Consider the following 144,179-nt stretch of genomic DNA (forward strand, 5'->3'; position numbering starts at 1 on the left):
AGTGTGTCAATTTGAGGTGAAATAAGCTGAGTGGGATTCTGTATGGTAGATTCTATCCTATTCAACTGTTTTCCTAGGGTTACTAAATGTTGATTAGTAAAATTGTTTTGTTCAATAACTTTGTGGGTGTATAGAGAGTCTCCTTTGTCTGGAAGCCTAAAGGGAGTGGCTGTAACCTCGCTATCTCCATGCTGAATTTTTATTCTTCTAAGGGGTGGATGATTGGATTCTATAGTTTCACCATTATCAAGTTTCCATTTGTAATGATGATCTAAAACAAATATTTCTTTTGGTTCGAGGAATTGTTCTTCTAACCAATCAAAGAAAAATATATGGACTTCATATTCATATATGTAGTCGTAATAATTTTGTTTGATGTCTTTTGCTTTATCAGCAAAGGTTTTGAAAAACCATTCTCTGATTTGTTTGTTATTTTCAGAATTAAATTCTTTATTAAGAAAAGTTTTGTTTGGCTCAAAATGTTTTTCTAAAACATTAAGCTCAGCATCTATCATTTGTGAATAAGTAGGAGAATGATGAGGAGAATCGTATTTTCTAGGACTGGTTCGGGCTGGTTTTGTTGATAAACGGCCCGGAAATCCCCGATCTATTATCTAATCCACTAATTTCAGGTTCAAGAGGTAACTCATTATTACTTCTATTGGTGGAATGAGGTAAAGGTGTTGTATCATGTATGGGAGTGTTTCTATGCACACTAGGAGGAGGAGTGTTTCTATGAGTACTCGGATGGATGGTGATTATAGGAGGAAGATTGGGATTAAGATCTACGGACCTTGTATAAGAATTGTGAAAAGAAGGACTAGATCTTGAATCGAATGATCTTCTAGGAAATCTAATGGTCACTCTTCCTTCGGATGTTGAATGACATTAGTAGGATCTGTATTTTGAACAACTTGTTGGGGAATTTGGTTTTCTAATTCCCATTGTTACGTAAAGTAACTTGGTTCCAATTAATAGATCTAGGAATTGTTGTATTTGCTCTGGAAATGTCAGTTTGAAAGAGAAGTGTTTCTCCTCGAGGACTATGTTTGAAAGCATTTTCTCCAAAAGCGGAGGACATGGCTTTATAATGAATTCTATAGACAAGAGCTAAAGGAATAGATCCATCTGCTACTTTATAATTATGGGTTTTGATTTGGAGTGTTAGAGCTCTAAGAATGTTCCTATCTTTGAGGGAAACGGAGAAATTGGGATAACGATCAAAATGTATAGATCCTTTGCGAGACTTGTCTCTACGGTACCTAGAATTGACTCATCATAATTTAAGAGACGTGAATCTCTTAAAACTAAGAGAATGGAAGTATTAAGGCCTTCTTTTGTGAGAGGTTTGACTCCTACTTGAACTAATCTTATATGAATGTAATTGTATTTTTGTTTATGTTTTTGAATAGACTCTTTGTTTAAAAGATGTATTTTTTCATAAGAATTAGAAAGAGGAATATCTCTTTCTTCGGTGGATATGACATAATCGGATTTTTTGAAAAATTTCAATTTTGATTGTTTGTATATTTCCTTAAGCTGTATTTTAGGAATTTCCCAATTTTCTATAGATTTGTTGAAATCTTCTATCCTTACTTCTTCTCTATGTATAGGACTTGGATCTGAATCCATTTGTGATAAAGAACTAGAGGAAGATGTAGATCTTCTATGTAAACTCATACTTAAGATCGGAACTATACCTTCTTCAGAACCTTTACAGAGCTAAACCAACGGTCTAACAGCCACTCAGGGACTTACGGCCTAGACCACTCTGTAGAAACAAGAAGGATGCCAACTTATGGCTCTCGATCTGAGAGTATGTTTTTACAAAGACTATCTATACTTTCCTTCTGGCTCTGATACCATTTAGGGGTATATATATATATACCATAATATTTCTGTGCAATAAGTCTAGCGGATGCTCCCAATACGATTATATGAAGAAAGAGTACCATCCTACAACAAAGCCTACAAACATCGAAATCCAGCTTTTTAAACCTAAAACCTACCATCCTCTGAGTTGATTAACTAAAGTTCTTCATCAAATATATAAAGCTTTCCAAAACTATCTACTCAATATTACTATTTGTTAACACCTAAATTTTATCATTTTATTTAGGATTTAATTGCATAGAAAATTATGGATTAATTTTTAAACCTTGGCCAACCAAATAATTTTCAAGAAATTGCATCGGGTATTAGCATTATGAATATTTGCATCACTAATGGTAATTTATAAATTTTTCCAAAACATTTGTCATCAAAAAGAAAAGAAAAAAAAAAAGAGAATAAGAAAAAATATTATCATCATTGAAAATTACAGTGAAAAAGAGAAAAAAAAAAGAGAAAAAGAAAAGAAAAGAAATCGAATAGGGCTGGGCAGGGGCTGGGCCCTACTTTTATGATTTTCCTGCTCCTCCTCTTCTTTATTCTTCTCTCTTTTTGTATGGGCTGGCCCACCTTTCTTCTTCCTTCTTTTCTTCTTTTCTAGCGGGACTGGCCCATCTCCTTTCATGTCGGCCCCGCCCGCGCTTGGGTCTTCTTCCTCCCTCACGCCCTCACGCTGGTTTTGCTTTGGCAGGAAAAGAAACGTCCAAACCAGAGAGGGAGGCAGAGGGTCGCGAGGGCAGACGACATGGTAGCACAAATCACATGGTAAGTGCTGGCTAGTTTTAGTCACTAAAGTGGCGGGATTATAAAAAAAAAAAAAAGAAGCCAAGTTAATGTCATCATAATGCACTTTGGCTGCATTTGATAACACATTTGCAAAGCCCTCTACAAAACCATATGTTTACTTAATAACATTTCTCTTAAAATTACTTTCCAAGATATTTTTCAATTTATTTTACCAAATGGTCATTACTTTGCGTGTTCTTTAAATTAAAATCTTTGCATTTCTCCAAAAGAAAAGTCAAATCAAACACAGTCTATCATTACTATAGGTCCGCAGCCACCAAAGCTACTCCTATCGTCCAGAATCGACCATGAACAGTGGGCCAGTGGTAGAAAATCTGCATGGCGCAACTCAAAATAGATGACACTGTAGTCCATGATAGAAATTCAGGCAAACCGTTCAACTTGTTATTTAATTTTCTTAAAGTTTCTATATGCCTATTTAGCACCTCCGTAGCCCCACATTAGTGCTAAATGTCCTTAAATTACACAATAAAAAAAGTCGAAACAATAAACAAGGTCACACTATATGTTTTCATCGTCTAAAATCAACGGACTTATCAAATATACTACTAGTACTTAATTGCACATTTTGACAAGCTCTAGAACTCAATGGTGTGATGCAACAATTTTGGCGAACCTCATTTATGGAGATTGTCATATAAAATCAACAGACTTATCGAAAATACTTGAAATTCTAAGTTATGAAATTGTTGAGTATGATTCTCTTATGTCTCTGCTCCCACAGCCTATATCAAAGAATCTTCGGAAAAAAAGGGTGCGGCTCCTAATGACTAATTTAAATGTTGGACGGTCCATTCTTTATTTCAAACATTCTGCAATAATTTAAAATCATGAGAATTGACAACAAATGTCATCAAATTATTATAAGGGAAAAAATCAATTCCTTTTATATCTGGAAAATTACGAACTTCTCAGCGTTTCCAAAACATGAGACTCACTGGGATTGTGCGCATGACTGACTTTTCAGGCGGTACATGCTTTTCTTTGTTTTCCAAGTGAGGCATGAGGATCTTGTATGTGGCATTTTAATCACCTGTGCTTGTAAAGCCTCTGTGTGAGGTTGTTTAGTTTGTAGCGTCTCATCGCACTGCTGACATTTATATTTGCACATCTTCACAATCAAGAAGACAAAATTAAAATTGAAATGGAGGGAGATGACCTCCATTTACCGACTGCTCCCAAAAAAAACTCGTCGGAGGCATTTGACGAATGTAGATTCATTTTTACTATGTTTTAAATAGCTTGCTCAAGAAAAGAGGAAATACTACTCCGTCGAACACTTGAAATTTACAGGCTGCTTTAGACTTCGTTACGAGAGAAGCGAGAGAAGCGCCCTCATCTAACTGGCCAAGCGGATCAGCGTGCGTACAGGAGGTGACCCAGGGAAGCGCTCTCATCTAACTGACAACCATTCTCTTGTTAAGGAGATCTTTGTTACTACAAAGCTCTCACTGGTTTATTTGATTTTGCAGACATCCATCATCGACTTCACGCGACTTATAGCCCTTGCCTCCGTCACCGTTCGCATCCTTCAACTCCATGCTGCGACCTCTCTGTTCGCCCCTGTTCCACGGCAGGGGGAGTCACAAAAACTCAGATCTCACTCGAGATTTCTTCCCCGGCACCGGCCATCAGTGAAGACGCTTCCAGGACTTCACTTAATTCGTTTGATCATTGTTTGTGACCATCTACTGCATCCCCAAGGAAATTGCATAGTGGCAATCCATAAGAAGAGCGATATACTGCTCTGTTCTGGTAGGTTGAGTCCGAGTAAGTTGATCGAAGGCTGAGAGGAAAACGATACCGATTGAGGATCTAACGGTAGTCTAAACACTCTTTGATGCCAGTCGCCGCAGGGAATCGCCTTTTGCTATTCTTTTGTTTGAAGCCGATCGGCCATAGCTGCCGGTATTCACCTTTTGCAAGATCGAAATGAGTATCTTCTGTTTTGGATGTGCGAGAATGAAAACAGAGGCTGAGAATCTAGTTCTCGCTAACTTGAAAATAGTACATGTGAGGGATTACATCCGTGATTGCGATTAATCCATGATAGTTTCATGTTGAACCGGTTTTGACCTCAACTAATTCGTCATCGTTTTGTTAGTCAACTTAGAGTTAGATTTCCGAGAATCTTGAATTTTAAGTGCCTCACATGTTTGCGTACGCGTTTGTCGTAACATATTAGATCACGGATTGTCTTTGCTGAAGGCTTCTTCTCTGCGGGTCATTTGAGCGAATACGTTTTCAGCATATGCAAATACATACGTCCTCTATCTACATGTCTTCTGGGTTTATATGTCATTGCTACACGACACTTACTTCCAGATACATGGGTTCTACGATGCGAATATATGAGCTCCGGCAGTGCAGATATACGAGTGAATGGATGAAGAATGACGAGCGAGTTGAGCAAGAATGAAAGGAAGTGTCATGGAGGTTTGAAGAGACGGGAGCTTCCTGAACTTGAGAGTGATGTTATCTTTTTCTTGGTTTTTAGGGTAACTTGATCTTCTAGATAGTTCTTGAGATTAAAAAAAAGGCAAAAAGACAGAAATTATAAAAACAAAAATTGGAGCAATAATTAAAATATAAAAGATCGTTAGCAAATCTCTTAGATCTACGTCTAGGGAATAGTTCATATTAGCATTTAATATCACCAGTGAAGACCTCTGGTAGGAGATTTTTATTAGTCAAAATTAAACTTTGGTTTCAACTTTCCTAACGATGACATTTTCCCGAAACAATCCATTTTTTTTATATCAAATACTCAATCTTTTCGTAAGGGTTTTTAAGGGCGTGTTTGGTTGAACTTTTGGGAAAAGCCTTTGGAAAAATGTAAAGGACTTTAAGTTAAAAGGGTTTTTCAAAATGCAAATTGTATTTGTTAAATTGTAGTTTAAAAATCTATTGTGAAGTACCTTTGAGTAAATAGTGTTTGGAAAAATTATATTTACAAAGGATTTTGGTGATTAAAAACAAAAGAAAAAAATTATCCAAAAAAAAAATTAAAGAGTTGACCGACAAGACAGGCGACCAACAACGGCCTCAGGCAGCCCTCGGAGACAATCGAGGAGGGCCGCCTGGGACCGGGCGACCTCTGGCGAGAATCGCTTGGGGTCAGGCGACCTTTGGCGACCCAAATTTGGGTCAAGTGAGTCGTGCCTAAGGTCGCACGAGTCACGCTTGGGTCGCGGCGACGCGACTCGCGGGCGATCACCACTAGTCCCCGGCATCGCACGACTAGCCGGTGACCATCATCGCGACCTTGCCAACCTCAGCCGTGACCTCACCGGCCTCTCTCAAGCTCCTCGCTAACCAGCCACACACCACTGGAGAAGAAGATTAACAGTAGACATGGAGCTACCTTGGGCTTTTATCATTGGCAAGGCAAACTTTACCTTAAGGTGGATTTCAAAAATGAAACAAAACACCCAATATTTCGCCTAAAGATCCTTGGAAGCCCAAAGACCCTTCCCAAAGCCAATTCCAAACGCAGCCTAAAGTCTCTTGAGGCCATTTTCTTCATCAGGCCTCTCTTCATAGGCTTCACTCCCAACTATGACTCATTCCTATTGAGTTACTTCACCGTGTTGGTGTCGACTATACCTTTTGAGTAATCGTCAGTATCCTCCTTGCCTTCTGTCATGGGTTTCGCAAGAAAAGGCGAGGAAGATCTCGACGATGTAGATAATGATCACAAGGGCATAGCCAATGCTAACATTGATGAAGCGGCCCAACAAGGAGGCATAGCTAGTAGTAGGAGTGTAAATAGTTTGGTTTGGTTAAGTTTTTTTGGAACACTAAACCGATAAGGAAATTTATTGAACCGAATCAAATTTCATCCAAACCAAATCCAATTCGAACCGAAACCGAAATCTTTTTTATCCTTTGTTTCCTTTTCTTTGGTTTTTTTTTTTCCTTCTTCTTCTTCTTCATTGGCCGGTCACCAGCCACAATGTTGGCGACCGGCCAATGAAGAAGAAGAAAGAAAAAAAAAAAAATCAAAAATGAATTTAAAAAATAACAAAAATAAAAAGAAAAATTTTAGATTTTATTGGTTTGGTTCGGTTAACCGAACCGATTAAAAAATTTCGATTTTTGATGAGAACTCGAACCAAATTAGAACCGAACCGAAAAAAAAAAATTTGAATTTTTCGATTCGGTTCGGTTCGGTTTGTTCGGTTTTTGACATCCCTAGCTAGCGGTGAATCCCATGAGGAAGGGAACGGTGAAGAATATGGCCCTCACCAACATGATCATGTAGCAGATGTCAGTCCAATTAGAGGTTTGCCTCGCCATCATCGACCTAGGGAGTGAGATCACAATGAGCATCCCCTTTAGGACTTAACTTGCACATCAATTATCTTCGGGTCCTTCTTTATGCATACCATTGCCTCGCTCATCAATCTTTTGTCTTCCCAAATTAAAAAATTAAAAAAGAAAATCTTATTTGTCATCACAATGTTCCCTCGTAAACCGTAACTATATATACAAGAAGTTGAAAAAATAAAAATAAAAAATATTCCGTGCCCTATTTTCCTCCCTTTTCCTTGAATTTGTTTTCCTTATTTCGTAGTTGAGCCATAAATTCAAATCCATTCGAACTCTAAGTTTTTGAATTCATTAGATAGAAGTTTACCCGATGCCGCAAGTATCAAGTTAAATAAGTCTTTATTTCAAGTTCTTCATTAGATACTGTGCCATCTTGCATAATTTGATATGTGAGGAACATATTAAGAAGAGTAGATCAGTATAATAGAGTCTAATTAGTAAGAATAAGCTTTGTTGATGCGCGAAGGGGTGGATCCTCAAGAAGACGGTAATGGACCCGAATGCTTTGAAGTATTTGCACTGCCAAAAAAAAAAAAGTGGTCGGATGTTTGTCCGCCGTGGATCTCCAATGCGCAGATCAATGTCTTTTTTGAAAAGGACATTTGTATTTTGTAGAGGGAGATCATGGGCTGACTTAACTGGGCTTATTCACAAGTTAGTATGAACTATATAAGCTTTTTCTTACTTATAGGGCCCAATTTATTTTTTTATTTTTTATTTTTTGTATTCGGCAAGATTGGCCCAACCAATGCGATGAATCAAGCCGAATTCTCTCCTTACTTTAGTACAGTTCCGAGAGAAGTGACAGCTTGGTCAAGCTACTAGCCTACTACGCAACGCATCACGAAGCAACGTGACAACATTCAAAAGGCGACAGGATACGAGTGGCAGCTCAATGTTCAGGACAAGTACATATACATGATCTTGTAGGGCTAAATGCAACTCTATCAAAGTAAAAAAGTCCACTCCATCTTAAAATAACAATAGAACGATCCAATGAAATAGTCATCAATTAGAAGTTAAAAAAAAATATATATTCTCCTGTGCTTTTATGCTTTTTCTAATCAAATCCTGACATTTTTAATTTTCTAACAAAATCTTTATACTTGTGCAAATAGTCAAATGAAGATCTTCCAACACCATATTTGACCAAACTCATCCGATACAATCCTCCAATAACATCAGGATGCTACCATGGAAAAAAAAAGAGAAGAAAAGAATTAGTCAACATTGACAAAATGGTGCACACATCACGCTCTGATGTCGTAAGACAATTGCGTCCCCGGACTTGATTAGATAATTTGTGCAAGTGAAAAATATTTTATTAGAAAAATTAAGAATTCAAAAATTCAAAATTCATGAAAGTATAGGAGCGGAAAGCAAAATTTTTCCAGAATTAAAATATCCGATGGAAAAGCATCATAGGAGGGGAAATTCTCACATATGTTGAGTTCAAGGCCCAACCACATATTATCACATGGAGTTCATATAAAAAGAAAAAAGGAGGATGATTTCTAAACTCCCAACATGACCATGACCGCGTGCACAAATATGGTGGCTCATCCATAAGCCTTGCTTGTCCGTGGCTCGTGAGGTGGCTCATCCGCAAATCTAACGGCCGCGGCTCATCTGCGGCTGCGAGCCTTGACAGCGAGCTTGATATCCCAATGGCCATCAACTGTGAGCTCAAATAGCAAATAATAAACAGATGAACAAAGTCAGGGGCTTGAGCGCGGCATGGGCGAGCAACGCCAACAACACTTAAACGCACCTGGCCATGGACGGACTATGCTAACGAACAGCCAAGGACGAACTATTTGCTGACGGCAGCCTTGAAGGCATTCGGCCATCAACAGCCAAATTTCGAGAGCAACGCCAGCGGAGGCTAGAAGCGACGCCAGCAGAGGCTAGACGCGGTGCTGGCAAAGTGAAGGAGGAACTAAATTAGTTTAACACACTCTTGAGAATTGAGATGACATGGTCAGAAATCTGTGCCCTTCTCTTCTGCCACTAAAATCTCATCCTAGAAGAAATTATAATTGCTTGTAGATATCATCTAGTTAGTCTCTTCTACAATCAGTTTGGTCCACTTCACAAACATTGGCACAGGAAAGACAAATATCTTCTCCACTTAGATCTAGTCATCCATGACAGCACAATGCTAGGATCAAGGATTGAACGAGTAATCTTGACAGATTTTGAAGGCGTTCGTGCAAAATTGATTTAACAATCTCCGTTTGGGACATTCCAAAATTGCCTAGTTCGGCTTCTTTTTTTTTCTAAAAGCAGAGTAGATTCCATATGCGAATTGCATTCCTATTTCCAGGAAACTTGTCCCTCGACCCCAATGCACTTGAGTGGTTTGTCAAGAAGAGTGCTAGTATTCTCATGAACCCATCGAATTAGCTTCTATACCCTTAATCATAATGCATAGAGATCCACTCAGTTTTTCCTGACACTACGTCTGCATTATCTTGCAGGACATGTACTTTGCCAGTCCTGGCTGCGAAGACTTCTCACTCGGAAAAACCCCAAGGGTTGCGGATACAATGTAAATTGCCTAAGGAACAATCAATGCCGTCTTTTTTCATGTTTCATTTTCCAGATTTTCTCCATCTCATCATCCTAGAATAGGAAAAGATGAGCTAGTCTTCTAACGAGTAAGTTAAAATTCATTTCTTCATCAAACTAAGCTGGGGATTAACTTTTTGCTGCAGCAACTTGTGTCCTCTGATTCTAGATCTTTACTAATACCTTAGCGACCTGCTTTGTTGTTATATTATATATCGAGTTTGAGATGTGTACAAAACTTTGAAGGATTTTGATTTGTTCAAATTCGGTGTGCGCTTTAATCGAGTCAAATTTGGATTTTTTGGGCAATGGAAAATTTGATTTTGTTTTCTGTTCGAGGAAGAGTATTATTTATTTTTGACCGTTTCGACTTTGTGGGCTCTTTGTTTATATCGCATATGGCTCATAATTTTATCAATAAGGTCGAAGAGAACATTTCTTTTATATATATTCATTTCATAATCCAATTCCAATCCACTTGGTAGCACAATTCACATGGTAATGCTGGCTAGTTTTAGTCACTAAAGTGGCGGAGTAAAAAAAAAAAGTTAATGTCATCATAATGCACTTTCACTGCATTTGCTAACACATTTGCAAAACCCCTACAAAATTATACGTTTACAAAATAACATTTCTCTTAAAATTATTTTTAAAGATATTTTTCAATTTATTTTACCAAATGGTCGTTACTTTGTGTGCTTTTTAAATTAAAATCTTTGCATTTCTCCAAAAGAAAAGTCAAATCAAACACAGCCTATCATTACCATAGGTCCTCAGCCACCAAAGCTACTCCTATCGTCAAGAATCGACCATGGACAGTGGGCCAGTGAGCCTGTGGTAGAAAATCTGCATGGCGCAACTCAAAATAAATGACACTGTAGTCCATGATAGAAATTCAGGCAAACCGCTCGACTTGTTATTTAATTTTCTTGAAGTTTTCTATAGGCTCATTTAGCACCTCCGTAGCCCCACATCAGTGCTAAATGTCCTTAAATTGCACAATAAAAAAGTCGAAAACAATAAACGAGATCCCGCGATATATTTTCATTGTCTAAAATCAACGGACTTATCAAATATACTAGTACTTGATTGCACATTGACAAGCTCTAGAACTCAATGGCATGATGCAACAATTTTGGCGAACCTCATTTGTGAAGATTTTCATATAAAATCAACAGACTTATCAAATATACTTGAAATTCTGACTTATGAAATTGTTGAGTAGGATTCTCTTATGTCTTTGCTCCCATAGCTTATATCAAAGAATCTTTGGAAAAAAAGGGTGCGGCTCCTAATGACTAATTTAAACGTTCGACGGTCCATTCTTTATTTCAAACATTCTGCAATAATTTAAAATCATGAGGATTGACAACAAATGTCATCAAATTATTATAAGAAAAAAACTCAATTCCTTTTATATCTGGAAAATTACGAATTTCTCAGCGTTTCCAAAACATGAGACTTACTGGAATTGTGTGCATGACTGACTTTTCAGGTGGTACATGCCTTTCTTTATTTTCCAAGTGAGGCACGAGGATCTTGTATGTGGCATTTTAATCACCTGTGGTTGCAAAGCCTCTGCATGAGCTTGTTTAGTTTGTAGCGTCTCATCGGGCTGCTGACAATTATATTTGCACATCTTCACAATCAAGAAGACAAAATTGAAATTGAAATGGAGGGAAATGACCTCCATTTACCGACTGCTCCTAAAAAACTCGTCGGAGGTATTTGACGAATATAGATTCATTTTTACTATGTTTTAAATAGCTTGCTCAAGAAAAGAGGGAATACTACCCCGTTGAACACTTGAAATTTACAGGCTGCTTTAGACTTCGTGACGAGAGAAGCGAGAGAAGCGCCCTCATCTAACTGGCCAAGCGGATCAGGGCGCGTACAGCGACAACCATTCTCTTGTTAAAAAGATCTTTGTTACTACAAAGCTCTCACTGGTTTATTTGATTTTGCAGACCTCCATCATCATTGACTTCAGGCGACTTATAGCCCTTGCCTCCGCCACGGTTCACTTCCTTCAACTCCATGGTGCGACATCTCTGTTCGCCCCTGTTCCACGGCAGGGGGAGTCACAAAAACTCAGATCTCGCTCGAGATTTCTTCCCTGGCACCGGCCATCAGTGAAGACGCTTCCAGGACTTCACTCATTCGTTTGATCATTGTTTGTGACCATCTACTGCATCTCCAAGGTAATTGTATAGTGGCAATCCAAAAGAAAACACCGATTACTGCTCTGTTCTGGTAGGTTGAGTCCGAGTAATTTGATCGAAGTCTGAGAGGAAAACGATACCGATTGAGGATCTAACGGTAGTCTAAACACACTTTGATGCCAGTCGCTGCAGGGAATCGTCTTTTGCTATTCTTTTGTTTAAAGCCGATCGGCCATAGCTGCTGGTATTCACCTTTTGCAAGATCGAAATGAGTATCTTCTGTTTTGGGTGTGCAAGAACGAAAACAGAGGCTGAGAATCTAGTTCTTGTTCTTGCTAACATCCGTGAAAACGATAGTTTCATGTTGAACCGGTTTTGACCTCCACTAATTCGTCATCGTTTTGTTAGTCAACTTAGAGTTAAATTTCCGAGAATCTTGATTTTTAATATGCCTCACATGTTTGCGTACGCGTTTGTCTTAAGATATTAGATCACGGATTGTCTTTGCTGAAGGCTTCTTCTCTGCAGGTCATTTGAGCGAATGCATTTCCAGCATATGCGAATACATGCGTCCTCTATCTACATGTCTTCTGGGTTTACATGTCATTGCTACACAACACTTGCTTCCAAATACATGGGTTCTACGATGCGAATATATGAGCTCCGGCAGTGCAGATACACGAGTGAATGGATGAAGAATGACGAGCGAGTTGAGCAAGAATGAAAGGAAGTGTAATGGAGGTTTGAAGAGATGGAAGCTTCCTGAACTTGAGAGTGATGTTATCTTTTTCTTGGTTTTCAGGCTTACTTGATCTGCTAGATAGTTATTGAGATTTTATTTTATTTTATTTTTTAAAAAGGCAAAAAGACAGAAATTATAAAAACAAAAAATGGAGTAATAATTAAAATATAAAAAATCATTAGCAAATCTCTTAGATCTACGTCTAGGAAATATTTTATATTTAGCATTGAATGTCATCAATGAAGACCTCTATTAGGAGATTTCTATTAGTCAAAATTAAACTTCGGTTTAAATTTTAGGGACTTAGCTCACGGGACTTTAGAAGTCCTTGGGCTTTCAACTTTCCTAATGATGACATTTTCCCAAAGCAATCCATTTTTTTTTTAAATATAAAATACTCAATTTGTTGATAAGGGGTTTTAAAAGCCTAAAGTCTCTTGGGGCCATTTTCTTCATCGGGCCCTTCTTCACTATGGCTCCTTCCTATTGAGCTGCTTCATTAGTGTTGGCGTCAGTTATACCTTTTGAGTAAATCGCCAATGTCTTCCTTGCCTTCTCTCATGGGTTTCAGAACCTGTGAGAAAAGGTGAGGAAGACCTTGGCGATCACGAGGCATTGGTGAAGCGGCCCAACAAGAAGGAAGCATAGCTGGCGGTGAATCCCATGAGGAAGGGCATGGTGAGAATATGGCCCCCGCCAACATGATCATCTAGCAGATGTCAATCCAATTAGAGGTCCGCCCCACCATCATCCACCCACGGAGTGAGATCACATTGAGCATCCTTGTTAGGACTTAACTTGCATGTCAAATATCTTCGGGTCCTTCTTTATGTATACTACTACCTCGCTCATCGATCCTTTGTCTTCCCAAATTAAAAATAAAAAAATAAAACAAAAAAGAAAATCCTATTTATCATCACAATGTTCCCATGTAAACCGTAACTATAAGTTGAAAAAATAAGAATAAAAAATATTTTGAGCCCTATTTTCCTCCATTTTCCTTGAATTTATTTTCCTTATTTCGTAGTTGAGCTATGAATTTAGATTCATTCAAATTCCAAGTTGTTGAATTCATTCGAAAGAAGTTTACCTAATGCTGCAAGTATCAAGTTAAATAAGTATTTGTTTCAAGTTCTTTATTAGATACAGTGCCCTATTGCATAATTTGATATGTGAAGAACATATTAAGAAGAATAGATCAGAATGATAGAGTCTAATTAGTAGGAGTAAGCTTTGTTGATGCACGATTTGGGCGGATCCTCAAGGAGACGATAATGTACCTGAATTCTTTGAAATATTTGCACCGCCAAAAATTAAAAAAGTGGTCGGGTGTTTGTCCTTCGTGGATCTCCAATGCCCAGAACAATGTCTTTTTCTGGAAGGAGATGCTAAATATTGAGAAGGCATATATTGCCAAAGGACATTTGTACATTGTAGAGGGAGATCATGGGCTTTCTGTACTGGGCTTATTAACAAGTCAATGTGAACTATAAGCTTTTTCTTACCTGTAGGCCCAATTTTTTTCTTGTATTGGTCAAGCTTGGCCCAACCCATGCGATGAATCAAGCAGAATTCTCTTCCTACTTTAGTACAGTTCCAAGAGAAGCGACAGCTTATTCAAGCTACCACGCAACGCATAACGAAGCAACGTGACAACATTCGAGAAAAGTGACAGGTTACGAGTGGTAGGTCAATATTCAGGACAAGTGATCCATACACATGATCTTGTAGAGCTAAATGCAACTCTATCAAAGTAAAAAAGTTTGCTCTATCTTAAAATAACAACAAAGCAATCTAATGAAATAGTCATCAATTAGAAGTAAAAAAAAAAAAAAAACTTTTTTCTGTGCTTTTATAATTTTTTTTTAATTTTCTGACAAAATCCTTGCACAAATAGTTAAATGAAGATCTTCCAACACCATATTTGGCCGAACTCATCCGATATGATTGTCCAACAACATCAGGACATTTTATTGACATGGATGCTACCATGGAAAAAGAAAAGAAAAAATAAAATAAAAAAATTCAACATTGATAAAATTGTGTCCATGTCATGCTCTAATGCCATTCGATAGTCGCATCCCCAAATTTGGCATTGGGAGACTTAATTAAATAATTTGTGCAAGTGAAATAATTTGATTAAAAAAATTAAGAATAAAAAAATTTGTGAAAGTATAGGAGCGGAAAGCAAAATTTTTCCAGAATTAAAATATGGAGAAGTATCGTTGGAGGGGAAATTCTCACATAGATTGAGTTCAAGGCCCGACCACATACAACCACATGGAGTTCGTACAAAAAAAAACAAGAATGATGATTTCTAAACTCCCAACATGACCACGACCACGCGCACAAATATGGTGGCTCATCCCCAAGCCTTGCTTGTCCATGGCTCGTGAGGCAGCTCATCCACATATCTAGCGGCCACGGCTCATCCGTCGCTGTGAGCCTTGACAGCGAGCTCGATATCCCAGTGGCCATCAACTGCGAGCTCAAATAGCAAATAATAAACAGATGAACGAAGTTGGGGGCTCGAGCGTGGCACGGGCGAGCAATGCCAACGACACATAAACGCGCTCAGCCATGGACGGACTATGCTAATGAGCAGCCAAGGACGAACTATATGCTGACGGCAGCCTTGAACGCATTCGGCCATCGACAGCCAAAATATGGAGAGTGACACCAGTGGAGGCTAGAAGCGACACCAGCAGAGGCTAGACGCGGCGCCGGCAAAGTGAAGGAGGAACTAAAATTAGTTGAACACACTCTTGAGAATTGAGATGACAAAGTCAGTAGTCTGTGCCCTTTTCTTCTGCCACTAAAATCTCATCCTAGAAGAAATTAGAATTGCTTGTAAATATCATCTAGTTAGTCTCTTCTACCATCAGTTTTGTCCACTTCACAAACATTGGCACAGGAAAGACAAATATCTTCTCCTTTTAGATCTAGTCATCCATGACAACACAATGCTAGGATCAAGGATTGAACATCTTAGTAATCTTGACAGATTTTGGAGGCGTTCGTGCAAGATTGATATAATGATCACCGTTTGGGACATCCCAAAATTGCCTACTTCAGCTTGTTTTTCCTAAAAGCAGAGTAGATTCCATATGCAAATTGCATTCCTGTTTCTAGGAAACTTGTCCCTCGACCACAATGCACTTGAGTGGTTTATTAAGAAGAGTGCTAGCAGTCTCATGGAGCCATCGATTTAGCTTCTATACCCTTAACCATAATGCATAGAGATCCATTCAGTTTTTCCTGACACCACGTCTGCATTATCCTGCAGGACATGTACTTTTCCTGTCCTGGCTGCGAAGACTTCTCACTTGGAAAAACCCCAGGGGCTTGCAGATACACTGTAAAATGCCTAAGGAGCAATCAATGCTGTCTTTTTTCATTTTTTATTTTCCAGATTTTTTCTCCATCTCATCAACCTAGAGCAGGAAAAGAAGAGTTAGTCTTCTAACGGGTAAGTTAAATTCATTTCTTCATCAAACTAAGCTGGGATTAACTTTTTGCTGCAACAACTTGTGCCCTATGATGCTAGATCTTTACTAATACCTTCGCGACCTGCTTTGTTGTTAAATTATATATCGAGTTTGAGATGTGTACAAAACCTTGAAGGATTTTGATTTGTTCAAATTCGGTGTGCGCTTTAATCGAGTCAAATTTGGATTTTTTGGGCAATGGAAAATTTGATTTTGTTTTCTGTTCGAGGAAGAGTATTATTTATTTTTGACCGTTTCGACTTCGTGGGCTCTTTGATTATATCGCATATGGAGGAAAGACTTCTTTATAAAATACATACATATATATATATATATATATATATATATATATGCACTTGTGGGGTCAGTAGATTTGTCGAAGGAAATAAAATGAAAAGGCGTGGGTTCTAATTTTCTCATCTCCTTCAACCACAGCAGCGCAAAAAGAAAAGAAAAAGGTGGAGTTCTCCTTCTAGCCACGCGGAGAGGAAGAGGAAGAGGAACACACGGTGATCGTTTTTTGCGCGAAGAGTTTACATCCTCCTTCTCTTTCCGGAGATACGGGTGTTTAAAACTGTAATTCTCCACAAGGCTAAACACTGTGATTTAGGTGGAATCTAAGGTTCAGAAGCACATGAGTATGTGAGCTATTGTAGTTTATACTCGTTAGATTGATTAGTGTGGATTATTTGCAACTAATCTCCCTATAAAATAGATATCCACATTGGGACTTCATGCGTTCCTTATTGTTCCTCGTTGATTTATCTAGTTATTTCATTCTTGCATGTTGATTTAATAATAAGATTCAATTAGTTTCTCCATTAATTTTACAACAATTGGTATCAGAACTAAGTTTAGAATCTTTTCTAGATTTGATTTGGAGTTTTTCTTGTATGATCGTTATTCGGAAATTTTGTTGTTACAACTATGCCTAGAGCAAAATAGAAATTCAAAAATTTAACAGGAGAAACAACTTGGGTGGTGAAGCAAGACGAGACATTGGATGGCAAGGCTTAGTTGTGGGAAATGATAAAAGATGCCAATAAAGATGAGCTAATGGAGAGGGCAAAAAGTATAATCATGTTGATACCATCAGATGAGATTTTAATAGCAGTGGTGGAGAAGAGAGATGCCGTAGTGTTATGAGGAAAATTTCTTTATATGAGAAAGGGTTTAAATAATTATCATATGTTGAAGATGATGTTTCTGTTTCAAAAGTCTGAATGTACTTCCACTAGAGACCACTTAGATGAGTTTAATAAGCTCGTGATGGATTTAAAGAACGCAGGTGAGATCCTAGTTGATAAGAAAATAGGTCATGATGTTGCTGGCCTCTCTATCAGAGACATGAGATCATTGAATATATTCACTATTACAGGTTGTTTCTCCAGTGAATGGCAGAGGAAGTTGCAAGATGACGGTCTATTGCAAAATGTAGCATGACGTCGATCACTTGCCCTCGCTAGTCTCAAGCTTCATCGATTATGATCTAGATGGTCTAAAAGGTAAATAAACTTTTGGAAATGCGTCGATCGCGTCCTTAGCGTGCAAAACTTGCCGAGGAAGTCAAGCCTGTCGTTATTCCCCACCTTTGGATCAGATTGTTTCAATCTGGGACCGTTTGATCACGATATTAGCGACGTTCACGATGTCACCCTTTCTTGCTGCCCATCCTACCTAGTCCGTTTCGGCAGAATTCAACGAATTGATCCCAACCCTTGCTTTTCTCAAATGGTCTGATCTCCTCTGTTCAGGAGGAAGTTCACTGTGTAGCTCCCTACAATCATTGGCATAACTCTTCCAAACCACTTGAATTATTGTTTAGTTAATCAAGATATTTTGTTTTTGTTGTGATAAATAACAGGTGACCATAATCATTTTTGTGGTGATAATCATTGTTTAGTGAATCAATGAAACCTAAATACATCGAATCCCACCTTTTCAAACTTGAGACCTACTGAGATTTAAAAAAAAAAAAAACTTTAGACCTACCATCCTCAAAGTTGATTAATCAAAGATCTCAATCAAATTGTCCGCTCTATAATTTATCCAAACCTAACAATATTATTAGCACACTACTCAAGCAACAACCTTAGCTCCAACTAGAACGTGAACACTAACTGCCCAAATATCCAAAACAGTCACAAGACTAGTTATTAAAGGCCTAGCATACCGATACACTTCAGGCAAATGCCAAATCAGAATAACCTTTCTCTACAGCAGCTTATGTACCCTTCGATGCTATATCTTGCTGCAAGCACAAGGGGATTCCTCCCAACGTCAACAGGAGGAGCAATATGCAGCAAGTCATTCCTAGCTCTCCATATATTGCATATGGAAACCATTCTACAGTAGCTTCAGCGTAATCAACTCGAAAACTAGTCCCTGGGCGGCCTGCTTTATCCAGTGAAGTCCAATAATCCATTTCCCGGGAACTCGATCGGTAGCACATAGGACTAGAGGTCTCCTCCACATCCGTGAAGGGAGAAGAGTTTTTTCTAGAGGCTTGCCGTCACCACTTTCTTATTTCACTGTCTTTTTTCTTTTCAAGTTCATGTGTACGGTGAGCTAGTTTAGATTAATGATCAACAGCCCCAGATACAGTCTATTTCCAGCTTGCCTGTTTCGGTCATTTTATTTTTATTTTTTTAGTATTTTGGCATTCTTTAGTATTTGAGCAACTTTGATAGAACCATTAATCTACCAAAAATGGATAAAGATACAGTGCCTTGCTGTATATGACCAAAAAATTGATAACAATCACCGCAACTGACTCCAAAATATTGGGTTATCTGGAGAATTAAGTCATCCTCTTCTTTAACTGCTTAAAAATGACTTCTCAGGGCATGAAAAAAAAGAGGGACCTAAGGCACAAATAATTAGAAGAACGTACCAATACCTAGAGCTTGACCTGGTCCGATATTGCGCACCTTTGAGAAAAGTATCATATGTATCGGAAATCGATGTGGCACCCAAACGGGTTTTCATAAAATGGAATTAATTACCTCGAACAAATCCACATAAAGTTTCTCTTGTGATGGACCTGGGAGAGGGGGAACATGTCCTTAGAGCAAACTCCAATACTTCTGGCAATTTCACAGATTCCCAAACTCGATCACATTGTGAATTCATTCATCTCTCCATTGCTAGAATCAGTCGCATTTTGCTTATAGAATTGAGCATGAACTTCTGGAAGCATCTGAAGATGTGGTTCGTGGAGGAACTTGGGAATTATTCAAGCCTGTAAGAATAGTTTGTACTATTGAGGGAAGCTAATAGATGATATTATATCCAAAATAGCAGCAGAACATCCGAAGATTAGTTCAATTCATTTTAACAGCAGTGACTTACTTGTAGAATCGAGCTCAGTGTCGGGTTCTGGAGACCATAGAAAACCTATAGTCAATGGCAAGTTCTGAGAATAGTAGTTATTGGTCTCCATCGTTGATTCTTCTGCATCTGTTTCCCTTGCATCTTCCTAGTACAAGAAAAAATGAATCAGTCTTCTCATCCAATCCATCTGCTTTGAAGTCCGACCATTCCAATGCTTCATATCATAGTCAAGGTACAAAGCACATTTTATTTTATTTATGGATCATGTGTAAACCAAGGTGTACATTATACACCTTGGCTTACACATCATGTTGAAAATTAATTATGCAAACGAGTGCTAGCAGATCTATCATAATCCAGAGCTTTATTAATTTCCAGCAAATATCCACGTGAAAGGACTTGATGAACTCAACATAATTATCCAACGATTAGCAGTATAATGATTATATATCTATTAACTATGTAGATATTTCACCTACAATTTTTGGCTACTTCATATTCCGCTCTAATTAGATTTAACTATCATAAAAAGAAAAAAAAAATTATGTTCCGCCATTTGACTAGATAAAGATGTACGTGATATCATGAACTATATGTTTTGTACTGGCATCTTCTTCTTCTTTTTTAACGAATTTTTCTGTTTGATAAATCTTAGACAAGAAAAGGAGTGAATATCAAGCAATATTTAAAGTTTTGACGAATGATAGAGTTGTACTATTTCGCATGCTTGCCTTTCTAAGTTGACTGCAAACCATACAGTTAAAGTTTGCTAGGCATAGCTCAATAAGTAGAACATTGTTGAGTAGTGGGTATTGCATATAAGCTCTGTTCCTGGTATACCTTTTTTTACTATTTTTCCTTTTCTCATGGCTCACCCAGTAAGTACTACTTCAAATCTTTCATATTACATAAATCGTATTTTTTTATATATTATTTATTAGTTCATTTTAAACTCTAAAGGATAAGTGTAGAGAGCGTGATTTTTATCTTTGCTTGATGGAATATTAATAAAATCGTCCTTTAGTTATGTAAAGGATCTTTATTAAGCCCACTGCTTGTGTGAGAAACAATTTACACACTCACCATTGGATGGTTGACACGTTGAAAAATTTGATTACAAAATTAAGTTCAGACAGTAAAATAATGAATGTTTCTTTTACACTAATAGTGGACCTAACCATAATCAATAGATTTATATAAAAAAAAAAAAAAAAGTATGAATTAAGACATGCAAGAGAGAGACAAAGAGACAAGGAAGCAAATGGAACAAGCGAAAATGAGTAAATGCGATGCCTACTACATGCGTTTCTGTAAAATGAAAATTTGAAAAATAAGTGAAGGGTAGAAGGAAGGCGCACCTTGTTGAATGTCATTCCCATCATGACAAGAATCATCTCTTTGTAGCCCCGGTAAGTACCCTCATAACTACTTAGTTTCATGCAACCCCATACTTCTATCCTGCATTCATTTGGTATCTTTGAGTTGGATACATCAATCAACCTTTCCAACGATCCACACCTAGAAAGATACAAAAAACCTAAAAGCTCCAATTCCTCAAGGCCCTCAACAACCCGTAGCCCATTGCATTGGTAGATCCACAAAGCCTTCAGCTTCTTTGAGTTTGATAAATTGTGCAACCCTCCCAGGGAATCGCAGCAGCCAACTCGAAGTTCCTCTAATGATTCCATTGTACTGGGAAATTGAATTTCAAGTAGCTTTGGGCAATCTAAAACTTCCATTTTATAGAGCTTCCTCAAGCTTAACGAAATTATTGACAGTCGCTCGAGAAACTTGCACTCTCTCACGCCTAAATTTCTCAATAGTTCAAGCCCATCCAATTGAATTTCTCTCAATGGAGAGCTATGAAGACACAATATGGACAAATTTTTCAAGTTGGAAAATTGTGGTCCAACAACTATCGAGTCAAAATTGTCCATGCCAGATAAAGTGAGTTCTCTAAGTTGAGCTAGGCAACCCAACTCTGTTGACGAAATGGGAAAATCCAAAAGGCCCCAGCTCAACTTCTCCAGCTTAGATAACTTTCCAACCCATTGCAATTGGAAAGTTTGCATTGGGTTTGAAAGTTGGGCAGGTGCTTGTCCAAAGCCATTAGACAAAAGCATTTCCACTAGATTCGTGAGGTTACTAAGATCCGAAACTAATTGCAATGATGCTGAGTGAACACGTAGACAATGCAAACTCGAGGGAAGCTTTGGCAACTCTTGAAGCTCATTACAATGTGTCAAATCCAGCTTTTGGAGTCGTGTGAGGTAATTGATTGCCATCGGCACTGCACTAATACGGGTATAAGAAATGTCGAGGACACTTAAAGAAAATAGTTTGCCAATTTGAGTCGGAAGTTCGCCTGCTAGTTGTTCACAATGTTTGGCATAGAGCACCTCCAACTTCTCTAGCATTTCTATATTGGCGGGTAACCTCCTTATTGGACTAAATCCCATCCTCATCACCTTCAGTTGCTTCAGATTTTTTATCGAATTAGGTAACTCAACAATGCTTGTCCCTGAGAGATTCAACTTCTGTAATGATGTCAAGTTGCCTATTGATTCTGGAAGCTCCCCCAAATTTCGACAATATTTGAGTGAAAGAAACTCAAGTCTCGTAAGCTCTCCGATGGAAATTGGAAGTTCCACAATTGGTGTGCCCGAAAGATTTAGGAATGATAGATGTTTTGCATTGCCAATTGAATCAGGTAAACTTGTAATTCTTGAGGACGATATATCCAACTTAGACAATGATCCTAATTTCCCTATAGGGTATGGAAGTTTCTCCATTTGAGAGCACTTTTTGATAGAGAAGTGCATCAAATTCACCAATCCTCCAATCTCTTCGGGCAAAGTACAAATATTCGTACATCGAATAATGTCCAAGTGAGTAAGAACTTTCATCTTCCCAACAGAGGAGTCAAATTTTTGCAAGTTTAGACAGTTGTGAAAATGCAATGTCTCCAAACTCGGGTAACCAATCCATTTCAATGTTACGAAACCATCTCGATATTCAGGTAATGTGTCATAAGGAACTTCCAATTTTTTAACATCTGCAAACGTAGTTAAAACATTATTAGAGAGGGGTCAAAGAAAAAAAAATACTATGTTGAGAGAACAAAAGTACAAATTCAGACTTTCAAAACTTTTCATCCACCCTGGTTTTTGGTGTTTCTATTGTGTGAAAGTTTGAAAATTACTAGATTTTTCAAGTGCAGATTTGGTCATTCTACAATCTAGAGGAGGAAAACCCCAAGAAAGCCATCTTAGCTTTAGGCAATGATTGTTGACGTCTCCAACAAAAGTCCCTGGCTTTATTAGCTTTTGACATGTATTCATAAAAAAGAACTTGATGAACTCAACATAATTATCCAACGAATTAACAGTATATTGATTCAATATCCATGAAGTATGTACATATTTCACCCAAATTTTATTGGCTACTTTGCGTTTCACTCTAATCAGATTCAGCTATCAGGAAAAGAAAATATGTTCTGCTAGATAAACGGATATCATGAATTATATGTTCTGTACAGGCAGCTCTATTTTTTACCGAATTCTTTCTATTTAATAGAAAACTTGAACAAATCCTTTGACAAGAAAAAATTGTAATATCAAGCAATATGTAAAAATAGGGCAAATGATAGAGTTGTACTATTTCACGTGCTTGCCTTCTAATGGAGAATGCCAAACCATATCGTTAGTCTAACAGGCGAAGCAGGATAAGTAGAACATTGTTGAGAAGTGGGTATTGCATATAAACTAACTCTATTTTTGGTATATATTTTTTCACTACTATTCCTTTTCTCGTGGCTCACCCAATTGTAACACCTCAAATCTTTCAAAATATATTAATTATATATTCTTTCTATATATTTATTTTTTCAGTTTAAGATATGAAGGAAATTGTAGTTGTTTAAAAGAAATATATTCAAACAGTTAACTACAGTTGAGCTTTACTTTTGTGCCCATGCTCGAGATTTTTATCTTTGGTTGGGGAAATATTGACAGAATCACTTTCTTGTTTATATGAAGGATCTTTATTACGTCAATTGCCAGTGTAAGAAATAATTATACTCATAATTTTTTGGTTGACATGTGAAACAGTTAATAATCATCTCAGGTGTCTACCTTCTAGACTATTCACAAAGTGCATCTACGCGTCTAGTTTAACGAGGTTACTCCCTATAGGCAAAAATTATGTAATTGAAATTTAATTTGACTCAAGTGATATTTTAGGATCTCTATCTTCTACCTTAAACTCATCTCTCTGCTCACGAACTCCCCCATATTTGAAAGAAAAATTCGAGTTAATTTGGTTTTAGGGAACGTTTATTATTTTCATTATAGCACAAAGATCTCTAGAGACTGCAACTTATTTTCTGAAAACGACATTAATTTCATTTTGCAATACTTAAGCTCTTCGATATTTGAGAATATATTGAGTTCACGAAAGATAAAATTTTCATCCAACACACTCGAGAAAAAGAAATTTTCTCACTTCATCAACACGAGAAGAATTTTGGGTCCGTAGAAGAGACCATACCTGTACGATGAGCGGTTGGCCACGTTCGAAGAACCGCGCCGCACCCTCCTGAAAGGAAGAAGGCCGAGTATTGAGAAATGTTAACAGAGAAAGAACCACACGACGTGGCTGTTTATGGAACGTAGAGAGAGAGATAAAAGTAACGGAACAAGGGAAAGAAAAGTCATGCCTACCGCCTACGATTCCGAAAAATTAAAGTTTGAAAAATAAATTAAGGGTAGAAGGAATGCGCACTTGGCTTAATCCCCTCCTCGTCCAGTCAAGAATCTTCTCTCTATAATCCCCGTAATGGCAAAAATCGGAAGCTGGTAACTTCTCACAGTTTTTTACATCTATCTTGCATTCATTTGGTATCTTTGAGTTGGATAGATTAGTCAACACTTTCAACGATGGACACGTGAAGAAATACAACCACCGCAAAAGCTCCAATTCTTCAAGGCCCTCAATAACTCGTAGCACAGGGCACATGCTGAACATTAAAGTCTTCAACTTCTTCAAATTTGATAAACCATACAACCCTCCTAGGGATTCACAGTCTCTAACTCTAAGTCTCTCCAGTGATTCCATCGTATTGAGAAATCGAATTTGAAGTAGCTTTGGGCAATTTTTAACTCCCATTCTAGAGAGCTTCCTCAAGCTCGATGAAATAACTGACAATCCCTCCAAAAACTCGCAATATTTCACAACCAAATCTCCCAATAGTTCAAGCCCATTGAGTTGAATTTCCCTTAGCGGACAGCAACAAAGATGCAAGGTGGACAAATTTTTCAAGTGCAAAAATTGTGGTCCAACAACTACCAAGTCGAAACTATCCATGCGAGGTAAGGTAAGTTTTTTAAGTTGAGGTAAGCAACCCAACTCCTTTGATGGCACGGGAAGATCTGAAAGGCACAACTCCAATTCCTCCAATTTGGATAACTTCCCAACCCATTGCAATTGAAGAGTTGATGCCTCAGCAAGTGCCTGCCCAAATTTGTTGGACAGTTTCAAATTCATTAGATTTGTGAGGTTACTGAGATCCGGAACTAATCGCAATGATGCCGATTGAATAGATAGACAATTCAAACTCGAGGGAAGTTTTGGCAACTCTTGAAGCTCATCACAAAATGATAAATCCAGCTTTTGGAGTCGCGTGAGAGAATTGATTTCCATTGGTCCTGCACAAACACAGATATGTGATATGTCTAGGATACTTAGAGACAACAGTTTGCCAATTTCAGTTGGGAGTTCACCTGCAAGTTGTTGACAATATCGGACATTGAGCTCCTCCAACCTCTCTAGCATGCCAATACCGATAGGCAACCTCTGTATTGGACAACTTTCCATCTCCATTACCTTCAAGTGCTTGAGATTTTTTATCGAATTAGGTAACTCAACAAGTTTTGTTCTTGAGAGATCCAAATTCTGTAATGTTGTCAAATTACCTATTGATTCCGAAAGCTCCACAAATTTTTGACAATTAGAGAGTGAAAGGAACTTGAGTTGTGTAAGCTCTCCAATAGAAATCGGAAGTTTCTTGATTAACGTGTATGATAGATCAAGGGATGATAGGTTCTTTGCATTACCAATAGAATCAGGTAAACTTGTAAGTTTTGTTTGTGATATCTCCAACTTAGACAATAATATTAGTTTCCCGATGTCTGGAAGTTTCTTGATTTTGTGACATCCCAGGATAGAAAAGTGCTTTAGATTCACCAGTCCTCCAATCTGTTTAGGCAAATTTTGTAGTAAATAACACCAATGAATTTGCAAGTGAGTAAGATCTTTTAGTTTCCCAATAGAGGAGTCAACTTCTTGCAAGGATTGACCGTGATCAAGAGATAGTATCTCCAAACTCATGCATCCAGAAAAGTCTGGAGTCTGCTTCAAACCATTACAATACCTAAGAGAAAGAACTTTCAATTTGTTTTCCATCTGCAAAGGTCACTGAAATATTATCAGAGAGGATTAAACAGAGAATACTATGTGTATTTAATAGAACAAAAGTACGAATTCACACCTTCAAAATGTTCCATCCGCCCCAGTTTTTGGTGTTCATATTATATGAAAGTTCAAAAAGTGCTAGATTTTTCAAGTGCAAATTGGCCATTCTACAATCTAAAGGAGGAGAGCGCCAAGAAAGCCATCTTAGCTCTTGGAGATAATTGTTGATGTCTCCGGCAAAAGTCCCATTATATAACTTGAGAAATTTTAGATTTGGCATCCTCTCAAGTTCTTCATCCACAATGCTGATGGGATCCGAATTATATTGACCTAAATTGAGTGCTTTAACTTTGTCCTTTCTCTGCCAATAGAAACCATCAACGAGTATGAGCTTACAAACATTAATTTGTCCTTTAGAATGCCTAAAAGGAATATCTTAAATGGGAAGTGGAAAATAATTTCATGGTGGATAATGTATGGATCCTACTTTTACCTTACCTCTTTCGATCTCATTACTTCCAAAGCTTCTCTGTCATTCCACAACCTACTAGGGGCACATTCTTTTTTAACAATGTCTCTTCCAAGATCTCTCAATTGATCATGCATCCATATAGTATCACCATCAACAATTTTAATTAGACACAAATCAGTAAGTTTTTTCAATGACTTATGGGGGTAAAGATGGCAAGCATCCCAAAAATAGGCTGCCCATAATTTATTTTCATATATGAAGAAGCATGCGATATCAAGAAAACTTCTTTTTCCTCATCTCCTAATGCATTATAACTTATCTTCAACTTATCCCGGACTTCATCATGAGGTACATTCTTCAACATTTCCAGCATTTCTTTCCATATTTCCACTTTTTGGTCATGAAGATAGGAACCTATGACTTCAAGAGCCAATGGGAGTCCCCCGGTCATAAATACAACTTCTTGAGAGAGACTTCGATAAGTATTGGGAGGAGAGACCCCTTTAAATGCATGCAAACTGAAAAGTTCTAGCGCTTTATCACGATCCATTTCCTTCACTTCATAAGCTAATATTCCCTTCTCTTCATCCAAAATTCGTTTGTCTCTTGTTGTAATGATAATCCTACTCCCAGAACAAAAGTGTTAGGGTGCCCAGCTAGTTTCTTAAGTTGTTCTTTCTTGTCTACATCGTCTAGAACAATGAGAACTTTCTTAGAACTAGCTCTCCTTGTTATGCTATCTATCCCTTCATCAGTGTTACCAAAATTTTCTACAAATCTAGAATCAGAGATGTCAGATGCCAACTGTTTCTGCAGATTTACTAGGCCATTTCCTTTTGATGATTCTCGGATGTTCCCAATGAAGCTGCATTGGCCATCAAACTGAAGACATAATTCATTGAAAACATTCTTAGCAAGAGTGGTTTTACCGATCCCGCCCATTCCATGGATTCCAACAAAACGCACACCCGTGCCAGAGTCAACATCTAACAACTCCATTATGGCTTCTACTTGTTTTTCTACCCCAACCAATTTGTTGTCCAGAGATCTTTGCTTTACTTTTAGCTTACGCAAAATCTCTTTCACAACGCGTTCAATGACTTCACCTTGTCTGCCACATACCAAACACTTTTAGTTAAAAGAAAATAAATAATAATCTCATTACTACTTCCTAGCAGATAGCATTTGAGTTGGATCACTATTTTTAAGTCTCAGGTAAATTCTATAGAGCCACAAGAATTTTGGTGTAATACACTCCATAGGATATGATTGGTATGATAAACTTACAATTTGACCCTATTTCTGAGAAAGAAGATGTTCCTTTGCGGTCCGAATTACAGACATCATTCTAGAATTAGATCAAATCCACTCATATAACTGTCACTAGCCAAAATGGCCCTGCTTAGTGAATTGCCTCTGTTTTTTCCTCCCCGGTGAGAAATGAAATTTACTGCTCATATACCAAAAATCGGTTGGTGAATTAGTGAATTTACGCCACATCAACCAATATATTTTAACAATAAACAACCCTCCAGCTAGTTTTCACTGCCATTTACAAGAAGAATAAGAGGATAGCATTTGGACTGAAGCTTGAAAAGAGTTCCATTAATAAGCATTTACTTACGCTTTCCCTTGGACTTCCCATCCCTTGATCTCAGCCACTTTTCCCAGAGCCGCCTCCCACCGTTGCCTGATCTCAGCACCGTGCTTCTGCTCATGCTTCTCCAAGTCCTTCAGGTACAGTTCCGTCCTGAGCTTGACATCGATGGGCGTGACATCAAAGAAGATGGGTAGGATCTCTGGCTTCCCAGTCGATTCATGGAGCTCCGTCACTCGAGCGAGCTCGCGGAGGCACCAAGCGCTCGAAGCATAGCCTCTGGAGAGGACCGGTATGCAGATCTTGGATTCGCCGACCGCACTCAGGAGATCGTCGATCCGATCACCAGCGTGAAGCTCTTCACTGTCTCTGTAGGCGACAATCCCCTGGCCGAACATGGTCCGGTAGAGACAGTCGGTGAAGGTGTTGCGAGTGTCGGGCCCTCTGAAACTCAAGAACACGTCGTACCGGGTAGCTGACGCGCTGGAACCACCGGTTGCTGCCATGTTTTCGGGGGGCTTCTCTCGCAAAAGGTCTCTCTGTCTCGCTCTGGTTTTTGCCTGCTCGGAGTTGGAGCTGCGTCTTCGTTAGGGTTACCAAAAGTAGAAAATCATATGTGAATGCACAAACCGATCTCAATGATTACCTCAAAAGCCCTCTTCCTCGAAATGGACCAGCGCCCACGTGCAAGATCCGGATGTTCGAGGTTTCGGCCTGGATCGGATCGGCATCGGATGCTTCAAGTAAACAGAGAAGGACGTTTGACCCGGTCAAGCTCGAAAAATATTCCGAAATTCAAATCATCGTCTTGTTTTCTTGAGGGCTAGGTCGGGTAGCAAACCATTACGGTCAGCTGAGTAACTTGAGCATTAAACTGCTCAAGCAACGGCATTAGCTCCAATTTTTATTTTTATTTTTGGTGTTTTTGTTACTTACTTGGTCCGCACTTTACTTGGACATGTCTTTACTCGCAAGTTTTCGAGCATGAATAACCTACGGTAAAGGAAATGTAATGCAAGAGAGTAGTCCAAGGTTGTTCAAATGATAATATTTATAACTTCTTATATGAATATAATAATTTAAAAGTCAAAATATTGATAACAGGAAGAAAATGCATCATAATATTATACTCATGATCCAAGGAAATATGGCAAAAGTAAACTCGTAACTATGTCTTTGTCTTGGATTATATTAACCTAAAGATATGTCATAAGGAAATTAGCAGTATAATAAATGCAGAAAATTGGATTCTAGAGCAAATTTCCTCTCTTGTTTCACATGTAAATTAAGTTAAATTGAAAAAATGTATACCTAATAGAAAATATAAATAAGTTAAGTTTTGCCTAGCTTATTTATTTATTTTTTAAAGTAACATTGTTTCTTCTAAAGGTTCTGAATCCATTGCATCATGGATTACTAAACAAATTACTCATATATGTGTACATGAACACTCATAAGTATTGTCTCTGAAGACAACATGCACTTGTAGACCTCTAAATAGCTCAAACAGTCACTCGACCAAGGAGAGTCGGAGACCACCTAAAAGAGTACATTGTACTAGGATCAATTTGAATAAAAGTAGAAATTCGACGACCAACTTCAAACATTCACTAAGAGTTTGATTGCTAAAAACAATCTTGTCCTAAAAGTTTCGTTTTACATCCACATACAGATTTAGTTTCAACAAGCATTTACACATCAATATACTTATTTAATTATATGTAATCTTATGTGATTATATAATAATTATACTTATATCGTTAGACATGGGTGACATCATCCTTAGGAATATGATGTCAACCTTCACATGCATGAGCACATCGATTTTGAGGCAAGTTCGTCCCTCCAACATTGCTTGATAAGAGGGGAAGAAATTAATCATTTTTTATTAAATTAATTAGTCCATTTAATAAATTACTTATTTAAAAAAAAAAAAAAAAAAAAAGATTCAGCATTTCCATTTGATATGGGCACCCATAAAACAACAAGCGGTCCACTTCGTCGCCCGCCCAGCCTATCTTCTTTCTCTCTCTTCCCAAAACGACATCTCTCGCTCCGCTTCTTCTTCTTCTACGTCCACCGCTTGTCTGATCAAACGGCGAAGACCTGCATTCATCCACGTGGACTCCCTTTCCAAGCCGTCCATCTTCCGCTACGCACTACCACTGGTACACCTCCGAGTTTGCTAACTGGCCTGGATCCTCCACACCTCCGACACTGTCGACGATTACTCGAGCAGCTTGTCCGGCTTCAGCATTGATGTGCAAACTCAATGTTTGGTGTCTCCAACGGCTAATAATGTGCAAGATTGCGTAGTGATGCTTCAAGTCATGTTGATAATGGAATGGACTTTCGGTATGATTTTCTCATCTAAGCTGGGGGCATAAGAATTGCCAGAATTCTAAAGAGAACTTAAATGGACTGTGCTTGGGCGGACTAAGAAGGAGGAGAAAGTGGAAGAAGAATACGAAACAAATCAAAAAGAGGGACGCGAATGGGCCCCACGTTTGAGCATGTTAACATTTGAAAAAGCAACGGCTAATACGATCAAAACACAGCGGAATGATTTGTATAAGTCAAATGCGGAGCAAGAAAAGCATGGCCCTTTAAAAAAATGGTGTATGCGTAGTTTGAACTAAATTGAATTTTCGAAAAGGGAGCAACTTTACAAATCTTGTCATAAATTAGATTATACAAATTGCACTTGCATTGGCTCTTGGGTTGTACGAGATCATAAACAATTACCTAATGGGCTGATATTAATAAGAGAAGAAATATCTTTTTAAACAAATGCCCGTAATGATATAAATTTTGATGGAAAAAAAGAAGAAGAATAATTTTTAATTTTATTTAATGCCTAACAAACATGCCCTCCAGTCCTAATCACAATTCGTTTTACAGTTTTAGTTAAAATGGTAAAAGACACAAAAGCCCTAAAATATATCCATTGTGATAAATTTATTCAAATTTTTTTTTGAAAATCCCAGAGTTATAACCTATGTGACACATTTATTTCAAACTTGTGCAGTGTGATATATTTACTCAAAACTTTTGTTTATAACACAAAAAAAATCCAAAATTTTCATTTGTGACACCAAAAACACCAAACTTTTTTCTATGACGCTATTTTTTTTTGGATAAATGTATCACGTGAATATAAGTTTGGAATTTTTGGTGTTAGAAAACAAAAGTTTAGGGTTTTTGGTATCACACAAGTTTGCATTTTTTGGTGTCACGGAAAAAAAAAGTTTTGGGTAAATATATCACAATTCATAAAGTTTCGGGTTTATTTGTATCTTTTTACCTAGTTACAAAAGGGATAGAAACAAACATTCATTTTCCCCTCGTAAATCAACTCTGTCAAAAAAAAAAAAAAAGGATGAGAAATGGGAAAGTTAGAGTGCCGGAAATCATTGACGTGAATGTCATACGATAGATGTAGGACTTTTTGGGCAATTTTCTTGATTATTGACAAGTCAATTAATGTGGTATGAAATCTCATAACAAATTATACTCCAAGCATGGGTGAAGATGAAAATTTTCTTGCAATACTTGAACCAATATTGATAACTCTCCTCTTACCATTGACTCTGATTGTAGAAATTATATTACAAAAGTGTAGTATATATATCAAATTGAATATTGACCACTGAAATGACAAGCGGTCCACCAAATTTGGCAATTCGGATTTAGTTTAGTGTATATACCAAGTGCATGTTCTTTTGGTGCGGTGATGGGTGATAGATGAGGCTGCGACTGTTTGATCGGAACGGGGAGAGAAAGACGAGAGGGAGCGGCATCGCAGGTGGTGATGGATCAGCAGCGACGATGGAGATGACAAAGCAGAGGAAGAAATACGCCGACACGTTCCTTCCAAATCGAGGAGGGTCTCGACTCTCATCCCCGCTTTTGGTCATTCGGATTGTCTCCTCGCTTTCAGCCTTGGATCGAGCACCTCGACTTTGTCCTACATTCGTTCTTTTTTTGCACTTGGCTTAGTCATGACTGTTTCATTTATTTTTTTATCCGACCGTAGGTAAAGAGCAGGGTGTAGGGATCCCGACATGAACGTGGTAAGAGACAGAGCAATTTTATTTTATTTTTTTTTTTTTCCTTTCTTCTTTTTCTTTTCTTCTTTCCTTTTCTTCTTCCCTAGCCGGTTTTGAAATATGCGAGAGCAAGAAGACTGACTGACGACACCAATTAAGGCCACCAATGCGGTTTTTGTTGATGCACAGATGTTGCTTCATATTTTGTTGTTACTTCTTGTAGTAGGAGTTATCGCAGCACATAAAAAAAAAAATATTAATTATTAATATGTCAATACTTCGATTTTTACAATAGGTTAAAAAAAAAATTGACAGAGTCAAAGCTTCTTTTGATTATAGAAAGCTGTTTGGAATGTAGAAAGTCATGCTGAAATTACTAGTTATAACTAAGTCGACACGATGTCTCTTGCTTTTTCTAGGGGACGTGCTAGGAAAGCAGAGAGTTTGCCAAGTTCTCTCCATGAAAATCAGTCTTCTAGATAGTGGATTGGTCCCATTTGCCAAAGATAGCAAAGCTCGACATGGCTTGGTCATGCCACGGTATCTGTCAATGTTTTGATCGTAAAAACGTGCACAATCCCATTTCAACTAAGTTAGTGAGGTTGAAGACGAAACATTTCTTTAAGAAGACCGCCCTAAAATTGCCCTGACCGTGGAGATCACCTGCAAGAGTACAAACGCACCCAAGGCCGATTCGATTCCGAAAGTTAAATTCGACAACTAACTTCAAAAATTGACTTAAAGTTATCTTCAAGAGCTAATCTCGACATCATCTCGAAATTTTCTTATTTTGCACCTACATAGAGATCTAGATTCGAATAGGCACCTACGAATTGGTATATTTCTCTAATTACATGTAATCTTATTTAATTGGATAATAATTATACTTATATCTTCCCAACACTGGTCACGTCATCCTATTGAATAATGACGTCAGCCTTGCGTGAGCACATTGGCTTTGGTTCGGAGGCAAGTCCATCCCTCCAACGTAGTAGGTTCAAAAAAAAGGGGAAAAAGGAATCAATCATTTTTTATTTGAATTAATTAGTCCACTTGTTGAAAGAAAAAAAATTAGTCCCACTTAATCGGTTGGTTTATTTAAGAAGGAAAAAGGAACAGAAAGGATCCAGCCTTTCCAAATGAAACGAGCAGTAGCAATAAAACGACAAGTCGTTCGCTTCTCTGTTCGCGCCAAATCCGGATACTCCAAGTCGCTTGCCCCATCTCACATATGCTAGAGAGAGAGTGGAAATCACACTTTGTTTTTTTTTTTAAATGATAATCGAACTGACTCAACTAACCTTATTTATATATATTTTGAAAAAGAGAGAATTTCTATTCCCTTTCCTAATTAAGAATGAAATATTAAGACACTTTTCCCATCTGGCAAAAAGAAAGCATAACATCGTAAGCTTGGCGCTGCCATGGGAGTGTTTGCCGGTTATCAATATGCCGCTGAACACTGAGCGGTTCAACGAATTGCAGCAGCATTGCGAGTGCACAAACAACAATTTAAGTAGAGGAAAGCCTATGAGAAAATCAACACCAGAGAAACCTAAATATTGCTGCATTCTGTTTCTCCTATCCTAATGTCCAGCATAATGATTAAACAGTGTGCTGTTTATCTGGGAATTGTAAATATCATGTCAAGACCATTCACGAGGTCCGTCAATTTTCCCAAGTTCTAATATATGCAAAGGGAAACTGCAATTATGGTTGTTTTCATGGCTTGATGATTAATTTCACCTACTTCTCCCCTAAGTAACTATGTCGAAGAGGTTCAGGACGATCTGGTGGAAACATTAAAGCTTATGGAGAGAGCTGTAAAATGTGAAATGCTTGTAAGTGAATTGGGAAACCGAACATAGACTGACTATTTATTCCAAGTTAAAAGTTTAGTGCAGACCATTAAAAGTTAAAAATTTATTGAGTAAACAGTAGAAATGTGGTCAGTTAATGAAGCTATTTTGGCATTAGCCCAAAAGAAGAATACTCTCACTAGCGATGCAACAGCAAAATAACAGAAAGTGTAAAATTACCTTCAGCAATGGACCAAAAGGGATGGCCTAGCAAAACATGTTGTTGAAACAAGGTGAGGCACAACCAGGAGTAGGTGGCTTCCTCACAAAGGCATGGTCTAGCAACTGCGCTGCAGAAGGCCGCTTATTCGGGTTTACTTCCAAGCAACTTAAGATGAAGTCTTCTGCATCTCTTGATAAAGAAGGGGGAAGTGGAGGAAGTTCACCCTGGCCAATTTTGAACACTGCTGGCGCCTGCCACAATAAGAGAGAGAACGTGGCAGAAACTAGTATTAATCATAAATCCAGGGGGAACTAACATGTGATAGCTGCATAAATCAATAATATATGTAGACAAATATAAGTGCATCATGCTTCAGGCAATCATCTACCAAATCATTCTAGAAACACGGTTATTGCTTAAGTGGGAGACCATGGATGACAGGTAAACAGTTCACAAGGACCAACAACATTAATGTTTTCCAACTGCTCCAAATAAAGCATGAGTATATATTACTTTTTGCTCAAAATTTTTAGTGTCCTAAATTAGAAAGTAAAAAGAAAAGGGGTGTTAGTTGCATGTTTTTACAATGGCTTTGAGTAGGATGGTATTATTTTTTTCTCCATTATAATAAATAAATCCAAGATGAGCATGAGAGCAGTGCAACGTTCGCAATTCACTAGGAAGACAAGAGCACTCCAAACTTCAGCAGCAGCCATTCTATCGACAAAAGGGCGTTTCCATGCTGTCATGCCTAAAAAGGGATAACGTCAACGTCATAAAGTAATTTGCTGGCTAGAGCCAGTAAATACCATCCCAGATGGAAACGTTACTACATGTACGGAGAAGTTACCATTAATATCAAAAGTGACAAAATCTAGCAGAGGAGACAACCATTTAGGTCAACAATTTATCCAAAGAAGAGCAGCGAGGGATCAACACTCAAGGGCAATGGCGGAAACACCAAAGTTGATAATGGCGAGCGACAGATTAGAGGACAACCACACAATTAAAGGACACACTAGGGAAGACGAAGCAATCACTGTCAGTGCTGCTCTGGAGCACAGATTGCGATGCCAATATTAGGATTTCAATCTCTCTCGGCTGCTCAAGTTTTGAGCCTGAATGTTAGGGTTATATGTGTACCCCATATCTATTGGTGGGGAACTATATACAGATGTCAGTATGCAATTATCTAAACTTATGCCGTTGTGAACTTATACTAGTAATTAAAAGTATTAGACAATAATGCCAAATTATTTAAATGAGAAAGTCAAGATTCAGACATTCAACCGAGGCTTCAGACCATGTTACATAACCATTTGCTCCAGAGTTTCAAGCAACTGTTGGCCATAAATACTATGCATATCCTTTGACATTACGATAATCTTGATAAATATCATCGAATTCTCTGTCCTCTCTCTTTTCTAAGTAGTGCTCCTGCTCATTTTCTTTTTCTCAGAATGCTGGCCGAATTGACTTGTCACAACATGCGCTCAACTTAGCAAGCTCACATAAAATGTAGCAATAACAAAAAAGTTGCGACTAGTTAATAATTCTGGCAAAACATAGATCTCAAGGATATAAAACATGAAATGAAGGTTCTTAATTACATACTTCTTCTAAGTGGGAATATGGATACTGGCGGGTTAACATCTCTAAAACAGTGCACCCTAGGCTCCAAATATCAGCTGCCAATCCATAGCTTTTGTTTTTTGGATTGACGACCTGCATTCACCAACAACAAGGATGAAAGAAAAGTAAAAGCCATGCAACACAACTAATAAAAGTATGCTAAAAAAAATGGCAGCAGACGGTGCAAACCTCAGGTGCCATCCAACGAAAACTTCCTTTGGAGGATTTAGCATCATTCTTTTTGATTGCCTGTATGAATAAACACAGAAAGTTGATATGTCATTTTAGAAAAGTAAAGGACAATATATGTCACTTTGTGCATGTCTATACGCATGTTTGTCATGCGCTCATCCAATTGTATGTGTGCTGCACTACTTCAATGCCTGTGAAAATTCCTGCACACGCATGTAGCTGTACATGCATCTTTGTTGATCGCACATGTGCGAGCCCCCGAGAGAGAGAGAGAGAGAGAATTCACTTTCGTGAGACATACCTTTGCCAATCCAAAGTCTGCAAGTTTCACACAACTTCTTGCATCAACCAATATGTTAGCACATTTAATATCCCTACAGATTGGAGGAACTGGAAGCATGAGAATTCAGCATAGCCGTGCCTAGAATATACAAACAGTTATAATCGCCCGCACAGTTACCAATATTGCAAATTCACATTTCCACCTTCAAGCATTCACATAGTAAGATAATCTTGTCTAAGCTGCTCTACAAAATCATTCTCATGGCACTACATATTGGTTCAAGGATTGGACAACTCCCTTGTTTCCAGAATGATATTTGGGTAAGTAAAATAAGTATCATCAAAAGGCACCAAGCGGGTGAGCCATGAAACAAAAATATAAGTTTCACTGTGCTCTTTGTTTTGTTATGAATTCTTTCCTTAACAAAATCGACCTTCCATCAGAATTGATAAGTGCAAATCATTATTTCAATTAGTAAAAACTAACAAAGCAAAGTCGAGCATCTTTCTTATACCTGTGTACCACATGCTGGTCATGAAGATACTTTAGACCATTTAGAATCTGCTTAGTGTATGCAGAGACTTGGAGATCACTCAAGTTATATTGGCGATAAAGTGTTTCAAGTGAACCTTCAGTCATGAGCTCAAGGAATATGTAAAGCTTCTTATCATCCTAGAAGAGAGTAAAGAAAATTATATATGTTAGAATATCCAACCCAAAATTAAGTTACTAAGTAGTGGAAGATGAAATGTATGCTAGGCACATAGAAAACACATAAACAAGCACTGTTGAATATTTTAAGACCTCCTCTCAAGTGAAAACCGGTCTGAGAAGTGCACACAGAATTGATGAAAAAGAGCCACGCACAGAAATAAATTAAGACAGAATATGGCTCTGAAACCATTTCCAAACGCAAAAGATTAAATTATTAGGTGAGAGGAGTCTAAACATATATATATATAACCCATCAAAACCCCATAAGTTAATGATATAGGATATTTTAACAAGATTCATCAGAGACAACCATACCAAAAAGCAAATAAAATGAAATAAACTACATCAGTGATGTTTACCATTTATTCATCCTAATGAAGCTGGATGTCTAGGCCTCTTATAACACCTAACTAATGATTGGATCACCACAACACCACTCCCACAGAAATCAACTGTACCAAGGCAAGAGTCCCCTAGACAAGGCCCTGAGGTTGGTTATGCTTCCTAAAGTGCACTTTGGTAGAGTACCTTCTCAATAACCAATCAGCGTTTAGTGAGAATCTCTTTGATGGGAGTTAATTTAGTAAAAGTCTACACCAGATTTAAAAGTATTTTGTGAACTTAAAGGAAAATAAGGCAAGAACGCATGGGACCGAGCTCTTCTTTTTGTTGGTTTCCTCATAAAACACGAATATCCAAGTCACCATGGTTTTAAATTGCAACAGTGACAACAAAAACAGTTGCATAGTGCACCTGGCAGAAGAAGTCATGTTGCATTAATCCCTCATTCCCACAAAATGTAGCAGATTGTAGGTCTAGCAAACCAAATTTTGCTTGACAGCAACAATCTTTTGCACATTTCATGTCCAACAAGAAGTTACGTCATGGCACTTTCCCAGAATCTGATGCTTCTTGCGAAACTATGTTTATAAAAGAATTCCTGGAAGGTACTTGAACATTAAAGCCACTAAGAAGGATATATATCCCTCACTTGAACAATGATCATTTCCAATTTCCATCTTCTCTACTTGCAGAGGTAAAGAACTCTATGATGTTGCATAAAAATGAGTGGAACTAAATGATGCTGGACTAGAATTGAAGGAAAAAATGGGCTTGTGGAGGAACTCCATTGTCGCTACAGTCACAACCAGTTATAGACAAGGGAGAGGAGGTTGGCATATTAGTCATGTGGAGTATCAGATGGTCAATTAAAGGATATCTAATGAAGTAAATGACTTCATTTTCTTATCCTTTTCCCCTTTATGTTTTATTAGTCAAGGCTGCCATTTCTCTAAGCCTCAGATTCCTCTCTTTTAGTCCTGAGAGTTTGACCTGAATCTTCAGTTTGCAAAATAAATAATTTGTATATCATCCACCACTAGAAAAGAAAGGGTTGATTACATGACAGCTCTCTCTAGATGGGAGAGAAAAAACTGCTTTCATAGAGAGAGGGAGACTCCATAAACTGACCTCTACTCTGCGTATGTTCTTTACTCATGTGATTACTATCTTGGGTGATAGTCAATTCATCACGAACTTTTCTTGTGGTGGGAGGGACGACCTAAAATGTCTGTCTGTCATTTAGGCCGTTACTGCTAAAAGGCCGCAACTGCTGTGATCTTATTCATGCAGTGATGATGGAACTAAAACTATCTTGTGGCTGCGATCACAGCCATGTCCACCTAAACATTCGCTCAGTTCGGTGGTATCATAATCAAAGCCAAAGTGAAAGATACTGCAGAAAGCAACTTAGAAAGGAGGAACACACCTCCTTAGTGCCGTAATATTGAACTATGTTCTCATGTTGAAGCTGACTTAAAATAGAAATTTCCTGAAAAGAAAGCAGAGCGTCACTAAAAAATAGAGTCAAAATAAAATCTGTTAACTCGCAACAGATTTATGGTTGTATATGCCTAGCGACCAGTTGACAAATTACAGAAAGAAAAAGCTTTTACTTGCAACAAGCTCTCCTTGCCGTGGCTTCCTTGATCTAAGAAACACACCTCCTTTACAGCAAAAAAGAATCCATCACTGTGGAAACAGAGAAGCGTGAGAGAAAGACAGAGAATATAAATGCCAATTCTTTCGTGAATGATGCCTTGATCAGACATAGTTTAGATAATTCTTGCACTCCAGATGATATAAAGAAGTAAAAAAAAAAAGAGATGCTCTCATCAATATAACTAAAATAGTTCCCTAGCTTTCAACATTTGAATTTACAATAGAATAACGGTTTCTAAAGCATGTTTTCCATACATGCTGATTCATCATGCTATCCATTTTTCGAAAATAGAACAAAAGAATTGCTCACTATTCAAGCTTGTAATGGTACAGAAAAACAATGGACAGCTAAATTTAAATGATTTTTTATATACCAAATCTGCACTTCATCAATCTGTTCAATGATCAAGAATGGTCTTCAAAGAGTACAACGCCAATCATGTTAGAACTACAATTCCAAATCAGAAGATCAAGCACATTAAGCAATTGAATAACCATTTGCCATGTCTGTTTAAAGGCACCTTATGTCAACCAAATGACAACACATTCTATAATATACAAATGCCATCCTAATTCCAACCACAGAATGCAGCACTCAGAAGCACAATGAAACTTCAAGCGAACATCATAATGGGAGAATGCCAATTACAATTTGCCCCAGAAAATGCTTATAGCAAGAATAACTTGCTGATTATCAAAGAGAAAAGCAAAGAAATCTTACTGCTAAGGAATCTTACTTGGTTAAGGCTTGATAGACCTCTCCAAATGACCCCTTTCCCAACAGCTTACCCTTTTTCCATGAGGTGATCCTTCGTCTGACACTCCTATCGTCTACCCCAGAGGTCTGATCCACTTCAAAACTTACTTTCAGCTCACGCAGAATGTTATTCACGAGTTCAATGACTTCACCTTGTCTGCCACATACCAAACACTTTTAGTAAAAGAAAACAAATAACAATCTCACTACTACTTTCTAGCAGGTAGCATTTGAATTGGATCACTATTTCAAGTCCCAGATAAACCGGCAATTTCCCCCTATTACTGAGAAAGAAGATGCTTCTTTGCCGTCCAAATTACAGACATCATTCTAGAATAAGATCCAATTCACTCCTGTAACTATCAGTAGCCATAATGGCACTGCTTATGTATGAAAATCGGTGAATTGTCTCTGTTTTATTTTTGTTTTATTATTTTTTTTGTGAGAAATGAAATTTACTGCTCAGATATCAAAATCCGGTTTGCATATGACGCATCGACCAATATATTTTCTGTCGAATTTTTGAACCACTCCAGCTAGCTTTCACTGCCATTTACAAGAACTTTAAGAGAATAGCATTTCGGCTTACGCTTGAAAAAAGGTCCACTAATAAGTATTTACTTACGCTTTCCCTTGGAGTTCCCATCCCTTGATCTCAGCCACTTTTCTCAGAGCGGCATTCCACCTTAGGATTTCCTCGGTGGGCGCGACATAGGGTAGGATCTCCGGCGTCGTCATCCCAGCAAGCTCGTGGAGCCACCAAGCGCTTGAAGCATAGCCTTTAGAGAGGACCGGTATGCAGATCTTGGATTTGCCGACCGCTCTCAGAAATTAGAAATCATGCGTGAATGCACGAACCGATCTTAAGGATTCCGAAATTCAATATTTTTTTTCTTGTTTTTCGGACGAGTAGATTAAATTCAATTCATCATGAAACCAGGGTGGGTAGCAAACCATTACTGGCAGCTGAGTAACCGAACATTAAACTGCTGAAGCAACGACATTAGCTCCATTTCTTTCTCTTTCTTTTTCTTTTTTTGGAGTCTTTCTATCAGTTACTTGGTGCGCACTTCACTTGGACATGTCTTTACAGTTTTCAATTATGAGTAACCCATGATAAAGGAAATGTGATGTGAGAGAGGAGTAGAAGGTCATCCAAATAATAATTAATATAATAATTTAAGAATCAAAATAATGATAAGAGGAAAAAAATACGTTATAATACTATGCTCGTGATACGGGGAAATATGGTAAAAGTAAACTTGTAACTATGTTTTTATCTTGGATTGTATTAACCTAAAGATATGTTATGGGGATATTAGCAGTATAATAAATGTAGAAAATTGAATTCTAGAGCAATTTCCTTTTGTTTCCCGTGTAAATTAAGTAAAATTGAAAAAAAAAAAATTGTATAAGTAATAGAAAATATAAATAAGTAATAGGGTAGATGTCAATTATTTGTGGATTTTACTTTGAATCGTCGCGTAAACATTTCTTTATGAAGACCACTCAAAATTACTTGACCGTGGAGGCCATCTAAAGGAGTACAATGCACAAGTATCAATTCGATAATGACTAGCTTTGAACATTGACTAAGACTTTAAATACTAATAACGACATTGTCCCAAAAGTTTTATTCCACATCTACATACAAATTCAGATTTAACAAGCACCTATATATTGATATACTTATTTAATTACATGTAATTTTATGTAATTACATAATAATTATACTTATATCATTGAACGTGTGACGTCATCCTTGTGAATATAACATCAACCTTCACATGCATGAATGCATGGATTTGGAGGCAAGTCAATCCCTCCAACATAGCTTTAAGAAAAGGAAAAAGAAATTAATCATCTTTTTATTAAATTAATTAGTTCGTTTAATCGACTAACTTATATTTTTTTTTTTTTTTTTTTAAAAAGGATCCAGCCTTTCCATTAGAGGTGAGCACCCATAAAGAGAAAATATTCAGTGATTACCCAATTAGATTTTGACGCGTGGATTTGACATGAAAATCTAAAAAGTTAATTTTTTTTTTTTCTCTTTTCCCCTCCATCTTTGACCTCCGCTCCGCCCGGGCTCCGCCATCTCCACCGCCCAAGTCGCTGCTGCCACCACCGTCGTCCCTGAACCACCGTGGCTGCCACAGTCTGCGGCAAAGCTATTGAGCTCGTCGCCGGTAGCCATGGACGAGCCAAGACTCGAGCTCAAAGCTGTTGAGCAGCAAACCAGATCTGGAGATGCAGAGGAGCGGTCAGCCATGGACGACTTCTCGGTCTACGGCAAAGCTGTTGAGCTCGTTGCCAACAACCATGGACGAGCCAAGACTGGAGCTCGAAGCTTTTGAGCAGTAAACCAGATCTGGTTTGCTGCAAACTAGATCTGGAGATGTAGAGGAGTGGTCGGCCATGGATGGCTTCTCGGTCTGCGGCAAAGTTGTTGAGCTCTTCGCCGGCAGCCATGGACGAGCCAAGATTTGGAGCGGCAAACCAGATCTGGAGGTGTTGCAGCAAACCAGATCTGGAGATAATCTCCGCGTCCACTCTCTCCGTCGTCTCACTGGATTTGGAACTGAGGCATGAGCGGAGGAGACGGCCAAACTAGTTTGATGCGGCGCCGGCAACTCCAACTCCGCCGGTGGCGATGGCGGAAGGAGGGCGGAGGTTGGGTTCTTGCGTGCAGATGGAGAGGAGGAAAAGGAAAATCTAGGGGTTTTTAATTTAATTTTTTAATGACTCGTGTCAATTTTTAATTGGGTATCAGTAAATTCGTGAGGGTCACGAACCACTGAATATTTTCTCCATAAAACGACGAGCCGTCCACTTTGTTACCTGCCAGTCCGTCCTCTTTTTCTCTTTCCCTAATTTTTCGTTGCGTTCCACCAATTCTAGATACTCCAAAACGACATCGCTCTCTAGCTCTGCTTCTTCTTCTTCTTCTTCCATGTCCAATGCTCGTCTGATCAAACGGCGAAGACCTGCATCATCCCCATAGACTCCCTTTCCAAGCCGTCCATCTGCCCCACCCACTGCCATAGGTACATCTCCAACTTCGCTAACCAGCTTGGATCCTCCACACCAACAACACCCCCAACGATTACTCAAGCAACCTATCTGGCTTCAGCATTGATATGCAAACTCAATGTCCGGTGGCTCCGATGGCTAATAATGTGCAAGAGTGGCATAGTGCTGGTCTAAGTCATGTTGATAACGGAATGGACTTTCGATATGATTTTCCTCATCAGAGCTGAGGGTGCTCAAGAATTGCCAGAATTCTCAAAGGGATGGAAAAAAGGAAAAAGAAGAAGAAGAGAGATAATGCAGAACAAATCAAAGAAATCGAATAGTGTCCTTTGGCATACTAAGAAGAAGTAGGAAAGTGGAAGAAGAAGATGAAAGAAATAAAAAGATGGATACCAAATGGGCACTACATTTGAGCATGCTAAAATTTGAAAAAGCAAGGAGTGATATGATTGGAACACCATGGAATGACATGCAAGAGCCAAATAAAGAGTGGAAAAAACACAATCCCTTAATATTTGATGTATGTGTAGTTTGACCCCGATCACATTTCAAAGAAGAGAGATACTTTCAAATCTCGTCATAAATTAAATTATGCAAATTGCACTTGCGTTCACTCTTAGGTTGGGAAAATTATTTTAAAAAAAAAATTCTAAATCTATTGCAATTGTGCCAATTTAGTCATAAACTTATTTTTTTGACCAATTGAGTCATAAACCTTTACAATCATTCCCGATCAGTCCATCCGACCAAAATTGGCCGGCCGACGCTAACGTGGCAATCGGCTAGTGCCGTGAGTTTTTTTAATTATATTTTATTTTAAAAAATATTTTATTATTTTTTTATCTTTTTTGCCTTTTTCCTTTATTTTCCCCTCCTCCCTCTTTCTCCCTCCTTCTTCGGCTTTGGCGACCGGCTAGAGAGCTGGCTGATCGCCGGGCCGAGGTGGCCGGACTAGCTCGCCTTGCCATCGTTGGGTGAGGGTGAGCCCTTGCCGATCCGGCGAGGGGGCCTCATCGTTGATGGGTCCGGCAAGGCGAGCCTTGTTGGATCTCGGAGAGGGCTCGCCTCGCGGTCGCCGGCGAGGCCAACCCTCGCCGGGTTCGGCAAGGGGTGCTCACCATCGGGTCTAGCGAGGCCCTCCTCGCCGGATCTAGCAAGGGCTCGCCTCGCCCGACGACCGCGAGGCGAGCCCTTGCCAAATCCGGTGAAGGGGGCTCACCATTGTGTCTAGTGAGGCCTCGCCTCGCCCAGCGACTGTGAGGCGAGCTCTTGCCAAATCCGGCAGGGGCTCACCCCACTGTCGCTGGGCGCAAGCTCTCGCCAGATTCGGTAGGGGCTCGCCCCACTGTTGCTGGGCGCGAGCTCGCCGGATTGCCTCGGTCCGGCAACCAGCTAGGAAAAAGGAAGAGGGAGAAGGGGAAAAAAAGAGGAAAAAGATAAAAAGATAAAATATTAATAAAAAATTTCAAATAATAAAATGTTATTAAAAAAAAGCTCATCGGCCAATTTTAACTAGCTGGATTGATCAGGAATAATTATAAAAGGTTTAAGACTCAATTGATAAAAAAAAATAAGTTTATGACTCGAATTGACACAATTGCAATAGGTTTAGGACTTTTTTTGTAATTTTCCCCTCTTAGGTTATACAAGATCATAAACAATTACCTAACATTAATGAGAGATTATGAAGTCACTAGCACGGAGACGTGCGATGCGGGGAACTTATCCATCTTCCTTTTCCTTTTTATTCGATTGAATTATTTGACAAATTTTAAGAAATATCTTTTCCTTTTTCATTCTTTATTCACAACTTTTTGATGAGCCATTTGCTGATAAATTAATTTTTTAAAGAATTTATCTTACTAATGTTAGAGGAAAAATGTATTTATTGGACTTCGTGACATAATGCGGTGAATATAAAGAAAGTCACAATTCTCCATGTCAAATTAAATTGATGGATACTTATGGAGAAACTCACAATTCTTCATGTCAAATTAAATTGACGGATAAACCCAACGTCAACTTTCTCTTGAAATGCAGAGCTATCTTCATACCACCATGGTAGTTCGTTTCTTCAACCCTAATTGCGAAGATTTCCTTCATCATCAACCCTAATTGTGCAGATTTCCTCCCTCGTCAATCCTAATTGTACAAAATTCCTGTGCTATTCCATCGAAATTTCCTCACTTCCTCTCCTTCTCTTCATCCGTATCTTCTCTTAGAACAGTCTTCGGTTTTATCGGACATACCTTCTTCACCCTCCATTATCCATCCCTGTCTAATCCATCTCACTACCAGTATACACCAATTCCCATTAAAATCAAACCCTAATCTTTCTCCTATCCAACCTCCTCTCGACATGCATCTGCTCTCAATGCCCAACCCTATTCAACTGACTATGATGACACTCAAATCCCTTTTGAATTTTGCATGGCCTTACTGTCTTTGATCAACCTAAACCGATTGCGTCAATACCTTTGGAATTGCTATTAATGGATACCCAAGAAGAAGAAGACACTTCCCGACTTGCTGCTCTCTGCCATAAGATGGGGCATCTTTAGATTGAACAGGAAATCGAAGATTGGCAAGACTCACCGCCCCTGGAAAAAGTGGAAGAATGTAAACTCATGTTAGTAGGTAAAATATTCTTCAATCCTTCCATAAATTTTCAGGCTTTTCAGAATACTTTAAAGCGGGCGTGGCGAACAGAACAAGTAGAAATTACTCAGTGGGAAGCGGGTACATATGTAGTCAAGTTCCAGTTGGAAAGCGAGAAAAATAGAATTTTAAATGGAGGACCTTGGTTGTTTTCTAGTCATTTAATCATATTTCGGCCTTGAAAACCAAATACACCACTGCATTGTTATGAGTTCACCACTTGCCCTCTGTGGGTGCTAGTATATGGCCTGCCACTGGAATGGTGTTCTAATGATATGCTTTGTAAGGCTGTTAAGAATGTGGGAAAGGTGATGGAAGTAAAGCTCGATCTTAAAGACAACTTGACATTTAAAGCAGGCAGGGTACGTGTAGAATTCAACTTAAAAGAGCCACTGAAATTAGGACATCTCATACGTATAGCAGGCAAAATTCTCTGGCTGGATTTTCGATACAAAAGACTGCCCCATTTCTGCTATTCATGTGGCAAAATTGGCCATTATGCATCGTATTGCAAGGATATACCATTTACAGAAGCCAAGATGGAAGGAAAGGCGAAAATGGCGTACGGGCAGTGGTTGTGCACAGAGGTTAAAGAGTATAGTCCATATTGGATTACCTTTTATGAGCCCAAGGATAAACAGAATGACAAGGTGGTACCCGAGACACCAATTGCTGCTCCCTTGATCCCTGCACTTCCCCCTTGCACGGAAACACACATGGAAGAACAACACCACATTTCAGCAAATACACAAGGAGCAGATACAGAATGCAAAGAAGGTGTCACCGTTAAAATTGAAGGGCATTCGGTATAATACAGACATTAACAGCGAGCTGGATGGAGGAATTAAGCAACAAGAAACAACTCATATAACTTGCTCTGCTCTTCAACCTATTAAGCCTCAACTCTCAGAAGGTATTCTCCCTTTACCTTTACTGAAGGGAAACTTTCGTTCTGGTACCGAACAGCACACGCCATTACAGGAACAGAAGGGAGCCGCTATCAATCCCAAGAAGCAAAAGAATGTCAGATTATTGACCAAGGCAACCATTTCAAAGAAACAAAAAAGATATACTCCTTATGAGATGCCTTCTACTCTAGTCAAAAATCCGGATGAAAGGCAGCTAATGGAAACACCCGTTATGTTGGCCGAAGAAATACAGCAGCGGGCTCTGGTGGCTGGCCCTCAACAGCCACCCACTGACAAATGAAAATAATCAGTTGGAACTATCAAGGCTTGGGTTCGGCCTTGACAGTTTGAGCCCTAAAGGCCCTTGTGGCAAAAGAAGAGCCTGATCTTATTTTTTTGATAGAGACCAAAAATCAGGAGGCAATTTTACAAAGATTGCAGTATCGTCTAAAGTTTCAGAACTCTTTTGTGCTTAACCCTCTTGGCCTAGCATGAGGTATGGCTTTATTTTGGCTTGCCCATATCAGTATTTTAATGAATCGATCATACCAGAATATGTTTGATTTCCTTTGTATTGATACTAGAACTGGTAAGTCTATGCATCTAACTTGCCTCCATGCACCTTCAGTCTATCATGTACATCAACCTTTTTGGAATGAACTGAGGCAGATCGCACTATCTAACACGTTGCCATGGATTTGTGTTGGGGATTTTAATGAAGTTCTCTATCACTGGGAAAAAGAAGGTAAACGACTCGTTGACTTAAACATAATGCAAGCTTTTCGAGAGGTTTTATATGATTGTTCGCTGGTGGATTTAGTTAGCAAAGGTTGTGCCTTTACTTGGATGAATAATCGGGAGGGAGAGCAATTGGTGAAGGAAAGGTTAGATCGGGTTCTTTGTAATTTGGAATGACAGGAGACTTATCCAGAAACTGAGGTTATAGTTTTACCTGCAGTGGGCTTGGATCACAGTTCGTTATTTCTATCTACGGAAGCCCTTCCAAAGCGTTGACATAAGTTTTTTTTTCTTTCGAGGCGTTCTGGCTACAGGATGAGGAATGCCGTGAGATTATTTTTGATTCCTGGAATTTAGTCCAGACATCTAGGAACAATCTACCTCAAAGACTATTAAGAGTTTCTGCAGCACTTGCGAAATGGAGCAAATCGAAATTTTCAGCACCTCGACATCAAATCTCCCATCTACAGCACCAGCTTCAAACAATTGTGAATCAACCAAACAGCAACACTAATACACAACAAATTCAGTATCTTAAGGCAGAGATTCAAAGATTATGGCAGCAAGAGGAACGATTTTAGGTGATGAGATCTAGAATCAATTGGCTAAAGTGAGGCGACAAAAATACCAAATTCTTCCATGCAACTACTCTCCAAGGAAGGCAGCGAAATAGAATCAAAATGCTACAGACTGATGATAATAGGTGGGTTTGCGACGAAAATGATTTAAAGGCTATGCTGGTAAGCTTCTATTCCAACCTTTATCAATCAACGGGTCATTAAAGCTATGAATCTATCCTGAACCAGTGCCCACTGGTGGTCACAACAGAGATGAATGAGGGTCTGACGGCGGAACTAACTCAAGAAGAAGTTCAACGAGCAGTCTTTCAATTGGGATCCACTAAAGCTCCGGGACCGCATGCTTTAAATGGCCTCTTTTATCAAATGCACTAGGATATTTTAATGGAGGAGATTTTTCTGGTAGTGCAGGATTTCTTGAAGGGAGTTATGCCAGTGGAGCTTAATAAGACAATCATCACTCTAATTCCTAAGGTACCACATCCAGAACGTTTAGATCACTATTGCCCTATAAGCTTATGTAATTATGCCTATAGGATTATTTCCAAGGTACTTGCTAATAGACTCAAACCCTGGCTTACGGATCTAATTTCCATTGAACAAAGCGCCTTTGTGACTGGTCGTCAAATCCAGGATAATATTCTCATAGTCCAGGAGGTGCTTCATCAGGTACGAACCTGGAAATGAAGAAAGGATTTTAAGGCAATTCTAAAAATGGATATGAAGAAAGCATACGACCGAGTGGAATGGGATTTTCTTGAAGATTATCTCCTAAAGATAGGATTTCATACCACTTGGGTCCGATGGATGATGCAATGTGTCACAACAGTCTCTTTTAGTATCAGATTCAATGGTGAACTTTTAAACTACTTCCGTCCAACACGTGGCCTCAGATAGGGAGACCCACTTTCTCATTATCTATTTATTTTAATGGCAAATGTCCTGTCTAATCTTATTCAGCAGGCTCTTCATATGGGCAATATTAAAGGTATCAAGCTCAACAGGTTCTGCCCTACCCTATCTCATTTATTTTTTGTGGATGATGCCATATTTTTCTTAGACGGCAAGTTGTTGGAATGTCAAAATCTTTCCAATTTTATCAACCAATACTGTTTGACAACTGGACATGAAGTAAACAGGAATAAATCTGGAATATTTGTCAGTAGAGATTGCCCTATGGGCCTACAGAAAAATTTGGCCAATGAATTCAGAGTACCTCTGATGGTTAGAACAAGTAAATATCTAAGACTTCCCTTAGACTGGGGTAGATCAAAGAGAGAAATGTTTGCTTGGATATTTGGAAAGGTTGATTCAAAGTTAGATGGATGGAAAGAAAAGTTAATTTCAAAGAGCGGAAAGGAAATTCTGATTAAGTCTGTTGTCCAAGCAATCCCTCAGTATGCTATGGCTATCTTTAAAATTCCTGAATCTATTTGTAAATCTGTTGAGAAGAAGATTGCTCATTTCTAGTGGCAAAATAATAGTAAAAAACCTGGTATTCATTGGAAGAATTGGGAGGAGCTCAAAAATAGCAAGAGTAAATGCGGACTTGGCTTTTGAGACCTTATGGACTTTAATAGAGCCATGCTCGAAAAGCAAGCCTAGTGCTTAATTCAAGCACCCTCCTCCCTTTGGGGCATGCTATTCAAAGGTCTTTATTTTCATTCATGTGAATTTACACAAGTTGAGAAAAGGAAATAGATCGTCTTGGGGTTGGCAAAGCCTGTTAGTAGGCAGAGATTTAATTTTATCAAGACTACAATGGGCGGTGGGTGATGGGAGATCAATCAGAACTAGGGAAGCTCATTGGTTACCAAAAGGAATTTTGGGAGGTCCAGCTCAGCAAGATGAACCCCTGCTGGTGGCTGATTATATCGATCCTAGCAACGACACATGAAACGTTCCTCTCTTAAAAAGGTTTTTTGATGATTCCACTGTGGATGAAATTCTTACCATTCAGGTAAGACCTACTTACATATCTGATCAACTTATTTGGACTGATTCTACTGACGGCAAATACATTGTTAAAAGCGGCTACCAATCAGTCAGAACAGCAGCCCTCGGTGTTTCTCCAAACAGAGCAACTAACTCGGTTCAAGCCCAAGATGTTCTATGGAAGACAATATGGAAGCTGCATGTTTCCCCAAAAATACGGATATTCTTGTGGTCCCTTAGCCATGATGCTCTACCGACCAAAGCTAACCTTTTTCATTGCCATATCACCTCAGACCCTATATGCCCACTCTGTCCTACAAATGCACCAGAGACTACAATACATACATTTCTACTTTGCCCATGGATAGCAACTATTTGGTCACATCCAATGCTTAATATTCATATTTCCATACAAGATATACAACATCTTGGAGATTGGATGGCAAACAGAATTACACAGCATCATGACTCACCTGCATTTGAAGCTATAGCTGCAGTCTTGTGGCATATTTGGAAAACTAGAAACAATTTTTTTTTTTTTTTTTGGCAACAACACCCATATCCTATTTGGGTTGTTGATCTGGCATTGGCTTCTGCTCGGACGGCGCAGCTTTCCAACTCTGACGGAAGCGGCACGGGACGAAACCGGCTCAAGCCCAATGAGTTATGGAGACCTCCAGATCCTAGATTACTGAAGGTGAATATCGATGGAGCGTTTCAACCAGGGGGTAATGAAGGGACTATGGCGTGCATCTGTCACAATCAAAATGGGAAAATGAAAGATGGCCTTACCAGAAGCTTTGTCGCATCATCAGCTTTGCAAGCAGAATTTCAAGCAATAACAATCACTTTGCACTACTTGGCTTTGGAGCGTAACAAGACGAATGATCCGATTGTGATCGAATCGACTCAAAAATTCTGATAGAAATAGTCTAAGGATTACGATCTACGCCATGGGAGGTCAAATCCATCTTTGCTGAAGTGGCAGCTCTCCTTAGCGACTTTCTCCAATATGCAATTTAGGTTTTGTCGAAGGGGGGTGGATTTTGTGGCCGATTGGGTTGCAAAGGCCACAAAAATGGCACTCTTCCCCCTAGCTAGTCCACTTCACCTCCTTCTGCTTTAATAGACATACTGTATTCAGACGCTTTGGCTACTGGTTGTACTCTCAACTTTTATGAATGATATTTATCTTTCCGACCAAAAAAAAAAGTTAAATTGACGGATACTTTTGTTCTCATTCCATATGTATTTTTTTTTTTAATCTTTTGAATGAACAACAATTTTTTTAAAACAAATGATGTTATCTAATGTCCTTTTTCAAAAGATTGTTATCGGCAAAAGTATACTCCAAATGCCAAAACTTGGTACGGATGGAAATTTTCAATAGATACACTAAAGTGTTATTTTTTTTGAAAAATGGACACTTATGTTCCAATTCACACGGAAACCAACATGCCACTATTTTAATGATAAAACTAGTCTACATGGCTCGCTAAAATATCCACTCAATAATGCTTGTCCTAAAACAACATTATTTTGCTCACCAATTTTATTTTTAATATAAATATTAATTGAATTAAATTTAAAACTATTTTTTAAAAAAAAAAGAGAGGGAGAATTGGGGTAGCAAATTAGCAAGGGCCTTTACGGCCCTCATTGTTGCTGCCCCACCATTGTCGGAAAGGGCTAGTGATGGTGAGGCGAGGGTTGGCCAAGGTCGCCTAGCCTCGACTAGTGGCTGGTGACTTAGGCCAATCGCAAGCAAGGGCCGTAGCTAGCCCTCGCTTGGATCTAGGGCGAGGGGTCACGGGCCTCCCTCAAATCAGGCAAGGGTCACTAGCTCTCAAGAGTCACTGCTGGCTAGGGCAAGGTCATTGAGGCCCTTGCTGATTTGCTATCCTGGTTTTCTCTCTCTCTCTCTCTCTCTCTCTCTCTCTCTCTTCTCTCTCTCAATTTATTTAAAATTTAATTTAATTAACATTTATATTAAAATCAAATTTGGCTCAAAATGACGTCGTTTTGAGCTATTTAGCCATGTTAGCACCACATAGATATATATTTTTAAAGAAATGCCACATCATTTAAATTCTTGCTGGAAAAAGCCACATCAGTAGTTTGGTTGGAAATTCTCGCCATTATCACTTAAGTATTCCTTTTTTCTCTGATTTTGACACTTAAATGTACATTTTGAAAGTTTTGATTTAAGTATCCACTAGTGCCAAGTTTTGGCATTTAGGATGTACAACACTCAATTATTATCTATCAACAAGCATTGACCATAACAAGTATAGACCTCATTTCATGACAGGATATAAATTTATTATGTAGGGAGATATGTTTGTTCAAATTGGGATTTCATAATACTCATCAAATGAATTGCAACCTCATATAATTTCTACGTGACACTTCGAACCTTCCCCTGGACAAGTAAATATAAAATTTGAACAAAACTAATTAGCATTCAAATGATGTTTAATGCCTTGTTTTGAAGATTTAGGACGCAACTGGATTGATTTTTTTTTGTTTAATTTAAAATTTGTGATTCATGCATTTTGACCCTCTTTTTCCAATTGGATTCAATTGTAAATTCGATAACATATGAATCTAGACACGTACATAAACGTATACTTTTTTCATAAAATTTAAAAGCACACATAATAATTTAAATCTTGACAAAAGATAAGAAGAACAATTTGTGCTTTCAGCAATCCCTGTATTACGTTATGACGATTCTCTTCCTTTTTCTTCTCCAGTTTCTGAGCCTTTAGCCTAAATTAAATAGCTTAATGCCAATTTCATCTGTTTATGTAATCCCTATAGTATGCCTCCCCACGAGAATTATGAAGATCAGATAATAAACCATTACCTGTTAGTCTTATGTTGCTATATTCATTGTTAAAAGTAGCTTTGGAAGCCTCATGGAATTGACAGCACAACCTCTGTACTTTCAGAAAAGTGCATTTTGTTAGGCTGACCTATTCTTGTGACGATCTGTTTCAAACCTGTTATTCCGATGAAATCTTTTGTGTTAATTGAGAGAGAGAGAGAGAGAGAGAGAGAGAGAGAGAGAGAGAGAGAGAGAGGGGAGAGTTTAGTCAAAAGAGGGGAACATGTGGGACAAGGAAGAAGAAATTGAGGCACAAAAAAACAAAGGAGAGAGAGAAGGAAAAAGAGAGAGCGAGCGTAAAGAAGAGAATAAAATAAGGGTGCGCCGTTGAGCAAAGACTTCTTGGCCGCCCTCGCCGTTGAGTAAACTCCAACGCTTCTCGCAATTTGACAAGATTCCCAAATTCAATCGCCATTGTAGATTCATTCACCTCTCCGTCGCTTGAATTGGTCAACTTTGTGTTTATATAATTAAGCACGAACACTTGGAAACATCCGAAATTGTGGAGGAAATGTCAAATTATGTTTTGATATGAGGCTTAAAAGTTAAAGTCTTTAGACTTTGATTTGGCCTGCCCTTCGACTATAATTTGATTTGGTCAGCAAGATATCCAAGGGCGGTGATTTACATATAGGTTTGACCTGAAGGACTCTATTTTGCCGCACAAGAAAGAGAGCTAAAAGGCCGCACAGTAAAGTTCCTGTCTTTGGCCGCAAAAAAGGAGCAAGAAACACAGTGATTTGTGCAGAAAATTCGACATCTAATTGAGGCATTTTTTCTTTGTGGACACATGAGTGTTTAATTCGTGAGGTAATTTTTAATGATTTATATATTGAACAATTGTGTGAGACTAAATACTATAAGATTAGGTGTGATCTAGGATTAGGAAATTCTTGAGTGTGTGGGAGATTATAACTCTATAATTCTCTGATTTAATAATAGATTATTTGTGGGTGGCTCTTCTTGTAAAATAAGTATGGATCATCGGATCGAAACACATAAATCCTTTTGTGTTCTTTATTGTTACTTGTTGATTTCTCTTGTGATTTCGTTCTCTCGCTCTGATTTAAATGCAAAAATTTGTTAACTACTGCATTATTTTACAAAGGATTTTCTGGAATGGCTTTAAAGCTTTTGCTTGTCTGATCATTCATTGGAAACACTGCTATTGCAATTACATTGGAGAAAAAATAGAATTGAAAATTTTAATAGGACAAACAACTTTGGATTGTAGAGTGTTAAGACACTTACACCATCAACAATTGAGTATTGTCTAAGGTGTTGAATGGCAAGATTATAGTGGGAAACGATGAAAGATGCCACTAAAGGATGAGTTAATCGAGAGGGCAAAAATTATAATTATGTCGAATCTTTCGGATGCAGTCCAAATTACAGATATCATTATACAATTATATCCAATTCACTCATACAACTATCACTAGCTGAAATGACCCTACTTATGTATGAGAATTCGTGAATTTGGCTCTGTTCTTTTTACTTGGGGAGAAAGGAATTTGATTTGTTTGAATTTGGTGTGGCGCTTTGATCCGAGTCAAATTTGGATTTGTAGGGCGGTCGAACTTGATTTTGTTTCTTTGTTAGAGACGGTTATCTAAGTTTTGACCGGTTTGAATTCTTGGACTCTATTTATATTGTGCGCAGAGAAGGGTTATGCTTTGGTCTTTTAAGTATACTTGTGGGGTCGGTAGGTTCGTGGGAGGAAGAAAAATAAAAAGGCAGTGGGTTTTATTTTTCTCGTCCCCATCAGCTGTAGAGCCGCGCAAGAGGAAAAGAAAAAGATGGAGATCTCCTTAGCCACGCAGAGGAAGGGAAACACGCAATGCTAAACAGGGCAGTCCAACAGTTGGGGAGGGTTCTGGAAATTCGTCTTGATACCAAGGAGGGGACATCATCCAGACCAGGCCGTGTTCGGTTGGAACTACCCTTACAAGAACCTCTCAAGACAGGCAAACTTATTCGACTAGATGGCAAGATTCTTTGGCTCGACTTTCGATATGAAAAGCTCTCGTATTTTCTGCTATTCGTGTGGGAGATTAGGTCATTATGCTACCTACTGCAAGGAAATACCCTTTGATGAGGCGAAACTGGAAGGTAAAGGGAAAATGGCATATGGTCAGTGGCTAAGGGCTGAGGTTAGAGAACATAGCCCCTATTGGACTACCTTTTATACACCGCAAGATAACGCAGCTCAAGCAGAAGAAATAGTACCTAAAACTCCACCTGCATTACTCCAGATCCAGCACGAACCGGCGTTACCTCACCCGGCACTTGGTGCAGCAGTTAACATGTCAGGTATGGCCTCTACCACTCCACAACATCAACAAAACCAGGAGCAACAACATTGCCAGCAACAAGGGCTGTTGAATAGCCCACAACAAACAACCATTAAACCAGCGGCAGAAAAGTTAAAAGGGATAGACATTCAACCAATGGAAGCCATAAAACAAAAGAAGGTTAAGAATGTACGATTGACCACAAAGCAAGGGGTGGCCAAAAAGATAAAGCGGTACAACCCTTATGAGCCCAAAAGTCTGATGATCTTTGACAAGGAAGAAGCAAATCTTATGGATACACCTGTGTTTGCGGCTGAGGAAGTCGGTGCATGGGCCTGGGTGGCTAGCCCTCAACAGCCACCACCAAACAAATGAAGCTTATTAGCTGGAACTGTCAGGGTTTGGGCAATCCCCTGACAATCCAGTCTTTAAAGGCCATAACAGCCAAAGAAAAGCCCGATATCGTTTTCTTAATGGAAACGAAAAATCAGGAATCAAAGCTCCAACAGATCCAATACAACCTACGGCTTCAGCATTCATATATCATTAACCTAATCGGTATAGCATGAGGTATATCAGTGATGTGGAATGACCAGGTAGAGATTCAGGTGATCCGATCTTCACAATACATGTTAGATATGTTTTGTAAATTGGTGCAGGAAGATAGGACCATTCGCCTAACCTATGTTCACACCCTTACAATTATTCCCAAAGATAGATTCTATGGGAAGAACTTCGAGCGATTCATAGGATGAATAGCTTTCCTTGCTTATGTGTTGGAGACTTCAATGAAATCCTTTATCCATGGGAAAAGCTTGGCAAGAGACCTGCGGATTCTACTCGTATGATATCTTTTCGATCTTTTCTTACTGACTGTGAGCTTATGGAGATAGATAGCAAGGGCTATAAATTTACTTGGCTGAATAACAGAGATGGGGACGAGATAGTAAAGGAACGATTGGATCGTGCTTTATGTTCGATGGACTGGTGTATCCTATTCCCAGGGGCAGAAGTGCTAGCACTACCGATAGTGGGATCAGACCATAGTCCGTTGATTATTAAGACTTCGGCACCGTTCAAGAGGAAGAAGAAATCTTTCATTTATGAAGCCTACTGGAACGATGATATTGAATGACGCGACATTATTTCTACGGCATGGACTTCTATACATCCCAAGCATTCGATTTTTCTTTCCAAATTGCAGCATGTCAGCACTGCTCTATCTACATGGAGTCGTACTAAATTCTCAAATGGATGCGCCAGAGTCATTACACTACAACACCAACTACAAGACCTGACGAATCAACATCACTTAAATTATCAAAAGGAGGAAGCCTCCAAAATTATAGACGAAATTACAAGGACTTGGCAGAAGGAAGAACAGTACTGGGCAATGAGATCAAGAGTACAGTGGTTGAAAGGGGGAGACAAGAATACTCGATTCTTTCATGCATCTACAATCCAAAGAAGACATCGAAATCGTATTACGATGTTACAATATGAGAACCAGCAATGGATTCGTGACCCTAGAGCCCTACAAGGTATGACGACAACTTTTTTTTCGAAGTTATATATGACTCAGGGGACGCGGGATTACGGTCCTATTCTTTCCCAGTGTTCGCAGATAGTAAGCACTGAAATGAACGATTAGTTGATCGCAATGGCTACTTTGGAAGAGATCAGACATGCCGCATTCCAATTATGGACAATAAAGGCCCCTGGCCCTGATGGACTTAGTGGCTTGTTTTATCAAAACTCACTAGGATATTATTAAAGATAATCTCTTGTTTTAGGTCTAGCACTTCTTTCTAACAAGCATTATGCCTCCTAGCCTAAATCAAACCTTTCTCACGTTGATTCCTAAAACACCAAATCCTGAAAAAGCTAGAGCAATATCGCCCCATTAGCCTATGCAATTTCGCATATAAAATTATCTCCAAGTTGCTTGCCGACCGCCTTAAACATTGGTTAGACTCTCTCATCTCAATGGAATAGTCACCTTTTATTAGTGGGCGATAGATCCAAGATAATATATTGATCGTGCGGGAAGTTCTTCACCAGTTCAAGACCAGGAAGAGAAAACGGAAATTCAATGCAATCCTAAAGATAGACATGCAAAAAGCATACGATAGAGTTGAATGGGATTTCCTACAAGACTACCCCCTGAAATTGGGCTTCCATCCTACATGGGTCTAATGGATCATGCAGTGTGTCTCCACTACTTCCTTCAATATCAAATTCAATGGCGAGCCCCTTCCTTATTTTTCCACTACGCGAGGCCTAAGACAAGGTGATCCCTTATCTCCATACTTGTTTATTTTGATGGCCAATGTATTATCGACCTTAATTAATCAAGCTGTCAATATCGGACACATTAAAGGTATCAAGTTCAATCGATGGTGTCCTACCCTATCCCACCTATTTTTTGCCGACGATGCTAGTGAATCATAACGAGTCGGGCATTATTTTTAGTAATCATTGCCCCCTTAGATTGCAAGATAATATGTCGAGTGAGCTAAGAATACTGGTGTTAACTAGATGTGGCAAATATCTGGGCTTACCTTCTGATTGGGGTCAATCAAAAAGGGAAATGTTCTCATGGATAATAGCACGGGTCCATAACAAGTTGGAGGGCTGGAAGGGTAAGCTCATATCCAAAGGTGGCAAGGAAGTTCTTATCAAATCTGTCGTGCAAGTGCTACCCCACTATGCTGTCTATTTTTAAAATTCCTCTGTCGATTTGCAAATCTATAGAGAAAAGCATTACAAGATTCTGGTGGAAGAATGATTAGAACATAAAGGCCATTCATTGGCAAAAATGGGATCTGTTGAAAGCAAGCAAAGATTATGGTGGCTTAGGCTTTCGTGATTTAATCGCATTTAACGAAGCTCTGCTCGGCAAATAGGCTTGGCGACTATTGCAACAGCCTTTGGCGTTGTGGAGTAAATTGTTCAAGGGTTTGTATTTTCCTACACAAAGTTTCCTCTCTATACATCCAGGAGCTCACTCATCATGGGGATGGAAGAGTCTCCTACAGGGAAGGGATGCCATCTATCTGCATCTATGCTGGTCAGTGGGCGACGGTCAGGCAATCAAAATTAGGGGTGATCGCTGGTTACCTATCGGCATTCTCCATGGACCTCCCAACAAAGATGATCCAGTCTTGGTGGCGGATCTAATTGATCCGATCCACCAAACTTGGAAACAACTTATTCTTCTCCCTCTCCTAGGAGAAGAGATCACAAAACAGATCGTCAAAATACCTATCAGACATCTACCTATTGAAGATCGTCTCATTTGGACAGCAACGCAGAATGGAGAATACACAGTCAAGAGTTGCTACCACAACATCAGTCAGACAATAAGCAATGCCAACAGTAAAAGAGCATCTTCATCATATCAGAATCCTAAAATCCTATGGCAGCAAATATGATCGATGCAAATTGCACCGAAAATAAGAGTATTTACCTGGGTTGTGTATCATAATGCAATTGCGACAAGGGCCAACCTATTTAATTGACACATTGCCTCTAACCCTTGCTGCCCGCTGTGTCAAGAATAGAGCCAAGAGACCATCGAGCATCTGTTCCTCCAATGTGAGTGGACTCGAGCTGTATGGACACACCAACAGATTAATAGAACACTACCCCCTTGGAGCAACCATCAAATTGATCAATGGATCTCAGCCATAGCAGCGACACCAAAGAACCTACCCGGACTTGAGCTCACTACCAATACATTATGGCAGATTTGGAGAATGCACAATGATGCAGTCTTCCGCAACCAAACACCAAATCCGTGACGGGTGGTTGACATGGCCATCACTCAGACCCATTCCCTCCTCTCCCCTGCTGTTGCTGGATCGAGATCCAGGATTCCGCACCTCAATCTCACGCATCTGTGGCGTCCTCCAGACTCTAGTACTCTGAAATATAACATTGACGGAGCTTTTCAACCGGGCAGCACCAAGGGCACAATGGCCTGTGTCTGCAGGGATCATCATGGGAGGCTTATGGACGGATTTTCTAGCAAGTTTCAGTCGCACTCAGCACTGGAAACTGAACTTAACGCACTAACCTGTACCCTGCACCATCTGTTGCGACGACAACTCCATAACACCACTCTGGTGATTGAAACGGACTACTTTCCCCTTGTTGAAGCTGTGTGCCATGGCAGATCACCCATGTGGGAGCTTCGGCCGATCGTAGAGGAGGTGCTCCACCTGCTCTCCCGCTTCACTGACCTAACCCTGCAACACCGCCTGAGAGAAGCAAACCGGGCCGCTGACTGGGCTGCAAAGGCCCATCACACAACTAATTCGGCCCAACACTGGTTATATCAACCTCCTGCTGTTTTTCTTGCTATTTTGATTGCGGACGCTATAGCTGATGGATGTAATTTCAATTGATATATATATGAATGTTATTTCCGACCAAAAAAAAAAAAAACAAGGCAAGTTAATGTCCTTAAATTGCACAAGAAAAAAGCCGAAACAATAAACAAGGTCCATCCATATATCTTCATTACCTAAAATCATCAGACTCATCAAACATACTTAGTTGCACATTTTGACAAGTTGCGGTATTCAATGGCATGGTGTAACAATTTTGCGAACCTCATTTGTGGAGATTTTCACCTAAAATTAACAGACTTATCAAATATACTTGAAATTCTTATTTAAAAAATTATCGAGTAGGATTCTTCCATGTCCTTACTCCCACAACTTGTATAAAGGAATCTCTAAAAAAAAAGGGTTCGACTGCTATTGACTAATTTAAATGTTGGACAGTCCATTCTTTTGTTCATGCCCCAAATGATTTTCAAGAAAGACTACTTCTTTGGGATAGATTAATGCAAGTAAGCAGGTTTGATAGCCTTCCGCGGGTCGGCATGGGTGACTTCAATGAGGTTTTTTATCACTGGGAGAAAAAAGGAAAATGAATGGCAGAGAATTATCATTTAGTTGCTTTTCGGGATTGTCTAAATGACTACTCTTTGATGGAAGTAGATTAGAAGGGGTGTGCTTATACATGCGCAAACAATAGGGAATGAGCTGATTATGTAAAGGAAACAATGGATTGAGTGGCTTGCAATTTACAGTGGCGTCTTACATTCCCTGCAGTAGAGGCCTATGCTCTACCAATAGTGGGATCTAACCACAGCCCTTTACTGCTTTCTATAGTGAATGAGCTAGTGAAATAAAGTAAGGATTTCAAATTTGAAGCTTTCTGGGTGGAAGATCTTGAATGTCTAGATGTTGTATCCAAAGCCTGGAATATGGATGGTGAATACAATACATTTGTTATTTAAGGATTATGTAGAAAAATCAATGAATTGCTCATAATATTTGGTTGATAAATAGTGGAAATAGGAGGACTAAATAATGTAATATGACTTAATAATAAAATACTACTCATATTTCAATCCGTTGCATTTTTATAGATTAGTAGGACACTCCTAACACCCCAATCAACTGTACCAACCGTTAAGATTGGACCTACAACTTTTATTGACATATTTAGCAAGAGTAGGGGTGTGCAACGGGAACCGCCCGAACCGGGAACCGGCCGGACCGGACCGAACCAGTCGGTTTTGGGCGGTTCCCACGGTCGGCGGTCCGGTCCCCGGTTCCTAATCTTGGAACTGGTGGCCGGTCGGTCCGGTTCCCGGTTTCAAGGTGGGAACCGAACCGAACTGGACCGACCGGACCGAACCAAACTTTTTTATATATAATTTATATACATAGAATTAATAAAACATATAAACATGATAACTTATTGCAACCAAAATTGCAATTTGAGGTAGCAACCTCTTATGTGGCCAAGAGACCATTAAAATCATTTTTATTACTCTTTTATTTATAGAAAAATCTCGTTGATAGTTTCGACGTGGGACTAAGACTTCAAGAGTTCCCGTGAATCACACAAATGAAGTTTGAATATTTTGCATGTGGAACACGTGTGATTAGTTTTGTTGAATTGCCCGAGAATCGAATTGAATTGATCACCAAGAGCGCGGTCACTCTTTAGTTCTTTAGTGCAAAAAAGTATAGTTGATTTTTTTTTTGAACGGACCGGACCGGACCGAACCGATGGTCCGTCCAGTTCCCGGTCCTAGGACCAAAAGGTCCGGTCCACGGTTCGCAATTTTGGGAACCGGTGCTCCCGGGTCCGGTTCCCGGTTCCAAGGTGGAACCGACCGAACCGAACCGATCACCCCTAAGCAAGAGGCCCAGTATTTATGTTACCACTATGCATCTTCAATTATTTGTCAAACTAGATATTTTTTAAACATAATTTTATCAATTGGGTCTAAGAGAACATTTCTTTTATTAGAGAGATGTACATATATATATATATCATTTCATTTCATTTCAGATTCCAATTCCAATCCACTTGGTAGCACAATTCATATGGTAAATTCTCGCTAGTTTTAGTCACTAAGGTAGTGCATGCAAACGTTTTTTTCTCATGGTTTCTGTTTTTTGTTCTCCGGAACAAAAAAAGAACAGAAAACCTGTTTGCTAGGGCCACATTGTTTTTTTGTTCCCGGAATAAAAACTTAGCCTTTGGAATGGTTTGGGAACGAAACAAGAAGCAAAAAAAGTTGCTTCTTGTTCCCGAACAATGTCGAGAAATAAGCTGATTTTCTTTTTTTAATTTTCTTTTTATTTCCTTTTCTTGCCGCGACCACCGTCAACCGCCCGGAGCCACCGCCACCGCCGCCGCCGCCCGCGCCGCGGTCGTGCGGCAGCGGCGGGGCTGGCGGGTCGCGACGGTGACCGGCGGTGGGAGGCGGCGCAATCCGTCGGTAAGATTAAAAATGAATAAATACAAAAAGAAATTGTTGCGTTATCAAACGCATTTCTATTCTTTTTTCTATTCCAATAGTAGAAATTTTGTGTCGTTATCAAACGGGTTCTTTTACTCAGAAATTGTTCCCGGAGCGAAAATAGAAAAGAACCATTTCTGAAAAAACTCTTCCCCGGAAGAGAAACGTTTGCATGCGCTACCTAAAGTGGCGGAGTTAAAAAAAAAAAAAAAAAAAAAAAAAAAAAAAAAAAGCTAAGTTAATGTCATCATAACGCACTTTGACTGCATTTGGTAACACATTTGCAGAACCCTCTATAAAATCATATGTTTACCAAATAAAATTTCTCTTAAAATTATTTTTCAAGATATTTTCAATTTATTTTACCAAACGGTGGTTACTTTGCGTGGTTTTTAAATTAAAATTTTTGCATTTCTCCAAAAGAAAAGTCAAATCAAATGCAGCCTATCATTACCATAGGTCCGCAGCCACCGAAGCTATACTCCTATCGTCCAGAATCGACCATGGATAGTGGGCCAGTGGGCCAGTGGTAGAAAATCTGCGTGGCACAACTCAATATAGTTGACACTGTAGTCCATGATAGAGATTCAGGCAAACCTTTCAACTTGTTATTTAATTTTCTTAAAGTTTTCAATAGGCTCATTTAGCACCTCCGTAGCCCCGCATCAATGCTAAATGTCCTTAAATCGCACAATAAAAAAGTTGAAACAGTAAACAAGGTCACGGTATATATTTATTGTCTAATCATAGGATTTACTAAATATACTACAAGTACTTAATTTGCACATTTTGACAAGCTCTAGAGCTCAATGGCATGATGCAACAATTTTGGCCAACCTCATTTGTGAAGATTGTCATATAAAATCAACAGACTTATGGAATATACTTGAAATTCTGACTTATGAAATTGTTGAGTAAGATTCTCTTATGTCTTTGCTCCCACAGCTTATATCAAAGAGTCTTTGGAATAAAAGGGTTCGGCTCCTAATGACTAATTTAAACGTTCAACAGTCCATTATTTATTTCAAACATTCTGCAATAATTTAAAATCGTGAGAATTGACAACAAATATCATCAAATTATTATAAGGAAAAAACTCAATTTCTTTTATATCTGGAAAATTACGAATTTCTCAGCGTTTCCAAAACATGAGACTCACTGGAATTGTGTGCATGACAGACTTTTCAGGCGGTACATGCTTTTCTTTGTTTTCCAAGTGAGGCATGAGGATCTTGTATGTGGCATTTTAATCACCTGTGCTTGCAAAGCCTCTGCATGAGCTTGTTTAGTTTGTAGCGTCTCATCGGGCTGCTGCCAATTTTATTTGCACATCTTCACAATCAAGAAGACAAAATTGAAATTGAAATGGAGGGAGATGACCCTCCATTTACCGACTGCTCCTAAAATACTCGTCGGAGGTATTTGACGAATATAGATTCATTTTTACTATGTTTCAAATAGCTTGCTCAAGGAAAGAGGAAATACTGCCCCGTTGAACACTTGAAATTTACAGGCTGCTTTAGACTTCGTTACGAGAGAAGCGACAGAAGCGCCCTCATCTAACTGGCCAAGCGGATCAGGGCGCGTACAGGAGGTGACCCGGGGAAGCGCTCTCATCTAACTGACAAACATTCTCTTGTTAAGGAGATCTTTGTTACTACAAAGCTCTCACTGGTTTATGTGATTTTGCAGACCTCCATCATCATTGACTTCAGGCGACTTATAGCCCTTGCCTCCGTTACCGTTCGCTTCCTTCAACTCCATGCTGCGACCTCTCTGTTCGCCCCTGTTCCACGGCGGAGGGAGTCCCAAAAACTCAGATCTCACTTGAGATTTCTTCCCCCGCACCGGCAATCAGTGAAGACGCTTCCAGGACTTCACTTATTCGTTTGATCATTGTTTGTGACCATCTACTGCATCCCCAAGGTAATTGCATAGTGGCAATCCATAAGAAAAGACCGATATACTGCTCTGTTCTGGTAGGTTGAGTGCGAGTAATTTGATCGAAGTCTGAGAGGAAAACGATACCGATTGAGGAGCTAACGGTAGTCTGAACACACTTTGATGCCAGTCGCCGCAGGGAATCGCCTTTTGCTATTCTTTTGTTTGAAGCCGATCGGCCATAGCTGCTGGTATTCACCTTTTGCAAGATCGAAATGAGTATCTTCTGTTTTGGGTGTGCGAGAATGAAAACAGAGGCTGAGAATCTAGTTCTTGCTAACTTGAAAATAGTACGTGTGAGGGGTAACATCCGTGATTGCGATTCATCCATGATAGTTTCATGTTGAACCGGTTTTGACCTCCACTAATTCGTCATCCTTCTGTTAGTCACCTTAAGAGTTAAATTTCCGAGAATCTTGAATTTTAGATGCCTCACATGTTTGCGTACGCGTTTGTCGTAACATATTAGATCACGGATTGTCTTTGCTGAAGGCTTCTTCTCTGCGGGTCATTTGAGCGAATGCATTTTCAGCTTATGCGAATACATGCGTCCTCTATCTACATGTCTTCTGGGTTTACATATCATTGCTACACAACACTTACTTCCATATACATGGGTTCTACGATGCGAATATATGAGCTCCGGCAGTGCAGATACGCGAGTGAATGGATGAAGAATGACGAGCGAGTTGAGCAAGAATGAAAGGAAGTGTTATGGAGGTTTGAAGAGATGGGAGCTTCGTGAACTTGAGAGTGATGTTATCTTTTTCTTGGTTTTTAGGGTAACTTGATCTCCTAGATAGTTCTTAAGAATTAAAAAAAAAAAAAAAGAGCAAAAAGACAGAAATTTTGAAAACAAATAATTGAAATATAAAAGGTCGTTAGCAAATCTCTTAGATCTACGTCTAGACGTCTAGGGAATAGTTCATATTTAGCATTTAATATCACCACTGAAGACCACTAGTAGGGAATTTCTGTTAGTCAAAATTAAACTTCGGTTCCAATTTTAGGGACTTAGCTCACGGGACTTTGGGCTTTCAACTTTCCTAATGATGACATTTTCCCAAAGCAATCGGAATTTTTTTTAATATCAAATACTCAATTTTTTCATAAGGGCTCTCAGGGCCATTTTCTTCATTGGGCCCCTCTTCATAGGCTTCACTCCCAATCATGACTCCTTCCTATTGAGCTGCTTCACTAGTGTTGGCGTCGACTATACGTTTTAAGTACATCGCCAGTGTCTTCCTTGCCTTCTCTTGTGGATCTCAAGAACCCATGAGAAAAGGCAAGGAAGACCTCGACGATGCAGATGGCGATCACAAGGGCATAGCTGATGTTGACATTGGTGAAGCGGCCCAATAAGAAGGGGGCATAGCTGGTGGCGAATCCCATGAGGAAGGGCATGGTGAAGAATATGGCCCCTGCCAACATGATCATGTGGTGGATGTCAATCCAATTAGAGGTCCGGCTCGCCATCATTGACCCAGAGAACGAGATCACATTGAGCATCCCCATTAGGGCATAACTTGCACGTCAATTATCTTCGGGTCCTCCTTTATGTATACCACTGCCTTGATCATTGATCCTATTTCTTCCCAATTTTTATTTTAAAAAAAAAATCTTATTTAGCATCACAATTTTCCCACATAAACCGTAACTATACATACAAGAAGTTGAAAAAATAAAAATAAAAATATTTCGTGCCCTATTTTCCTCCATTTTTCTTGAATTTATTTTCCTTATTTCGTAGTTGATCTATAAATTCATATCCATTCGAATTCTAAGTTGTTGAATTCATTCAATAGAGGTTTACCTGATGCTGTAAGTATTAAGTTAAATAAGTCTTTGTTTCAAGTTTTTATTAGATATTGTGCCCTGTCGCATAATTTGATATGTGAAGAACATATTAAGAAGAGTATATCAAGATGATGGAATCTAATTAGTAGGAGTAAGCCTTGTTGATGCACGAATCGAGCAGATCCTCAAGGAGACGGTAATGGACCCGAATGCTTTGAAGAATTTGCACCGCCAAAAATAAAAAAGCGGTCGGATGTTTGTCCGCCGTGGATCTCCAATGCCCATATCAATGTCTGTTTTTTTTGGAAGGAGATGCTAAATATTGAGAAGGCATACATTGCCAAAGGACATTTGTATTTTGTAGAGGGAGATCATGGGCTTACTAAATTGGGCTTATTCGCAAGTTAGTGTGAACTATAAGCTTTTTCTTACTTATAGGGCCCATTTTTTTTTCTTTTTTTTTCGGCAAGCTTGGTCTGACCAATGCGATGCACCAAGCAGAATTCTCTTCTTACTTTAGTACAGTTCCAAGAGAAGTGGCAGCTTATTCAAGCTACCACGCAACGCATAAAGAAGCAACATGGCAACATTCAAGAAAAGTGACAAGGTTACGAGTGGCAGGTCAATATTCAGGACGAGTGGTCCATACACATGATCTTGTAGAGCTAAATGCAACTCTACAAAAATAAAAAAGTTTGCTCCATCTTAAAATAACAATAGAGCGATCCAATGAAATAGTCATCGATTAGAAGAAAAAAATGCTTTTCTCCCATGCTTTTATGCTTTTTCTAATCAAATCCTGATATTTTCAATTTTCTAACAAAATCCTTATGCTTTTCCTGTCCTGGCTGCGAAGACTTCTCACCTGGAAAACCCCAAGGGCTTGCAGATACAATGTAATTTGCCTAAGGAACAATCAATGCCGTCTTTTTCATTTTTTTATTTCCAGATTTTTCTCCATCTCATCATCCTAGAACAGGAAAATATGAGTTAGTCTTCTAACGGGTAAGTTAAATTCATTTCTTCATCAAACTAAGCTGGGGATTAACTTTTTGCTGTAGTAACTTGTGCCCTCCGATGCTATATCTCCACTGGTACCTTAGCGACTTGCTTGATTGTTAAATCATGTCTCAAATTTGAGATGTATATGAAACCTAAAAGGATTTTGATTTGTTTAAATTTGGCGTGCGCTTTAATCTGAGTCAAATTTGGATTTTTGGGGCTTTGGAAATTTTGATTTTGTTTTCTGTTCGAGGAAGAGTATTTATGTTTGGCCGATTCGACTTCTTGGCTCTTTGTTTATATCGCATGTGGAGGAGGGACTTCTTTTGGCCGTACAAAAGAAGAGGAAGTGGCTCTCATATTTAATATAAAATTGTAGGGTCAGTAGATTTGTTAGGAAGAAAAATGAAAAGACGTGGGTTCTAATTTTCTCATCCCCTTCAGCCGCGCAAAAAGAAGCAAAAAGGTGGAGTCATCCTTCTAACCACGCGGAGAGGAAGAGGACACACGGTGATCATTTTTAGCGCAAAGAGTTTATATCCTCGTTCTCTTTCCGGAGATACGGGTGTTTCAAACCGTAATTCTCTATAAGGCTAAACACTGTGATTTAGGTGGAATCTAAAGTTCAGAAGGGATTGAGTATGTGAGCTACTATACTATATAATCGGGAAAAGTGCCAAAACAGTCCTAAACCTTTTGTCATTGTGCCGATTTAGTCATAAACCTTTTTTTGGTGCCGATTTGATCCTAAACCTTTTTAAAAAGTGCCGATTCAGTCCTTTCCGGCCAATTTGGCCGGATTTTTGCTGGACCGACGCCGGCCGGCTGACGTGGACAACTTTTACTAATATTTTAATATTTTTGAATTTTTTTATTTTTATTTTTATTTTTATTTTTATTTTTATTTTTATTTTTTATTTTTTATTTTTTTATTTTTTTATTTTTTATTTTTTATTTTTTTTTTTTTATTCTGTTCTTCTTCCTCCAGCCGGTCGCCGGGCCAGGCTTAGGCCGGCGAGGTCGAGGTCAACCTCGCCGCCACCTCGCCCGGTGGCCTCGGGCGACCTCGCGCGAGGCGGCGAGGCTCCCCTCGCCGAATGCGGCGAGGGTCGAGCCTCGCCCATGGCTGGCGAGGCCGCCCTCGAGGCCTCGGGCGGCGAGGCTCGCCCTCTTCGGATCCGGCGAGGGTCGAGCCTCGCCCATGGCCGGCGAGGGCGAGCCCCGCCAACTTGCGGATCGGCGAGTGAGGGGGTTCGAGCAGGGGAGAGAGTCGGAGGGGGTAGACCGCCGGCCACCGCACTTGAGCCGCGGCCGCGGCCTACGGCCGCGCTTGGTTTCAAGCGCCGAAGCTCCGGTAGGCCTCGGTCTTTTTGTGCCTTGCGTTGGTCGGACCGAGGCGAGCTCGCGGTCTTCAAGGATTCGGTTCGAGATCCGAGGGCGTTCAATGGGCGGGACTCGAGAGAGAGAGAGATCGAGAAAGAAAGAGAGAGAGAGTTCTCTCCCGGCCAAGCCGAGGAAACCCCGCCACATGAGACCACCGCCGCAATGCCGCCGCCCGATGCCGTCCACCGCCGCGCCGACTCGCCGCCATATCCGCGAACCGCGCGGCTCGCCCTCGAGGCCCTCGCCGCCTGTGCCGCCCCGCGGCCACCGGGCGAGGGCCGGCGAGGTCGAGGTCGACCTCACGGCCGTCGCCTGCCGGCGTCGCCGAGGTCCGGCGACCGGGCTGAGGAAGAAGAGCATAATAAAAAGTAAAAAAATAAAAAATAAAAAAATTCAAAAATATTAAAATATTAGTAAAAGTTGTCCAAGTCAGTTGGCCAGTCCCGGCAAAATCCGGCGTCCGTCGGCAAAATCCGGCCAAATTGGCCGGAAAGGACTGAATCGGCACTTTTAAAAGGTTTAGGACCAAATCGGCACCAAAAAAGGTTTAGGACTAAATCGGCACAATGACAAAAGGTTTAGGACTGTTTTGACACTTTTCCCCTATATAATCCTTCGATTGATCAGTGGATAATTTATAACTGATCTTCCCATAAAGTAGATACCCACATTGGGATTTCATGCGTTCCTCATTGTTCCTCGTTGATTTATCTAGTTATTTCATTCTCACACGTTGATTTAATAACAAAATCCGATTAGCTTCCATATTAATCTTATAATAATTGGTATCATAACTAAATTTAGAATCTTTTTGGATTTGATTTGAGATTTTTGCTTGTATGATTTATGTTAAAAAATTTTGTCATTGCAACTATGTCTTGAGCAAAATAGAAATTCAAAAATTTAACGGGAGAAACAACGTGGGCGGAGAAGCGAGATGAGACATTGGATGACAAGGCTTAGTTGCCGGAAATGATAAAAGATGCCAATAAAGATGAGCTAATGAAGAGGGCAACAAGTATAATCATGTTGATACCATCGAATGAGATTTTAATAGAAGTGGTGAAGAAGAGAGATGTCACGGCATTATGAGGAAAATTTCGGGCTCTTTGTATGAGAAAGGGCTTAAATAATTGTCATATATGTTGAAGATGATGTTTTAGTTTCAACATTCTGAACATACTTCCACCAAAGACCACTTAGATGAGTTTATTAAGCTTGTAATGGACTTGGACAATGCAATTGAGATCCTAATTGATAAAAATTAGGGCATGGCCTCTCTATCAGAGACATAAGATCATTGTATTGATTCACTGTTACAGGATTGTTTCTCTAATGAATAACAGAGGAACTTGCGAGATGACGGTCCAACACAAAATGTAGCATGAGGTCAATCACTTGCCCTTGGTAGTTTCAAGCCTTCATCAATTATCATATGGATGGTCTAAAAGGTAAATAAACTTTTGGAAATGTGTCAATCGCATCCTTAGCATGCAAAACTTGCCGAGGAAATTAAGCCCGTTGTTATTCCCCACCTCTGGATCAGATTGTTTCAATCTGGGACCGTTTGATCACGATATTAATCGACGTTCACGATGTTACCCTTTCTTGCTGTCCATCCTACCTTTAGTCCGTTTCGGCAGAATTCAACAATTTGATCCCAATCCTTGCTTTTGTCAAATGGTCCAATCTCCACCGTTCAGGAGGAAGTTCATCATTCAGCTCTCTACAATCATCAGCATAAATCTCTTCTAAACCAATTGAATTATTGTTTAGTTAATCGAGATATTTCATTTTTGTGGTGATAATTAGCAGGTCATCACGATAATTTTTGTGGCAATAATCAGTGTTTAGTGAATCAATGAAACCTTAATACATTGAATTCCAGCTTTTCAAACTTGAGAACTACCGAAGGAACAAACAAAAACAAAAAAAAACTTGAGACCTGCCATCCTCAAAGTTGATTAATCAAAGATCTCCATCAAATTGTCCACCCAATATAATTTATCAACCTAACAATATCATTAGCACACTACTCAAGCAACATCCTTAGCTCCAACTAGAACGTGAACACTGACTGCCCAAATATCCAAAACAGTCACAAGACTAGTTATTAAAGGCCAAGCATACCAATGCCCTCGGCAAATGCCAAATCAGAGTCGACTTTTGCTGCAGCAGCTTATGCACCCTTCCATGCTCAATCTTACTGCAAACATAAGGGACTTCATCCCAACATCAACAGGAGGAGCTACTTAATTATGCAGCAAGTCATTCCTAGCTCTTCATTTATTGCGTATGGAAACCATTCCACCATAGCTTCAGCATAACCAACCCGAAAACTAGTCCCTCGGAAGCCTGCTTTATCCAGTGGAGTCCAAAAATCCATTTCCCGGGAACTCAATCGGTACCACATAGGACTAGAGGTCTCCTCCACATCTGCGAAGGGAGAAGAGTTTTGTCAAGAGGCTTGCTGTCACTACTTTCTTATTTCACTGTCTTTTTTCTTTTCAAGTTCATGTGTACTGTGAGCTAGCTTAGATTAATGATCAACAGCCCCAGACAGAGTCTATTTCCAGCTCGATTGTTTCGTTCATTTTACTTTTATTTTTTTTCGTATTTTGGCATTCTCTAGTTATGTGTGAAACTTTTATAGAACCATCAATCTACCAAAAATGGATAAAGAAACAGTGCCTTGCTGTATATGACCAAAAATTGATAACAATCTTCTCAACTGACTCTGAAATACTGAGTTATCTGGAGAATTAGGTCATCTTCTTCTTTAACTGCTTAAAAATGACTTCTTATGGCATGAAAAAAAGAGGGACCTAAGGCACAAATAATTAGAAGAACATACCGAATACCTAAAGCTTGACCTGGTCCGATATTGCGCACCTTTGAGAAAAGTATCATATGTATCGGAAATCGATGTGGCACACAAATGGGTTTTCACAAAATGAAATTAATTACCTCGGACAAATCCACATAAAGTTTCTCTTGTGATGGACCTGGGAGAGGGGGAACATGTCCTCAGAGCAAACTCCATTACTTCTGGCAATTTCACAGATTCCCAAACTCGATCACATTGTGAATTCATCCATCTCTCCATTGCTAGAATCAGTCACATTTTGCTTAGAGAATTGAGCATGAACTTCTGGAAACATCTGAAGATGTGGTTCGTGGAGGAACTTGGGAATTATTCAAGCCTGCAAGAATAGTTTGTACTATTGAGGGAAGCTAATAGATGATATTATATCCAAAATAGCAGCAGAACATCTAAAGATTAGTTCAATTCCTGTTAGTTTTTGTACGTTGATAAGCTAATAGATGTTAACTTGTGTGACAGGATGACAGTATATTCATTTTAACAGCAGTGACTTACTTGTAGAATCGAGCTCAGTATCGGGTTCTGGAGACCATAGAAAACCTATAGTCAATGGCAAGTTCTGAGAATAGTAGTTATTGGTCTCCATCACTGATTCTTCTGCATCTGTTTCCCCTGCATCTTCCTAGTACAAGAAAAAATGAATCAGTCTTCTTATCCAATCCATCTGCTTTGAAGTCCACCATTCCAATGCTTCATATCATAGTTGAGGTACAATGCATATTTTATTTTATTTATGGATCATGCGGGAACCAAGGTGTACAATAGTGTACATTATACACCTTGGTTCACACATCACGTTCAAAACTAATTATGCAAACGAGTGCTAGCAGAGATCTATCATAATCCATAGCTTTATTAATTTCCGGCAAATATCTATATGAAAGGACTTCATGAACTCAACATAATTATCCAACTATTTGGCAGTATGATGATTATATATCTATTAACCATGTAAATATTTCACCAACAATTTATTGGCTACTTCATATTTCGCTCTAATTAGATTTAGCTATCAGGGAAAAGAAAAACATACATTCTGCCATTTCATTAGATAAAGATGTACGTGATATCATGAACTATTTGTTTTGTACAGGCATCTTCTTCTTCTTTTTTCACAAATTTTTCTGTTCAATAAACCTTGGACAAAGAAAAAAAAAAATGAATACCAAGCAATATTTAAAGTTTTGACAAATGATAGAGTTGTACTATTTCGCATGCTTGCCTTTCTAAGGTGACTGCAAACCAAACAGTTACAGTTTGCTAGGCAAAGCTCGATAAGTACATCTGAGAGCCACACCTGCCAGGTCACTTCGTCTCCGATTAATTTTAAAATTGATTTCGATTGCTTTCGGTTGTCTTTTCATTTCTGTTCTGTTTGCGTCAATTCTGATGTTGTCCATAAGAAAACAGAGGGGACCAATGAGCTTGAGGGCATTCTGTGGAGATGAAGTCGGGGCGTTGGAACATGAACCATAGCAACAGCCACCTCATGATTGCTGTGCGTCATCACCTCATCACCGCCAGGTTGTTTCTTTTCCAATTAAGTAGTAAGAATTGCTTGTACGCATGGATTTTCTACTCTGATGTTTGTGCTCTGTATTACTCTATGCCATTCTGGTGTTAGTACTTCACACCACATGCTCACAACCTTTTCAGCGGAATGCCCGACTCCATTGCAGATAGTTCCTATTGCATTATGTTTACCAATGTCTCAATGTTCAATGGAAGTTGCGTTTGTTGTGTGTTTGCTAGATTTCCCGTATATAAATTATTGGAATGTGAACTAATTAGATATATAGGTGATGTATGTCGAATGCTGTTCATAAGTGTATGTGTGGATCAAATCCTGTTCATATGTGATTGTGTATGTCAAATGGTGCTCCTGCATGTTACTTTGAGATGGTGAGGTGCTGAAGGAAAGATGAGAATGGTGGGAGTACTATTTTCTATTTCGACATGAGGTTACTTATGATCATATACATGAGTAGTCCATGCTTGTTGCAAATATCAAAAGAGTTCGTGTCTGGAGCATGCGAGCTGCAAGTATGCATGATTTGAGAAGAAACAAGAGCTGTAAATGAGTTGAAAATAAACAATAAAATGAAAGCCAAATGAGATTGGATGATTTGATTGGATGAGAACCGAACAAAAAGAAACTATAATTATTGTTGCAAAAACTCAAGTGAATGCTTGACGTCAGACTCTTGAGAATTGAGAAGACGTAGTCAGTAGTGTCTGCTTTTGCTTCTGCCACTACAACCTCATCCTAGAAGAAATTAGAATGGTTTGCAGATAATCTTCTAATTAGTCTCTTCTACCATCAGTTTTGCCCACTTCACACATTGGCAGAGGAAAGACTAATATTTTCTCCTATTAAATCTAGTCATCCGTGACAGCATAATGCTAGGGCCAAGGATTGCACGTGTTAGTAATCTTGACACATTTTGGGGGCGTTCATGCAATATTTGATCTAATGATCACCGTTTGGGACATCCCAAAATTGCCCACTTCAGCTTGTTTCTCTTCATCTCCCCTCTTAGTTTTTTGCACTCGTCAGTTATTTGAGAAATTTTGGTAGAATCATTCATTTACCCAGATAAAAGTATCATATGCATTGGAAACTATTGTCTAAGTTGTCAAGAATCTTGACCATGCTTCTATGTGGCAAGCAATTTGATATTCACAGAGGGAATGACTTACCTCTCAACGAATGGACAGTTAGCAAATCCTCGAAGCAGAGTAAATCCACATGCAAACTGCATTCCTGCTTCCAGGAAACTCGTCCCTCGACCTCTGTGCACTTGAGTTTATCAAAAAGAGTGCAAGCATTCTCTTGGAGTCATCAATAGTTTTTGTACCCTTAACCAAAATGCATAGAGATCAATTCAATTTTTCCTGACTCCACGTCTGCATTATCCCGCAAGACAATTTACTCATCATGTCTGCCTCCGAAGACTCCTCCCTTGAAAAAACGATAAGGGATTGCAGATACATTCTAATATGCCCGTGGAAAAATCAATGCGGTCGTTCTCCTCCATTTCATCCTCCTAGAACGGGAAAAATATGAATTAGTCTTCTACCTATATTGGAGGACAAGAAAATGCAAATATGATCTAATCGGCCTGCCCTAAAGTCCAAACATTACAGTCGTTCGCTTCACCAGCATTTATGAACCGTAGGGCAAAGCCAGTCAAACGACCAAGTCTATGATGGTACAATCATCGGGCATGAGAGGATCAATGATTGCTTTAGATAAAAATGTGCCAATTACAGAGTCTACTGTTACTCCCACGACATAATTGATCCGTAGTTGCAATAACTACTGTTGAGTGGGTTAGAAGACCCATTATTGAGTCACCATCTCACTAACAATTAAAGGTGAAATGCCCGTTCTTACCCCCAAACAGTTACAGTTTGCTAGGCATAGCTTGATAAGTAGAACATTGTTCACTAGTGGGTATTGCATATAAGCTCTATTCCTGGTATACCTTTTTTTTTCACTATTTTTCCTTTTCTCATGGCTCACCCAATAAGCACCACTTCAAATTTTTCATACTTAAATCGTATATTTATTTTTATATAATTTATTAGTTCATTTTAAACTCTAACGGATAAGTGTAGAGAGCGTGATTTTTATCTTTGCTTGGTCAAATATTAATATAATCGTTGTTTAGTTATGTAAAGGATCTTTATTAAGCCCATTGCTCATGTAAGAAACAATTTACACACACACCATTGGATGGTTGACATGTTAAAAAATTTCTTACAAAATTAAGTTCAGACAATAAAATAACGAATGTTTCTTTTACACTAATAGTGGACCAAACAATAATCCATAGATTTATATAAAAAAGTAAGAATTAAGACATGAAAGACAGAGATAGACAGAGAGACTAAGGAAGCAAACAGAACAAGCGAAAATGAGGAAATGTGATGCCTACAAAGATGGCGTTTCTGAAAAATAAGTGAAAGATAGAAGGAAGCCGCACCTCGTTGAATGTCATTCTCATCCCGACAAGAATCATCTCTTTATAATCCCGGTAAGTGCCCTCATAACTACTTAGTTTCATGCAACCCCATACTTCTATCATGCATTCATTTGGTATCTTTGAGTCGGATACATCAGTCAACCTTTCCAATGATCCACACCTGGAAACATACAAAAAACCCAAAAGCTCCAATTCCTCAAGGCCCTCAACAACCTGTAGCCCATTGCATTGGTAGATCTGCAAAGCCTTCATCTTCTTCGAGTTTGATAAACCGCGCAACCCTCCCAAGGAATCACAGTTCCCAACGCCAAGTTCCTCTAATGATTCCATTGTACTGGGAAATTGAATTTCAAGTAGCTTTGGGCAATCTAAAACTTCCATTTTATCGAGCTTCCTTAGGCTTGATGAAATAACTGACAATCGCTCGAGAAACTCACATTCTCTCACATCTAAATTTCTCAATAGTTCAAGCCCATCCAATTGAATTTCCCTCAATGGAGAGCTATGGAGACACAATATGGATAAATTTTTCAAGTTGGAAAATTGTGGTCCAATGACTATCGAGTCAAAATTGTCCATGCCAGATAAAGTGAGTTCTCTAAGTTGAGGTAGGCAACCCAACTCTGTTGACGAAATGGGAAAATCTGAAAGGCCCCAGCTCAACTTCTCCAACTTAGATAACTTTCCAAGCCATTGCAACTGGATAGTTCGCATTGGGTCTAATGGTTGGGCAGGTGCTTGTCTAAAGCCGTTAGACAAAAGCATTTCCACTAGATTTGTGAGGTTACCGAGATCCGGAACTAACCGCAATGATGCCGAGTGAACACGTAGACAATGCAAACTCGAGGAAGCTTTGGCAACTCTTGAAGCTCATTGCAATGTGTTAAATCCAGCTTTTGGAGTCGCGTGAGGTAATTGATTGCCATTGGCACTGCACTAATATTGGTATATGAAATGTCTAGGATGCTCAGAGACAATAGTTTGCCAATTTCAATTGGAAATTCGCCTGCAAGTTGCTCACAATGTTCAGCATAGAGCTCCTCCAACTTCTCTAACATTTCAATACTGGCAGGTAACCTCCTTATTGGACTAAATCCCATCCTCATCACCTTCAGTTGCTTCAGATTTTTTATCGAATCGGGTAACTCAACAACATTTGTCCCTGAAAGATTCAACTTCTGTAATGATGTCAAGTTGCCTATTGATTCTGGAAGCTCCCCCAAATTTCGACAATATTTGAGTGAAAGAAACTTGAGTTGTGTAAGCTCTCCAATAGAAATTGGAAGTTCCACAATTGGTGTGCCTGATAGATTTAGGAATGACAGATGTTTTGCATTGCCAATTGAATTAGGTAAACTTGCAATTCTTGATGATGATATATCCAACTTAGACAATGATCCTAATTTCCCTATAGAGTATGGAAGTTTCTCCACTTGAGAGCACCTTTTGATAGAGAAGTGCATCAAATTCACAAGTCCTCCAATCTCCCTGGGCAAAGTGCGAAGATTCGTACACCGAATAATGTCCAACTGAGTAAGAAGTTTCATCTTCCCAACAGAGGAGTCACATTTTCGCAAGTTTAGACAGTAGTGAAAATACAGTGTCTCCAAACTCGGGTAACCAGTCCATTTCCATCCTGTGAAAGTTTCTCGATAATCACGTAATGCGTGTGGAACTTCCAATTTTTCCAACATCTGCAAAAGTAGTTGAAACATTATCAGAGAGGGGTCAAAGAAAAAAAATACGATGTGGAGAGAACAAAAGTAAAAATTCAGACTTTCAAAAATTTTCATCCGCCCCGATTTTTGGCGTTTCAACTGTGCTAAAGTTCGAAAATTACTAGACTTTTCAAGTTTAAATTGGCCATTCTGCAATCTAGAAGAGGATAATCCCAAAAAGCCATCTTAGTTTCAGGCAATGATAGTTGATATCTCCAACAAAAGTCCCTGCTTTTATTAGCTTTTGACATGTATTCATAAAAAAGAACTTGATGAACTCAACATAATCATCCAACGATTTAGCAGTATTATGATTCAACATCCATGAAGTATGTACATAGTTCACCCGAATTGTATTAACTACTTCATTTTTCACTTTAATCAAATTCAGCTATTAGGAAAAGAAAACAATATGTTTCTCTGTGTGATTAGATAAACAGATATCATGAATTATATGTTTTTTATAGGCACTTCTATTTTCTAAATAATTCTTTCTGTTTAATAGAAAACTAAAATAAATCCTTTGACAAGGAAAAAGTTGTAACATCAAGCAATATGTAAAATTTGGGCAAATGATAGAGTTGTACTATTTCACGTGCCTTCTAATGGAGGATGCCAAACCATACAGTTAGTCCGAGAGGCGTAGTAGGATAAGTAGAACATTGTTGACAAGTAGGTATTGCATATAAGCTAACTCCGTTTTTGCTATATCTTTTTCACTATTACTCCTTTTCTCGTGGCTCATCCAATTGTAACACCTCAAATCTTTCAAAATACATAAATCATATATTTGTTTCTATAAATTTATATTTTCATTTCAAAATATGAAGGGAAATAATTGTTTAAAAGAAATCTATTCGAATACTTAACTATAGTTGAGCTTCTACTTATGTGCCCATGAGCAAGATTTTTATCTTTGGTTGGGGAAATATCGACACAATCACTTTCTTGTTTATATGAAGGATCTTTATTACGTCAATTGCCAGTGTAAGAAATAATTATACTCACAATTGTATGTTTGACATGTGAAAGAGTTAATAATCATCTCAGGTGTCCACCTTCTAGACTATTCACAAAGTGCATCTACGTGTCTAGTTTAACGAGGCTACTCCCTATAGGCAAAACTTCTGTAATTGAAATTTAATTTGACTCAAGTGATATTTTAGGATCTCTATCTTCTACCTTAAACTCATCTCTCTGCTTACGGATTCCCCCGTATCTGAAAGAAAATTTCAAGTTAATTTGGTTTTAGGGAACATTTATTATTTTCGTTTTAGCACAAAGATCTCTAGAGACTGCAACTTATTTTCTGAAAACAGTTCTTCAATATTTGAGAATATATTGAGTTCACGAAAGATAAAATTTTCACCCAACACATTCGAGAAAAAGAAATTTTCTCACTTCATCGACGCGAGAAGAATTTTGGGTCCGTAGAAGAGACCATACCTGTACGATGAGCGGTTGGCCACGTTCGAAGAACCGCGCCGCACCCTCCTGAAAGGAAGAAGGCCGAGTATTGAGAAATGTTAACAAAGAAAGAACCACACGACACGTTGTCTGCGGAACGTAGAGAGAGAAAGAGAGATGAAAGTAAACGGAACAAGGGAAAGAAAAGTCATGCCTACCGCCTGCGTTTCCGAAAAATTAAAATTTGAAAAATAAAGTGAAGGGTAGAAGGAAGGCGCACCTGGTTAAATCCCCTCCTCCTCCACTCAAGAATCTCCTCTCTATAATCCCCGTAACAGCCACCACGGCAATCTGGTAACTTCTCGCAAGCGGTTACATATATCCAGCATTCATTTGGTATCTTTGAGTTGGATAGATTAGTCAACACTTTCAACGATGGACACGTACTGAAATTCAAGTGCTGCAAAAGCTCCAATTCTTCGAGGCCCTCAATAACGCGTAGCACAGGGCAACTATTTAATCCTAAATACTTCAGCTTCTTCGAGTTTGATAAACCATACAACCCTCCTAGGGATTCGCAGTGACCAACTTCGAGCCACTCCAATGATTCCATCGTACTGAGAAATCGAATTTGAAGTAGCTTTGGGCATTTTTGAACTTTTATTTCAGAGAGCTTTCTCAAGCTTGATGAAATAACTAACAATCCCTCGAGAAACTCGCAGTATGTCACAGTCAAATCTCCCAATAGTTCAAGCCCATCAAGTTGAATTTCCCTCAATGGACAGCGACAAAGATGCAATGTGGACAAATTTTTCAAGTGCGAAAATTGTGGTCCAACGACCGCCGAGTTGAAACTATCCATGCAAGGTAAGGTGAGTTTTTAAGTTGAGGTAGGCAACCCAACTCCGTTGACGTTGACGGCACCGGAAGATCCAACTCCAACCGCTCCAGCTTAGATAACTTCCCAACCCATTGCAATTGAAGAGTTGATGCCTGCGCAAGTGCTTGTCCAGAGTTGGTGGACAGTTCCAAATCCACTAGATTCGTGAGGTTACTGAGATTCGGAACTAACTGCAATGATGCCGATTTAACACGTAGATGATTCAAACTTGAGGGAAGTTCTGGCAACTCTTGAACCTTATCACAAAATGATAAATCCAGCTTTTGGAGTTGAGTGAGAGAATTGATTGTCGTTGGGACTGCACAAACACTAGTTTGCGATATGTCTAGGATACTTAGAGACAACAGTTCGCCAATTGCAGTTGGGAGTTCGCCCGCAGTTGTTGACAATTTCGAACATTGAGCTCCTCCATGCTCTCTAGCATTCCAATATCACCGGCAACCTCTCGTATTGGACAGATGCCATCCTCATCACCTTCAACTGCTTGAGATTCTTTATCGAATTAGGTAACTCAATAATTTCTGTCCCCGAGAGATCCAACATCCGTAATTTTGTCAAATAACCTATTGATTCTCGGAAGCTCCACAAAATTATGACAATAAGAGAGTGAAAGGAATTCGAGTTGCATAAGCTCTCCAATAGAAATTGGAAGTTCCTTAATTGACGTCCCTGATAGATCAAGGGATGATAGCTTCTTTGCATTGCCAATAGAATCGGGTAAAATTGTAATTTTTGTTTGTGCTATATCCAACTTAGACAATGATGCTAATTTCCCGATGTCTGGAAGTTTCTTGAATTTGAAGCACCCGTTGAGAGAAAGGTGCTTCAGATTCACTAGTCCTCCAATCTCTTTCGGGAAATTTCGAAGATTTCTGCACCAATTAATTTTCAAGTGAGTAAGATCTTTTAGTTTCCCAATAGAGTCAACTTCTTGCAAGGATTGACAGTAAGAAAGAGAGAGTATCTCCAAACTCACGCATCTAGAAAAGTCTAGAATCTGTTTCAATCCATCACAATTGACGAGAGAAAGAACTTTCAATTTGTTTTCCATCTGCAAAGGTCACTGAAATATTATCAGAGAGGATCAAACAGAGAATAGTCTATGTTAAGAGAACAAAAGTACAAATTCACACCTTCAAAATGTTCCATCCACCCCAGTTGTCGGTGTTTTTATTGTTTGAAAGTTCGAAAAGTACTAGATTTTTCAAGTGTAAATTGGCCATTCCAGGATCTAAAGGAGGAAAATGCCAAGAAAGCCATCTTAGCTCTTGGAGATTATTGTTGATGTCTCCAACAAAAGTCCCTCTATATAACTTGAGAAATTTTAGATTTGGCATCCTCTCAAGTTCTTCATCCACAATGCTGATGGGATCCGAATAATATTGACCTAAATTGAGTGCTTTAATTTTGTCCTTTCTCTCGCCAATAGAAACCATCAATGAGTATGAGCTTGCAAACATTAAATTTGTCCTTTAGAATGCCTAAAAGGAATATCTTAAATGGGAAGTGGGAAAATAATTTCATGATGGATAATGTATGGATCCTTCTTTTTACCTTACCTCTTTTGATCTCATTACTTCCAAGGCTTCTTTGTCATTCCACAACCTACTAAGGGTACATTCTTTTTAACAATGTCTCTTCCAAGGTCTCTCAATTGATCATGCATCCATATAGTATCACCCTCAACAATTTTAATTAGACACAAATCGGTAAGTTTTTTCAATGAGTTATGGGGTAAAGATGGCAAGCATCCCGAAATAGGCTGCCCATAATTTCTTTCCAGATATGAAGAAGCATGCAATATCAAGAAAAACTTCTTTTTCCTCCTCCCGTAATGCATCATAACTTATTTTCAACTTATCCCAGACTTCGTCATGAGGTATATTCTTCAACCTTTCTAGCATTTCTTTCCATATCTCCTCGTTTTGGTGATGAAGATAGGAACCTATTACTTCAAGAGCCAATGGGAGTCCCCCAGTCGTAGATACAACTTTCCGAGAGAGACTTTGATGAGTATCAGGAGGAGAGACATTGTTAAAGGCATGCAAACTAAAAAGCTCCAGCGCTTTATCATGATCCATTTGCTTTACTTCATAAGGTAAGATTCCCATCTCTTCATCCGTAATCCCTCTATTTCTTGTTGTTATGATAATCCTACTCCTAAACCAAAAGTGTTAGGCCCCCCACTAGTTTCTTAAGTAGTTCTTTCTTGTCTAGATCATCTAGAACAATGAGAACTTTTTTAGAACTAGCTCTCCTTGTTATGCTGTCTATCCCTTCATCGGTGTTACCAAAATTTTCTACAAATCTAGAATCGTAGATGTCGGATGCCAACTTTCTGCAGATTCACTAGGCCATTTCCTTTTGATGATTCTCGGATGTTCCCAATGAAGCTGCATTGGCCATCAAACTGAAGACATAATTCATTGAAAACATTCTTAGCAAGAGTGGTTTTACCGATCCCGCCCATTCCATGGATTCCAACAAAACGCACACCCGTGCCAGAGTCAACATCTAACAACTCCATTATGGCTTCTACTTGTTTTTCTACCCCAACCAATTTGTTGTCCAAAGGTCTTTGTTTTACTTTCAGCTTACGCAGAATCTCTTTCACAACGCGTTCAATGACTTCACCTTGTCTGCCACATACCAAACACTTTTAGTCAAAGAAAACAAATAACAATCTCACTACTACTTCCTAGCATATAGTATTTGAGTTGGATCACTATTTTTAGGTCTCAGACAAATTCTATAGAGCCACAAGAATTTTGGTGTAATAGACTCCATAGGATATGATTGGTACGATAAACTTACAATTTGACCCTATTTCAGAGAAAGAAGATGTTCATTTGCGGTCCGAATTACAAACATCATTCCAGAATTAGATCGAATTCACTCATGTAACTGTCACTAGTCAAAATGGCCCTGCTTATGTATGAGAATTAGCGAATTGCCTCTGTTTTTTCCTCCCCGGTGAGAAATGAAATTTATTGCTCATATACCAAAAACCGGTTTGTACATGCCACGTCAACCAATATATTTCAACAACATACACCCCTCCAGCTAGTTTTCACTGCCATTTACAAGAACAATAAGAGAATAGCATTTGGAATGAAGCTTGAAAAAAGTTCCATAAATAAGCATTTACTTACGCTTTCCCTTGGACTTCCCATCCCTTGATCTCAGCCACTTTTCCCAGAGCCGCCTCCCACTGTTGCCTCATCTCGGCACCGTGCCTCTGCTCATGCTTCTCCAAGTCCTTCAGGTACATTTCCGTCCTGAGCTTGACGTCGGTGGGCGTGACATCAAAGAAGATGGGTAGGATCTCCGGCTTCCCAGTCGATTCATGGAGCTCCGTCACTCGAGCGAGCTCGCGGAGGCACCAAGCGCTCGAAGCATAGCCTCTGGAGAGGACCGGTATGCAGATCTTGGAGTTGCTGACCGCTCTCAGGAGATCGTCGATCCTATCACCAGCGTGAAGCTCTTCGCTGTCTCTGTAGGCGACGATCCCCTGGCCGACCATGGTCCGGTAGAGGTAGTCGGTGAAGGTGTTGCGAGTGTCGGGCCCTCTGAAACTCAAGAACACGTCGTACTGGGTCGCCGACGCGCTGCTGGAACCACCGGTTGCTGCCATGTTTTTTTTTTTTGGGGGCCTGATCAGAGTTTGGAGCTGCGCCTTCGTTAGGGTTAGAAAGTAGAAATCATGTGTGAATGCACAAACCGATCTCAAGGAATCCCTCAAGAGGCCTCTTCCTCGAAATGGACCCACGCCCACGCGCAAGATCTGGATATTCGAGCTTTTGGCCTTGATCGGCATCCGATGCTTAAAGTAAACAGAGAAGGACGTTTGACCCGGTCAAGCTCCAAAAATATTCCGAAATTCCTTCTTCTTCTTTTTCTTGTTTTCTTGACGGGCAGGTTAAATTCAATTCATCGTCAGATTACGCTGGGTAGCCAAACCCATAACAAGTGATCCCATTCAGCAAACCATTACTAGTGATCAATAAACTGCTCAAGCAACGACACTAGCTCCATTTTTGTTTTTATGGTCTTTTTATTAGTTACTTGGTGTACATTTCACTTGAACATGTCTTTTCTTACAAATTTTCGATCATAAATAACCTATGATAAAGGAAATGCAATGCAAGGGAGGAGTCGAAGGTCGTTTGAATAATAATATTCATAACTTCTTAGATGAATATAATAATTTAAGAGTCAAAATACTGATAAGAGGAGGAAAATGCATCATAACACTATACTCTTGATATGGGGAAATATGACAAAGTAAACTTATAACTATATTTTTGTCTTGGATTGTATTAACCCAAAGATATGTTATAAGGAAATTAGCGGTGCAATAAGTGCAGAAAATTGGATTCTAGAGCAAATTTCCTTTTTTGTTTCACATGTAAATTAAAGTTAAATTGAGAAAATATATACACAATAGAAAATATAAAAAATTCTGCCTAGCTTCTTTATTTCTTTAAGTAACATTCTTTCTTCTAAAGTTTCTGAATCCATAGCGTCATGGATTACTGAAGAAATTTTTTATATATGTGTACATAAACACTTGTAAGTATTGTCTCTGAAGATGACATGTACTTGTAGACCTATATATAGCTCAAAAAGTCACATTCTAATTGCAAAGATCGGCTTTCTTGCATTCTCCATCAGGAAAAAACAAAAAAAGAAATGCTGCCACGTAAGCTTTTCTTTGGGAAGACCAATTAAAATTACTTGACCATGGAGAGTCGGAGACCACCTAAAAGAGTACTAGGATCGATTTGAACCAAAGTAGAAAGTCGACGACCGACTTCAAACATTCACTAAGAGTTTGATTGCTAAAAATAAGCTTATCCTAAAAGTTTCATTTCACATCCACGTACATATTTAGATTCAACAAGCATTTGCCCACCAGTGTACTTATCCAATTATATGTAATCTTACGTGATTACATAATAATTATACTTATATCGTTGGACGTGAGTGACGTCATCCTCGTGAATATGACATCAGCCTTCACATGCGTGACCGTATCAATTTTGAGGCAAGTTCATCCGTCCAACATTGCTTGAAAAGAGGGGAAAATAAATTAATCATTTTTTATTAAATTAATTAGTTCATTTAATCAATTACTTATTAACAAAAAAAAAAAAAGATTCAGCATTTCCATTTTATATGGGCACCCATAAAATGACACGCCGTCCACTTCGTCACCCACCTAGCCAGTTCTCTTTTTTCTCTTTTCCCAATTTTTCGTTCCGTTCCGCCAATTCCAGATACTCCAAAACGACGTCGCTCTCTCGCTCTGCTTCTTTTTCTTCTTCTTCTTCTATGTCCAATGCTCGTCTGATCAAACGGCGAAGACCTGCAATCATCTGCGCAGACTCCCATTCCAAGCCATCCATCTTCCCCCACCCACTACCACCAGTACACCTCCGAGTTCACTAACCGGCCTAGATCCTCCACACCTCCGACACCGTCAACGATTACTCAAGCAACTTGTCTAGCTTCAGCTTTGATGCGCAAACTCAATGTTTGGTGGCTCCAACGACTAATAATGTGCAAGATTGGCGTAGTGATTCTCCAAGTCATGTTATTAATGGAATGGGCGTTCAGTATGATTTTTCTCGTCTAAGTTAGGGGTGCACAAGAATTGCCAGAATTCTAAAGAGACGAAAAAAAAAAAAAAAAACGCAGAACAAAACAAAGAACTTAAATTGACTGTGCTTGGGCGGACTAAGAAGGAGGAGAAAGTGGAAGAAGAAGACGAAACAAATAAAAAAGAGGGACACCAATGGGCACCACGTTTGAGCATGCTAACATTTGAAAAAGCAAGGGGTAATATGGTGAGAACACAGTTGAATGACTTGTACAAGCCAAATGAGGAGCAGGAAAAGCCTGACCCTTCAAAAAAGGAGGGGAACATGTGGGACAAGGGAGAAGAAATTGAGGGCACAAGAAAATAAAAAAGAGAAAGAGAATGGAAAAGAGAGAGCGAGCGTAAAGAAGAGAATAAAATAAGGGTGCGCCGTTGAGCAAAGACCTCATCACCGCCCCTCGCCATTGAGTAAACTCCAACGCTTCTTGCAATTTCACAAGATTCCCAAATTCGATCGCCATTGTAGATTTATTCACCTGTCCGTCACTTGAATTGGTCACCTTTTGTTTATATAACTGAGCACGAACACTTGGAAACATCTGAAAATGTGGTTTGTGGAGGAAAATGTCAAATTATGTTTCGATATGAGTCTTAAAAGTTAAAAGTCTTTAGACTTTGATTTGGCCTGCCCTTCGATTATAATTTGGTTTTCTGTTGGATATATAATCCAAGATTTGGTTAAGAAGATATCCAAGGGCGGTGATTTTACATACACATCCAAGGTTTGGCCTAACCGAGCGTAAAGTGAATGACTTATTTCGCACAAGAGATAGAGTAAAAAGCGCCGACAAGAAAGCTTCCTATCTTTAAGAGGAGCAAGAAACACAGAGATTTGTGCAGAAAATTCGATGTCTAATTGAGGCATTTTTTCTTTGTGGATACATAAGTGTTTCAATTCGTGAGGCAATTTTTAATGACTTATATATTGAACAATTACGTGAGACTAAATATTGTAGGATTATGTGTAATCTAGGATTAGGAAATTCTTGAGTATGTGGGGATATTGTAACTCTATAATTCTCCGATTGAGTAATAAATTATCCGTGGCTGGCTCTTCCTGAGAAATAAGTACGGATCATCGAACCAAAATACATAAATCTTTATTTATTTATTTATTGTTGCTTGTTGATTTCTCCCATGGTTTCATTCTCTCACTTTGATTTAATTGCAAAAATTTGTTAACTACTGAATTATTTTACAAAGGATTTTCTGGAATTGCTTTGAGGCTATTGCTTGTCTGACCGATCTCTATAAACACTATTGTTGCAATTATATTGGAGCAAAAATAGATTTGAAAAGTTTGACAGGACAAACAACTTTGAATCGTAGAGTGTTAAGATACTTACACCATCAACAATCAAGATTGTCTAAGGTGTTGAATGGCAAGACTAAGTAGCCAAAAACAATGAAAGATGTCAATAAAGGATGAGTTAATGGAGGGGACAAAGAGTATAATTATGTCAAATCTTTCAGATGCGGTCAAAATTATGGATATCAATCTAAAATTATATCAAATTCACTCATATAAGTATCACTAGCTAAAATGGCCCTACTTATGTATAAGAATTGGTGAATTTGGCTCTGCTTTTTTTTTTTTTTTACTTGGTGAGAAAGGAATTTAATTTGTTCGAATTTGATGTGGCGCTTTGATCCGAGTCAAATTTAGATACTTGATTTTGTTTCTTTGTTAGAGACGGTTATCTAAGTTTTGACCGGTTTGACTTTTTGGACTCTCTATTTATGTTGTGCATAGAGGAGGTGCATCCTTTGGTCTTTTAAATATACTTGTGGGGTCGGTAGGTTTGAGGGAGGAAGAAAAATGAAAAGCCGGTGGGTTTTACCGGCTTTTCATTTTCTCATCCTCCTCAACTGCAGTGCCGCGCAAAAGGAAAATAAAAAGATGGAGTTCTCCTTTTAGCCCGCAGGGGAAGAGAAAAACATAATGATCATTTTTTTTTTCTTTTTTTCCGCAAAGAGTTCACATCCTCCGTTTTCTTTGTGGTGTGACGTAAGTGTTTTGATTTGTGAACTAATTCTTAGTGTTTAGGTATAATTTACTATGGGGAAGCACTTAAGCATGTGAATGATTATACTCTATAATTCTCCTAACTCTGTGAACTATTCTCTTATTAGTACTGATTCTTCTCACATTACGTTAAGAAATAAGCTTGCATGTGTTTCATACAGAAAAATTGCAATTCATATTCATCCTTGTATCTCATTTTATCTTTGCTATCTACTCTTTATTATTATATGCAAGTTTATTTCTTCAATATCGAAACATGTATCTTGTAAACCGACATCCTTATGAACTCCAATGTCCAACATACTATCATATCTCATTTTCTTTCCAACTTGTAATTTGAGGTAGTGCATTACGCATGTTAACAAAAGTGTTTCTATTTAGAAAACAGAAAAAGAGAACACCATTTGCTTGTGATGCAATTTTATACAACAACATAATTGACCAAAGTCATGGAATTGTAGTATAGTCCATTCATCAAGTCTAATCGCTAATGACAAACATGTAAACGGTACGCCACCACCCTCATGAACTTCTACAAGTTGCCGCCATCTCTAGACATTGCTAAAACAATAGCAGCTATTTCAACTTAACCTGTGTCAACTTGCCCTCAGAAAAGATTAAAAAATGAAGCTGATGGAGAAATTGGACTGCAACTTCGTTCGCTAATCACTGTCTAATGAGGAAAAGAAAAGGAAGGGAGAGAAAGGGAAGAGTTTAGTCAAAAGGAGGGGAACATGTGGGACAAAGAAGAAGAAAATGAGGCATAAGAAGACAAAGGAAAGAGATAAAAGAGAGAGGGAGACGGAAACGTCGGAAAGAATAGAAGAAAATAAGGGAGAGAATGAGCGGCCGAAAGCAAGAGAGAAAAAGGGAAGAAGAAAATAGTGAGCGGAGCAGCTTAGAGAGAGAGAGAGAGAGAGAGAGAGAGAGAGAGAGACATGGGCGCTTTCTCTGTTTGAACTGCGAATGAAACCGACCCGGTTGAAGGATTTTGATTTGTTGAAGTTTGGTACGCGCTTTGGTCCGAGTCAGATTTGGATTTCTTGGGTAGGGGAACTTTATTTTGTTTTATGTTGGAGACGATTATGTAAATTTAACCGGTTTGACAACTTAGCCTGTCTGTTCATAGTGTATAAAGGAGGGTCTTCTTTTAGTCTTTTATATATTTTCACTTGTGGGGTCGGTAGGTCTGTCGTGGGAAGAAAAATGGACTCAAAAAAGCAAAGATAAAAGGTGGAGTTCTCCTTTTACCCGCCGAGGAAGAGGAACGCGCGGTGTAACTTTTTTTTTTTTTTTTTTTTTTTTTGCGCAAATAGTTTACATCCTCATATACAAAGAGTATATGGAATGCAAAATAGTCTCTTTGCCTGCACAATTGAGCTCAATGATTTGCAGCAATGCAATTGTCATAAATCCTCGTTTATTCAGTCATTTTTTGTTTTCTGCTTAAGCAACTGCTGTTTTATTGCTTGCTTCTCACCTGACTGGTCTCTGTGATTTTGATGCACAATTCCCTCATTATGTACGTGCCATTTTGTACTTAAACAAAGCAGAAGTTTCTTCTAGTCTTGTTCATTCATCAATGTCCTCTTGCCCTCATTCTAAAATGAGTCGGTCATCCAATCGAACTTTGCAGGGTTTGATTTATTGCGATGTTCAAATCCAACTTGGAATGGAACACGCGTTTCGTTTGCAATAGAACTTTGCAGGGTTTGGAGAGGATCGGTATGCAGATCTTGGATTCGCCGACCGCTCTCAGGAGATCGTCGATCCGATCACCAGCGTGAAGCTCTTCGCTGTCTCTGTAAGTAGCGATCCCCTGGCCGATCATGGTTCGGAAGAGGCAGTCGGTGAAGGTGTCGCGAGTGTCGGGCCCTCTGAAACTCAAGAACACGTCGTACCGGGTCGCCAACGCGCTGGAACCACCGGTTGCTGCCATGTTTTTGGGGGGCTTTTCTCGCAAAAGGTCTCTCTGTCTCGCTCTGGTTTTTGTCTGCTCAGAGTTGGAGCTGCGTCTTCGGTGGGATTAGAAAGTAGAAATCATGATGTGAATGCACAAACCGATCTCAATGAATCCCTCAAAAGCCCTCTTCCTCGAAATGGACCCGCGCCCACGTGCAAGATCCGGATATCCGAGCTTTCGGCCTGGATCGGCATCGGATGCTTAAAGTAAACGGAGAAGGACGTTTGACCCGGTCAAGCTCGAAAGATATTCCGAAATTCAATTTTTTTTCTTGGATTTTTTACTGGTAGGTTAAATTCAATTCATCATCAAACTCTTCGTTAGGGTTAGAAAGTAGAAATCATATGTGAATGCACAAACCGATCTCAAGGAATCCCTCAAAAGTTCTCTTCCTCGAAATGGACCCGCGCCCACGTGCAAGATCCGGATATACGAGCTTTCGGCCTAGATCGGCATCCGATGCCTAAAGTAAACAGAGAAGGACGTTTGACCCGAGTCAAGCTCGAAAAATATTCCGATATTCAATTTTTTTTTCTTGTTTTTTGGACGGGCAGGTTAAATTCAATTCATCATCAAACTAAGCTGGGTAGCCAAACCCATAACAAGTAGGGGTATGCATGGTCCGGGCGGGCAGTTCTTGACCTAGAACCGGGAACCGGGATCCACTCGGAAACCGGACCGCCGGTCCGGTCCGATTTCCGGGTGGATCCATAGAATCGATCTTGACACGAAAAAATTTTGGTTTTCAACATAGAATGGTCGGGTCTATGAGTTGGGAAGGAGGGAAGGAGGGGAGGAGGTCTATGGTCGGGTTTTCAACATAGAACGGTTGCGAAACAATTTTCCGCGGCTGTGGCGGGTGGCAGCCGACGTGAGGGGGCGAATAGCAACGGCGGGCGGTGTCGACGCTCGAGGAGGAATCAAAATGGTGATAGAATTAGGAGGAACCGAGGAAGAGACAAAGAGAGAGAGAGAATCAAAGACGAAGGGAGTAAGGAGATGAGATCTAATCTAGGGTTTCTTTTAATAATTTTTTTTAATATTAAAAAGGTTCCGATTCGGTCCGGGTGGGCGATTCACCCATGGAACCGGAATCGGACCGTACTCACCGGTTCCAAAAAAAAAATTGGAACTGGGAACCGACCGGTTCTCTCAAGAACCGCCGGTTCCGGCGGTTCCGATCCTGCTCGGCGATGCCTCGGCGGTTCCGGGTATTTTGCACACCCCTAATAACAAGTGATCCCATTCAGCAAACCGTTACTAGCAGCTTAGTAACTTGATTAGTAAACTGCTCGAGCAACGACACTAGCTCCATTTTTGTTTTTGTGGTCTTTTTATTAGTTACTTGGTGTACATTTCACTTGAACATGTCTTTTCTTACAAATTTTCGATCATAAATAACCTATGATAAAGGAAATGAGATGCAAGGGAGGAGTCGAGGATCGTTTGAATAATAATATTCATAAGTTCTTAGATGAATATAATAATTTAGGAGTCAAAATACTAATAAGAGGAAGAAAACGCGTCACTATACTCATGATATGGGGAAATATAGCAAAGTAAACTTATAACTATATTTTTTGTCTTGGATTGTATTAACCTAAAGATATGTTATAGGGAAATTAGCGGTGTAATAAGTGCAGAAAATTGGATTCTAGAGCAAATTTCCTTTTTTGTTTCACATGTAAATTAAAGTTAAATTGAGAAAATATATACGCAATAGAAAATATAAATAAGTTCTGCCTAGCTTATTTTTTTTTTTTAAGTTACATTCTTTCTTATAAAGGTTCTGAATCCATAGCGTCATGGATTACTGAAGAAATTTTTTATATATGTGTACATGAACACTTGTAAGTATTGTCTCTGAAGATGACATGTACTTGTAGACCTATAAATAGCTCAAAAAGTCACCTTCTAATTGCAAAGATCGGCTTTCTTGCATTCTCCATCAGGAAAAAACAAAAAAGAAATGCTGCCACGCAAGCTTTTCATTGGGAAGACCAATTAAAATTACTTGACCATGGAGAGTCGGAGACCACCTAAAAGAGTACTAGGATCAATTTGAACAAAAGTAGAAAGTGGAAGAAGAAGACGAAACAAATAAAAAAGAGGGACGCCAATGGGCACCACGTATGAGCATGCTAACATTTGAAAAAGCAAGGGGTAATATGATCAGAACATAGTGGAATGACTTGTACAAGCCAAATGAGGAGCGGGAAAAGCCTGATCTTTTAAAAAAGGAGGGGAACATGTGGGACAAGGGAGAAGAGAGGGCACAAGAAAACAAAGGAGAGAAAGAGAAGGGAAAAGAAGGGCGAGCGTAAAGATGATAATAAAATAAGGGTGCGCCGTTGAGCAAAGACCCCATCACCGCCCGTCGTCGTCGAGTAAACTCCAACGCTTCTCGCAATTTCACAAGATTCCCAAATTCGATCTCCATTGTAGATTTATTCACCTGTCCGTCACTTGAATTGGTCACCTTTTGTTTATATAACTGAGCACGAACGCTTGAAAACATCTGAAAATGTGGTTTGTGGAGGAAAATGTCAAATTATGTTTCGATATGAGTCTTAAAAGTTAAAAGTCTTTAGACTTTGATTTGGCCTGCCCTTCGATTATAATTTGGTTCTCTGTTGGATATATAATCCAAGATTTGGTTAAGAAGATATCCAAGGGCAGTGATTTTATGTATACATCCAAGATTTGACCTAACTGAGGCATAAAGTGAATGACTCTATTTCGCACAAGAGATGGAACTAAAAGGCCGCACAGTAAAGTTCCTGTCTTTAAGAGGAGCAAGAAACACGCAGATTTGTGCAGAAAATTCGACATTTAATTGAGGCATTTTTTCTTTGTGGATACATAATGATCATTTTTTTTTTTTTTTTCTGCAAAGAGTTCACATCCTCCGTTTTCTTCGTGGTGTGACATAAGTGGTTTGATTTGTGAACTAATTCTTAGTGTTTAGGTATAATTTACTATGAAGAAGCACTTAAGCATGTGAATGATTATACTTTATAATTCTCCTAACTCTATGAACTATTATCTTATTAGTACTAATTCTTCTCACATTATGTTAAGAAATAATCTTGGATATGTGTTTCATACAGAAAAATTGCAATTCATATTCATCCCTAAAATGTATTTCATTTTATTTATTGCTATCTACTCTTTATTATTATATGCAAATTTATTTCTTCAATATCAAAACATGTATCTTGTAAACCGACATCCTTATGAACTCCAATGTCCAACATATTATCATATCTCATTTTCTTTCGAACTTGTAATTTGAGGTAGTGCATTACGCATGTTAACAAAAGCGTTTCTATTTAGGAAACAGAAAAAGAGAACACCATTTGCTTATGATGCAATTTTATACCACAACATAATTGACCAAAGTCATGGAATTGTAATATAGTCCATTCATCAAGCCTTATCGCTTATGACAAACATGTGAACGGTACGCCACCACCCTCATGAATTTCTACAAGTTGCCGCCATCTCTAGACGTTGCTAAAACAATAGCATCTATTTCAACTTAACCTGTGTCAACTAGCCCTCAGAAAAGATTAAAAAATGAAGCTGATGGAGAAATTGGACTGCAACTTCGTTCGCTAATCACTGTCTAATGAGGAAAAGAAAAAGGAGGGAGAGAAAGGTAAGAGTTTAGTCAAAAGGAGGGGAACATGTGGGACAAAGAAGAAGAAAATGAGGCATAAGAAGATAAAGGAAAGAGATAAAAGAGAGAGGGAGACGGAAACGTCGGAAAGAATAGAAGAAAATAAGGGAGAGAATGAGCGCCCGAAAGCAAGAGAGGAAAAGGGAAGAAGAAAATAGTGAGCGGAGCAGCTTAGAGAGAGAGAGAGAGAGAGAGACATGGGCGCTTTCTCTGTTTGAACTGCGTATGAAACCGACCCGGTTGAAGGATTTTGATTTGTTGAAGTTTGGTACGCGCTTTGGTCCGAGTCAGATTTGGATTTCTTGGGTAGGGGAACTTTATTTTGTTTTATGTTTGAGACGATTATGTAAATTTAACCGGTTTGACAACTTAGCCTGTCTGTTCATAGTGTATAAAGGAGGGTCTTCTTTTGGTCTTTTATATATTTTCACTTGTGGGGTCGGTAGGTCTGTCGTGGGAAGAAAAATGGACTCAAAAAGCAAAGATAAAGGTGGAGTTCTCCTTTTACCCGCCGAGGAAGAGGAACGCGCAGTGTAACTTTTTTTTTTTTTTTTTTTTTGCGCAAATAGTTTACATCCTCATATACAAAGAGTATATGGAATGCAAAATAGCCTCTTTGCCTGCACAATTGAGCTCAATGATTTGCAGCAATGCAATTGTCATAAATCCTCGTTTATTCAGTCATTTTTTGTTTTCTGCTTAAGCAACTGCCGTTTTATTGCTTGCTTCTCACCTGGGTCTCTGTGATTTTGATGCACAATTCCCTCATTATGTACGTGCCATTTTGTACTTAAACAAAGCAGAAGTTTCTTCTAGTCTTGTTCATTCGTCAATGTCCTCTTGCCCTCATTTTAAAATGAGTTGGTCATCCAGTCAAACTTTGCAGGGTTTGATTTATTGCGATGTTCAAATCCAACTTGGAATGGAACACACGTTTCGTTTGCAATAGAAGCACTAGCAGCATATTTTGTGCTTTGAGAATTGCTTTTAGACATTATGTGAGAATAGAGCATGTTTGATTACGTCATGGTGTTAGAATATCCAACAAATTGAAGAAAATTAAGAGTTGATTTCAAATGCTAGGAGAAAAGGAAGCCTCGATAGTTAGAATCCTATTTCCCACCTCAAATTTTAATGTGGATTAAAACATAGTAAAACGCCACCATTGAGCTCTTAATTCCAGAGATCGACAGAAATCAGAAAGAGGGGCCGCGATTGATAGATGCGAAAGAGAGAAATTATGGTGATGGACGAATAATCAGATGGAGATGGGGATTGCGACGATAGGGACGTGCTGATGGTGGTGTCGATCAGGAGTAGCGGCTACAGCCTTGCGGGGGCGATGACGAGGCAGTGGCTGCTAAGTTGAACCTTTTTTTCTTTTCGCAAAGTGCAATTGGTTCTTCATATTGGTGTCTGTGACTAGTGGATGACGAAAACCATTTTCAAGTACTAAGGTGTTCAGGCAGCAGGCTGTAGCAAAACCTCTCTTATAAGCATTGTGCAAAAAAAAAAAAAATCTAAATTAAACAAGACTGAAAAAAAGAAAAAAAAAACACCACTATTGTTCCCAAGAGCCCTCCCTCCTAGATGTCTGAGTGTACACTGAACTTGATTGTTGTCAGTACAATCACATGATACAAGTGCTCATCGTCATGTTGGGACAAGAACAGTGTAAGTCCATAACTTATTTTTCACTCACTTATATATCATAAATTTAAAAAATTGATCACTTAATTGCCATCTGCAATTTGCCTTGCTGGAGAATTTGACGTGGATGCCGCAGCCCCCTGTTGCTTCCATGTTTTTGTGGGTTTCCCTCACAAAAGGTCTCCCGTCTTGCTTTGGTGTTTGCTTGACTTGGAGCTGCGTCTTCCTTATGTTAAAAAGTAGAAATCATGTGAGTGCACATACTGATTTCAAGGAATTCATCGAAGCCGCTTCCTTGAAAGGGACCCCTCACCCGAAAGCGAGAATGGACGTTCCTGGATCAGCCTCCGATGCTTAAATTAAAAAACAGAGACGGCCCTCAAAATGTCCCCATTCAGACAAGACTTAAGTCCCTATCAAGCACGAAAAATATTCCCAAGTATAATTTTTTTAGGCCTAATTCCATAATAAAGCACCAACTTTACATAAAATCAAGCATATTATTACTGGCAGCTGAGTACAACAGATATTACTAGTAAACTCCTCGAGCAACAGCCACAAGATAAATAGTAACTGCCCAAATATCCAAGACAGTTGCAGGACTTGTTACTGAAGGCCAAGCTCACTAATCCGTGTTTGGCTAAACTGAACCTTCCAGTTAGAACTTAAGGCCAATCCCAAATCACAATAACTTTTTACTGCAATAGTTTGTGCCCTTCAATGCTAAATCGTACCGCAAACTCAAGAGACTTCGTCACAACGTCAACACGAGGTGTAATCATTGAGAAACAGGGAAAAGGAGAGAGAGGAGAGAGCTTAGTCAAAAGGAGGGGAACATGTGGGACACGGAAGAAGAAAATGAGGGCATAAAGAAGACAAAGGAAAGAAAATAAAAAAAGACAGGGAGACGTAAAGACGAGAAGAAAGTAAGGGGAGAGAATGAGCGTTACAAAGCAAGAGAGGAAAAGGGAATAAGAAAATAGATGGAGCGGAGCAATTGAGGGAAAGAGAGAGGAAGCTGCATGCGCTTCGTCATTTTAAGTTGGGTACAGAGCCCGACCCGTTTGGAGGATTTTCATTTGTTCAAATTTTGCTTTCAATTGGTGAGAAGTATGTAAGTTTGACCAGTTTGACTACTTGGAGACTTTTGTTTATATTGCGCACAGAGGTGGGATTTCTTTCGGCCGTACAAAAGAAGGGGCCATATATACTCTTGAGGAAAGAAAAAGGTGTGGCCATTTTCTTTATGGAGACGGGCGTTTCAAGCTATGAGTTAACTCCCCGTTAGGCCAAAATACCGCAGATTTAAATATCATCTAATTGAACATGTGAAGTGGATCATTTGCAACTCACTCTTTTTATGGAATAAAATTCAGACCGAACTGCATAAATTTCTTATATTAATTATTTTTCCTTATTGATTTATTGGGTTATTTCATTTGCTCACATTGATTTAAAGGCAAGACCCAATTGGCTTCCACTTTAATTTTACAACAATTAACATCAAAGTTAAGATTAGGATTTTTGGAGATTTGATTTGGAGCTTTCATTTGTCTAGTCGTCATCTAGAAATTCCGTTATTCTAATTTTGTGTGGAACAAAAATACAAATTGAGAAGTTTAATGAGGGAAACAACTTGGGCGGTGGAGTGGGTTGGGTATGCTATTAATAACCAATGTTTGACCTAGGTATTGGATGGCAAAGCTAATTGCCAAAAAATGCTGATAAAGATAGAGTTAATGGAGACAGCAAAGAGTATGGAGGACTAGCTACTAGGGACCAAGCACCCCAAGTCATGTTTTGCTAAACTGAATTTGCCATTTAGAACTTAAGGTCAATCCCAAATCACAATCAATTTTTTGCTACAGCAGCTCGTTTCCTTTGATGCTAAGTCTTTACTGCAAACATAAGAAACTTCGTCACAACATTAATGGGGAAAAGAGGAGGAAAAGAAAGAAGGAAAAAGGAAGGAGAGAGTTTAGTCAAAAGGAGGGGAACATGTGGGACTAGCGCGGAAAGCAAAGGAGAGAGAGTAGGAAAAAGGGAGGGGAGCGTAAAGAAGAGATTAAAATAAGGGAGAGAGACTAGCGCGGAAAGCAAGAGAGGAAAAGGGTAGAACAAAATACAGAGTGAGCGGAGCAGTGCAACGTTCGCAATTCACTAGGAAGATTCATCAGAGACAACCATACCAAAAAGCAAATAAAATGAAATAAACTACATCAGTGATGTTTACCATTTATTCATCCTAATGAAGCTGGATGTCTAGGCCTCTTATAACACCTAACTAATCATTGGATCACCTCAACACCACTCCCACAGAAATCAACTGTACCAAGGCAAGAGTCCCCTAGACAAGGCCCTGAGGTTGGTTATGCTTCCTGAAGTGCACTTTGGTAGAGTACCTTCTCAATAACCAATCAGCGTTTAGTGAGAATCTCTTTGATGGGAGTTAATTTAGTAAAAGTCTACACCAGATTTAAAAGTATTTTGTGAACTTAAAAGGAAAATAAGGCAAGAACGCATGGGACCGAGCTCTTCTTTTTGTTGGTTTCCTCATAAAACACGAATATCCAAGTCACCATGGTTTTAAATTGCAACAGTGACAACAAAAACAGTTGCATAGTGCACCTGGCAGAAGAAGTCATGTTGCATTAATCCCTCATTCCCACAAAATGTAGCAGATTGTAGGTCTAGCAAACCAAATTTTGCTTGAAAGCAACAATCTTTTGCACATTTCATGTCCAACAAGAAGTTACGTCATGGCACTTTCCCAGAATCTGATGCTTCTTGCGAAACTATGTTTATAAAAGAATTCCTGGAAGGTACTTGAACATTAAAGCCACTAAGAAGGATATATATCCCTCACTTGAACAATGATCATTTCCAATTTCCATCTTCTCTACTTGCAGAGGTAAAGCACTCTATGATGTTGCATAAAAATGAGTGGAACTAGATGATGCTGGACTAGAATTGAAGGAAAAATGGGCTTGTGGAGGAACTCCATTGTCGCTACAGTCACAACCAGTTATAGACAAGGGAGAGGAGGTTGGCATATTAGTCATGTGGAGTATCAGATGGTCAATTAAAGGATATCTAATGAAGTAAATGACTACATTTTCTTATCCTTTTTCCCCTTTATGTTTTATTAGTCAAGGCTGCCATTTCTCTAAGCCTCAGATTCCTCTCTTTTAGTCCTGAGAGTTTGACCTGAATCTTCAGTTTGCAAAATAAATAATTTGTATATCATCCACCACTAGAAAAGAAAGGGTTGATTACATGACAGCTCTCTCTAGATGGGAGAGAAAAAACTGCTTTCATAGAGAGAGGGAGACTCCATAAACTGACCTCTACTCTGCGTATGTTCTTTACTCATGTGATTACTATCTTGGGTGATAGTCAATTCATCACGAACTTTTCTTGTGGTGGGAGGACAACCTAAAATGTCTGTCTGTCATTTAGGCCGTTACTGCTAAAAGGCCGCAACTGCTGTGATCTTATTCATGCAGTGATGATGGAACTAAAACTATCTTGTGGCTGCGATCACAGCCATGTCCACCTAAACATTTCGCTCAGTTCGGTGGTATCATAATCAAAGCCAAAGTGAAAGATACTGCAGAAAGCAACTTAGAAAGGAGGAACACACCTCCTTAGTGCCGTAATATTGAACTATGTTCTCATGTTGAAGCTGACTTAAAATAGAAATTTCCTGAAAAGAAAGCAGAGCATCACTAAAAAATAGAGTCAAAATAAAATCTGTTAACTCGCAACAGATTTATGGTTGTATATGCCTAGCGACCAGTTGACAAATTACAGAAAGAAAAAGCTTTTACTTGCGACAAGCTCTCCTTGCCGTGGCTTCCTTGATCTAAGAAACACACCTCCTTTACAGCAAAAAGAATCCATCACTGTGGAAACAGAGAAGCGTGAGAGAAAGACAGAATATAAATGCCAATTCTTTCGTGAATGATGCCTTGATCAGATGATATAAAGAAGAAAAAAAAAGAAGAGATGCTCTCATCAATATAACTAAAATAGTTCCCTAGCTTTCAACATTTGAATTTACAATAGAATAATGGTTTCTAAATACATGCTGATTCATCATGCTATCCATTTTTCGAAAATAGAACAAAAGAATTGCTCAATATTCAAGCTAGTAACGGTACAGAAAAACAATGGACAACTAAATTTACGTGATTTAATGTACTAGATCTGTACTTCATCAATTTGTTTGATGATCAAGAATGGTCTTCAATAAGGAAAATACCAATAATCTTAGAACTCCAATCCAAATATGAAGATCGAGCACTTTAAGCAATTAAATAACCATTTGCCATGTCTATTTAAGGCACCTTATGTCAACCAAATGATAACGCGTTCTACAGTATACAGAAGTCATCCTAATTCCAACCACAGAATGCAGCACTCAGAAATGCAACAAAACTGCAAGTGAACATCATAATGGGAGAAGTCCGATTGTACTTTCTCCCAGAAAATGCTTATAGCAAGAATAACTTACTGATTATCAAAGAGAAAAGCAAAGGAATCTTACTCGCTGAAGCCTTTATAGACATCTCCAAATGACCCTTCCCAACATCTCACCCTTTTTGCCATGAGGTGATCCTTCGTCTGACACTCTTATCGTCTACCCCAGAGGTCTGACCCACTTCCCAACTTAAAATTTGCTGCCAAGAGGTCTTTTGTTTCCACTCAGCTTAAGCACAACCTGTTTCAAATCGTGCTCAATGGCTTCACTGTTTCTGCTGCAAACCAAACACTTTTAGTAAAAGAAAACAAATAACAATCTAACTACTACTTCCTAGCAGATAGCATTTGACTTGGATCACTATTTCAAGTCCCAGATAAACCGGCAATTTCCCCCTATTACTGAGAAAGAAGATGCTTCTTTGCCGTCCAGATTACGGACATCATTCTAGAATAAGATCCAATTCACACCTGTAACTATCAGTAGCCATAATGGCACTGCTTATGTATGAGAATTGGTGAATTGTCTCTGTTTTATTTTTGTTTATTATATATATATATATATATATATATATATATATATATATATATATATATATATTGTGAGAAATGAAATTTACTGCTCAGCTATCAAAATCCGGTTTGCATATGACGCATCGACCAATATATTTCCTGTCGAATTTTTGAACCACTCCAGCTAGTTTTCACTGCCATTTACAAGAACTTTAAGAGAATAGCATTTCGGCTGACGCTTGAAAAAAAGGTCCATTAATAAGCATTTACTTACGCTTCGTCGAGCTCCATCATTCGAGCGAGCTCGCGGAGGCACCAAGCGCTCGAATCATTGCCTGTGGAGAAGAGCGGTACGAAGATCTTGGAGTTGCCGACCGCTCTCAGGAGATCGTTGATCCGATCACCAGCGTGAAGCTCTTCGCTGTCTCTGTAGGCGACGATCCCCTGGCCGACCATGATCCGGTAGAGGTAGTCGGTGAAGGTGTCGCGAGTGTCGGGGCCTCTGAAACTCAGGAACACTTGGTACTGGGTCGCCGACGCGCTGGAACCAACGGTTGCTGCCATGTTTTTTGGGGGGCTTCTCTCGCAAAAGGTCTCTCTGTCTCGCTCTGGTTTTTGCCTGCTCGGAGTTGGAGCTGCGTCTTCGTTTAGGGTTAGAAAGTGGAAATCACGGTGTGAATGCACAGACCGATCTCAAGGAATCCCTCAAAAGCCCTCTTCCTTGAAATGGACCCACGCCCCCGTGCAAGATCCGGATATTCGAGCTTTTGGCCTGGATCGGCATCCGATGCTTAAAGTAACGGAGAAGGACGTTTGACCTGGTCAAGCTCGAAAATATTCCGAAATTCAATTTCTTTTTTCTTGTTTTTTGGACGGGCCGGTTAAATTCAATTCATCATCAGACTATTACTAAGCTGGATAGCCAAACCCATAGCGAGTGATCCAAATTCAGCAAACCATTATTAGCAGCTTAGTAACTTGATTAGTAAACTGCTCAAGCAACGACACTAGCTCTCTTTTTTTGGTTTTTTTGGTCTGTTTGTTAGTTACTTGATGCAGACTTCACTTGAACATGTCTTTATTTGCAAGTTTACAATCATGATTAATCTACGATAATGGAAATGTGATTCAAAGGAAGAGTCGAAGATCATTTGAATAATAATATTTGTAACTTCTTAGATTAATACAATAATTTAAGAGTCAAAATATTGATAAGAGGAAGAAAATGTGTCATAATATTATGCTTGTGATCCCGGGAAATATTGCAAAAGCAACATCGTAAATATGTCTTTGTCTTGGATTATATTAACCTAAATATATGTTGTAAGGAAATTAGTGGTATAATAAATGCATAAAATTGGATTCTAGAGCAAATTTTCTTTTTCTTTCACATGTAAATTAAGTTAAATTGAAAAAATGTATACACAATAGAAAATATAAATAAGTTTAAGTTCTGCCCAGTTTATTTATTTTTTTAAGTAACATTCTTTCTTCTAAAGGTTCTGAATCCATTGCATCATGGATTACTAAATAGCGTACACCAACACTTGGAAGTATTGTCTTTGAAGATGACATGTACTTGTAGACCTCTAAATAATTCAAAAAGTTGCCTTCTAACTGCAAAGAAAGGTTTTCTTGCATTCTCCATCAGGGAAAAAAAATTGCTGCCATGTAAGCTCTCTTTGGGAAAACCAATTAAAATTGCTTGACCATGGAGAGTCAGAGACCCCTAAAAGAAAACATTGTACTAGGATCAATATGAATATAAGTAGAAATTCAATGGCCAACTTCGAACATTCACTAAAAGTTTGATTGGTAAAAACAATCTTGTCCTAAAAGTTTCATTTCACATCCACATATAGATTTAGATTACATCAGTATAGTTATTTAATTATATGTAATCTTAAGATTACATAATAATTATATTTATATTGTTGGACACGGGTGGCATCATCCTTGTGAATATGACATCAGCCTTCACATGCATGAGTGCATCAATTTTGATGCAAGTTCATCCCTCCAACATTGCTTGAAAGGAGGGGAAAAGAAATTAATCATTTTTTATTAAATTAATTAGTCCATTTAATCATATTGAAATAAAAAAAACGAAAAAGGATTCAGCATTTCCATTTGATATGGGCACCCACAAAACGACAAGCCGTCCACTTCGTCATCCGCCTAGTCTATCTCCATTCTCTCTTTTCCCAATTTTATAATCCGTTCGCGCCAATTCCCAATACTCCAAAAAGAATGTTGCTCTCTCGCTCCGCTTCTTCTTCTTCATCTTCTTCTTCGACGTCCACTGCTTGTCTGATCAAACAGTGAAGACCTGCGTATCATCCATGTGGACTCCCGTTCCAAGCTGTCCATCTTCCCCCACCCACTACTACCAGGATGCCTCCAAGTTTGCTGATTTTCCGGCTTCAGCATTGATAAGCAAACTCAATGTTCGGTGGCTCCGATGGCTAATGATGCGCAAGATTGGTGTAGTGATGCTTCAAGTCACGTTGATAATGGAATGGACTTTCGGTATGATTTTTCTCATCTAAGCCAAGGGCGCACAAGAATTGCCAGATTTCTAAAGAGACTGGAAAAAAAAGAAGAAGAGAGAGAACGTAGAACAATACAAAGAACTTAAAAGGACTGTGCTTGGGCGGACTAAGGAGTTCGAGAAGGTGGAAGACGAAGACCAAACAAATAAGAAAGAGAAACACCAATGGGCACCACGTTTGAGCATGCTGACATTCGAAAAAGCAAGGGCTAATATTGGTGGAACACAGCGGAATGATTGGTACAAGTCAAAGGAGAAGAGGGAAAAGCATGACCCTTTATAAAAATGATGCATGCGTATTTCGAACTAAATTGGAATTTGGAAAAGGGAGTAACTTGTCAAAACTTAGATTATACAAATTGCACTTGCATTGGCTCTTGGGTTGTACAAAATCATAAACAATTACCTAATACTAATAAAAGAAGAAATATTTTTCTAAGCAATTACACGTAATGATATAAATTTTGACGAACAATATGAAGAATAATTTTACTTTTATTTAATGCCTAACAAAAATGCCCTCCCGTCCTAATCACAATTCGATTTATAGTTTTAGTTAAAAAGAAAGGGACGGAAACAAACATTCATTTTTCCCTTGCAAATCCACCTCGTCAAAAAATAAAAAAATAAAAACAAGAAATCAGAAAATCATAGTGCCGAAATCATTGACATGGATGTCATATAATAGATTTATAACTTTTTGGGCAATTTTCTTGATAACTAACAAATAAATTAATGTGGTATGAAATCTCATAAAAAAATTATATTCCAGGCATGCGCGAAAAGGAAAATTTCCTTGCAATACTGAAACAAACACAGATAACTCTCCTCTTATCATTGGCTCTCTAATTGCAGAAATTATATTACATGAGCGCAGTATATATATCAAACTGAATATGGACCATTGAAATCACCGGTGGTCCACCAAATTTGGCAATCTGGATTTATTTTAGTGCATATATTAAGTACATAGGATAATTTCTCCTTTGATCGACCATTTTACGTGATCATATCTTCTTTTTGCAAAAGGGAAAAAGAGAGGTTGGCACGGTTTGTACGGTTACATAAACAGTCAAGCTGCTTCAGGAAAGGATTTTACATGAATTAAGCAACTATAGTTAAGTGGTCAAAGAAGTATAGAGGGTTGATCTCAGGTTTTGGTGCATATACAAAAGAGCCATCCTACATAGTCTATAACTCCTCTCCGAGAAGAAATTACTTAGTGAGCATGTTATATATGTCATATTGTATGAATCTTGTTTATATAAAATTCATGATTATGTGAGATGAGGAGATATATACTGTATAAATGGTATACATCGTGATATTTCCATACATCGATGCTAGTGGATGGCCCAATGATGGTATGAACAAAAAGTATTATCCTACAATGAAACCTCCTTATGTCAAATTCCAGCTTTTCAAATGACAACCTACCATCTTGAAAGTTGATTAATTAAAGATCTTCATCATATAGATGAATTTTTTCCAAAATTATCAACTCAATATTGTTTATCCAAAACCAACAATATTTCCAAAATTGTTGGTGTCTATTTTTCTCTTACTGTGCCCACACCCCCATATCCACATTTCATTTTCGTATTCAGATTAAAGGAGGGACTCCTACCACCATGATAAATAGTGGATTTGAGGACATTTTCGAAGGGATGACTCTTGCAATGTCTTTGTTCAGACAAGGATGTATGTCCCTATCAAGCTTGAAAATATTTTTAAATACATATCTTTTTATGGGCAAGTTAAATTCATTTCTTCATCAAACCATGCTGGGAAGCCAAACCCAGTACAAGTCTCACGTTCAGCAAACCATTACTGGCGGCTGAGTACGACAGACAAGTAGGAAAATACTCAAGCAACAACATCAGTTCCAACCAGAACATGAATAATAACTGCCCAAATATCCAAAACAGTTACAGGACTAGTTGCTAAAGATCAAGCACGCCAATTTACGTTCTGTTACATCAAATTTGCCAGTTACGAACTTAAGGCCAATGCCAAATTAGAATTAACTTTTTGCTGCAGCAGTTTGGGCCCTTCGATGCCTAGTCTTACTGCAAACATAAGAGACTTCATCACAACATCAACAACCAGAGTAACTTGATTATGCAGCAAGTCAGTCCTAGCTCTCCGCAGATTGTATATGGAACCTTTCTGCACTAGCTTCGGCATAACCAACCTGAAACTAGTCCCTTACTGGCTGCTTTATATAGTGAATTCCAAAAGTCCAACTCCCAGGAACTCGAACAATAGCACATGGCAATAGAGCTCTCCTCTGTATCTGTGAAGAGAGAAGAAAGTTGTCAAGAGGCATGTTGTTTCCACTTTTGTTATTCCGCTTTCTTTTTTCTTTCAAGTTTATTTGTTCTATGACCTTCGACAAATCAAGCAGGATTCGCTTTTACACCCTCATCAGCCCAAGGCCCAAGCTTAAGGTCTAGTTGGTAATCAGATTATATCACTCAATCAATATGGTTCCCTGAGATCAAGGACCCCACTGGGCTGAAGTCCATAAATCAAGGAACCGCAAATGTTGCATCCAATACAATTGAACTCCAAATATCTTGCCTCATGCCTTAGGGAGGGGATATCTTCGTACATTTCTCATTGTTATGCCATGATTAACTTGCTTTTGGCATTTCTCTATTAACTCTGTGCCAGCTTTCTTCATAATTTAGGTAGTGACATTACAATTACTTTGAAGAATCCTACTCATTTACCAAATCACACAACGGCCAAGGGAGGCGGCATCTCATGAAGAAGAACTTGAAATGAAGTATTAGACCAGAGAGGAGCTGGAGAACATATTTCAATTGGAGTTCAACACCATCGATGCTTGACAACACACCGGCCTACAGATGATATCAGCACTGGACAAAAAGTTGTAGTACCATTTGTCAAACATCCAAAGATGCGCCAGGCAGGTGCACCTGCAAAATAATAGCAGTAAATGGAAAACATGCTGATGTACATTGCACTATATGATAGCAGAACACAAAATTAATAGCAGTAAATTCCTTGAATATCCGCCATCAATCCTTCAATGGTCTCTTCCACTGCCACCTACTAGAAGAAAATTCGAATGGCTCTTTGACTAGCATTGTAGGATGAAAAAAATGCAGATATCATCTAATTAGTCTCTTCTGCCATTACCAGTGAATTACTTGAACAAAGGTTCTAATGATAGTCATTACAAATGCTCTCTGGCTAGCATTATGGAATGTGCAAATGCCCATATCATCCAGCCATTATTGTTTGACAATTAGCTTTGTCTAATTTGCAAACATCGGCACAGGAAAGACACAGATTTTCTTCCGTTAGGTCTAGTCATCTATGGCTGAGAAATGCAGGGCCATCTATTGTGCATGTTAGTAAAATCTTGACAGATTTTCAAGGAGCTTTTACTAAGTCGATTTTGACGATCAGCAGTCCCAAAAACTGTCTATTTCCAGCTTGATTGTTTCTTCATTTTTCCCTTATTTTATTATTTGAATTCTTTTAGCAACTTTGGCAGAACAATCAATCTACCAAAGAAGGAAAGAGAAACAGTGGTTTGCGGTATATGACCAAAAAATTAATAACAACTACAGCAACTTACTCTGAATTACTGAATTAAGTGGAGAATTAGGTCATCTTCTTCTTTAACTGTTTAAAACTGACTTCTTACGACTTTAAAAAAGGAGCAACCTATGGCATAAAAATTATTAGTTGAACATACTGATACCTAGAGCTTGCCCCAGTCCAAGATTGCGACCTAAGGCATAAAAATTTCAACTTCTGTCCCATAGATATTCCTACTTCTCTATTTACTCTTATAATGGCTCGATCATGATTGAGAGATTCTAGAGGACCGTCTTGGTCTTTGTTGATCATCCTCTTAAATTTGTCAAACAGAGAAATATTCTTCCCCAGTTTATGGGTTTATCATCCTAAATATTGTGCTCAACAATTTGGATTGGCTCAGGGAATTCCTAGGCCAACTATATATCAAACGAAATTTCTTCTCTCCACAGACTGAGCATAGATGCGACATTGCACTACGTCAACATCTGCCTCAACATATTCAATCGGCACATGCATATTCCATTCCTCAAGAACCCACAGAGCACGATTTTTTTAATGGGTTCTGGAATTCCTGTTCCAATTTGATGTTTGTCAAGGGCGGCGATTCATTTTTAGAGAAGGTGAAAGAAGGATGATCTGTTTGGTGTCTCAAACTTCTAATGCATCCCCATCGAACCCATCATTATCGATACTCGAGTAATTACAGGACAGGACTCGGTAAAAATTTGTTTATCATTTCCTTCCTTTCCTTTCGTCCTTTAATAACCATCTGACATCTTTCTCTCGATTGCACTTGAAACCTGCAAACGAAAGTCATCAACAGTCATTGTCGAAGAAGAAGTAGAAGAGATGCTCCCTTGGCCAAGCGAAACAGAACTCAAGGATTGCTCAGCATTGTCAACCCTGAAATCGACCAGGAGTTGAACTCAATTACTGTCAGTATGGCTTCATCATCTGGCCATCTTAGCCCATCAATTTCTGAAGAGCTGAAGCCGAGTGGGAAGAATTATATCAACTCCTTTCGCGGGGATATTCCCACAGTGCCTCTGACTCAGAGCTCGAAATAAAAGAATATAAAGTTTCTGCTGGTCTAACTGATCCAGAATGAAGACAGCCTTAATCTTTCTGAATATCGGCACAAGTGCGAAGAATTTCATGCTCTCTTTGGGGATGGTATTGAAGCTTTTAGGTACAACTGCAAGCAAAATCATATACAAGCGTCAAAAGCCATGGAAGAAAGCTATGGAGGGCTACAAGTTCAACTTTGTTATGAGGGAGAGATCTTTAAAAGAACGGCGCACTTCTCATATAAATGCCATCGATAGCAAAGGGAAAACAGAGGCTTGAAACATTTCTTGCTGACATTCAGCATCAAATTGAAAAAAATGAGGCCGTCATTCATCGCGAAGGGAAGCTTATGAAGGAAAAGCTGAGGAAAGTCGACGTGCTTATGCAGGATTGTGATGAGCGACATCCAGAGATCAAGAACCATTCACCCATCAGGCACCGATATATAGAAACCTATAGAAAAATGGAGGAATGCCTTCCAAAATTTATAACTACTGTAGAGGAATGACTTTGACCTAAAGTAATAGAACATCAATGAAGATTTTCTTTTGATCATTACTCGCCGGTTTGTGTTTTATTTTCCTGCATGTCTTTGCATTTCCCACATTGTTGGATGAAACTTTTTTAGGTACTTTCCATTTATCAACCAAGACAGAATAATTCCTTCTAAGTACACCAGTGGATCTTATGCTGGTACTATGCTCAAGTGTCTGATGATCTAATTTCATCTGACTCGTCTAAATTCATATACATCGACTATTCGCAGTCTTTCATTAACATGTCACTCCATAACCTGATTCTCAGGGATTGGGCATTTATCTCCAAAAGAATAACAGCTTCTTGCCCATACGTTAACATGTAAAGACTTATATTTGAGTAGAACCTTTGATGAGGCGATGATGTGGTATCAAAGGTGTGCCTCATTGAGTGCCATTTTGCTAAGGTGATTGCCCTCATGGAAACGCCTATGGTACTCGTGTGAGTGGCCGCAAGAGGGTTGGTCGCCGTTGCTGTCCCTAGAGGTGCGGCGGCGCCACCCCCTTCTCCCACCCCTCCCTAAATATTGCATAAAGTCGCATTGGAACTTTTTTGTCACTCCAAACTAAGGGTGCTAATAGAAGTATCCGATTGTGCTCTTTGGACAAATTTTAGGATTTTATCAAACCATTCAAAAAGCTTTAAATCTTGATTATACTTTATTCCACCATAACCTTTAGGAAATGTGGCTTTCATCCCCTAACAAAAGTAAATCACTATCAAATATGCTTGTATCCACTAATACGACTAAACTGCTAATGGTCAAGAATCTTAATCCATTGTTGCATCCTACTCTTATTAAGATGAAGTGAACTTTGTTCCTTCAACACAGTTGCATTTAGCTTGTATAAAAAATGTCAAGATTTAGTTGAATCGTCTATCTTGAATATGGACTTTCACTCATAAGCTATCGCATTTCTCAAATATTGTCACGGTGCTTCGTCATGGATTGCATAATGGATTGAATACGTATCTACCGCTCATAAGTTGTTGCTTACCTTTAATATTTTCCATGTTCACGATTCGAAATAATAACTAACTTGCGCAGAAATTCGAGAAATAGTGGGAATCGGGGAAGTTGGACTAGAAGATCAAGGACATGCATCCATTTTTACTCTTTAGAATAGAAATGCTACTATGTACCAAGAAATCCCGCTAAAATATATTTTATTAAGAACCCGCGCTCCATAGCAACCGAGAATGTAGATCCTTGCTCTGAGATAGAGAACTCTCAAATCCTTCGTCGGGGCTCTTGCCGGAAGCTCCATTTCCTTCGTTTCGAGGTTCGCCGGAGGGGAATCGTCGCTGCCGATTCAAGTGTCCTGACGTCTCCGCGCAACAGTTTCTCCGGCGGTTTGATGTTGGCTCGCGGCTCCATGGACGCTACGCACCTTCCATCGTCGTCGTCGTCACTGCTCTTCTTAATCGCCCGCGACTCGATGACTCCGGCAGCTTTATCCCCGATCCTCCGCTGCGTCTTCATCTCCGCTGCCGTATATCCTGCTCCATGAGGCTCCGGCGATGACGAAATCCATCAACTGAGAGCCACACCCGTCAGGTCGCTTCGTCTCCGATTAGTTTTAGAATTGATTTCGATTGCTTTTGGATTTGTCTTTTGATTTCTGTTCTGTTTTGTGTCAATTCTGATGTTGTTCATAAGAAAACAGAGGGACCAATGAGCTTGAGGGCGTTCCGTGGAGATGAAGTCGGGGCGTTGGAACGTGAACCATAGCAACGGCCGCCTCATGATTGCCGTGCGTGTCATCACCTCATCATCGCCAGATTGTTTCTTTTCCAATTAAGTGGAAATAATTGCTTGTACCCATGGATTTTCTACTCTGATGTCTCTGTTCTGTTTTACTCTATGCCATTCTGGTGTTAATAGTACTTCACACCACATGCTTACAACCTTTTCGACAGAATGCCTGACTCCATTGCCGATAGTTCCTATTGCATTCTGTTTACCACGTCTTGATGTTCAAGTGAAGTTGCGTTGGTTGTGTCTTTGCTGGATTTCCCGTATATAGTTAATTGAAATGTGGACTAATTAGATATACAGGTGATGTATGTTAAATGCTGTTCATAAGTGTTTGCGTGGATCGAATCCTGTTCATATGTGATTGTGTATGTCAAATGGTACTCTTGCATGTCACTTTGGAAATGAGGCTGAAGGAAAGAGGAGAATGCTGGGAGTACTATTTTCTATTTGGAAATGAGGCTACTTATGATTGTATACATGAGTAGTCCATGCTTGTTGCAATATCAAAAGAGCTCATGTCTAGAGCAACTGAGCTGCAAGTATGCGTGATTTGAGAAGAAACTAGAGCTGTAAATGAGTTGAAAATAAACAATGAAATGAAAGCCAAATGAGATTTGATGATTTGATTGGATGAGAACTGAACGAAAAGAAATTAGAATTGTTGTTGCAAAAACTCAAGCAAATGCTCGGCATCAGACTCTTGAGAATTGAGAAGATGTAGTCAGTAGTGTCTGCCCTTGCTTCTGCCACTACAACCTCATCCTAGAAGAAATTAGAATGGCTTACAGATGATCAACTAATTACTCTCTTCTACCATCAGTTTTGCCCACTTCACAGATTTTGGCACAGGAAAGACTATTATTTTCTCCTATTAGATCTAGTCATCCGTGATAGCATAACGCTTGGGTCAAGGATTGTGCGTGTTAGTAATCTTGATAAATTTTGGAGGTGTTCGTGCAATATTAATTTAATGATCACCATTTGGGATATCCCAAAGTTGCCTACTTCAGCTTGTTTTCTCTTCATTTCTCCTTTTGGTTTTTTGCACTCGTAAGTTATTTGAGAAATTTTGGTAGATTCATTCATTTACCTAGATAAAAGTATCATATGCATTGGAAACTATTATCTAAGTTGTCGAAAATCTTGACGATGCTTGCATGTGGCAAGCAATCTGATATTCACAAAGGGAGTGACTTATCTCTCAACGAATGGACAGTTAGTAAATCCTCAAAGCAGAGTAGGTTGCATATGCAAATTGCATTCCTGTTTCCAGGAAACTTGTCCCTTGACCACAATGCACATCAGTTTATCAAGAAGAGTGCAAGTATTCCCTTGGAGCCACGATTTTAGCTTTTATTCCCTTAACCATAATGCATAGAGATCCATTCAGTTTTTCCCGACACCACGTCTGCATTGTCCTGCAAGACATGTACTTTTCCTGTCTGCCTGCGAAGACTTCTCACTTGAAAAGCCCCAAGGGCTTGCAGATACATGGTAATATGCCTACGGAACGATCAATGCTGTCTTTTTCAATTTTTTATCTTCCAGATTTTTCTCCATCTCATCATCCTAGAACAGGAAAAGATGAGTTATTCTAACGGTAAGTTAAATTCATTTCTTCATCAAACTAAGCTGGGGGATCAACTTTTGCTGCAGCAACTTGGGCCTTTTGATGCTAGACCTTTACTAGTACCTTAGCGACTAGCTTTGTTGTTAAGTTATGTCGAGTTTGGAAATCTGCATGAAACCTCGAAGGATTTTGATTTGTTCAAATTCGGTGTTTGCTTTAATGCAAATCAAATTTGGACTTTTGGGCTTTGGAAAATTTGATTTTGTTTTCTGTCTGATGAAGAGTATTTATGTTTGACAGGTTCAACTTCTTGGAGTTGGGGTATATTGGGCACCCTCGATGGTCAGAGCCGTTAGGATTGCCAGGTTCGATCTTTCACTTGGCTTGATATATAATGCTCGATACCCTTTAGCCACAGAACAGGAACCTGAATTGCCAAGATCGCCACGCGACAAAGAGAGGAATCACTCGTTTTTGGCGAATGGATTAATAATCCTAAACTTAGCCGGGCTCTCCTAAGCCCATAAATTGGACTTAGGTTCAAGTTCTTGAATATGCAATTGATTTTAATTAGGAGTCCACTCATCGGTTTGTGGCAGGTTGATTTACCTAAGTAATTTAATGGGGAATTATTTTCTTCTTGAACTGTTATTTATGGTTGGGATTGATTACACTAGATTTCTAACCAGATTCGGTACCTTCATTATTTTGAAAATTGTTTTGCAGACAGCTTGAATTAATTTTAATTTATCTCCTTAACACGTGAATAATCATGCGTGTGGAAATCACCAGTTTAACATGTCCAGGATAAATAGTAAATAAATTGGAAGACTTACCTCATAGCAAATTTCAATTCCAAAAAGGCTAATTTGTTGGAATTAGTAAACTTTTTGATCAAAAGTGTATCTTCGGGAATTAATCGTTTATGATTCTTTGATAGAAAGAAATGGAAAAGGGCCGTGTTGCTGGCTTTTGAAACGATTATGAAATCACTAAGTAATGTCTAAACCCAATGATTCAAGGCAAAGATAAAATATTTTGGAAGAGGAATATCTTTTAATTGTCATAGACAACTAGATCATAGATCAAGGAGTCCAAATATATTCTAAATGAGGTAAAGAAAAAGGGTTAGAGACCACTCAAAATCAAAACATAAGGGTTTTCTTTTGCTATTTCCTATTTCCGAGTTTCAACTGAGTTTTGAAATACAAATGATTTTTTTGATAAAGCCAAAGAAGCTAAAAAATATTAAATAATCTTAGTCAAATTGATTTGATTTAATGCTTTTATCGATCTATTTGACATTCTTGTTAAAACTACTATACAAATTATCAAAACCCGAATTAACAATAAAACCTTTTAATCTATCATAATAATTAAAATGTAGATCATAGAATATAATCATTGTTATAATAATTAATATATAATAATAACTTTTCATAATTAAAACATAATTAACATAAAAAAACCATAATTAACATAATATAATTTAGAATAATAAATTAAAAACATAATTAACATTTTATATCATAATTATTAATCAATAAAAAATAATATAGACCTATATAATTATTTAAATGAAGAAATATAATTAATAGATAGGAACATAAGTGGATTGCTACGATTATGGTAGTAGACTATTTATTAAATTCCAAGCATATCGATACCGTATTCAAGTCAGCTTAACAATTGCTGCGACCAGTGTAATAGAATAGAGTACTATATATTATCAAACCCATGCACAAATACAGTTGAGCAAATGAATTTCAGAATAATTGCTTTGATACAATGCTTTGAACTTTTATTTTCATATATGTGTCCCGTTTCGTTTTTATCCAAAGAAAGAGGATAACTTAATAAAGCACAAAGAAATTCAACCTCTCCATAGAGAGGGGATGAATAATTTCATTATTTTTATTTAATCACCTCGAAAAAGAACAAACTCGAAAATAGTGTGATGTAATATTCGATTTTTTTATACCTTAAGACTCGCTTTCTTTTATCATACTTATTTCTTTTCTTTTTTTTTTGTTTTCCACAAAGATTAAATCATTAAAAAGAGTACTTAACTCCTTCTTTTCATTTTACTTCTATTGTTTGTTTGGGTTTTTGTAACCAATGGAAACGTAAGAGAGTAAAATGATACGTCATCGAGATGATTGTAGAAGGAAGGTGGTAGTTTATAGAAAAAAAAAAGAATGAAGAATGAAAAGAAGGATAAATTCAAATAAAAAGAAAAGTAAAGGGGTTGGATCGGGAATCCAATTTTGGATTCGGTATGGATAAAAGATCTTCCTATGTTATACTATTCAATTCTCGACGATGAGTTGATTTGATAGCTCAGATATTGTTCATGATATTGATCCGATTCAATATCATCAAGGTGTAATTCATCCCATTGAATTTACAGGCGAAAAATTTATCATCTCTATGGGATTAAATCCCGGTTATTGCCAAATAATAAAAAATGAGATTATGGAAGTAAATATTCTCGCATTTATTGCTACTACACTCTTCATTCTAGTTCCTGCTTTTTACTTATAATATACGTAAAAACAGTCGATCAAAGTGATTAATTTGAATCAAACTTAACTTCTTTTTCCTAGTCAATGATTGAAGAAATAGAAGAAATCAAAGGATTTTCATCTCGCGTCTTAAATGAAATGAGCGGACTTGAATTAGCAGTATAGTATTCTATGAGATCGATAGTATGGTAGAAAGATTCATGTGTTTCTTTCTACCATACAAGCTATTATTCTTATTGTAATTTATTGGAATGTAACAAGTTGTCTTGTATAAAAAAAAAGAAAAGAATGTTAATATAGATTAATCTACAATATGTATCTTTTGATATATGTATTGATATATGTAATGTACATAGCATCCCAATTCTATTTAATTTGTCTTGATTCCAATCAATCGAAAACAATCGAAAGGCAATTCTTAATAGTACGCTTCGCATTCCTAGATTTCGAATTATTTTCAATACGAATCCACAGTATCGATTGAAAGAATCAAATCCATGGGACGAAGGGTATGGAATATAGTATATTAAAAAAGGAAAATCAATTAATTTTCTTTTGCATTAGAAGTAATTGATTGAGCGGTTAATAGATGATCCAAGAAGTTCTCTAGAAATTTCTTCGGATTTCAAAAGGAATAAAATAAGAAAACCCACCATTTTATTTAAACTCTTGAACCATGATATGAAATGAGTCAATAAAGCCTAAGTATAGATTTCTAAAATAAAAAACAAGTGATAAAGTAAGTGCGCAATATGTGACTTGCCAAGGTAAGATCTTATTATGCGTAGTTCCTCCTTGGACAACCACTATGTATATGTTGTTTCCCATAGAAGGTACGTATCCACTTAATATAATAACCGAACGTTTTTCTCTTAATAAAGGGCTTAAGAAAAAGGAAAGAAAAACAAATAAAAATCAAATAAAGAGGAAAAAGGCTTTGCAAAACGATCTAGAAAACAATCGATACAGTTTGATTCCTTGCCTCAATTAGTAGTACCTTTAGAGTCCACTTCTTCCCCATACTACGAGTGAAAGAGAAAATGTAAAGACTACCATTAAAGCAGCCCAAGCAAGACTTACTATATCCATGTAAATTATGTCCCCTATCTATATGAAGGAATTATTCCATTATATTATTGTTCTAATAATAGTGGAATCAACGTAAGAGTCAAAGGGATTCGACCCAACACCATTGATCAAAGGCTCTAATAAATCTACTTATAACAAATTCTTCAAATTCTTATAGAATATTATTTTTCTATTAGAATCGGAAAACGTTAAGCACAAGCAAAATACGCAGTGACCCATTTAGAAGTATCAAGGGAATCTTCCTAGGATGCAGGAATAATAAGAACTATTCTATCTTTTCTTGTCTTTATCTTTAGACAAGGTATAAAAATATGAAAAATAGAATGTCAAGATAGATCGTTATCTATCACATCCTTTTATTTCCCATTTGACCTAATTCTTACTGTCTAAGTATTGTCTCTATGAAACAATTGGAGGACTACCTATTCCATTTTGACTAGGGTTTGTTGAAAAGAAAGAATCTTTTTTTTCATTTCAATTTTAAAGCCAATTTTCCATCGAATTGTTATTGGATAGCGAGGACTTAGAGACTCTCCGAGTCTCTATAGAAAGTATCTTCAGCCCTTTCCACAACCACTAATTCGATTTTCCGTGGGGCTATCCAATCTAATTCGGGACCCGATAATTAAACACTACATTAGTAGTGGAAGGAAATCAATAAATCTTTATATGAGAGCCCTTCCACCATTCATCTGTCCTTGAATCCTAGAGGCAAGGATTTAGAGCACTTTAGCTTTCGAGCCAAACTTCCAGATGTTTCGAACCAAGTAAGCAAGTCTCAAGAGTCCTTTTACTTTGTTTGCATCTGCTGGGGAAAAATTCAGCGAGTTATATCAGCAAAACGAAATAAGAGATTTCGAGTTTTTTTCTTGATCGAGGCTACACCCAGTTTGAGCGGGGAAAAAGGATTTGCAGTCCCCCGCCTTACCGCTCGGCCATGCCGCCAAAATGTATGATACCCTACAAAATAGATGAAAAGTCCCCTTTGTTTTGCGTCGAGTGGGGGATTCCGAAACTTCTTTTTTTATTGGACTTGCATCTTGAATCCCGTTTCTTAAATTTAACCCTTGAAAGAAAAAAATCCTTCGTTTTGGATTGGATCCATCCTTCGGTTGTATGTATAGTATCTCAAAAACGAAATATCTAAAAATTAATAATTATAATTATAATTATAATTAATAATTATTTGTTTATAATCTATATATAATCATGTTTGTTTATATATGTTAGTTATAATTATAATTATAATTATTTTTATTTGTGATTGAAAGGTTTTATGTTAATTATGTTTGTAATTATATTATTTGATTTGTTTAATTATAAGGTTTTAATATATTATAGCAACTATAATATATTTTCATTATTATAAGGTTTTTCCTGAGTATCTCTTGTTTTATAGATCTATTATATATTTTGTTTACTGAATCGCATGAAATTTTACTCACCCCGTATATGGAATGTATGAAATGCATATGAACGGAGGAATAAAGCCAATTTTATATTCAAATTAGAATTTGGAGCAGATAGAAAATCGAAAGGAATTAATAAATGCCACTTAGGCTATACTAATCGATAGGGCCTCATTGGTAAGTTTTGGATAGAATATAAAAAAAAAGGTGATTCCATTTCTACCATTATTATGATATTACATACTCTAATCTGATTGGGTACCAAAAAAGAAATGGATTCGGATTTCATCCGTTCGATGATATAAAGACATTATAATCATAAAAAATATAGAGTTGATATTTTTAGCATAACTTTTTCATGGATTCTATTGTTCAACAAATGATTCGCATAAAGAGAGATACTTTTATTTTACCTTTTTTCTTTTTAGTAGAATACGATTGAAGGGCGTAACATAGTAATAAAGTTTGTATTTATTAACCATGTGTAGATAGCTATCTATGTTTCCTCCTTTATTTAAGTTCTATTCGGGACAGCGCGTGCTATGCTATATCAAAATTTCCATTTTCTATTCCATCTATTGAATGAAAAATTGAAGCACTACAATTTACTAATAATTCTCTATAGTCATCATATATAGATATGATATCCAATTAGATATTTGTATAACAATTTATGTTCTGGGGTTTACATATACTTCTATTTGCTGTTATAATGGAAATTGGAAAGGATTTTTTTTTTATGGAAAAGAATCAATACTGATTAGTTATGTATCAATTTGGATTTTCTTATATAATTAAATTAGGATTAAGAAAAGACAATTTTGGATTCAAATCCAAGAATCGTTCATGAATTTATAGTCCCATTTAAAAGTTAATGGTTCCAATTTGTCCTTAATTTTGGCTTTTGGGATTGAAAAACCACATTTGGTTTTCAATTTTCAATATCAATATAAAAAGAGAGAAATTTTTAGATATTTCGTTTTTGAGATACTATACATACAACCAAAGGATGGATCCAATCCAAAAAACGAAGGATTTTTTCTTTTCGGGCAAGGGTTAAATTTAAGAAAACGGGATTCAAGATGCGAGTCCAATAAAAAAGAAGTTTCGGAATCCCACTCGATGCAAACAAAGGAGACTTCTTTCATCTATTTTGTAGGGTATCATACATTTGGCGGCATGGCGAGCGGTTGCAACAGCACTGCGTTGTTAGATCAATTTCACATCAACAACCTAAATATAATTTCTAATTAATATGCAATTTCTTTTTTGTTTGTTTTCACTTAGTTGATGAAAATCATATAATATGCAATGCAATATTAACTAAATGACCTAATTCCAATAACATGCAATTTATAATTAAATGGACTAACAACAGTCACTAAATGACATGCATTTTGTGAATCTAATCCTATATGACATTTACATGACATTTTATTTTTCCTAAAAATGCAATCTATCTTAGAGAATGGAACTAATTTATTCTAATACATTTTTGTATTTTTTTTCATGAAATTCGGAACTAGATAAAATGTGAAAATTACCTAGTTAGATTAATATTCTATTCAATTTGCATTAGGAACTAGGTTAAGCCAAATCCTAATTTAAACTAGAATATTATCTTAACCCAAATAATCCTAAATGCAATCTATCTAATATCTAAACTTATAATAAATTAAGAAAAGTATTATCTAGAATTAAACTAAGTGCAATTTTACCATAATATGCAATGACGTACAAAAAATTGCCCTAACTCTACATGACATATGCATGATGATTTTTTTTTTTGGTGTTTTTGTTTTATTAATTTCGAAATTAATAATTTTCAAATAATTAAACATGCAATTCAAAGTTATAACTAACATCCTAAATGAATGCATTTTTTTTTTAACAAATTCAGAAATAAAATCCTATTCTAAATATGCGAGATAACAAGAGATATTCTAAAACCAACTAATCCTAATTCAAATATTTTTGGATTTTTCCTTTTACAAAAGTAAGATTGACTCAACTAACATGATGACAAATCAGATAAAATAGAATCGATATTCACAAATTGACGAACCATATCTCGCGCATGAAATCGGATTGATCAATTTTTAAATAAATTGCCGACTAGGAGATCGGATTGGCGATTTTCAAGCGATTGCGAATCGGATTTGGACGAAAATCGGACTGTCAATCCCAATTTTATGTCGTGAATTCTCAATCTTACATCAAAGGGTAATTATACTAAAAAGCAAATAAAATAAAATAAAGAATAAAATAAGGCAAATAAATAAAAGAAAAAAAAAAACTACCTAAAGTGATTTTGCTTTTGTTCTTTCTCCTCCTTTCACGGCTTGGCAGCTTCGTGGGGGTTCACCGGGAGTTGGGTCGCCGACGTTCGGAACTCCGGCGAAGACCAACAATGGATAGATCGGCGGCGAGCGGTGGCGTCGCAAGGAGTAGCAGCGGGCAGCCTCACTCGGGCTCGGGCAAAGAGAGGAGCAGCTTGACTCGGGCTCGGGCAGAGGAGTCAGGTCACTAGTAGGTCGTTGGCCAGAGTAGTACCGGCGGAAAGCTGCAAGCAGAGACAAGACAGGGACAACAGCAGCGTCGGTAGAGCGTAAGGGCTGCGATCCGGCTCGGGTCAAGCTCTAGGGGATCGCTCCGCAGAAGGCGGACGGGAGCAGCGACTGCGAGAGGATTGCAGGTGGAGCGGAAGCGCGAAGACACCGGCAGCAGGCGAAGGCGGACAAGTGGTGAGCAAAGGCGGCTTCGTGGGCTTTACGGACGGCAACCAGCGGGGCAGAGCTGTCGTCGGGGTTGTAGACCGACGGGCCGAGGACGCTGCAGCAGGCAAAGGTAGGTTCGAGATCTGCTGCGGAGGGGTGTTGGCGTCGGCGCGGTGGAGCAGGGACCGGACTTCAGCTGCTGGGCGGCGACCGCCACGGGAGACGAGCGGACAGGCACGCGGGACTCGGCCAGCGCAAGGGGGCTTGGCGACTGCGGAGGCACAGCGGGTCGGGTAGCGAGGAACGACCGAAGAAGAAGCACAATAGCTTTTCTTCTTTTTTCCTCAGTCTTCTCACGTCTTCTCCCTCTTACTGTTGTACTTTCTGCAACACTTTTCAAGACTTTTTCCCTTTTGCCCATAGAACGAACACTTCTCTTCTTTTCTTGAATTGTCGACCTTGAAAACTCCCTAAGAACCCTAGAAACGAAGTCTCTTTGTCTTCACTTTTGACCTAGAAAACTCGAGAGAAAAACCCCAATGTGGCCGTATCTTTCTATTGTGTGGCCTCCCTCCAACCCTACGTATTTTTTACCCATTTATAGGGCATGTATTAAGGTTTTTAAATTTTCCAAATCCATATCCATGAAGATTTCTTTTGAAAAGTAATATTTGTTTTTTCCAAACGTAATATTTGCTTTTGAATTGAAATCTCACAAAGCATAAATCCGTAAAATCTCTCCAATGATACGACTTGGACCGATTTGCTTTCTTTGTAGCTTAGCTCGACTCATCAAATTAAAGTTTCTAAATCATTAATTCGAACCTATCCATTACCGGCCTAATGTAAATGCAAATAAAAAAAAACAAATGCACCTAAAACTATATGCTATGCGATTAACTATTTTTCAGGAATAAAATTAACCCATAATTCTTTAATACGATAAATGACTAAATGGGTCGCCAAAATTTAGGTGTCAACATCGCCACAAGGGCTCTCTCTTAATTACTCGATCTCATATAATTTTGACTAGAGTTTTTTTTTTTTGAAAACGGTCCCAGCGCAGCTTATTAGCGGAAGCATAAACAAGTCTCACCAGCTTATTAAGGTCGATACAACAAAAAGACCAAGATTTTAACTATACTTGGCTATCACTCAAAAGAGGACTCAACCCTACATCGAACATGTACAACCTTCCATTAAACAAGCGCGGCTATCTCCAAAAAGTATCGGCTCCCAATAGCTATACGTGCCATCATACCCAATTCGGTGCATCGGATGGCGGTGACGGTAACATCCTAACATCGCTCTATCATGTCGGACATGGACAGATAAAAACTCCGGATAACGGGCCATCAGCTCGACCCACATCATACGTCTCCGGGACATGGACTCGAACAAATACTAAACCGAGGGCACCGACACGGACATGCTCAATACACTCTACATCAACATCGGTAGGTTTGCCATAGTAAGTACCGCGTGCAATCGGCAGCAAAGGCATCTTTCAAATCTGAAATATTAATCCCCAAAAGGGGTGAGTACAACCACTCGGCGAAAGATTCACCAAACTATTCAATACGTCAAATAGAACAATCAAGCTATCATGAACAAAGCATATATCATTCGTGCATTCAAGCATAACTTACCTTGCAGCCATGCATATATCACCATGTCATATGTGCATATACCATTATGCACTTATCATCAAACATTCATGCATATATCACCATGCCATATGTGCATATACCACCATGCACTTATCATCAAACAGTCATGCATGTATCACCACGCCATATGTACACATCTATGCGCATGATTCAATTCTCGATCTTTATGTTTCAAATAGATCACATCAATTTCTTCCTAGGGACCAATGTTTGCATCCCACAATTTATCGCTCGCATCCAACCTGGTATCACGTGGAACCTCCGGCACACACCTCCGAGCATCCGGCACACACACTTTAGGCATCTCTTACCCCAACTAGCATCACGAGGTATCCCGGCACACACCTTCGGGCATCTCGAAACTCCTAAGGACATCCGACACACACACTCCAGGCATCCGTCTCACACACTCCGGGCATCCCAACACTTCTAGGGCATCGTCGGCTCACACCTCCGACAGTCTCATTATTTTCTCAATTTATACATATGTGTCTCAATTTCATCATGGCATTCGATGCAATAATATTAGAAATCTCAACCAACTTTTCATGCCATATAACATGCCATATGTCATTACATATGCAGCAAAATCAACCACTTAAAGTATTACATCACATGGATAAATTCATTTATTTTTCAAAACACATCAATGTTTCAGATAAATCAAAATTGCCTTCCTCTAGTTAAAACTCCAAAAAAATTAGTAAATGTTATTTATAAATTCTGAAAACTTGACACATTATAGACGGGACCTAAATGCAGATATCTCATGAATAACTCAATGCCAAAAGAATCTCACACAAAAATAGTATGGTCCATGCATCACAGTTTCCAAAACTTTAATATCTCAGCTTGCACAGTTTCGGAAGTAATTTAAATTAAATACCCAAATGAACTCCAAAATTATGAAATTTTGAAATGTTATAGAAAAGTCTTAAAGGTAAATATCCCATGAAGAAATCGAAACCCAAATCCTTCTAGATTAATAGATATGGACGATTATTTCCCCTGTTCTCGGTGTCATCTTTTCCCAGATTATCATCTTCCAAAAGAAACTCATTTCACCGACCTAAATATGTTCATTTCTTCTAAATTTTCAGTATGTTATTCCTCAGAATATTACCTACAACTTTCATTAAGGACACATGATCAAATTTTAACTGTATGATTTTATAAAAATCACGAAATCATACTAGGTCAAGGTAGCGTTTTTCCCAGATCCAGTTTCTTCAAAGAACAACAATTTCACCGACCTATTTTTGTTCATTTCCTCTAAATTTTTGATATGTTCTACCTCAAGAAGTATAATACAACTTTCATTAAGAGATCAAAGTGATATTTTCACAAGAAGGTTACTTTACAGACCACGAAATCACTAAAGGTCAGCACAACGAATTCCAGATCTAATTTCTCCAAAGAAAAAATAATTCACTAACCAAAACTTGTTCGTTTTGCCTCAAATTTCAGTATGATGTTTCTCAAGGCGTTCTCTACAACTTTCATGAAGAAATCGAAACAAGATTCTGACTAAAAGTCACATGCAACACACAATCTCATGGAGAGTCGGACTGGTCTTTCCAGAAACAGCACGCTAGACCAACGAATTTCTCCCCATAACTTCGACCTTTCATCACATCTACCGCAACCAACATTCACCATCTTCTACACACACATCACACCAATGCAAGGGTAGGTTTAGGACTCTACTTGCCTTAAAATTAAGCACAAACAGCAACAAAGATGGCGGGCAAAGCTGCGAACGGATGGTGGGCGGTCCTCCTCCTTCCTCTCGCATGCACGGCCTCTCCTTTCTCTCTTCCTTTCTTCCTTTCCTTTCCTTTCTCTCTTTCTCTCCTCTCTCTCTCTCGGACGACACTCTCTCTTTCTCTCCTTTTCCTCGCCTAATCCCCCTATTTCCCTCTTAATTTCTTCCCTTCAATCATTAGCAATCATTTGATTGCATGTAGCCGCAAAGGAGCCAATGGGGGCCGTCACACTTGGCTCAACCTCCTTGCCGCTTGGCAAGCTCGCATGCAAGGGTTGATGGGCTTCAATGTTGGGCCGGTCTTGGGCCTTCATGGGCGGTCGACCGGGAGGGTGGCGTGGGCCGGTTGGATGGTCTTTAGGCCTACAAATCAGCCCACCCTCTCCTATTCCTATTCTTATCCCATTTAATCATCATTTAAATAAACACCTAATTTCAACTTATAAGCCTACAAAACTTTATAATTTAAATCAATAAAATTCTACTTATAAAGTGCACCACCAAGAATAAGATTTCTATATCAATTTGCACTTTAATAAAATCCTTGGGTCACTTGTAGACATATCTCCAACCAAACAATCGTCCATGACAATGCTCGGCCTTAAATTAATTGAATTTCATTGATTCAATGGCTAATACAAAATCCAATGGCACTTCCATTACCTAATCATGGTTCATGGTACTCCAGAGGTTGTCATGAGATTTTAGGATGTCACAATTCTCCTCCTTAGAGAATTTCGTCCTCGAAATTAGACATTACCTATGTCTCCTCAAACAAGTGAGGTACCTTTCCCTCATCTCATTTTCACTCTCCCATGTGGCTTCCTCCACATCATGATGTCGCCATAATATCTTAACCAAAGGAATCTTCTTAGTCCTAAGAACTTGCTCCTTTCAATCCAATACTTGTACGAGTTTTCGATGTACCTCACTTTCTCATCTACTTTGATGGCTTCATTATCGAGTATGTGACCAGGATCTGGTGGTACTTTCTCAACATTGACACATGAAACACATCATGTAAATTTCCCAATGTAGGAGGTAGTGCCAAATGATAAGTTACATCTCCTATTCTTTCAAGTATTTCAAAAGGTCCAACAAATCTAGGGCTTAACTTACCCTTTATTCCAAATCGAGATATTCCTTTCATTAGAGATACTTTAAGAAATACATGATCTCCCACATTAAACTCTAAAGGCCTTCTATGCCTATTCGCATAGTCTCTTTGTCTATTTTGGGCTGTCCTAAGTCTTTTCTTGATTATCTCGACCACTTTTGTAGTAACTTATACTATCTCAAGTCTGTCGGTTTTCTTTCACCTACTTCATTCCAACGAGATAGGGGTCCTACACCTTCTCCCATATAATGCCTCATACGGAGCCATGCCTATATCTTTCGAAAACTATTGTTATAGGCGAACTCTATCAGTGCAAATTCTCATCCCAATTTCCTTTAAAGTCAATAACACATGCTCTCGGCATATCTTCTAGAGTTTGAATCACTCTTTTGTTTGATCATCCGTTTGAGGATGAAAAAGCAGGACTAAATTGAAGCTTTGTCCCTAAGGCATCTTGAAGACTTCACCAAAAATTTGAAGTAAATGAGTCTCGATCGGAGATGATCGTTATAGAATACTATGCAAGCGTATTACTTGGCTTACATACATCTCGGCAAGTTTACTCATTGAGTAGTCTACATGGACGGTTAGGAAATGAGCGAGACTTCGTCAAATGATCTACTATTACCCAAATAGAATTGTGACCACTTGATGTCCTTGGTAGTCCTTGCACAAAGTCTATCGTTACATGCTCCCACTTCCACTCCGGTATATCCAATGGTCTCACAGATCCTACAAGTTTGCGGTGTTCCATCTTCACTTCTGACATGTTAAACATTGGGAAACATGCTTAGCTATATCCTTCTTCATGCCATTCCATCAAAATTCTTGACGCAAATTCTCGTACATCTTTATACTTCCGGATGAATACTATAATTACTCCTATGTGCCCCGACACAATTTCCCTCTTCACTTCTTCATTGTCGGGAACACAAAGTTGTCCTTGGCATCTTATCACACCATCTTCAAAGACTTGAAATTCTGGTCTTTCCCTAAAGACATTGCATCTTTTACTTTCATAATCTCGGGTCAAATTCTTGCGGAGCTTAACTTTGAATAATTTTGGGTTCAATCCTTAATGCATTAAGCATACCGGTAAGGCGATCCATCTCCAACTTGAAGTCGAATCCACAATAGACTTTAACTTGATTCCATTATGTTATTCTCAAGCTAGCCATGTTCATAGTCGACTTTCGACTAAGGGCATCTGCCACCTTATTTGCCTTTCCTGGATGGCATAGTATCTCACAGTCATAATCTTTCAACAACTCCATCCACCTCCTTTGTCTCATGTTCAATTCCTTTTGTGAAAATAGATACTTTAGGCTCTTATGATCGTATAGATTTCAAACTTTTCTCCATATAGATAGTGTCTCCATATCTTCAAAGCAAACACTATAACTACCAATTCTAAATCATGCGTTGGACAAGTTTAGCTCATGGGGTTTCAATTGCCTCGATGCATAGGCTATGACCTTGCCATGTTGCATCAAAATACATTCCAGTCCTTTGTGAGATGCATCACTATACGTAAGACCATCATACCCAAACGGTATAGTCGGGATTGGAGCCGAAGTCAATTTTCTTTTAAGTTCTGAAAGCTCCTTTCACATTCCCCATTCCATTCAAATCTTATATTCTTTCGGGTCAATTTCGTTAAGGGGCTTACTAGTCGTGAAAACCCTTCAATAAATCTTCTATAATAACTAGCCAATCCTAAGAAACTTCGTATCTCAGGTCAATCTTAGAAAAGATTGAACTTCCTTGCAATTGATCAAATAAATCGTCAATTATAGGCAAATGATACTTATTCTTTATAGTCACTTGATTCAGCTGTCTATAATCAATACACAAACGCACCGACCATTCTTCTTTTTCACAAACAAGGGGCACCCCGAGGTGAAACACTTGACCTAACGAATCCTTTGTCAAGCAATTCTTGTAGTTGAACCTTCATTCCTTCAATTCCACTAAGGTCATCCTATACGAGGCTTTTGATATCGGTCTGTTCCGGGCATTAGTTCAATTTCAAACTCAATTTCTTGCTCTAGTGGTAATCCAGGCAACTCCTCGGGAAACACATCTTGAAATTCCCGACTACTTGAATCTCACCGATTTCACTTCTTTCTTAGTAAGGTCTCTTACCATTGCTAAATATCCTTGACATCCTTCGTCAAGTAGTTCTGGCTTCTACCATCGAAATAATGGCTATAGAGGGTTTATCAACCTCCGAAAAATTCAAAACTAAACGATAAGGCAACATGAAGCTGGATCGCTTTCCTATAGCAATCCACCTTAGCCTATGCTTATGGAGCAGTCCATTCCTATGATAACATCGAAGTCATACATAGCCATTACGACTAAGTTTATTTCCATATTCCTTCCCCTATTGTTATCTTACATTTTGCACATATCATTGTAGATAATACCATATTCTTTAAAGGCGTGGAAATACAAAGAGGCGTCTCAAGAGGCGTAACTTCTATTTCACTCAATTGCCTATATCTTTTAGATATAAATGAATGCGTAGCACCCGTGTCAAATAATGCATATGCCTTCTTGCCATTTATGAAAATCGTACGATATAACATTTTTGGAAGCTTCCGCTTCCTCTTGGGTGACCGTATACACCCTTCCTTGTCTGGTGGCCTCTAAGGATTCCTTGGTAAGTTTGGTCTAACAACACTCTGTTGTGCTGTCACCGAGCCAACACTCATTTGCGACCTTTCTTGTGGGCAATCTCTCTTAGGTGTCCCACTTGTCCACAACCACAACATCTCGGTCATCCATTGCAAGGTCCCGAGCCATGTCGCCCCATCACACCTTCGACAAACATCGGCGATAGGGTGCTTTCCCTATATTCGAGGCATCCTTAGCTCTTCAAAATTTCCATAATTGTTCTTTTTCCTTTACATTCCAAGTCGACCTTGATCAAGATATGGTCTCTTACCTTTTACGATATCACTAAAATTCAGTTGTCTCTTAAACTCGATCGCTCTCTTACCGACTCTTGCTCCATTAAACGTGCCATTTCATAAATCTTATGATAATCCCTCATATTCAAAGGCACCGATTGTTTCCTAATATCAGTCCTCAACCATTTCAAAAATCTCTTAGCTTTCTCCTCACGATCCTTAATCAATGCGGGAGAATACCTAGACAAATTAGAAAATTTTGCCTCATATTGATCCACTATTAGCTCCTTTGTTCCAAACAAATTCGTGATCTTTTTATCCTTAACATAGTTAGAGAAATGCTTCCTATTAAAAGCTCTAACAAACTCGTCCCAGTTCACATCAGTACCTGGTGGAAAGATTGTATCCCTCGAAGCTCTCCACCAAAACTTTGCATTTCCCTCCCACTGGTACTCTGCCAAAACTATTTTCTCAGCATCACTGCAGTCCAACAATCGGAAAATTCGCTCCATTCCATCAATCCAATGTTCCGCCTCCTCAGGACTTCCTATTCCACTAAACTTAAGTGGTTTCAACTTGAAATTGTTCCACCGGTCCTGGTGACATTCCATTCCGAGGTTGTTGTTGCACTTGCCTATCCATCGATTTCCAATATTGACCAATGCACTGCAAGATGTCTTCCATTCGGGTTTAGCTCTTGCGCGAGAGAGGCTTCACCCTCGATGGATGAGCACTTCCAGCTCACACCATAACTTTCCTGCAATTTCAAGCATTGCCTTAGAAAGAATCGAGACTCACTGTCTCCATTTAAAAGCACTACTACTATATAAGTAACATAAACATGTTACGGGAAAGATTGAAAGCGAGTGAGATGCCGGAGATTTAGCTTAAACTGAAATGTAGTTGTGCGGAGGCTTTGTGGATGGCTGCAGAGGGAACGTTCCCAATAGTAGGCAGAGAACCGAGACAAAATGATTGCTTTATTTGGCGAAGTTGGTCTGAGGAGGATGACGAGTTGCGTGATACTTGTTTCATGACATCGATGGAGATAACGCAGCTGTTGAAATGGACAGTGATCTTAGTCGTGCGGTTTTAAGACCTGTTCGCCGGCTGCTAAAGGCAGCAACAGATCGGCTTCAAAGGATACTCAAGGAAATAGACCACCCATCATCGCAAATTCGTGCCATAATGTCCATTGGCTCATTGGCCAGGAAATTCCCAGCAAGAGAAGCTAGAGTAATGCAAGGACCAGTTGCTCTGGGGGAACCTGTTCAGGCATGGATTTAATCTGATGCTGCACAAAAACATCTGCAAGAGCATTAAACCCCCACCTTCCCTGGAATTTGTTGTTCCCATTTGTTATCTGGAATATTTGGAAAAGTCGAAATAGGGAAGTCTGTTCGGTGATGACGCACCTGAGTTTAATGTTAAGAAAACCTCCAGGGAAGCTCCTGAGCTTTGTATTTGTTCTGCTCGTGGTTGCGATTGCTTGAAAAAGAGCAGAACTTCAAATCTCGAGAGGCCCCCACCCCCTGCTGGTTGGTTTCAATTCACTAAGGATGACTTGGCTTTGATGGAAGAGATTTCTGGGGTGTTCTTCGTGATCACAGGGGTCAATGAGTTTGTGCTTTACATGAAACATTGATTCTATCTCATCTATCCTAGCGTCGGCAAACCTAATTATGGCAAAGGAATCGTATGAAAACTAAAGTTTTCCTTTTCTTTGTTTCTTGAGTATTGGTCCCTGTGATAGGATATCAGAATGAGTTCAGGCCATAACTTAGTGAAGTGGGTGTTATTGCTGCCACAGTTTTCTTCTAAATACTTACTCTGCTAATTACTGGAGTGGAGGATACATATAGGTTGTCCGTTGTTGGTTGCATTGTCCTGTTTCAAGGCTCATACTCTTCACTGAGCCTAGGCCAATATGGAGTGGCTCATACTGCATTTGAATAACCGTTAAATTAGCATGTCTTTTAAAACATAAATGGATTCATTTCTTAAGCAGAATGATATTTCTATTTTAGGATTCTGTGTGAAAAGCTTTGTCAAAACAATGCTGATCATAATGATGATAGTAACAATCATAATTTCCAAGAGGGTCGATGTGGAATGAAAATACCAAATAATTTGTATTACTAGAGTGAAATGGATCCACCTTTTACCTAAGAATCTTGTGGGGAGAGCGAGAGAAAGGTCAGGCAACTGTGTTACACTTTCCCTCTGCACATCTTACTGCCTCTCAGCTTCAGGAATTACATCAATTCCTAAGAATTCCATCACCACCATAACTATGCTTTGACACTTTATGTATTGGTCTCATCACTGACCAGACTCCTTTTACTTAGCACCAGATCAGAAGAAGGCCAAACGTGCAAGACTTCAACATTTAGCCAGACTGAACATTTGGATGGCCAAATTTCAAGTTTCAACTGTCATAATTTGCAAAAATTCCGTAAACAGTCATGGCTTTACAAGCTGCAAGGGTTTCAGGTGAACTTCAAACCCTCTGGACATCAAACTGTGTATCCACTTACTGTAAAACACAGTTGGGGAAAACTACAAGCAAACCTTGGCTTCATTACAGTGCAGTAAAGCTACAAGCAGGAAAGCTTGTAGCTTTACTGCTATTGAGTCTAGTCTTTGCTCTCGAAAACTTGGATGCTGTGAGTCTAGTCTTAGAGAGAGAGCCTCGCACATATGGAACACCAGAAATGAGAATCGAAGGAAGTCATACAGGAAACTAGTTAATAATACAATCGGAAGACAGCATAAAGGGCAATCAGCTGTCGCCTCTGCTCGTGGTATTCAACAGGAGCCTATTACATGTTTGAACTTGTCTGCAATTTACTTGGAATTAGTCACTATCTTTTACTTACCGAAAATAACATGCCACCATAGTCACTCAAGTTATTACCCATAAAAGAAGAGACTACCCTCCTCTCCCGCTCTATAAGTTGGCCTCTTGCATGGCAACTGTTCCCTGAAGAGGATCCCTGGAATCCGACACCACCCAGACACCATCTACCGCCAGTGTTTCTTCCTCAATATTAACCATGACCCGCAGGAAGGAATCATTTTCCTCCACAGCTGATGATAGAGATTCGGATAACAGAAACTTGATGATATTATTGTAACTTGGTGATTGCATCGATGTTCCGATTCTTCTGGCAATGCCCCTCAGCAGCCTTTCCCCTGCAGCAGATTACTGAGTCCTGGCCATAAAGGTTTTCCGTGAGGGCCTTCTTCTCCTGCTTTCCACAGTGCAAAGATGCAATTTTAACCATGTTTCACTCTGACCAATTAAAGCCTCTAGAAGATCGAGTTACTTGCCATGGTGACTTTAAGACAGGGCAAATGTATGAACAACATCCTTCAGTTCTTCCATGAAATTGGAAGTTTGAATTTTGACGGCAGATTCCATAAACATAGAATCAGGAATCAAACCAGAGCCATACATGAAAAATGACAGACAAGCGAGCTCAAATCCTAATCCAAACAGTGGATTCCGATGAACATCAACTGAGGAGCTATCTCCTACAGCTAGGGGATTCGTATAATAGCTCCTAGATTCATGCCTCTGGATGACAGAAACAATTCAGTGCTCGATGCTGGGTCTTGTAGGATCACAGATTCAGAAGTCAAGTCCGACTTCTACCTCCAGAAAATAGCAAAATGAACGAACTTGAATCCATGAGAACGAAGAAAAACCTGAACTTCGTGTTGGCAGCGATGAAACTCTCCAATCCTAACACTTCCATCCTATCTCTAGATGACCCGAAATGCTTTCGCTCCTAATTCCGATTTATCAGCTCATGCCCTCGGTTCAATTGTTTCTGCAATTAGAAAACAGAGGAGGACGAAGAAAATTGACTGGCGAGATTCAGTGATCGCTTGACAAATCCCAAGCGTGGAAATACTGGAGTGGACAAGCATGTAACTTTCTCCCAAGCCGAGGGCAGGCTACCAAATAACTAATCAGAACACATCAAATCTCAATCAAGTAAATTTCGACATCACAACATTAACAGTCGAAGAAAACACCCACAGCTCAGATGGAGTCTTGTAGCCTAACCCAGAAATTGGCTTTGGGCTCCTCTGAAGATATTAAGACCCAATCAGAAAGTTGCAAAGACAGCGAAATCCTTTCGGAAAGCAGAAAGGAAAATCGAATCGGCTCACCTTTTGACAGCACCATCTATAGAGTGGAGAAGAAAGCTTGGCATTTTGCTCCTTTGGCTCCTGAGATATAATGCGCAAGCCACGAAACCGACGAGGTTAGCATGCACGACTTATGATGGCACGTTCAAAACTTCCATATACATGTGAAAATGCGCGCCCGCTCGAGCTAAGCTTCAGGGGAATCGCACTTTGGCCCCATGACCGATAGCAAGCTTGATGCTTGAAATGAAATCCTCCGTTTGCTCAGACCCGGGATTCTTCGAGCCAACTCCCGGATAATTTCACGCATTTGGCGATCACAGACATCTGGCGAAGCATACATTCCCTGATGTTTCCAATGGCGGGCGCGCGAGAGAGAGAAGTACGTTGACTCTCATCAGAAGAGGAGGAGGATATGGAGGAGAAGGAAGAACGGAGAAATAAAATAATAGAAAACGAGCTGACACGTGTGTTCCTCCTTTTTCTTATTTTTATATGAGGAAATCTTAGTCGTAATTAAGGTTCATCGAATGACGTCATCAAGAAAGACTCCCTCGAAACTCCAACGGTCGACGGCAGATATTTCCTCTTCAGAGACGAAAAGATACATTAAATTTCGAACCAACGGTCGGCGCGCGGTCAGCTCTCGCTACAGACGCTACAGACAAGAACAGAGACCGCCGCCGCCTTCTCCGACAACCTGGTCCCCACAGATCGTTCGACTCCAGATCGCCGGCGTTCGCTGTGCTCCGTTCTTTTCTCTGTTCTTTTCAAAGAAATTCCGGTCCGACCGAAGCATCATGGGTCAGGGCAAAACGCCGCACGGACTCGTGCCCAACGCGAGCGCGCAGAATCGCGTACGAGAAGAGGAAGAAGGGCCTGATGAAGAAAGCCCGGGAGTTCTCCGTCCTCTGCGGCGACGACACCTGCGTCGTCGTCTTTCCCGAGGCAGCGGTGGCCGGCGGCGACCGCCCGACTGCGCCGGAGGTCTGGCCGCCGGATAGCCGGGAGGCCAGGCGCATCATAGAACGCTACAGATCCGCTGGCCAGAAAAAGAAGGAGAAGAAGCTCGGCCTCGGCGGGAAAGGAGAGCTCTTGAAAGACTTTTCGAAGAGCCAACTGAGGTCCCTCCTGAGCATTCTTGGCAATCGGGTCGACCTCGCGAAGCGGAAGCTCGCCGCAATGAAAGCGGAGAAAAGGGTCGCGATGGCGGGCGTTATCTTGGGTCCGTGCAACGAAGAAGGCCCGAGCGTCGACGCGGCGCCGCAGAAGAGGGCGCATCAACCATGCGCTGCCAGTACGCCGGAATGGGTCGCCGGTGCTCAGCCCGACGCTCGCTGCTCGTACTCCGTCGACGGCTGCTGGGACACCCTCGCAATGGAGGACGATTCCACTTTCTTCCATACTTTTCTGACAGAGGCGATGGTTTTTTGATGGAGTTTTTACTGATTTTTCCTTTAGATTTGATAATACCACAGGGTCAGGGAGGTCAAGCTGTTCAGGCCTGTCGTTTCTTGAGATTTACGGATTCTTTTTTTTTTTTTGATTTGGGTTGGAGATGATGTACAGAAAAGTTGAAATTGATATGAATAAAGGAAACTACACGACTTTTACTGCTCTCTGTCTCTGTCTGTCTGTGAGCGTGAGTTGACTCTCTGGGATCGACACTTTTATCACAATCTTTTCCCATTCTTGCGCATCCAGAAGTCGTAGGTAAAAGGTTGAGTGAATTGCGTTCCTCTCGTCGTGAATGTCCTTAGGGATGTGCCTATGCGGGTGCAGAGTTAGGCGGCACGGTTGGTTGCAAGTACGGCAGAGTTTCAATCCCCTTGCTCGGGACGATTTCACGAAGTATAGAATGCCATTAGCCTTCTACTATCGTCAATGTTGCCATTTCAAGACGATGATGGAGTATAATTTGAAAGTTTATCTGGGCAAGCAAAGCAAACGTTCTCTTGTTCATGCTTGTCTTGTCATCAGTTGGCCGTAATGAGTTTGAAATAGTAGGAGGATAACCAAGACGAAAGAATTGCTTTGTTTGGCAAATTCAATTGAGAAAGACGATGGTGAGTTGCCGAACACTTGTATTGTGACACGAATGGAGATAACTGCAGCTGCTGGACCGAACAGTGATCCTAGGGCGTGTGGCTTAAGACGCGTTCACCAGTTGTGAAGGCTGTTGCAGATCAGCTTCTGAGAATAGTCCAGGAAATGGAACCCCATCCTTGCAAGTTCCTGTCATAAGGCCCATTTGGTTCACTGGCCAAGAGATTGCCAGCAAGAGAAACCAGAGATTAGCGACCATTGGCTTGGGAACCTCTTCAGACACAGATTGAATCTAATTGCTGCACAGAAAACAATCTGCAGCAGCTTGAAACGCCCACCTTCCCTGGAACTCGTTGTTCCCATTTGTCATGTGTAATACACTTTTAAGCAACAAAATTCGGTGATGAAGCACCTGAGTTTAATGTTAAGAGAACTCTAGGGAAGCTGAAGCTTTTGGAGTCATTCTGCTACACTTGCAGTCGGTCGAAAAGAGTTAAGACCTTTGAATCTCAAGGGTCTCCTCCCTGCTAGTCGGTTTAAACAAAATACGGACGGCTCGGCTTTGATGAATCTGGGCAAAGGGTGTGCTCAAGGTGTTCTTCGTAATCACACAGGTCAATTCATTTGTGGCTTTATGTGAAGCATTGTTTCATTTGCCTATCCTGGCAAAACTCGGCGGCTTTCTGAGATGGATTACAACTTGTTGCTGATCATGGAATTCGGAGATTGATCATGGAGCTCGGGCTATGGACTTCAGGGTTTTCTAGAATTTTATACGCACAAGCGGGTGACTAATGTTTCCATCGTTTCTACTGCATCAATGAGCAAAAAGTGGAAGATAAAAATTCTATCCAAACGCGCATTTTCAGAGCTCATTTTAACCACTACTAGAACCATTCAAGTTTTTACTAACGTCAAGTTTATTGCTTTAACAGTTGGTGGGTCAAATTGGCATTATATAAGTGTTATTATTCAATTAGGTTCTCAAAGAGATCCGCAATGCCCAACATGTTATAATTAATTAGGTTTTCAAATTTTGTTCGATTGAGCGTTTAGTGTGTACCTACGAAAAAAAGTGGATTAACATAGATAGACTCCTAGCAAGTTTTTATCAGGTGATGAACACTTACTGGTGGGTAGTTGCCAGGCCTAGGCAAGAGAACTCAACACCGCCACAGGTGGTCGAGCGGGCAGCAGAGAGACACATTGGGCGACTGCATAACACTTTCCTTCGCGCATCTTACCCTCTCCTCAGCTTCAGGAGTAACATGGTCCCCGGTGGTTCCCATCCACAACTCCGCATGGCAAAGTATTTGTTGGCCATGACTCTGCTGGTGCTTACCATTGAACAGGCTCTGTTTATTCAAAACCAGATTCATGATCGATTTCAGGAGGCGGCTAAACTCGCAAGACTTCAGCATGCAGCCGGATCAAACATCCGGATGGAGGACCAGATCGCTAGTTTCAGGTTTCAACTATCATCATTCATAAAAATTCCCATCACCATTCATGACTTTACGAGCTGCGAAGGTTTCAAGCATTCAAATCCTCTTAACATCAGACCATACATGCACTTACTTTAAAACACAGTTGGGGAAATCTACTAGCAGACCTCAGCTTCATCACAATGTGGTAAGGAGCCCAAGCAGGAAAGCCATCATCCGACAACTAGGTCCATCATAATATCTGTTTTGCCCTTAGAAACTTGGATGCTATGACTCCAGTCTTGAGAGAGCCTAACACATGGAACATCAGAAATGACAATTGAAGAAAGTTGTACAGGAAACTAGTTAATAATACATTCAGAAGATAGCATAAAGGGCAATCATTCGTCGCATCTGCTCATAATGTAATCAACATAAGAGCCTGTTCTATGCAACTAAAAAAATCTGCAATCTCTTTGGAATTAGTCACTATCAAATCCTTCTACCACAAATAATGTGCCACTATAATCATTTAAATTATTAACCATAAAAGTGACTACCATCCCCTCTCACTCGATAAGTTGGCCTCTAGTGGCAACTGTTCCCTGAAGAGGATTTTGGGAATCCGATGCCACCAAGACACCATCAGCAAGGTGGAATCATTTTCCTCCACAGCTGATGATGGAGATTCAAATAACGAAACTTGATGATATAATTGTAACTAGTCGATTGCATCGATGTTCGATTCTTTGGAAATGCCCTCGGCTGCCTTTCCCTACGATTACGAGTCTATTGTGCGCTCGTTGATCACAGGACAATTTCCAATTAAATGCCCTAATCTTAGCGAGTCTCCAGTTCGGCCATGAAAGTTTTCCATGAGGGCATTCTTCTCCTGCTTTCCCCAGTGCAAAGATGTAATTTTAACTATGTTTCGCTGACCCGATTAAAGCCTCTAAAAGATTGACTTACTTGCAATCGTGAGTTTAAGATAGGGCAAATGTATGAACAACATCCTTGAGTTCTTCCACAAGACTGAAAGTTTGAATTTTGAGAACAAATTCCAGAAGAGAGAATTAGGAATTGAATTGAGCAATACATGAAATGTGAAGTGAGTTCAAATGCGCTAATCCAAACAGCAGATTCCGATGAACATCAACCGAGAGCCATTTGATAAAGCTAGGGGTTTCGTACAATTGTTTATGCAATTAGAAAACAGAGGAGAACGAAGAGAATTGACCTGCAAGATTCGGTGATCGCTCCACAATCTCAAGTGTGGAAATACTCGAATGAATAAGCATGTAAGCTTCTCCCAAGCTCTGGGAAGGACACCATAAATAAATTGCTTGGTACATTGATCCAAAGACCTAAACAAACTAAACATAACACATCAAATGTCCACCAAGTAAAATTTGACAATCACAACATTAATAGTCGAAGAAACATCCACAAATCAGATGCAATCTTGTCTATTCAAACACATAAAATGGGTTTGGTTACTCTAAAGATATTAAGATCAGAAAATTGTAAAGACTGCAAAATCCTTTCGAAAAGCGAAAAGGAAGATCGAATCGGCTCCCTTTTGACATCAACATCTAGAGAGTTGAGAAGATAAATTGGCATTTTGCCCCTCTAGCTCCTGAGATGCAATGCGCGAGCCACGAAGCAGACAAGGTTAGCATGCACAACGGATAAGGGCATATTCAAAACTCCCATATACACGTGAAAATGCACGCTTGATCGAGCTACGCTTCATCGAATGACACGTGTGCTTCTTTCTTTCTTTCTTTATTTATTTAAGAAAATCTTAGCCGTTAGTTCATCGAATGACGTCATCAGGAAAGACAGCCTCGAAAACTCCAACGGTCGACAGGGGATATTTCCTCTTCAGCGACGAAAGGATACGCTAAATTTCGAACCAACGGTCGGGGCGCGTTCAGCTCTCGCTACAGACAAGAACAGAGACCGCCGTCCCCGCCTTCTCCGACGACTTGGTCCCCACAGATACTTCCACTCCAGATCGCCGGCGTTCGGCCTCCAGCATCGCGTTCTGCGGCTGAACTCAAGAGATCTGCGAAACCATTCGCTGTGCTCTGTTCTTTTCTCGTCGATCAAGAGAAATTCCGGTCCGATCGAGGCATCATGGGTCGAGGCAAAACGCCGCACGGACTCGTGCCCAACGCGAGCGCGCAGAATCGCGTTCGAGAAGAGGAAGAACGGCCTGATGAAGAAGGCCCGGGAGTTCTCCGTCCTCTGCGGCGTCGACACCTGCGTCGTTGTCTTTCCCGAGGCGGCGGCGGCCGTGGCGACCGCCCGACTGCGCCGGAGGTCTGGCCGCCGGATAGCGGGGAGGCCAGGCGCATCATCGAACGTTACAGATCCGCTGGCCGGGAGGAGAAGGAGAAGGAGAAGGAGAAGGAGAAGAAGCTCGGCCTCTGCGGGAAGGGAGAGCTCTTGAAAGACTTGTCGAAGAGCCAACTGAGGTCGCTCCTGAGCATTCTTGGCGACCGGGTCGACCTCGCGAAGCGGAATCTGGCCGCGATGAAAGAGGAGAAGAGGGTCGCGATGGCGGGGGCGATCTTGGGTCCGTGCAACGAAGAAGGCCCGAGCGTCGATGCGGGGCCGCAGAAGACGGCGCCCCAAGCTTGCGCGGCCAGTACGCCGGAATGGGTCGCCGGTGCTCAGCCCGACGCTCGCTGCTCGTACTCCGTCGACGGCTGCTGGGACACCTTCGCAATGGAGGACGATTCCAATTTCTTCCATACTTTTCTGACAGAGGCGATGGTTTTTGATGGAGTTTTTACTGATTTTTCTTTTGATTTGATAATACCACAGGGTCAGGCTGTTCTGGCTTGTCGTTTCTTGAGTTTTTTTAGTGATTTTTTCCCCAGTTAGAGATGATGTACAGAAAAGTCGAAATTCATACGAATAAAGGGAAACTACACGATCTTTTACTGCTCTGTCTGTCTCTCTGTGACTGTGAATTAAACTCTTTGGGATTGACACTTTTATCGCAATCCTTTTCCCATTCTCGCGCATCGAGAAGTCGTAGGTAGAGGGTGAGTGAACTCGGCATTCCTCTCGTCGTGAATGTCCTCAGGGATGCGCCTATGTGGGTGCAGAGTTAGGCGGCACGGTTGGTTGCAAGTACGGCAGAGTTCGATCCCATTGCTCGAGTCGATTTGGCAAGGTAGAATGCCGTTAGTCCTCTGCTGTCGTTGACGTTGATGGAATACGATTAGAAAGTTTATCTGGGCAAGCGAAGTATACGTTCCCTCGGTCACGATTGTTATCTAATGGCGGTAATAGATTGGGGGGAGTGAATTCTGAGAAAGACGACAACGAGTCGCCTACACTTGTGTCATGACACCAATGGAGATAATCACAGCTGCCGAACCGACCGGTGATCTTAGGCATGCGGCTTTTAAGACAAGTTTCACAGGCTGCGAAAGCTGTTGTGGATCAGCTTCTGAGGATGGTCAGGAAATGGACTGCCCATCCTTGCATATTCCTGCCATAAGGCCCATTTGATTCGCTGGCCAGGAATTTCCAGCAAGAGAAACCAACACGCGACCATCCGCTTTGTGGAACCTCTTCAGGCATGGATAAAACTAAATTGCTGCACAGAAAGCATCTGCAACAGCATGAAACTCCTCCTTCCCTGGAACTTCTTTTTCCCATTTGACCTCTTCAATAAACTTCGAGCAACAAATTCCAGTAATGAAACACCTGAATTTAATGTTAAGAGAACTATAGGTGGAGCTGCCGCTTTTGGAGTCGTTCTGCTCATACTTGCAATCGGTCGAAGAAGAGTCGAAGAAGAGTCAAGACCCTTGAATCTCAAGGCGTCTCCTCCCAGTCAGTTTAAACTACATGCAGACGTCTCGGCTTTGTTAAATCCGGGCAAAGCGGGTGCTCGAGGTGCTCTTCATGATCACAAGGGTCAATGCAATTTGTGGCTTTATGCCAAGTATTGGTTCTGCCTTGCCTATCCTGGTGAAACTCGGGGCTCTCCGAGACGAATTACAACTTGTTGCTGATCGTGGAATTCAGAGATTGATTGTGGAGGTCCATGGACTTCAGGTTCTTCCGATTTTTATACGCACAGACGTGTTTGCAGAGTGGGTTTCTATCGTTTCTACCGCATCAATGAGCAAAAAAGCAAAAAAATAAAGGTCCTATCCAGAGGAGCGTTTTACGAGCTCATCTTGAGCGAGCTTAACTAGAACCGGTCAAGTTTTTATTAAAGTCAAATTCGTTACTATAAGAATTTAGTGGGTCAAATTAGCATTATTAAGTGTTATAATTCAATTAGGTTCTCAAAAAGATTTGGCACAGTATGCGTTGACCACGACTCCGCTCATCATTGAACAGGCTCTGTTTATTCATCAACCAGATTCATGATCGATTTCAGGAGGCGGCTAAACTTGCAACACTTCAAAACATGCAGCCAGATTGAACATTTGGACGGAGGACCGGATTGCTAGTTTCAGGTTTCAACTATCATCATTCATAAGAATTCTTGTGTCTGTTTATGACTTTACAGAGTTGGCAAACTGTCTTACAGTCTGCGAGGGTTTCCATGTGGATTTCAACCCTCCTTACATCAAACCATATGTCCGCTTCCTATAAAGCACGCTTTGGAAACTAATAGCAAAGATCAGCTTCATCACAGTGCAGTAAGGGAGCACAAGCAAGGAAAGCCATCAACCAGCAGCTAGGTCCACCATAATAGTCCCATTTGCCCTCAGGCTTGGATGCCCACGATTGTAATCCTAGAGAGAACCTGACAAATATGGGAGCATCAGAAATGAGCACCGAAGAAAAAACAGGAAATGAGTTTTATAACATTCTAAAGACAGCTTGAAGGGCACCGACTGTCGCCTCTGCTCTCAACACTTTTAGTCGACGAAGAGCCCATTGCATGCGATTTATCTTATCTGCATTTTTTTTTGGAATCAGTAACTATCACATAATTGTAATGCAAATGATGTGAGACAATAGTCACTAAAATGATTAAATAAGAGAGCTTGCAGCTCTTCATAGATCAATTGTATCTCGATTTCTTGCAACCTATGCATTCAGGTGAATCGCTCAGCCATCTCAGTACATGCCATCATCGATCCCACGTGAAGAAAGATGACCCCCACAGCAATGTACTCAAGCTCGTGTTTACCAGATTCCACTAGCTAAGGTAACTATTGTGAATCCATCTAAATGTTAATAAAAGAACAATAACTTAGGCCCCCCGCTTGCCGGTAGATGGTAATGAAAAGGACAATTAAGTTCATAACACCTACCTCAGCGAGATGAAGGCAAAGCACGCCAATTGTCAGCAAGAAACATTCCACGATCACGTGATGGTGCTGACAGCTGTTGGAGAAATTACATGCTTCCAGGTGAGCTGCCGCTCTCGCCAGCCCGAGTAGCAAGTTCCAAGTACAACAGCTTTCAGCATCACCCTCCTGCAGGGTGTGAGAAAGCTCCCATCAGTCTCTGTATTCCCTTAAGAGAGCAAGGTCCAAGTAAGCAAAAACTGATAATACAGTTATCAGATGTCCATTCTCAACTCATTCATCATATTAGAATGGTAAAATGAAACATCAAAATGAAATTTAGCAGCTAATCACGTTAAATGATAAAACAGCGTTTCCTCTGATTGTCACATACAGAAAAAGGCTCAGCCTGTGCTCAAATTGAGCTTTGCTGTGACCACGATCAGCTGCTCTTCATCCAGCTTCTAGCTTGTCTCCATTCGGTAAACCCTCTCAAAATGAGTAGCAAGTGCAACATTGTACATGGCACGCACATAACCACCTTCACCATCATATCTACCAACTACCAATACTAATGATAAGAGAATTCTAGAATTTGACTCAATTACCCGTATCGCCTGCCCTTCTTTCAGAAGAAGTCTTGTCCCAGCAATCGTAGGGAGGTTCTTCGCGAAGGCACGGCCCTTTTAGTTGCAGAAACCACTTGGCCGTGACATGTACCTATGAAAAAAAAAATAGATTAACATAGAAAGACTCCTGGCAAGTTTTTGAGTTTAAGCAGAAAAAGGGGGGGGAAACCACATCGGGTGATGAACACCACTCACTGGGTAGTTGCCATGCCTAGCCAAGGCGCAACCACCTTGTGAACCCGACACCGCCACAGGTGGTTGAGCGGGCGGTAGAGAGACACATTGGGGCGACTGCGTAACACTTTCCTTTGCGTATCTTACCCTCTCCCTCAGCCTCCAGGAATAACATCGGTCCCGGTGGCTCCATCCACAGCTCGCATGGCAAAGTATTTGTTGGCCAGTGACTCCGCTAGTGCTCACCATTGAACAGGCTCGTTGATTCAAAACCAGATTCATGATTGATTTCTGGAGGCGTTAAACTCGCAAGACTTCAGCATGCAGCCGAGCGAACATTGGGAGGACCGGATTGCTAGTTTCAGGTTTCAACTATCATCTTCCATAAAATTCCCATCACCATTTTATGACTTTCTACGAGTTGCGAAGGTTTCAAGCGGACTTCATACCCTCTTGACACAGACCATATATGCACTTACTTTTAAAAACCATAGTTGGGGAAAACTACGAGAGCCCAAGCGGAAAACCATCATCCAACAACTAGGTCCATCATAATATCCCTTTTGCCCTTAGAAACTTGGATGCTATGACTCAGTCTTGGAGAGAGCTAACACATGGAACATCATAAATGACAATCGAAGAAAGTTGTACAGGAAACTAGTTAATAATACATTCAGAAGATAGCATAAAGGGCAGTCATTTGTCGCATCTGCTCGTAACGTAATCAACATAAAAGTTTGTTCCATGCAACTAAATTAATCCATAATCTCTTTGGAATTAGTATTTATCAAATCCTTCTACCACACAACAATGTGCCACTATAATCACTCAAAATTTATTAACCATAAAAGTGACTACCGTCCCTTCCGCTCGATAAGTTGCCCTCTTGTGGCAACCTGTTCCTTGAGAGGATCCCCTGAATCCGACGCCACCAAAACACCATCTACCACCTATGTTTCTTCCTCCATTTAATCATGATTTGCAGCAAGGTGGAATCATTTTCTTGTTGGAAATTTCCTATAATATTGGCTTACATTAATTAATTGATTTTCTATTTTAAATAATTGGGTTAATGGATATTTCCAGCTATTTGTATAACCTACGGTGATACGATTGGGTGGGTATTGGCATTTTATTAATAACAAGCCAAGTTGAGTAGCAAAGTGTAGGTAATTGTGTTTTAACTAAACTCGTAATGGGAATGGCTCAATTGACACGTTGTTGATTAGAGTTTACTAGGTTCCTTCTCTAGCCTATAAAATTGTAGATTATACATATTGGTTGCTTTAATCTCATTGGAAGTCGCCATACTAAAATAGTGTAGGAAGATTTGGCATTCCGATAGATTACCTGTTATAAATTGATCTATTTACTTCAGAGTAAAGCAATGGCTCAAGCAGTACGCTTTTGTTCCGCCGTGTTTATTGATTTCGGTGTTTTACAATCATACATGGATCCGTTTCTTTTGATTGATTAGTTGTTTATGTAAATAAATTTTCTACATTTCCTCCATAGCTAACGATGGAGATTCGATATAGAAACTTGATGATATAATTGTAACTAGTCGATGCATCGATGTTGTATTCTTTTGGAAATGCCCCTGGGCCTTTCCTTGCGGCAGACATGTACCATTGCGCGCTCGTTGATCACGGGACAATTTCCACTAAATGCCCTTATCTTAGCAAGTCTCAAGTTAAACCATGAAAGTTTTCCATGAGGCATCCTTCTCTGCTTTCCCCGATGCAAAGATGTAATTTTAACTATGTTTCGGCTTAGATTAAGCCTCTAAAGATTGACTTACTTATGATCGTGAGTTTAAGATAGGGCAAACTATATGAACAACATCCCTTGAGTTCCTCCACAAAATCGAAAGTTTGAATTTTGAGAACAAATTCCGAGAAGAGAGAATCGGGAATTGAGCCGGAGCAATACATGAAATGTGAAAAATGAACAACAAGTGAGTTCAAATGCTAATCCAAACAGGGATTCGATAAAGATCAATTGAGGAGCCATTTGATAAAGCTAGGGGTTTCGTACAATTGTTTCTACAATTAGAAAACGAGGAGGAAACGAAGAGAATCGACCTGCAAGATTACGCTGACGGCCTCTCTCTTGTCCCACATCGCTAGGGAGGGAGGTCTTGGTTTGAGCATAAGGCTTGAGTCTACAATTTGGAAAGAGCTGAGTGGCTGGGATGACCGGTTCGTCCGCGCCCGGGACGGATGATCCAAAGTCGACAATACTCACGGTGGGGCCGGGATGTTCAAGTGGTGTGGGCGGGCTCAGGCCGCATGTGGGACCACAGCGAGGACACTCTTCTGTTAAGAGGTCGGTCGGGACCCTGTGAGAATCTTTGTTACGACGCCGTGTAGGACTTATGAGGCCACGAGGGGACGCTCTTACGGTAAGAGGTGGAGCCTCGACCGCGTGTGGGACCACAGCAAGCATTCGCCTGAAGTGAGGCCACGGCGATGACGCTTTTGTTAAGAGGTCATTCGGGACCACAACAATAATAATGTTACGACGTCGGTGCGGGACTCGTGAGGCCACGGCGAGGACACTCTTACATTAAGAGGTGGAGAGTGTGATAGCCTCCTCTCTTGTCACATCGTTGTTAGAGGTGGAGAGTGTGACGGCTCTCCTCGCATACACATCGTCGTTAAGAGTGGAGAGTGTAACAACCTCCTCTTTTGTCCCACATCACTTAGGGAGGAATTCTTGGTTAGCTTATAAGGTTTGGGTGCTCTCAGAATTGTGTAACGCGTTTTAAAGTCGTAAGGAAAAAACCGAAGTGGGATGGTGGTTCGTTCGCGCCGGGACGGGTGACCAAGCGAACAATATTGCACGGTGGGGCCGGGATGTTACAAGTGGTATCGAAGCCAGACTCTCGGCGCGTGTGGGACCACAACAAGAATCTTGTTTTTGACGGGATGTTCAAGTGGTATCGAGGCCATTTCCTGGCCGGCGTGTGGGACCACGGCAAAGAATCTATCCTTTCTTGTCCACGTTGCTGCAGGAGGGAGGTCTTGGTTAACACTATGCTGCCGGCCTCTCTCTTGTCCCACATCGCCTAGGGAGGGAGATCTTGGTTAGCTTACTCTTACGTTAAGAGGTGGAGAGTGTGACAGTCTCTATCCCACATGTCGCACGGGAGGGAGGTCTTGGTTAAACGCCAAGGGCTGGTCACGTCGCTGGATCTCACATCGCCTAGGGAGAGGTATTGGTTAGCTTATAAGACTTGGGTCCCACATCACCTAGGGATCCGCGTCGCGCAGGGAGTCTTGGTTGGCACATAAAGCGGTCATGTCCTTTTCAGTATAGAGGAGGGAGTGCTTGATTTGAGCACTATAAGACGAGTCTCCCAATACGTATACTTGCAAAGAAGTAGTAGTGACCCAAGCGGACAATATATTACATAGTGAGTAGGGATGTTACAAATTGATGATCGCTCCACAATCTCAAGCATGTAAATACTCAAATGAACAAGCTTAAAGGGATGTTACATCATTCAATGATCACTCCACAATCTCAAGCATGGAAATACTCGAATGAACAAGCATGTAAGCTTCTCCCGAACTCAGGAAGGAAACCATAAATAAGTTTTTTTTTTGGTAAGAAACACCATAAATAAGTTGCTTGGTACATTGATCGAACGCCCAAAAAAAAACTAATCGAACACATCAAATGTCCATGAAAAATTCGACAATCACAACGTTAATAGTCGAAGAAAACACCCATAGATCGGATGCAATCTTGTCTATTCAAACACTCAGCGGCTCCACGCTACTCTAAAGATATTAAGATCCCATCGAAAGTTGCAAAGACAACGAAATCCTTTTGAAAAGCAAAAGTGAAATCGAATCGGCTTACCTTTTTACAGCAACATCTAGAGAGTTGAGAAGAAGCTTCGCCATTTTGCTCCTCTAGCTCCTGAGATGCAATGCGCGAGCCGCAGAGCCGAACAAGGTTAGCATGCACAACTTATGAAGGCACATTTAAAACTACCGTATACACGTAAAAATGCACGCTCGATCGAGTTAAGCTTCAGGAAAGTCGCGCTTTGGCCCACGACCGACGGCGAGCTGATGCTTGAAACGAAATCCTATCCTATCGGCTATCGCAATTGGCGATTACAGACATCTGGCGATAGTGGACATTGCCTCATGTTTCATATTATATAAAACGAACTCGCACGTGCGCTCCTCTTTTATTTATTCAAGAAAATCTCAGCCGTAATTAAGTCGTCGAACGACGTCATCAAGAAAGACACCCTCGAAATCTCCAACGGTCGACGGGAGATATTTCCTCTTCAGCGACGAAAAAATACCTTAAATTTCGAACCAACGGTCGGCGCGCGTTCAGCTCTCGCTACAGACAAGAACAGAGACCGCCCCCGCCTTCTCCGACGACCTGGTCCCCACAGATCCTTCCGCTCCAGATCGCCGGCGTTCGGCCTCCAGCATCGCGTTCTGCGGCTGAACTCAAGAGATCTGCGAAACCCATTCGCTGTGCTCTGTTCTTTTCTCGTCGATCAAGAGAAATTCCGGTCCGATCGAGGCATCATGGGTCGAGGCAAAACGCCGCACGGACTCGTGCCCAACGCGAGAGCGCGCAGAATCGCGTACGAGAAGAGGAAGAAGGGCCTGATGAAGAAAGCCCGGGAGTTCTCCGTCCTCTGCGGCGTCGACACCTGCGTCGTCGTCTTTCCCGAGGCAGCGGCGGCCGGCGGCGACCGCCCGACTGCGCCGGAGGTCTGGCCGCCGGATAGCGGGGAGGCCAGGCGCATCATCGAACGCTACAGATCCGCTGGCCGGAAGGAGAAGAAGCTCGACCTCGGCGGGAAGGGAGCTCTTGAAGACTTTTCGAAGAGCCAACTGAGGTCGCTCCTGAGCATTCTTGGCGACCGGGTCGACCTCGCGAAGCGAAGCTCGCCGCGATGAAAGCGGAGAAAGGGTCGCGATGGCGGGCGTTATCTTGGGTCCGTGCAACGAAGAAGGCCCGAGCGTCGATGCGGTGCCGCAGGAGACGCCGCACCAAGCTTGCGCGGCCAGTACGCCGGAATGGGCCGCCGGTGCTCAGGCCAACAACGCTCCCTGCTCGTACTCCTCCGTCGACGGCTGCCGCGACACCCTCGCAATGGAGGAGGACGATTCCACTTTCTTCCGCACTTTTCTGACGGAGACGATCGTTTTCTGATGGGGGTTTTACTGTTTTTCTTTTGATTTGATAATACATACCCCAGGGTCAGGCTGTTCTGGCTTGTCGTTTCTTGAGATTTACTGATTCTTTTCTTTTTTTGGTTCCGGTTGGAGATGATGTATAGAAAGTTGAAATTCACATGAATAAAGGAGAAACTACACGATTTTACTGCTCTGTCTTTGTCTCTGTCTGTGAGCGTGAGTTGATTATCTGGGATTGACACTTTCATCGTAATCTTTTTCCCATTCGAATCGTCGTGAGCGAACTTGGGGAGAATGCCCATTAGCCCTTAGATGTAGTCAATGTTGTCGTTGGAGATGTTTATGGGGTTGATGGGCTTGTGCTACACGCGAATCATTGGTTCTACCTCGGCTATCCTACTTGAACCCTAATGTTGAGTCCCGAGTCGAATCTTGGACAGATGGTCGAGGTCTCATGTTATTCCGGTGTTGCAAGAGATGAAAGCTCCAAGCTCAGAGTCTCCCTGCAATGAAGAAATCAACCTCGACTCCCGCCAATGCGCCCTGTCCATGATTCGATGTCATGCAGGAAGTTGTACCACTGTTTTACCAAGTAAAACCCGTTGGCTGTCCTATGCACCTGCCTGCTTGAAAAGATAAG

At 39.5% G+C, this 144,179-nt stretch overlaps 7 protein-coding genes and 1 long non-coding RNA gene across 14 annotated transcripts; 1 reads left to right on the forward strand and 7 right to left on the reverse strand.

The window, feature by feature from the left end:
- Positions 1-18,656: 18,656 nt before the first annotated feature.
- LOC104439210 (disease resistance protein RPV1) lies at positions 18,657-28,472 on the reverse strand. The gene is made up of 7 exons (XM_039308857.1): positions 27,893-28,472; positions 26,295-27,379; positions 25,873-26,157; positions 24,108-25,787; positions 23,874-23,921; positions 19,344-19,470; positions 18,657-19,233 (listed from the first exon to the last, which is right to left on the reverse strand). The coding sequence occupies exons 2-7, from the start codon at positions 26,400-26,402 to the stop codon at positions 19,160-19,162; spliced, it is 2,322 nt and encodes a 773-aa protein (XP_039164791.1). The 5' UTR covers positions 26,403-27,379; positions 27,893-28,472; the 3' UTR covers positions 18,657-19,159.
- LOC108958125 (toll/interleukin-1 receptor-like protein) lies at positions 27,923-28,371 on the reverse strand. The gene is made up of 2 exons (XM_018870062.2): positions 28,045-28,371; positions 27,923-27,958 (listed from the first exon to the last, which is right to left on the reverse strand). Exons 1-2 carry the CDS (start codon positions 28,369-28,371, stop codon positions 27,923-27,925), a joined length of 363 nt encoding a protein of 120 aa, XP_018725607.2.
- Positions 28,473-33,949: 5,477 nt separating the features above from the next.
- LOC104445419 (mitogen-activated protein kinase kinase kinase 1-like) lies at positions 33,950-82,182 on the reverse strand. The gene is made up of 9 exons (XM_039308863.1): positions 81,556-82,182; positions 39,496-39,672; positions 38,713-38,788; positions 38,526-38,588; positions 36,558-36,715; positions 36,062-36,134; positions 35,758-35,817; positions 35,551-35,661; positions 33,950-34,187 (listed from the first exon to the last, which is right to left on the reverse strand). Exons 1-9 carry the CDS (start codon positions 82,035-82,037, stop codon positions 33,981-33,983), a joined length of 1,407 nt encoding a protein of 468 aa, XP_039164797.1. The 5' UTR covers positions 82,038-82,182; the 3' UTR covers positions 33,950-33,980.
- On the reverse strand, positions 69,443-78,795 carry LOC120291466 (disease resistance protein RPV1-like). Of its 4 annotated transcripts, none has more exons than XM_039308860.1 (7): positions 77,783-78,795; positions 77,542-77,589; positions 74,378-76,071; positions 73,089-73,435; positions 70,884-71,006; positions 70,472-70,707; positions 69,443-69,940 (listed from the first exon to the last, which is right to left on the reverse strand). In XM_039308860.1, exons 1-3 carry the CDS (start codon positions 78,362-78,364, stop codon positions 75,178-75,180), a joined length of 1,524 nt encoding a protein of 507 aa, XP_039164794.1. In that variant the 5' UTR covers positions 78,365-78,795; the 3' UTR covers positions 69,443-69,940; positions 70,472-70,707; positions 70,884-71,006; positions 73,089-73,435; positions 74,378-75,177. The 4 variants fall into 4 exon arrangements, with proteins under 4 accessions (XP_039164794.1, XP_039164792.1, XP_039164795.1 ...); XM_039308858.1 differs by having other exon boundaries at positions 70,884-71,010; XM_039308861.1 differs by lacking the exon at positions 73,089-73,435 and having other exon boundaries at positions 70,884-71,010.
- On the reverse strand, positions 78,871-80,030 carry LOC120291467 (disease resistance protein RPV1-like). Of its 2 annotated transcripts, none has more exons than XM_039308865.1 (3): positions 79,958-80,030; positions 79,537-79,821; positions 78,871-79,454 (listed from the first exon to the last, which is right to left on the reverse strand). In XM_039308865.1, exons 2-3 carry the CDS (start codon positions 79,738-79,740, stop codon positions 78,915-78,917), a joined length of 744 nt encoding a protein of 247 aa, XP_039164799.1. In that variant the 5' UTR covers positions 79,741-79,821; positions 79,958-80,030; the 3' UTR covers positions 78,871-78,914. The 2 variants fall into 2 exon arrangements, with proteins under 2 accessions (XP_039164799.1, XP_039164798.1); XM_039308864.1 differs by having other exon boundaries at positions 79,963-80,023.
- An 11,435-nt stretch (positions 82,183-93,617) lies between the features above and the next one.
- Positions 93,618-97,959, reverse strand: LOC120291471. Of its 2 annotated transcripts, none has more exons than XR_005549505.1 (3): positions 97,217-97,959; positions 97,030-97,092; positions 93,618-93,799 (listed from the first exon to the last, which is right to left on the reverse strand). It is a non-coding gene; the product is annotated as an uncharacterized LOC120291471 (long non-coding RNA). The 2 variants fall into 2 exon arrangements; XR_005549506.1 differs by lacking the exon at positions 93,618-93,799 and adding an exon at positions 94,325-95,788.
- A 35-nt stretch (positions 97,960-97,994) lies between these two features.
- On the reverse strand, positions 97,995-99,134 carry LOC120291469 (TMV resistance protein N-like). 2 transcript variants are annotated; one of them, XM_039308868.1, is made up of 2 exons: positions 98,656-99,134; positions 97,995-98,143 (listed from the first exon to the last, which is right to left on the reverse strand). In XM_039308868.1, the coding sequence occupies exons 1-2, from the start codon at positions 98,943-98,945 to the stop codon at positions 98,059-98,061; spliced, it is 375 nt and encodes a 124-aa protein (XP_039164802.1). In that variant the 5' UTR covers positions 98,946-99,134; the 3' UTR covers positions 97,995-98,058. The 2 variants fall into 2 exon arrangements, with proteins under 2 accessions (XP_039164802.1, XP_039164801.1); XM_039308867.1 differs by having other exon boundaries at positions 97,995-98,146.
- A 43,787-nt stretch (positions 99,135-142,921) lies between these two features.
- Positions 142,922-143,299, forward strand: LOC120291732 (agamous-like MADS-box protein AGL82). Its single transcript, XM_039309435.1, has one exon. It carries the CDS (start codon positions 142,922-142,924, stop codon positions 143,297-143,299), a length of 378 nt encoding a protein of 125 aa, XP_039165369.1.
- Positions 143,300-144,179: the final 880 nt, after the last annotated feature.

The sequence above is a fragment of the Eucalyptus grandis genome, chromosome 3 (assembly GCF_016545825.1).
Source record: "Eucalyptus grandis isolate ANBG69807.140 chromosome 3, ASM1654582v1, whole genome shotgun sequence".
In the NCBI taxonomy this organism is placed as follows: domain Eukaryota; kingdom Viridiplantae; phylum Streptophyta; class Magnoliopsida; order Myrtales; family Myrtaceae; genus Eucalyptus; species Eucalyptus grandis.

Excerpts from the sequence above, each read along its gene's own strand:
- LOC104445419 (XM_039308863.1), bottom strand. The coding sequence starts at position 82,037 with ATGGCAGCAACCGGTGGTTCCAGCAGCGCGTCGGCGACCCAGTACGAC. Across the intron at positions 38,789-39,495 it reads GTCTATCAAGCCTTAACCAA|TGATGGATTCTTTTTTGCTG; the intron begins GTAAGATTCCTT and ends CTGTTTCCACAG. Across the intron at positions 36,135-36,557 it reads GACCAGCATGTGGTACACAG|GGATATTAAATGTGCTAACA; the intron begins GTATAAGAAAGA and ends TCCAATCTGTAG.
- LOC120291732 (XM_039309435.1), top strand. The coding sequence starts at position 142,922 with ATGGGTCGAGGCAAAACGCCGCACGGACTCGTGCCCAACGCGAGAGCG.
- LOC104439210 (XM_039308857.1), bottom strand. The coding sequence starts at position 26,402 with ATGCATGATCAATTGAGAGATCTTGGAAGAGACATTGTTAAAAAAGAA. Across the intron at positions 26,158-26,294 it reads AAGTAATGAGATCGAAAGAG|AGAAAGGACAAAGTTAAAGC; the intron begins GTAAGGTAAAAG and ends TTCTATTGGCAG. Across the intron at positions 19,471-23,873 it reads GCCAACCGCTCATCGTACAG|GAAGATGCAAGGGAAACAGA; the intron begins GTATGGTCTCTT and ends TTCTTGTACTAG.
- LOC108958125 (XM_018870062.2), bottom strand. The coding sequence starts at position 28,371 with ATGGCAGCAACCGGTGGTTCCAGCGCGTCAGCTACCCGGTACGACGTG. Across the intron at positions 27,959-28,044 it reads TCCTACCCATCTTCTTTGAT|GCAACGGTGGGAGGCGGCTC; the intron begins GTCACGCCCATC and ends TGCTGAGATCAG.
- LOC120291467 (XM_039308864.1), bottom strand. Across the intron at positions 79,455-79,536 it reads GTGGATGGAACATTTTGAAG|ATGGAAAACAAATTGAAAGT; the intron begins GTGTGAATTTGT and ends TGACCTTTGCAG.
- LOC120291469 (XM_039308867.1), bottom strand. The coding sequence starts at position 98,945 with ATGGCAGCAACCGTTGGTTCCAGCGCGTCGGCGACCCAGTACCAAGTG. Across the intron at positions 98,147-98,655 it reads ATGATGGAGCTCGACGAAGC|CAGAAACAGTGAAGCCATTG; the intron begins GTAAGTAAATGC and ends TTTGGTTTGCAG.
- LOC120291466 (XM_039308861.1), bottom strand. The coding sequence starts at position 78,364 with ATGGATAGTTTCAACTCGGCGGTCGTTGGACCACAATTTTCGCACTTG. Across the intron at positions 77,590-77,782 it reads GGAGGAGGGGATTTAACCAG|GAGGGTGCGGCGCGGTTCTT; the intron begins GTGCGCCTTCCT and ends TCTTCCTTTCAG. Across the intron at positions 76,072-77,541 it reads GCCAACCGCTCATCGTACAG|ATGTTGGAAAAATTGGAAGT; the intron begins GTATGGTCTCTT and ends CTACTTTTGCAG.